The 144179-nt window shown below is 41.3% G+C and overlaps 1 protein-coding gene and 1 long non-coding RNA gene across 4 annotated transcripts; one reads left to right on the top strand and one right to left on the bottom strand.

Moving 5' to 3' along the window:
• Nucleotides 1-25327: 25327 nt before the first annotated feature.
• On the bottom strand, nt 25328-73827 carry ntf3 (neurotrophin 3). 3 transcript variants are annotated; one of them, XM_039792497.1, is made up of 2 exons: nt 73641-73827; nt 25328-26444 (listed from the first exon to the last, which is right to left on the bottom strand). In XM_039792497.1, exons 1-2 carry the CDS (start codon nt 73656-73658, stop codon nt 25566-25568), a joined length of 897 nt encoding a protein of 298 aa, XP_039648431.1. In that variant the 5' UTR covers nt 73659-73827; the 3' UTR covers nt 25328-25565. The 3 variants fall into 3 exon arrangements, with proteins under 3 accessions (XP_039648431.1, XP_039648432.1, XP_039648433.1); XM_039792498.1 differs by lacking the exon at nt 73641-73827 and adding an exon at nt 72294-72367; XM_039792499.1 differs by lacking the exon at nt 73641-73827 and adding an exon at nt 30723-30740.
• Nucleotides 34680-113543, top strand: LOC120553789. Its single transcript, XR_005638201.1, has 3 exons — nt 34680-34771; nt 112160-112337; nt 113444-113543. It is a non-coding gene; the product is annotated as an uncharacterized LOC120553789 (long non-coding RNA).
• The last annotated feature ends 30636 nt before the right edge of the window (nt 113544-144179 follow it).

Below are 144179 nucleotides of genomic sequence, written 5' to 3'. Positions count from 1 at the left end.
CCACGCTAGCTGCTCTGTGAGGCTTTACTTATATATAGCATCGCTTGGAGCAGAATGCAGTGTTGTGTAACACCTACTAAAAATGGATAAGTTGAAACAGGTTGTGTCTAGGGTGTGAAGGGTCTGCAGTGATGTTACAAACAGGCGTATAATCCTGGGGAGTCGGGACTAGGGCTGCACAATTATTCGCAATTTTCTTGAAATCGCAATATGGACTAGTGCAATATCCAAATTGCAGGGGGGAGGGGCAATATTTGTTAAAGGCAAAGTATGTGTCAAACCATTCTGAATTAAGTATTGTGTTGCTGCTGAGACTTCCAGGCCTACAAATCGTATCCTACAGACTAAAGACAAAAATCTTTGTTTGGTACACATCATGGACTGTATATTAACAGTCTATGGTACACATCCTCGCATAAATCACAATATAATCATTTACATTTTTTTTATGTTTTATATTTTGAATGTAGATGAGAATAATGATACAAAAATGATCATTCCCTCCAATATCGTAAATCATTTTGTAATCGCAATATCAGTCGAAATAATCACATTTAGATATTTTCCTCATATGGTGCAGCCCTAGAGAAGATTGTAGCATTGTAGATTGTAGAGTGTTTGAAGCAGGAGGGGACTTCACACAGCTCCAGTCTACCGGAGCAACATTATTGTATATTTGGACAGAATGTTTAGTATAAGTGATTAGACCTAGCCATATTGTCTTTGCAAATACTACAGTGTCGTTGAAGTTGCTTCAGTTTAGGCTTGTAAAGCTTAGCTTTTAGTGTTGTCCTAACCTAACTTTGGCCAAGAAAAATCAAAAACTGAGTTCTTAGTTAACTTTATATCACTAGCCTGTTATGTTTGCATGAAATCCACGTTTCATACGGTATTGACTGTGTTTAGAATATGGACTGCTCTGCTTATGTCTTCTCAAGTATCACCCCGGTGGATGCTTATGCGTTTATTATATAATAAAAATTGCTTGTTGTTATTGGCAAACTTGTAAAAGTATAAAAGCAAGAAGGAATGCTTGTTTTATGAGTTGTTATGACAAAGTAGTGGCCATAGTGAGTGAAAATGTGATCTGAGATGGACATTGCAAAATGTGTTGTGGAATGCATCTGGAACGGTTCATTAGCCATGGTGGATGTTCTGTCAAGCTGAATGGTCGCAGACACAGGTTTTATTCTGGCTCAAACACTGAAATAGAACTCCTTCTGTGAGAGAGAGGACACTGGCTATATCCTGGAATGTATTGGTAAGAAATGTTATGCTTTTGTGGAACCATTGCAACTTTTCCCAGCATAATTCGTTGATCTGAGACCACACTCTGGACCTGTAACACCTGGACTGTTTTATTGCTGTTGCCGTGTCTCTGCTCCATTGGTGTTCAATACTTATAACGGTCGGCTCGTTGTCTAAATGCTATTCAGATTGTTTTTACATTCATACGCTTAGGCTGTGCGCAAAAACACTTAGGCGCTACGCCTAAGCCATAAAATGGCAGGGAAAACCCTGCAATATTAGACACTGTTAAGTGTTCGCACAATACAGTAATGTGACCAATTGTTTTAGCAGTGTATCGGCGTGTGTACTTCGTCCACAGCAATCTCCCACCAATCTGTCCTAAAATGTCCCAGTTAGAGAGTAAATGCCCAAACCTATTCTTTGTAAATCTTTATAATCATTCCCTGAAAGAACCAAGCAGGCCTGCCTCGTTGCACGATCCAAATGTTCTTCAAAACTGGCCATTTTCAGGGTGTAGCTTGCTAGCTCGAAGTTTGTGGTTGTTTCCCGAATGAAGGGATTTTGATAAGGCAACACACAGAGGGACCTATCCTGGAAATATACTTCCGTTGATCCAGACTATTTCAACGGTAACCTGGTTACTCTGGATACTCTGGATGGATCTCCAGACCTTTTTTGGAACTCCTTTCTACCAAAGAAATGGTTCCCATTTAAAAATGGACGTTGTGTTCCATGGAATATCCAGAGTTCCAGACTTTCTCTGTAAAAAGATTTGTTGATTATATAAAGCTCAACCAATGTAGTTAGTGTAAATGCTTTCGAAAAAATTGTTTGACCAAAATATAAATCTTTCACTTGCGTGTAAGCGGAAGAATATACATTTTATTTAAGTTTGGTCTGGTAGCCAGGTTCGGTGATTAATGACCATCCCTCTGTGAACCACAGTGAAATTAATGATATTTCTCATGGTGATCCATCTGTCTTAGAGACCGGACTTGCCATTTTTTGTTACTTAGGAAGATAAACATGAGGTTTTATGAGCATAACTGGGGCACTCAAGCTGTGAGAGAAACCGACGAGGTATTATTTAGAGTGACCGGGTTCTGACTCCACTTCAACAGGGACTAAAATAACATTATGTCAGAGAGTTATGGGAACAGGAGTGCTGTGGAGAGGATCTCCGTGTCTTCGTTGAGGCTGAGCGCTCACATTTCCGTCTTACACCCTTGTCCTCTCTTAGACATAGGAAACAGACTAGTCATGTAGGACGTGCCGCACTGCAAAAAAACCTCAAGCTTTTTCAGCGCCAAATCCTTATCCCGAGCTGTAAAGATTTTAGAATAACAAGCATACAAAAGGGCTGATTCCATAGAGGGTAAAACATATCATAACACGCTGGAGCAAATATCCCTGTGAAAACAATTTAGTATTTAATTTAATTTTTCAAGGCAATCTGAGATGTTGGAGGAATCAGCACTTTGGCTTTCACAGATATTATGAAATGAATATGAATTCCCTATGTGCCATAAAGTAGCCGCTAATACGGAAGTCCAGCCTGATGTATTAGCCTGCATTTACCCTGTATAAGTGCCTGTCAGACAGTCTGTCTTCTCTTTAGCGTTGCAAACAGTGTTGTCTTTTTGCACATTTGTCATTAAAAATGACTTTTTTACTTCTCTGTGGTCAGGAAACTTCCCAACTTGGCTCATAGCTAATATCATATTTGCCTGCACGAATCTTGCCAGCAGCCTAATCCACCTCAATTCCACTCATGCAAAGTATTAAAATTGTCTTGTAACCCATCATCCAATCGTTTTTCTCTCGTTTGATGAACTGCGCTGAGGACGGTTGTACTTTCTCTGCTAACTGATGAAAAAGCAGAACGTGGTCCTGTACTGGAGGAGTTTGTTCAGTGGTGCAAAGACTCTCACATAACCCATACCACTAACAAAACAAAGGAAATGCATGTTGATTTCAGAAAACAAAGCCTAGGGTAGAATCACTTTACTGATTTTGAATCACTTCGTTCAGCTCAGTTCAAAGATTCCAACCCACTGACTAGGCACATGCCTACACTACTGCACAAAGAACCTTCTTTGTGCATTAGCACGCTAACATCGGCTAATTAGGACTAAAAACAAAGAACAGCTGAGGTGAATGTCATTAGTTTTGTATTGGTATTTTTATTGAAATTCTTTGACTCGATGATGGCGCTAAATGAAAAGTTTAGGAATCCCTGAAATCATTCTTTTCCCTACAATGATTCACCTAAATATTTTCTGTTTATACGGTACCGCTGAGAATAAATGACTGACATGTGATGTGCATTCTCTTAGAAAACAATACATTTTTTAGAAATGTCTCATGATTTATTGTCTCTAGAAGTGTATTATTCAACTTTTCATGTTTCAGGGGGGGCTGGTTCCACCCCGTGCTCCCGTTCTTGCCCCGCTCCTGACTTTCCATCCAAAATGTTGTGCTATATGCAATTTTTTTATTTTTATTTATTGCTGTACTTTATCTGTAATTATTCTATGTACTGTACTTGTATAAGCACTGCAGGTTGATGCAGCATAGTAAAGTGGCTGCATGTTGTGGTGTCATGTGAGCTGTCACCGCTGTTGGCTGTCTATCACGTTTGGACTATATTTATGACTTGACGAGGAGGAATGAGCTGCGAGGAAATGAGGACAAACCACTTCATCAATTCCAATTATATGACAATATTGAAATTGGCTATTTTTCTCCCATAAAGAAGAAAGTCATCTGATGTCAGGAATATAAACTATGCTCATAATTTCCACAGATTTTATTCTATTTAAATAGAAACCGAAAAATAATAATAATAATAATAATAATAAAAGGAATATCAGCATCATTAAAACTTGCAAGTGAGTTTCAAACAATAAAACCTAGTGATGCATTTCTTAAAACACGTGTGACATAAACGCTGTGAGTAAAAGCGTTGCTGCTTGTCTGAGAGCAGCGTTCTTTTAAGTTTCAGTTGCATGATTCACCAGGAAAAAAAAGAAGCTATTTATTCCCTGGAAATATGGCTGCTGCGTGTTTGCATTCAGAATGGGGATTTTACTGCCATTCCTTCTCTGTTGTTCTTATCCCTTCTGTGGAGTTTAGATATTGAATACAACAATGGACAAAAGCATACTAACACACGGCTAACTAGCACCAGCAAGACCACAAAGAAACAAGAGGGCTGTGGAACGGATAATAAAAAGTGGCAGTCCTCCCTGGAACTCTTTTGGCGCAAAACCTAAGAGTAAATCATTTTCCTGGGAAATGGGAGGACGACTAACGGGCAGAGCACAGCGCCCTGAGATTTGTGATACGACCGGCTGGCCTGCATTATCATCCAGGCAGAGCGCCTCTTCAACCCCTGTACTTAGCAGGACACAGTCGTGGACAGCTGCAAAAGGGAAAATCAGCAACAAAATGCCTCCCCAACAACTGAATGTGCAGGTGAAGAACAGATTTGCTCCACTGCTGCAGGACCCTGGACATGACCTGGATTACGTCTCATCGTCACACAGCAGGGTAAGGACTGAGAGCAATTCTAAAAGTAAAAAGCTACAGGGAAAGCTAATGACTGGGCCCCAAACTCTGATTGTGGGTGACTCTGCTGTGAAAGATATAAAAAGCAGTAAAAACACCAAAATACCAAAGATATGGTGTCTGACTTGGCCCAAAGAATCCAGGATATCATAGCAGCACACCCAACTGTGAAGAACATTATACTGCATATAGGGTCAAATGATGTTGTAAAGCAAGAGTCTGAAGTGCTGAATCGTGACTTTATGAATCTGCTGAACACAGTCAGCTCCCTAAATGCAAAGGTGTTTATCAGTGGCCCTATACCACCAGTCAGAGGAGGAGCTGAGAGATTCGGCAGACTGTTGGCACTGAACAAATGGCTTTCAACTGCATGTACCAACAACCATTCTCTGCAGTTCATTGACAATTTTAACATTTTCTGCAGACATCTTTTTAAAGCAGATGGACTATTCCTTAACAAGCCAGGAGTAAAGCTGTTCACCTCTAGCCTACTTTACTTTCTGCGCCACACATGTGCTCCCTTGGCCAAGGACACAAGACAAGATGAACCAAAACAAGAGGAAAGCCACAATGTGCGGCAGTGAGCCACCACAGCCCCCACCTGAGCAAAGATTTGACCATGGGAGACCAAAGAGCAGAGATGAGAAATCTCAACACCCCTTCCTCACCCGTCCAACACTCCTCAAACCCCTTGGACAACCACGACAGCTTTGAGGACCTCTTTAAGTATACGTAGCTCTCCCCTCTTTCCCCCATCCCCATGTTGGAGTTCACTGACCAGATGAAGCAGCTGGTAAATGCTGGAACCAAGTATGCCCCCCTTCCTTCTCCCATCGTAAAATGCCAAGCACCTCTGCCCCCTCAAGGACGGCAGTTAACTCCTTCTCCCCAAACTGATAAGGATACTTGTGTGCAAAAGGCAACAAGCATTAACTGATATGGGCCGGGTCCAGGCTGCATGCATAGTAGCACTCATGACTCTTTCCAAGACAAGCCTGGGCCCTGTGTATTAGATTCTTCCACAATTTATGTTGTGATAGGTAATAGAAAAAGAATGGCGAATAAGCACGTGACTGCAAACTTTGCAAATTTAGCATCCATTCCTCGTCAGCCACAGTCTGTCCCAAAAAATGAAAACGCACTAACACTAGCCCTACTAAACGTTAGGTCTTTGGCGGGAAAGTCATTTTTAATCAATGATTTTATTATCAAGCACAATCTTGATTTTATGTTTTTAACTGAAACCTGCTTGGACCATAATAAAAGTGCTGCTGTTCTCATTGAGTCAGCCCCCCCGAACTTAAGTTTTATGAGTGAGAATAGAGTGAATAAGAAAGGAGGTGGAGTCGCCATTTTGTTTAATGACTCATTCCAATGTACGCAATTATCTTACGGAAATTTTGCTTCTTTTGAATATGTGGCTCTTCAGTTAAGATCCTCCCCTCAAGCTCTACTTCTAAATATCTACAGGCCACCTAAATACTGTGCATCCTTCTTTGATGACTTTACTGAACTGCTGTCTATAATCTGTATTAACTTTGACCGTGTAATTATTGCTGGTGATTTTAACATTCATGTTGACAACCCCCAGGACCGAGGGACCAAAGAACTGTGTTGTGTTTTTGAGAGCTATGGACTGACTCAGCATGTGACACAGCCTACGCACAATAAGGGGCACACTCTGGACTTGATTATCTCCAAGGGTCTGAACATTTCCAAGGTTGTGGTGACTGATGTTGCTCTCTCTGATCATTCCTGTGTTTTCTTTACGGACATCTATCTCAAATGTGCCCAAAAGTGTTCAAACAAAGTTAATCAGAAAACAGTATATCACTGAAAACACCAGTGAATCATTCATTCAGCTTTTCTCCTCTACACCCACCCTCACTGGGGCATCAGTCACTGAGCTTGTAGATAATTTCAACTGTAAAATTACGAACGTTATTGATGCTATTGCTCCCACTAAGGTCAAAGCTGTCTCTGGTAAGAAAAGTTATAGTTGTGAGAACAGAAAAAAGAGTGTCGAAAAGCTGAACGCAGTTTGCGAAAATCTAATCTCCAGGTCCATTATAACACTTATAAAGAGAGACTTTGCATTTATAATCTGGAACTAAGAAATGCAAGGCGGTCCTTTTTCTCTGACATTATTGCCAGAAACAATAATAATTCACGTGCTTTGTTTGCTACTGTTGATAGATTAACTAACCTTCCAGTACCAGTAGCATCTGAACTGTTGTCTACCAAGGCTTGCAATGACTTTGCCTCCTTCTTCACAGACAAAATTCAGAAAATTAGACAAACAGTCAGTGCTTCCATATCAAGTACACGATATGTGTTGTCACAGTGTGCACGCAAAACAAATTCCAACATGACACAATTTCATACGATCAACCTTAAAAACCTGGAGGACATTATACAACATCTGAAAACCTCCTCCTGTTACCTTGATATTCTACCAACGGGTGTTTTCAAAAATGTTTCGAATTGTTTGGCTTCTGATCTTCTACAGATTGTAAACACATCTCTGCTCTCAGGTATCTTCCCACAGGCCCTGAAAACTGCAGTCATCAAGCCACTCCTAAAAAAGAACAATCTAGACACGACACTAATGAGCAACTATAGGCCAATATCAAACCTTCCATTTTTAAGTAAAATCATAGAAAAAGTGGTTTTCGACCACACCACAGCACTGAGACGGCTCTTGTTAAAGTCTTTAATGACATCCACTTAAACACAGATAGTGGCAAAATTTCAGTCTTCTGCATTTGATACGGTAGACCATGAAATATTGCTTGACCGATTGGAAAACTGGGTTGGTCTTTCTGGCTCAGTACTAAAGTGGTTTGAATCCTATTTAAAGAATAGGGACTACTTTGTGTCTATAGGTAATTATACATCTGAGCATACAAATATGACGTGCGGAGTTCCCCAAGGCTCAGTTCTGGGGCCTCTTCTGTTCAACATCTACATGCTTCCACTGGCTCAGATTATGGAAAACAACAAAATAAGTTACCATAGTTATGCGGATGACACACAAATTTACATAACCTTTTCGCCAGGGAACTATAGCCCAATACAACAATTAAATATGTGCATTGAACAGATTAATGATTGGATGTGCCAGAACTTTCTTAAATTAAATGAAGAAAAAACGGAGGTGGTTGTTTTTGGAGCAAAAGAGGAACGATTGAAAGTCAGCGCTCAGCTTCAAACGACATTGTTGAAAACAACAGACAAAGCCAGAAATCTTGGTGTAGTCATGGACTCAGACCTGAATTTTAAAAGCCACATTAACATAATAAAAAAATCAGCCTATTATCACCTTAAAAATATATCAAGGGTTAAAGGACTTATGTCTCAGCAGGATCTGGAAATACTTGTCCATGCTTTTATCTTCAGTAGACTTGACTACTGTAACGGAGTCTTTACAGGTCTCCCCAAAAAATCAATCAGACAGCTGCAGCTGATTCAGAACGCTGCTGCTCGAGTCCTCACTAAGACCAAGAAAGTGGATCACTCCAGTACTGAAGTCTTTACACTGGCTTCCAGTGCCTCAAAGAATTGATTTCAAAATACTTTTACTGGTTTATAAATCACTAAACGGTTTAGGGCCAAAATACATTTCTGATCTGCTACTACATTATGACCCACCCAGACCTCTCAGGTCGTCTGGGACAGGTCTACTTGTTGTCCCCAGAGTCGGAACTAAACAGGGGGAAGCAGCGTTCAGTTTTTATGCTCCACATATTTGGAACAAACTCCCAGAAACCTGTAGGTCCGCTCCAACTCTCAGTTCTTTTAAATCTAAGCTAAAGACCTATCTTTTTGATGTTGCTTTTCTTTAAATAATCTATTTTATTAACTTTAATTTCTTATACTGCACTGTAACTTTTATTCTTATACTGCACTATCAATTTTATTATTGTCTTTTAATGTTTTTAATTTGTTTATTAATGTTTTTAAATTGTTTTTAATTGTTTTCTTACTGCTCTTTAATGTTTTATGTAAAGCACTTTGAATTGCCCTGTTGCTGAAATGTGCTATACAAATAAAGCTGCCTTGCCTTGCCTTGCCTTACAACCGATCATTTTCAAAAGCTCCTACTCTATCAGACATGGGTGGGTCATTTTACATTTCGAAATGTGGATTCAGCCACATAGCCCGGTCAGGCCCTGCAGTGTGAGCTGAACCCACCTTGAACTTTTTGCCAGAGCAAAACAAAAGCATACAATCTGCATGCTCAAGTCATTTCAAACCATAATATGACCCTGGCCTTCAACGCATACAAGGATTTGGACAGGTGTGAATCCCCAACCAGCAGACTACTCAAACAAACTAGGGCCAGTTTTACTGAACAAAAAACATCACAAACAACCTTAACTAAAATAGAAACTTGTCATATTAATTTGATTCGCAGGAAATTCTAAAGTGCTCGGGGGCAAAAAAACAAATGGTTGAAGAGGGGAACACACAAAGACTCTTTTGAATGTGTTTTTTTAAGTTTTGGCACATTTGGTCTTAGAGACATGTTTGCTTAGATAAAGCAGTAGACATCCATTCATCGCACTGGAGTCGGATCTGGTGGCGTGACTGGTTCTTAGGCGCCAAACAGTACTGGGGTAACTGGGCAAAAGAGATGACTGCTTGCTCTGTGGATTAAACTGTAGTTTAAAAATGTGTTAGATGCCCTTTGAAAAAGGGATCTAGAGAGGCATAGTGGGAGACCACGGTGGGAAATCTGTAGGAAGAAAAGTTAAAGTGCTCATATTATTATGCTTTTTCCCTTTCCTTTATTGTGTTATATATTTTTTGTGCATGTTATAGGTTTACAAAGTGAAAAAGCCCAAAGTCCTCCCCAAAGGGACTTACCATCTCCAACAGAAAACACTGTTCACAAACTGCTCCAAACAGCTCTATTGTAGTCCAGCCTTTACTTCAGAGACAAACGTGCGTCACTTTGTAACACACGTTATAATGCTCGCCTAGCTGCTAGCGTGGCACTCCCTCATACTCTGCTTCTGACTGGCTAGTAGTCCTTACCTAGCTACTGCTCATGTGCGACTCCCAACAAAGATGGAACAGAAGTGAGATGCCTCACTCTGTAGCTAAAACACACAGGGTGAAAAGAGGAGCAAGTACAACAAACATATGGGGGCCTATTTTAACGATCTGAAACGCAAGTATGAAACGCCAAACGCAAGTAGCTTTGTGGGCGGATCTCGGCGCTGTTGCTATTATACCGGCGGGATAAATGACTCTTGCGCCCGACGCAAATCTAAAATGGGTTGGTCTGAAGTAGCTAGGTGTGGTTTGGGCGTAACGTGAAAATAACCAATCAGAGCGTCATCTCACATTCCCTTTAAGAGCAGGCGCGCTTGTTCCATGGCGGACTGCTATTATGACGGCGGATTTGCCCGGCGCAGGCCAGCGGGAGCTGTCCGGGATGCGGCAAAGTAATAAATGCCTGTCTTGACCGGGTGGTGATGTTGCTGCAGCCTCTCGGGTGCATCTCCTCAAGTAGAGAGGATTGCTGCAGCCATGGAGCGTGGGCCTCCAAACGCACCACCTGCACCTGTTGTGCCCCTTCCTCCTCCCCCCACTCCATCTCCGTCGCGATGCGCTCCACCAGGAGCGCATCGCGCATTACTCCCGGACCAGATTCCGCCGGAGTGTCCAATCCCACCGTAGTTCAACATCACGTCTCCTTAAGTCCTCTAATATTTCCTAATTTATGTCATCAACATATCCATGATTCATGGAAATGTTGTGTAAAACACAACAAGCCACAAAGAATGCTGCGACTTTTTGAGGATTGTACTGTAAAGTGCCTCCTGATCTATCCAAACACCTGAAGGGCATTTTCAGTAATATTTTTCTTTGTAATTATGTATGATTTTCAAAAATGGGAACTGCTGTCAATGAGAGAAGTGTATGCGCGTTGTGCACACGCTACATTATGGCCAAGCATTCGTCCCTAAAATAGCATCTGAATAACGCGCTACTGACTTTAGACCAGGTTTTTCCTGGTCAGTGGCGGAATTGTTTTCTGAAACTGCAAAATAGGACCACGTGGAGGCCTTGCCGAACCAGCGCCTTTTCTTCGGCTGAACCGCCCTGGAGCGCAAATACATTCCCTAATTTACCGACGTGCGTCTGTGGAGGGAAAAGTCCGCTGTGCGTCGGGTGCAAAATAGGAATGATACACGCGTCGGTGTACAAAGGCAATTGCGCTGAGTGCAAGATAGGCCCATGGTGTTTAATGAAAATGAAACCATGTAAACCTATTCTGATATAACCTCTAAATACAATTATGAACCTGAAAATTAGCATAATATGAGCATTTTAACCCTCTCTTTGATTTAATGTTGTTTATGGAGAAGGAGAACCAGGAAATGAGTCGGGGGGGAATGCGACACTACCAAGCCACAGCCGGGCAACTTGTAGTTCCATTTTTCGAGAGGTGCACGTCAGGCTATGGCGTACGGTCCGGCGTAGGGTCGGTACCTCCACGTACCTATGTTGGCCTTAAGTCACTAAACAAGCAAACATGTTTCGATCACTGTAGGTCTTCATCAACCGACAACATGGGTGTGTGGCCTCCCTTATTTATAGTGTAGCAGCACAGGCTGTTCTCATGAACCATTCGTACAGATGCGTAGCTACCAAAACTAAAGCACTGTAATTTGTATTTATTCCATGTATTTATTGATGTTTGCACAACATTGACTGCTGCTGTATAAGACCTCTCTGATCCATGTAGGGAGGAGGTCAGGGTGGATGGCTGGGTCATAAAACATAGGGCTTTTAAGCCGGGGAGCGGAGTTTGCGTCCTGGGGAAAACACTTTTAAAAAAACAAACAAGACTTTTACCCAGGAAACACGTGTCCCGGGAGTATTTTAAACCTAACCAAGAGCTTTTTTTTTCTAATCTTGTTGTTTTGGTGCTGAAACTTAGGCTTGACTGGTCTTAAATGTTACGGCCGCTGAAACAACTGCCAGCTCACAGTGCTTTGTGTGTGTGTGTGTGTGTGTGTGTGTGTGTGTGTGTGTGTGTGTGTGTGTGTGTGTGTTCACCTCTCCTCCAATAGAAAACCATTCAACAGGAACAGCACTCCTGATGGACACTGGTTGCTCATCCGTCATCCATAGTGTTACTTATGGATTAAATTATAGTGAAAATAACAGATTCCCTTTTTCCTGGGGACCCCTTGGGTCCCCGTGTACCCCACTTTAAAAACCACTGCTTCAAAAAGCACTATACATTGCTTTACAAAGCAATGCTTTTCGCCCCCGTGTCTCTCTCTTGCTCTCTCTCTCACTCACTCACTCTCACACACACACACACACACACACACACACACACACACACACACACACAGACTCACTTACACACACACCCATAGACCCAGTGGGTGGTCAATGCTGCGTTTATCTCCAGATGTTCACACTGCAGGCCTCAGAGACGGCCTCACATCTCACAAAATTTCACCTGTCAATCACCTCAGTGAAAAGCAGCTTCTCATTTCCTCTACTTCCTCTTTTCTTATCCCCTGATGTGTATGTGTGCTCACCAATAATGGCTCACCCTCTGCAGTGTACACAGGCCTCCTATTGTCACCCAATTAAAAGTCTCCGTGTGGGACGACTTCTCTCAACCACTGCCAATATCAACACTGAACGTACTGTAGCTAAAAATCCCTTAAGACTATGAGAGGTTTTTTTTCCCCCTTCATGATCAAGTATTTGGCAACGCCTCTGTTTTTCTTTTGCCTTCCAATGTCAAGGACCTCTGCCAACACTGAGGCTGTGTGACATGCTGATAGAGTGGAAAGCACATTACAGGATAATTATTGTGTGTACACTTTGTTTTAGAAATATTATTCAAGTTTTGTTTGACACTATAAACACTAATGTGTGGTCGCTTCAGCTTTCTGATTCTGGGACGGCATCAGATATTGATCATTGACTAATTCTTGCTTAAATAGATCAAAATGAGCTGTTTCAAGGGAGAGGGTAAAACAGTGGCAGGAAATGAGACTGTGAATCTGTTGCTGTACAGCGTTGTAAACCCAATTTGTCAATTGACTTGTATCCCCGGCTTGTAACATGCTCCTGTCTGCAGCCTTGAAATGATCCAAATTTAATAAACTTGTTTCTGTTTTGCAGCATTATGGGTGATTTATCTCAAAAAGCATTTAAAGAATGGCTCGGCATATCGGTACACAGGTTTAAATGTATTGCAGAACATACCTTTTTTGGGCAATACTGTGAGTTGGCCCCCATGAGGACCATATTAGGACTCGTGTCTTGAAATACTGAGAGTTTCAAAACATGGCGTTAGTGGATCCCTCAAAGCCGTTGTGTGGAATGTCTGATGTTGAACGAAGCACTTGCTCTGGGTACGACCTGGCCCCCTAAAGTACTGTTTAATCCTCGGAATGTCAGTTCTTTTGGCATGATAGCTGGGTGAAATGTGTTTGACAGGGCTCCTCACGCAACTAATGTCTTTGAATGTTTGTAGGTTTGAAAACCGTAAACTGGTACAAGTGTTTGAACATTAATGGATGATCTCTGTTATTATCTTAAGACCCAAATTCATTAATTGCATGAGCTGTTACGTCTTACCCGCAATGGGAATATACTGTATACCATGCAATGTTTGACATAGGGCCTGTCTGCAAGACAGCCAGTAGAGTATTGCTGAGGCTGATGGGAAGGTCTGGTATTTGGTCATACTATAATATAATAATATTTGGTCAGAAAGCAAGATGTGATGCTAAAGGGAAAAGTAAGGGGATTGCCAAAATCACTAGGATTTATTCTGAAGGAGACATGAATGTATCAAATTCCATGGCAATCCCTGTAGACGTTTTACTCTGAAAACTTTCAAATGCTTTCGCTTAATTTGGAGGAAAAGTCCATGTAGGAAGCTGATGCAAGAAGAACATGTTTAATCATTATAGCTTTGTGGTGTGGTAGCCGTCAACAGACTGACTCATGGGTATTTATTCAGGGAATTTGTAATAAATCACAAACCAACTGACACACGATGAATATGGGGCCTCTAAGGCCCTAGTTGTTAGATTTGACTCACTGCACATCATCAAAGAAGCCAGAGTGAATGTATCAGTCCTGATTTTAATGAAATGTTCTGTAAGATTAAAGATAACGGCAGCTTCTTACGTGTCTCTAAAGCACTCTATTAAAATGTGTTTTTCAAGGCCAATTTCATTCATACCGTGATGGCTGTTTTAAAGAATTCCAAGAGGATACCAAGTGCATTTAGCGCTTAATTGACCAGTATTAGCCTTTACAGTTTTTACATAAATCGAATTTATGATCCACAAATCGTTCTTATGATCAGTCATTTATCTTTTTTCCTTTGAAAGTTCATGACTTTTAAAATATTAGCTTCCATAAGGCTTCAAGTTTGTTGTTTAAAGGTGCTCTAAGCGATGTCACGCGTTTTTTAGGCTACAACATTTTTTTGTCACATACAGCAAACATCTCCTTACTATCCACTAGCTGCCGGTTCCCTAAACACACTGTAAAAAAAAAAAGAAAGAAAAAAAAGTGGTCTCTGTAGACAGCCCAGGCTCCACAAACGGCAACAAAAACAAACTGCGCCAACCTGCACCACCAAACATAGCAAACAGTGTTCCAGCCAATAACCGACCAGAAGGATTTGAGGGTGGGGTGGGGGTTGGGGGGTTAGTGCACGGAAGGGAGGGGACAGGATGAGGAGGAGGAGGGAGGGGCGAGCCAGCCTCCGTTTTGTTTGACAATACTTCGAACGTCAACAAGAAGTGACGTCACCCAACATCGCTTAGAGCACCTTTAATCTTTGATTTCCTGATAAAATAACCCAACTTTCACACTTGACTTGCAACAATCACACCACTGCTGAATGCAGCTTGATAATGACACCTAAGAAGCAAAACGTACTTTGTTTTGGAAATCACCACCACCATCGTATGCACTGAATTCCAGCCACATCACTTCAAACACATTTGAGATATCTTGAGAATAAACGGATAACTATGGGTGGAAATAAAACCTCCTTATGAGTTTTGTAGGCTTTAAAGACCAAAGCTTGACGTTTGTTGGCTTAAGCACTATTCGCACGCCATTAATATTATCTGGGGACCTCGTGAGATTTAGAAATCACCCCCCCCCACACACACACAACACACACACACACACACACACACACACACATCTGAGTTTTGTGTGTGTGTCGCACAGGATAAGCGAAGCCTGCTTTAAGGGATAAAAAGGTGCACAGGAAATAAAAATCTTGAAAAAATGATGTACGACCCCGCCAAATCACAGACTCGAGATTCGAACGGGATTAAGATCGCAGGCAACCTCCGTAGTTATTACAAATGACTAAAGGTCACCAGGTAAGACTAATCCCGTGTGAATAGGGCTTTAGAAGCAGTTTGCTATTATTTAGACCTAATGGGCTCCGATCAGAAATACAGTAACAACAATGAGCTTGATTGACAGTTAACCAAATCTTGTGGACAACTCATATCCCTGTTGTGTTCCTGCCATCTGTAAACACTCGTGGCCTGTGACTCTCTGGCTGTCATCAGGCTAGAGGATTGTATGAAAACCCCCAAATAGCTTTTAATGCCTTTATTTTAAGACAGGGATCTCCTGCACCGCTTGGCATGAACAGCCTGGTCCAGGATACAGAATCTCCTTCCCTGTGAATCCCCTCCTACAGGTATCAATGCAGGATTTGAGAGGAAAGACCTATTGATGTTCAGCAAGCCCTCTTTACGCCCATGTCTGTCAAGTCAGTATTGTCCAACGCTGAAAGAATCCTATTTGCCGATTATAATCCAGCGTCTTTTCTCGCTTGTTAAGCATGAAACAGGGATATAAGTTAAGTCCCTATCACCCAGGCCAAGCAGCTATGCTATCTGTAAGCATGTCTGTAATAGGTGGAAGGGAATGCGTACAAAAGCTTGGAATTTACTTGCCATAGATCTTTTCCTTTTAATGTCTGGAAACGTAGCTGTCATGATTGGAAAGGAATGCCACAAAATGCAAGAAATGTTGGTGAATATTCATCTTTCAGGTGTAGAAAGCCATTACGATAGCTAGTCCTGGATGTTTATTGAGCTTTTGCCTTCAAATGATTGTCATTTTATAATAATGCTGTCAATCGAAACCTGCAACAGAAAGGTTTAGGTGTGGTTCTCGCTCGTTAGAAGGGATATTCTCTCTTTGCAACTACGTAATCATCCTGGCTGGCTCTTATAATCACCTTTGCCATGTTCCCCTACTAATACTGTCTGGAGCTGTACGTTGGTGTGACATCATAGATTAGACGAGATGGCCTTGTCTGCACTTTTAGCTCTCGCTGTATGAAAAGAATGAAAGAGCCAATGGGAGACAGGATGGCATACTTTTGCAGGAAGAAATGCAATGCATTTTTTTATTAAGGGTAGTTATGAATTGTAATGTGTTAATTTTGAACACCTAAACACTAAGGCTTGGTATATTAAACTTCTTGGACAGCTACTACATTCTCAGACAGCATTGGAACTTGCGGATAGTTAGAACTTAATAAACTATCTGCGTGCTTCAGTACTTTCTGTCAGTAATTACAGAGATGTTTACAGAGATGTTTAAGTCTGCTCATGGTTAAGGTATCTTTCAATTCACTGAAATTTGCCCTTTTACACCTAAAGCACTTTAAACATAAGCACACATTCAGTCAGCACATTGAAGGCGTTGCTGATCTGCTCTCCTCTGCAGCCTGGCTAGTGGTAAGCTCCTCTTAGAATAGGAGATTACTGCCTCAAATCCCAGCTCTGCATGTATGTACATCCCCTTAGTCAGCTTTACCCTTCTGTAAAACCCCTGGGTCATTAGAGATGGCACATTCTGCTGTTCCCTCCTACCGCTTCCCTCACCTGCCTCAAATTGATAACCGAGCAAACCCCCTTCAGAAGGGGTATGTGTCTGATCACACCTCTGGGTGGGAGGAAATGATAGGGAGAAACTAGGGCTGGGCAATATATCGATATTATATCCATATATGAGGCTAGATATCGTCTTCAATTTTGGATATCGAAATATCCTGATGTGACACAAGTGATGTCTTTTCCTGGTTTTAAAGGCTGCATTACAGTAGAGTGATGCAATTTTCTGAACACACCAGACTGTTCTAGCTGTTCCATTATTTGCCTTTACCCACATAGTTATTATATCATCATCAACATAACTGCTGATTGTTTATCAAAAATCTCATTGTGTGCATATTTTGTGAAAGCACCAATTGTCGACCCTACAATATCGCCACAATATCGATATTGAGGTATTTGGTAAAAAATATCGGGATATTTGATTTTCTCCATATCGCCCAGCTCTAGGAGAAACCATCTCTTGCATAAAGATGACGGGGTTGGTGGGAGGCAGAGATGAATAATCAGGGGAGGTCTAATTGATGTTGTCACATTTTGTGATGAGCTTTGGTGAGATATAATGATGCTGCGTTCATGTCACCTTGGAATAACAGGCACCGCCCCCCTAGTTACGTTGTTTTTCCGACTGGCAGCGTTCACATGGTCGGGATGCATGTTCTTCTTCTGTTATATTGGCGTTTGGCATAACAACTTTTTGCATGACTGCCATCAACTGTTGGCCGTAGCCTAGAGCATCAGGTGTGTGAAAACATGGAGGCCACAATAACAGAAGATTCTCTGTTTTCTTATGCGAGCATCCAAACAGCCAGGTGTAGGCTATTTTTTGTGTTATCTGCAGGACAACAAACGGGAAAAGACACGGATAATGTGTTGTTTTTTTATACATAGGCCTATTTATGAATAATTTTAATCATATTATGTCTGTGTATGTTTTTTGGCAGAGGCATTTGTCCACAATAAACAGTTTATTATGATTGAAATATTTTCAGTGAACCAAAGTCGCCTCCATCAAACGTCAGTTGTCAACAACGCATCACCAACTGGGAAACTCGGTTATCAAAATCCAGCCAGAGTTTCTCTGATTCTGATTCCCACAGGACGTTACGTGAATGGTGACGTTTTCACTCGGAAAAACATTTTTCCGATGTCCATGAACGCACGGTGAGCAGTGGATGACCTAATGACCTGTCTGACATCAGTGCCAAGATTTGTTCCTATTATTTCCATCAAAGTCGGTTGGCAACTAAATATGGTCCAGTAAAGAATTCAAAAGGCAATAATCTCCAGTACGCATACAACTGTCTCAATCATTAACGGAAGTTGCAATGTAGACGGGAGACCTTTGGTTTAATGCACGATCACAGTACAGTTTTTTTCTAGTACATGTCGGGCTCCAGTGAGTTGTGTCCAGTACCTTTTGGGTACATTGTTGTACTGAGGTACCAAAACGATGAAGTCAGTGTACAAAAGTAAAGCTAGGGTAGTCCCATTTTTTTGCCACATCCTTAAGAGCTATTTATGTGTGGAACTACTAAACTCCTGCTACGGCAACATGGAAGGAAGTCAAACACTGTTTATCTGCATATATACCCACACTACAATGACCCAAAGACACAAATGACACAAAGACAGTTAAAAATCTTCAAAGTTTCACTTCAATACTGAGGAAAAAATTCATACTTTGTTCCATTTTAGAAGTTAAGAATATTTTGCACAGCATGGAAGAATCAATCCGTTCACGTGTCAATATTGGATGATTCTGCAAAACTCCATGTTTCATTCAACCATTTTTTTTTTTTTTTTTTTTTTTTACAACCAATGCCACCAGTTTTTTTTAAATGATCGCTCTTTATAATTCCTACACATTGCAAATATGGAATGTGTCATGAAATGTTGTGGTTTAAAAGCTATGGTTGATGCTAGTGTACTTAATCAGAACAGCTTGCTGCTGGTTGGTTGAATAGCTTAGTCACCACACACTTTTACGATTTGTGGAATTGGAGAGGCTGTGTGCTACACGCCTATCCACCACCCCAAAATCAAAACCCTTACTTTCTGCCTTTCTACCTATAGGGCAAATTACTTCCTGCATTGGCACTGAACGTTGGCATTGGACAATATTCATGAGATGCTAAATCTTCCAATTAGGGCTGGCCTAAAAATAAAATCCCCGATTTTTATAAAAAAAATCAGATTTAAGATTTAAAGCAATTTTTTTCTCCCTCTACTTAAAATCAATCTGCAGATGACAAAGAAATTGTTCAAAACAAGTTTTATTTTGTTTTGACTCATACACACACACATGGGGCATGTATACCATTATGTTTATTCATGCCAATTTTGTGAAAATATAAATTGGTTTGAGTGTTTTCCCTACCGTTTTTTTTTTGGGGGCTATTCAACAACAACAAAACGGATGCGTGAGATAAAGCTGTTTTTATCACATAGGCCTACAGGTAATAATATTCGTACCTCGTCTCAAAAGTTCAAATCACTTTAACGTTATTGCGCAACCTTGCCCCTATTTCCATCTGTTGCTGAGTAACGACGTTAACATCCCATGGTCTCTTGAATGTAGCATACCTGTAGCAAGCTCCTTCGTAGCGATAAAAACAAACGTCGCGGGCGCGTCCCGCTGCACAGAGCGGCGATTGCAAGTTGTTTAAGCCGCTACAGACCTCCGTCACAGCTCGGTTGTATCAGCGGCATTTAGTAGATGTGTTGAGCTGCAACAGAGTTCATCAACACCGCCTCTGGTGCCCGCATGGTGCTCCTTCAGGTCAGCTGTAGCTGGTTGTTCAGTTATCCCAGAATAGGTGACTGTCAGCCTATTGCGGGGACAGTGCACCGCGAGCTGCCGGTCATTTCGGCGGAGATTACGGATAAGTAAGTAATGAAACGACTGGTTAAGAAAATAATTAATGTTAGTCCCTGTCGCTGCCATGTTGTTTGTGTCTCACAACAGATGATTTTATTCCTTTCTTGGGAACAAACTTCCCACTCTCACCGGTAGCCATGTTATCACTTGCTGTTGCTGTTTCGTGTGTGCTATGATGTTGTTGTTGTCGCTTGCCATACTGCTATGTGAAACTAACGCTACGGAAGCTCCAGGGAGCCAAAAATGCGCCATTACACAAAAACTCGATTTACTTATTTTTTAAATCGCCCGCAACAAAAAATTTGAATTAATTCATTTAATCGATTTTTCGCCCAGGCCTACTTCCAATATGGACGTACTTCATAGGGATACTGGGCTACTAGGAACTGACACTGCAGTACAGACTAACTACTGTAGCAGAACTGTATGGTGAAAGCATCCACACTTGCTGATCGCTCAGGACCCAATGCAACCAAAAGAAGAGATGGCACAATCTCGTTTAGTGCTCCCAGCATGTTTTTAATTGTTAAATATTGAAAACCAGTGCTTCGGAATGACTGAAACCAGTGCTTGAGGTTTGTTTCACAACCTACTACAGAAAAACATGTCGGTCTGCTTTGAGTTCACAAAGTTCAGCAGCATAAGAGCCAAAGTCCTGGAGCGGACATTTATTGAACTTAATAAAAGTTGTAGAAGACCTTTTATATTTACTGTACACTATCAGTTTGTTATGGCACAGACATTCTTTGGGGCATTTTGGGCCTTTATTTGAGAGGAAAAATGAAGACATGAAAGGGGAGCGAGAGGGGGAATGACATGCAGCAACGGGCTGCAGGTTGGAATAAAACCCTGGGCCGCTGAGCCTTAGTACAGTACATGGGGCACACTCTCAACCAGGTAAGCTATCCAGGCGCCCCTATGGCACAGACATGTAAAGTCCATTACAGTTGACTGAGATGCAACTCAACTGCAAATTACAGAAGCTGTTGGGGGTGGGAAGGAAGCTACTGTAAGGTTGGTGACCAAATCCTGTGCCATGTGAAGCAATCTGGGCCAGGAAGGTAAAATATGTGCCCTGAAGCAAGGCACTTAAAGGAAAAATCCACCTTCAGATGGACAGTGTGTTGTTAACTCCATTTTGAGGGCTTTGTTGTCATTTTCGCTACCACTTTCTAAATCTGTCAATGCATATGTTATCTTCTTTGTCATTAATTTATTTCCCATTAGCATTACCCCTCAATTGTTTAAGTACACCTAGTAACTTGTCAGCGAATTAAGCTTTGGTGGATCAACAGGATGTTTAGCAGCAATGCTAGCTCAGTGTCACCTGCCAGCAAACATTTAGAAATGTATAAAAGGGCTGTAGTGTTAATTTTTGGTAAGAAAGGTGATGAGGAAGGCTATGACAGATAAAAGTGTGTCATTGTGGGATGACGATGGTGGAGGTCATGGTTAGTGTAGCCAATGGGTTTCTGAAGTTATTGGGTGGAGTTCCTTTTTTATAGTACCAATATTCCACTGGCCTGCTTTAGTTATTGACTTACTACATTCCTCAGAGTGCCTTTCAGCAGCCCCAAGAGAACATACCAGAACTTGTTCCAATCAGATCTGAAAGTTGTAAGCTGTAATTTTTCTGGTCAAGAGAGTCACGTATTACTCACCAAGTCACATAGCTGCATTGTTACCTGGTCTATTTTGTGGTTCTTTGGGTGACTAACAGATCATTATCTTTTGTTGTGCCGATAGATTTTTCTTCTTATGATTGGTAACCATCGATGCGTGTTGGCAGCTTTAGACAGAAGCCCTTACTTTTTGATTTAGTTTGACACCAAAGCTTCATTGCTTTAGCTCATTGATTGCAGGTGGATTTTTCCTTTTAAAACCCCAAAGATTCGTTGACATACATGCCAAGCCAATCCCCAATGCCCTCTTAAATCCAGCAAGAAAAACTTTATCCCTGAAAAGCAGTCCATTTTGAAACAACCTAGTGGAATCTGTTCTTAAAAGTTCTACTTATTGTGTCGACTCATCTAACACACAGCATACCTTCACTGTTAAAGACCTCATATTATGCTCATTTTCAGGTCCATAATTGTATTTAGAGGTTGTACCAGAATAGGTTTATGTGGTTTAATTTTCAAAAAACACCATATTTTTGTTATACTGCACATTGCTGCAGCTCCTCTTTTCACCCTGTGTGTTGAGCTCTCTGTTTTAGCTACAGAGTGAGGCATCTCACTTCTGTTCCATCTTTGTTGGGAGTCGCACATGAGCAGTAGCTAGGTAAGGACTACTAGCCAGTCAGAAGCAGAGTAGGGCGGGCCCTGACAAGCCGAGTCTGATCCGGAAACACAGGCAGAACAACCTGAACCAGCTTCAGAACCTAGACAGGAGCAAGATGTTTCAGAGTGGTAAGTTATTTAAACGTTAACATATTAGTCTTTTAATCCTGCACGTCTCCTGGACATGGCGATACTCTTCAGGCCTCCGTTCTAACTAGCTTGGTTTGAGGACGTGCCACACTCACAGCTAGGCGAGCATTATAACGTGTGTTACAAAGTGGCGCAAAATTACGCGCGTTCGTCTCTGAAGTAAAGGCTGGACTACAATAGAGCTGTTTGGAGCAGTTTGTGAACAGTGATTTCTGTGGAAGATGGTAATTCCCTTTGGGGTGGACTTATAACGTGCACAAAAAAAGATATATAACACAATAATAAAAAGCCAATAAGCATAATATGAGCACTTTAACACAGTCTGTGATCTGCAGTATCCTCTGAGGAATTTAATAATGACTGATTCATATCTATGTCAATCACATTGCCTCTGGTCTGTTTCCGTCTCACTGCACATTTGGGGATTTGCGCAATTTGTTATCTGTCTCACTGTTTTTCTCTGCTGCTCTGTCTGATGTGTCTCTTTACATTTATGTCGTTCTGTTTTTGTTGATCCTCTGCTTTCCTCTCAGATGTGAAAACTTTTTTTTTTTTCTTCAAGCTTTGAAAAACGTACATTAGTTGCCCTATTTTTATAGGTTCTTTTCCCGCTGCTTAGGATGTCCCTGAAACCTCCTTTTTTTCCAGATGTTTCACGTTTCAGGCTTGAGTGGGACCTCGGAAAGTCTTCTGAAACTCTAAATACTGTGACTAATAGCATAAATAATAAGAATGCCGCGGTGATAACCATCACTGAAGTTCGACTTTGACTTCCTTCTGCATTTAACCATGCCGCACACAGTGGGAGCCATTTTAGTAGTCCCTCTAGAACAATACTTTATGCAGTGTGAGTGGAATGATGTGAGGCAGGCAGCTGCAGGACTTTCTGACTCTAAAACATCACTGTTACACATGCACATACACACACCTGCATACACTTTTTCGTCGCTTTTTACAGTCACCTCCACGTCTTTTGACCACAGCCCCCATGTGAGAATGTTCCATCTGATATCTCTGTTCTCTCTCTGGGCTGTAACTGGCGAGATAACTGAAGTGTAAAACATCTGATCAGATAGCAGAATAAATGACTATTGATCAGACCTGGGGTCTATTTGATCAACCATCACTGTTTCTCTCAATTGCTCAACTGTGGACTCCCTGGAAGTCCCTATACACAACTAGGGAGGCACCACCACACAATATTTTTGGGAGTTGCAGAATTTACTCACGCCTAAAACCAACATTTAAAGGATGAGAATGGTGATGATCTGTATGCTTGTTATTATCAAAAAATCCCAAGAACAATTCCCAAACTAAACATGCATTTGTCTATCTCCGTTAACCCCAACTTCCCTACCCTGTCTTGTGCTCAGGCAAATTTGTTCCTACTGAAGGCGTCATTCTTTAAAAATGTGTCACAAATGATTAATCTATTTAAAGATTGTGTATGTGGGGTCGACTCAAAATAAACTACAGTCCCCATGTTTATTCTAATGAAGGAACATGTCACCCGGTGCAACCATGTGGCTCATTGATTTTAATAGTTTTTTGGACAACAAGAGCTCGATGGCACAGAGGAAGAAGATATCAGGTTTCGATACTTTGATACACAATACCTGTTAATAGGACCAGTTCGTTGCTGTTTTTTTTCATTGGATTTCTTGGTTTGGTACTTCAATAGCTCTACGACAAACTGCGACTTTCTTGGCTTGCAAAGTCATGGTGCAATTCAAATGGGATAAAAAATGTACTTGCCTCTGGCCGTTCATTACCGTACATAATTTTTCCAAAATAAGGTCCCATGGTGGTCCACCGGAAGTGGAGGGACTTCGCCTCTCTATAGGGAAATGTCACAACTCAACTTTGCTATAAGTCTGTACTTCAGTTGAGGGAGTTCCATGTTGGTTCTGATGAAATTTAAAACTCCAATGCACGTTCCAGTACGACAAAACTGCATTCTCAATTACGTTTTGAGGGAAACGTTTTGTCCACAGATTGTGTTTGACGTATCATAAATACTATACTTTTCTAATCAAAACCGCAAAGGGATAAGGGATGGCTCGAAGAAACATCTGTCACCCAAGAGACTGCTCTTGGTATCCAGTGTGCACCCAAAAATCACCTTTCATGGGATGTACTTAACTTGCGTACACAGCTTAAATTATATAATAAACATACTTATTTCAACCCAAACATTGATCTTTTTTAAAACCTAACCAGGTAGTTTTATTTCAATTAACAACGTTAACCACGTCTTTAAAACAGCAACTGTTTCACAATGTGCAGGGGGCGATGGATAATAACGTTTTATTGAAACATAATTGAGAATGCCCTTTCATTGTAATTTGTTAGAGAGGGTTGAATAGTTGGCTAGTAGCCTTAGGAATTTATCACTGTATTATTTGTTTAAGCAATACAATATCGCATCACCTACATAATGTAATCTTTGTCACCATTTTTTTTTTTCAAAATTCGAAATGGGTATTTGTTAATGAAATGTTTCCAACTTTAAGAAATATAGGTTTTTTATTAATAGGAAGAAACAAAAACAGCTCATGATAACAGTTGAGAGTCAAACGTGGTGAACAGAGTCAATGTGGTCCGATGAAAACCAAACATTTGGATTTTCTGGAATCTCTGTCAGTCACTGCCAGCAGATTCCACAAGAGGAAATCCTATTTTTTTAGTTTTTGTCTCCCAGAGGAATTATTTGACTTATGGCATATTACAACATAACAGTATGACCATCTGCAGTCTAAATGTATTTGTTTGGTCACAGATCTCAAATGGGTGCTTTGGTCACAGGAGGCCTTATACCTCATTATGGGGTAATAATAAACATTTTGGCCCCGTATTGGTCCACGGGACAGGCCAGGCCCCTGTCACTTTTTAGGATCACCCTAAAAACATTTGCGGCAACTGCTGCATGTGTGTGTGTGTGTGTGTGTGTGTGTGTGTGTGTGTGTGTGTGTGTGTGTGTTACCATGTCCTGTCTCTCTGCTCTGCAGCCACACTGTTCAAGGCACATGTAAAGTCTGAATGTGAAGCACCTTTGCAGCCCAGCTCCGTATTACAGTCTCAAAATGAGTTCATAGCTTGTTTCTTTACATTTTTTAAAGACATTTTCTTCCTTCAATAAATAACAAATATATTCATACGTCATATATAGATAGATAAACATGTATAAACTACATGCATATAATTTAAATAATTTATATCTGTAGTTCTTCCTCCCTCACTCCCTCCCTCCCCAACCCCTCTCAAACGAGTTCTTCCGTAACAGCGGCGCTGCACTGGCTTTGCAGCACATTAATGTGAAATATCATTGAAATGGTCCCACGATATCTTCAGTAGAAGTTTCATTTTAGTCTGTTGCGACACCACCATGAAACATAATCCTGTGGTGGGGAGCACTGTGAACAGGAAATGGAATCCTATACAGGAAGTAGAATTCCAAACAGGTAGTCACTAGCAAGGCTTGTATTGTTTGCTTCACGTCCTATGACGTTTTCTCGACAACGCGCAGACGCAGGAAGTGTCTATGCGTATCCATCTCCAGCCCACTGAATTGCGAACCTGCGTCAGTGCTCGAACGTACGTCTGCGTCGTCTTGCACTGCGAGTTCCAGTTCTTGTCATCGATGCCCCTGCAGCCACCTTTGAAGGGCCTGGGGGTCCGACAGCGTGTCTCATAAAAGTACTGTTTGATGTCCTGTGTGGCACTGGTTTTAATTTTGCCCAGAACTGTGACCGGGTCCCCCCTGGTGTCCACTGCTTGGGTTTTATCCGTCACCCACTGGCTCTCGCTGTCGCACACAGAATATTCCCCACGGTAGCTCTTGTGCTCAGCGTAACGCTTCTTTCGTGTCTTGTTTCCTGCTGCGCCGTCCAGTCCGCTGCTTACGTAATCGTCCGCGAGGTAAAGCGGCGGTGGCTGCAGTGGTAGCCGGTCGCTCAGCAGCACCCGAGGGGAGTTGTACCGCTTGTGCTGCCTGAGAAGGTCCGAGTTCAACAGCATCACCTGCTGGTCGACAGCTACGCCGTCGCTGCTCCCGCCGCTGCGAGCGCCCGTGCCCCACTGCTCCGCATCGCCCTGCTCCTCTAAGGGAAAGTTTGCACTGAGCAGAGGAGGCAGCATTTCCTGGGGCTCAGTGTCCCTGCTTCTCCCCTGTTGGCTCTGGTTCCCCCTGGTCTTCCCCCTCGTCAGGTCAGCCTGAAGCAGCTGGATGATAAGGGAGTTTAAGGGGTCGGGACTCGGCTGCTGCTGTTGCCCCTGGCGACTGCTGTCCATGTTGGTTGCCTGGATACCATAGAGGTACACGAGGACCATCACATACAGCAGGATGGACATCACTAGATTCACCTGTAAGATCTGCAGACAGAAAGAGAGACACTTTTAAGAGAGAGGCCATTATTTTCTTTCGTAATTAACACAAACACAGTCCCTGCACACCAGTGAGTCAATGGGGTCAATCTGTGAGGTTCACCTCCCCAGGGGGGCTGGGAGAGTTGAAGGTGGGAGAGATGATTCTGCGAGCGGTAAAAAGAGCCGGTTCATGCCATTGTTCTAAAAACAGGAAGTTAATTATTGTAGTTTGGCCCATTGATTTGGCCTATATAGTTACACAGACAGCAGTTATAGAAGCAGTGACTGTGATGGATTCAGTGGGACTTACACTTCCTGAGGACATCATTGTCTCTGATGTCTTATAACTTCAGAACTTGCCCGAGAGTCATGGCGTTTTTAAGCCTTCCATGTCAAAGTTATACTAATTATGGTGGCCCTGAAGAACAAAACACAGCATTTCACACAACAAAACATTTCAGAAAAACACAATGGCATTTCAGAAAACGCAACCGCAAACTTACTTTAGCTGTTTACATACACAATGTTGTTGTGAAATGTTGTGTTTCCTCATTTGCTGTTGTGTTTTGTGAAATGTTGTGTTTTGTCCTTTAGGGCCACCATATATAATAGCTAACTGGGTATACATTTGTGGCTTTGTGGGAACCTTGGCTTGAACTCAGTGTGTGTGTGTGTGTGTGTGTGTGTGTGTGTGTGTGTGTGTGTGTGTGTGTGTGTGTGTGGTGCGTAAGTGCGTCTCTTGGTATAAACAATGTGTTATAGTAACTGACGTGCTGCTACATGTACAACATGGCCATAAAACACCCATAATTCTGTTTAGAGTAGTACATGGGTGAATGATTGACGCTGCAGGACCTGAAACACAGACTGACAGACTGACAGACTGACAAGACTGACAGACTTGACAGACACTTTGTTGTCACGCTATAATGTGTATCAGTCTCTTTCTAAATGCGTCAATTACTGGGAGGGGAGGGTTGCCAGTTAAAATCCCTGGAACCAGCAGGTGATTCTGAGAGGTAACGCCCTGCTTCATATTGAACGGAAGATACTGAAAGGTCAAATAGTTTTACTTTATATTTAATTATAGGTAAGGATTTCAATAAGACAAAGGGCTTGTCTACGATTAGCCTAACAACCAGAAAAGCTGTATTTGAATTCTTCCTTTGTTAAAATATCAAACACTGAACACTGTCTTCGTGACTTCTGTCTTGCTAGCTTTACAGTTCCTTGATGTGTAATTTTCCAAAATGATCAAAAACACACTTTTACAGTGGTACTTTTGGAAATCAAAGATTGCGTCACACCACCACTACGGCTATGCTAAGGCTCTGGCCTTACTTCCTCCAGTCGAAGCCAAAAATGTTACCAAGACAAGCCCTACCTGAAGCGTGTAATTTATCACAGTATATCATCTCTTGGCTCGGGTTATGTCCCGAGCTCCGGCACCCTCAATAGTGATATTTACTCTGACATTTTATTTGGGCACACCCAGTCATCTGCTCAAGCCTGAATGAGTTCCAGCTGTGTCAGTTTGTTTTGGAATCTCTTTTAATCACTACGAGAAGAGTTTCAAAGTTTGGTGTTGTGGTGATCAGTAAGAGTGGGGAAAAAAAAAATCGATTCACGTATGTATCGTGATTTTTCTTTTTTTTTACGATTTTAAAAATTGATTCTTTTCCCCAGAATTTATTTTCTTTACCAATAATTCACCTAAATATGTTTTGTATATTTAATTTTTTATACAGTGCTGCTGACGGCGACAAAATACATGTTATGTACTTCTTTACAAATGAAATAAATGTCAGACTGACATGTTCTTAATAAAATCTTTTTTAGAAATGTCTCATGATATATTGTCTCTAGAAGTGTATTATTCAACTTTTGTTTTTTTTAAAAAAAAAAAAAAAAAAAAAACGCCCCCCTTCCATAAATAAAAAAAAAAAAAAAAAAAAAAAAAAAAATAGTAATTTTGTGAAAAGAATCGAATCGGGACAAAAGCATATCGTCCCAACCCTAGTGATCAGAAGGGAATCTGCAATTCATAGAATAACATCATGGCTGAGCCTTCTTTAATGTTTGTGTATATCTGTGCATGCGCAGAAAAGCAGATGTTTCAGCACCACGTTTGTTCTGAGAAAAGCGATTTCTTTCTTTTACTAAAGCTGACTGGCCTCATTCATAAAGCTCCACATATTAGCAGCTTCCAACTGCAGCCACCGTCTTCTGCTGTTGGCCTTCGGGCAGTTTGACGAGGGGGAAGCTTTTGTTTCATTATATATTTTCTTTGCTCAGCTTTTCACCCTCTGTATGGAGATTTCTCCCACCTTTAAACTTGCAATCACTGATATGTCAGCCACTTGGGGGCAACAAAAAAGAAACGTAAACACAATACTGACATATAATCACATTAAAAGTTCAAGATCATTAGGGGTGTCACAATTCTCCAAATCCTTAATTCGATTTGACTTTCGGTTTTAAGGTCACAATTCAATTTAGTTCTCGATTCAAAGATTTTTCTCTTCAGCAGTGATAGCAATGCCACAATAAGGCAGAATGGTACTTTTTAAAACCGTTTAGGTTTCTCAAAATTAATGAAGTGCAATTGAATGAACCTTTAGTTTATCAAGATGCACATGAACGCACCATGAAGTCCCGTCGGAGTCCAGATGCTTTACCGTTCGTTGTTTGTTGCACTTATGGGGAAGGCAAAATGTTGCCACACTGGTGATTTCAGGAACGCAGGAGGATTTTACAGTTTTGTCGAGCTCTGTCATCTCCGACTCCAGCATTGTGTCGGGAAAAGAGCAGCTGCAGGCTAATGGTAAGCGAACGTTACCCTGTGTCTTTAGCTGCACGCTTCCGGCTAATAAGCTACACTCTGTGTTGTTGTCTTCTACGGAGCAAGTGTGCAGGGGGGTGGAGAGAAAAAAAAAAATATTGGGGAAATCCCTGATCCTGCTCTTTATAATCAAAGTCGTGACTTCGTGAAAATCTTTAGCTGCTGAATTCTCCACAAAGTCCACCGGCTAGCTGCTAACTTCGTTTGTCTGGTGCTGGGCAGGTGGTGTACACTGGGTTTATCAGAGCTTACAACTGTATTAATACAGTGCTTAATACAGCTTCTTCGCTTAATACTGCAGCTAAAAATGATAAAGATGAGAGCTTTGATACGAAACCAAAACGGTAAACGGACCAAAACAAAAAGCTGAAAGTTGCTAAAATGCTACGTGTTGCTGAGAGGAACTGCAGAGATGGGTGATAATTCTCTGTGGGTTCATCGCTACGAGTGACCCCCTTTCACATAAAAGTCAAGTGATCCATTGTTAATACAAATCAGATTAAACTATTGAAACTTTTTTTTTTTTTTTAACTCTTAACTACCACAGAAAGGACAGAGGCCCCCCTGTTTCTCAAAGCAAAGGACATGTAAGGCTGTCATTTAGTAACAAGGTTCAAATGTCTTTTAGAGAGTGGAGGAGAGAAAAAAGGTGAGGGATAATAGGCAAACAGACAGCTGCAAACAAAAATAGGTGATTTGTTCCCATCAGCGATGTTATAGCTGGATAATACATCTGTTGGATGGACGGAGGGAGGGGCATCTGTTCCGCAGCAATGTCACCTTACAAATCAATGGCTCAGAAAAGACATGAACGAACACACACACACGCACGCACGCACACACACACACACAGAGCTCATTTCTCTCTGTTTCTGTTCAAAAAGAAGTGTCAATGAAATATTGGAAACTCTGCACAAAGTGCTTTGTCGTACGTTTGCATTCTCAAGTACCCTCGTTGACATAATACATTCATACATACGTTAACCCTGAAACGTTCTTTCTGGGCCTTTACCCTCAAATAGCCCCTTCTTCTCAGAGTCCTAACAGTCAAACATAAACACACACACACACAGACGTAATACACACACTGCTGACACGTTCAGCGCAGTTAAACATCCATAAATCCTCTCTCTGACTCACTTTTTTTAAAATACCATGCAATCTTTCTTGTCAAAACCTGACTCCTGCATTACCCACAATGCAACTCATCAAGTCAACTTTATTGTCAATTCTGCAATATGTGCCAGACATACAGAGCAATTGAAACACTAAGGACACTGTTGTGGCTGGAAGCAGTCCAACAAAGGGACTAAACCGCCGCGAGGGACTAAACACTGAGAGATGCATAAGCACACTGTTTTGCGCTCAAGATTGTATTGCAATGATTTATTCCTCCACATGTAAAATACAATTAGCACTGCAGTTACCAAATGTAAAGTTACCTTGAGTCGAAATAAGTGCGTTAGTGCGGCGGTCAACCGAAAGTGTTCGCTCCCAGGCTCGCCCTCTCTCTCTCAAAGCCCAAAAAACCCAGGTGAACAGGTGAAGCAAACAAATGTTATCACTTCCGCTCAAACCGCGATGAAAACGCCCACCACCTACAATATAAGTGCACAATATAATAATCAGTAAATAATATAAATGAGACCATAAACAACATACAATATGTGGCTCCTACAGACACGTACAACAAGTATAATATAAAAGTTAAGAAATATATACAAATAAAGATAAGTAATATGTACAAATAAGATGATAAATTCTAGGGGTGTAAGAAAAAATCGATACACTTGAGTATCCGTGACATTTTATTTTACAATACTGTATTGATAAGGCAATATTGATTTGATTTGATTTATTTTTTATTTATTTATTTTTACGTTCAAAAATATTCATGTAAGACAGTGGTTCACGTTTATGTTGTGTTTAAACCCCCTACCGCTAGATGGCTATGCGGAGACACACCACTAGTGTTCTTGCCTATGTGCCTAGCAGTGCCTGACTTTTTGCTAGAAGCTAACAATGTAGCTATTGCTGAACTTTGGCCTACTAGCATATAAACATTACCTCACTAAGAATCTGTGAACCACAATCCCAAAACTGGCAGTTTGATTTTCTGTGTACTGAATTGTTTACCTGAAGTAAACTTCTTTGACTTTTATGCACATCATCTCTTTTTTTTCTTTTTTTTAATACTAGTTTTTCTAAAATGATAGTTTAAAAAAATCCCAATATATCGCCTTACGCACAGTATCAAAATATATTGCAATATATTGAATTGTGACCCATGTATTGTGATACGTATCATATCGCCAGATTCTTGCCAATACACAGCCCTAATAAATTCTAAATAGTGCAACTGTAAGGCAAAATGAAACTACAGAAAACTAAAGATGAAGATATTTGAAATGTGCAATATAAAGGAAGGTTCCTGATTGTCTTCTTTTATATATAGTGGCCAGTGCAGATCCTGATGGGGGGTCAGAGTCCAGAGTTCTTGGGGGGCAGAGGGCAGGGAGAGAGGGGAGGGTGTTGAGCTTCCTGATTGCCTGGGGAATGAAGCTGTTTGCCAGTCTGGTGGAACAGGCTGGGAGTTGGATGCTCCGGTACCGTCTCCCATTTGGCAAGAGGCTTGAAGAGGCTGTGTGAGGGGTGGCTGAGGTCACCCACAATGCCGGTTGCTTTGTGGGTGAGGCGGACTTGGTAAATGTCCAGAAGTGAGGGGAGTGGGACACCAGTGATCCGCCCAGCAGCCTTCACTATGCGCTGCAGGGTCTTACGGTTGGAGGCAGTGCAGCTCCTGTACCACACAGTGATGCAGCTGGACAGGATGCTCTCAATGGTGGCCCTGTAGAAGGAACACATGGTGGGGGGGGGGGGCTCTTGCTCTCTTCAGTTTGCAGGGGAAGTAGAGTCGCCGCTGGGACTTGTGATGCAGTGTTTGTTGTCGAGGAGAGGTCCTCACTGATGTGCACCCCCAGGAATTTGGTGCCGCTCACTCTCTCCCCAGCAGCACCGTTGATGGTCTGTGGGGGTTTCGGGGTGGGACCTCTCCGGAAATCAATAACCACTTCCTTGGTCTTGTCAACGTTCAGGAAGAGGTTATTTCCACTGCACCACGTGGCCAGTTGGTTGACCTCCTTCCTGTAGAAGGTCTCATCATTGTTGGAGATGAGACCCACTACGCTTGTGTCCTCCTCAGACTTCACGATGTGGTTGCTGCTGAAGGAGGGAGTGCAGTCATGGGTCAGCAGTGTGAAGAGCAGGGGGCTGAGCACACAACCTTGGGGGGGCCCCCGTGCTCAGAATGGTGGTTCTTGATATGCTGCTGCCGATCCGGCCTCTCACTAAGAAAGTCCAGCAGCCAGTTACATAGTGAAGTTCTGAGCCCCAACTGGTCCAGTTTGCAGATCAGCTGCTGAGGGATGATGGTGTTGAATGCTGAACTAAAGTCTATGAACAGCATTCTGACACATGAGTTTTTGGTATCCAGGTGGGTGAGTGCTGGGTGAAGAGCAGAACTGATTGCATCCTCGGAGGGGATTTTATGTGAGCCATGACTAGCCTTTCAAAGCACTTCATGATGATGGGGGGCAGTGCAATGGGGCGATAGTCACTGAAAGTGGATGGAGAGGGCTTCTACTTCTTCTACTCGAGGGAGTAAGGTGTGTCATGCTGTGACTTCCTTTTTAAAACGCTGTATCTTATAGCCATTCATGGACTAAACAAATGAAGGATTGAGTAATTATTACTGAGTTATTAATTCATCTACAGATGGCAGTGAACTATCACACAGAACAAAAGACACTGTCACAAAGCTAACATTAGTGCTAAAGCATGCTACATGGACAGGACTGTCAACTTTTTAATATGCATCCAGTGATTACTGGGTACTGCATACTACATACTTAGTCAGTATGTGCTGCATACTGCTTACTAAAATAATGATTAAGTATGATATTACCAGCAGACTCTTCACACTGAAGTAACCTCAAACAATGCGTCTTCTTTTCTTTCTTTTTTTTATCACAAATGTAAATCAAGATTGTTATATTTCCCAGCATTCTTATAAGGCAAATTAAAATGTAAAATGTTTTCTAGAGCACATCATATTTGTATATATGAGTTTCCATGGTTTTCCTCTTAACTGTACCTTAGCGCCACCTTCATTTGTAATTATTTTAAATATTTATTTAGTAGTCCACCATTGAGCTCAACAGCGTGGTTCCGCAAGTGAAAATTCCATTCATTTTGTCTGTATGGATTTTGATTATTAGCCATAATGTCTTAGCCTGGCTCCGCCCTCCTACATACTTCCGCTCAATTTTCATTTCCCTTCAGTACACCGTCTGGGTTTGCCGTATATTTGCGGGTTTTCTCCGGCAAATCTTTACTGGTCCAATCTGCGAACAGAGGGAGCGGCTGAGAACGATGACGTTGAGGTCGTGCGCTAGTTTGACTTGTAGTTCCGTAATGGCGGCGGAGAAAGATGCGAGCGAAGCCATTCGGTCCGTTGTGGCAAAGCTGCCGAATATCCAGAAGTTAAAGCCCAAGCAAGACCAATCTTTGCTGAGTTGTGTTGGTGGCCGTGATGTTGTGGCCCTCCGCCCCACAGGGTTTGGGAAACGTTTGATTTTCCAGCTCGCTCCGTTAGTGGTGAAGGAGTTGGCTAAGGCTAGCGATGCTAAGCCGACGTCAAGACCAAAACGTTAGCGATCGGTTATGGCAGATCCAGAGTGGCTCTGGGCAGATCCAATAGTTTTAAACTTCAACAGAGTACCCGCCTTCAAGGAAGTTAACACTTATCAATGGAGAGTGGCCAGACTCTCTGGACAAATGAAATTTACAGAGAGTCTGGTAGGACCAGGCTAATGTCTAACTGAGCGATAATTTGTAGTGGGCAGGTTGATAATGAGACTGTGTGTGTGTGTGTGTGTGTGTGTGTGTGTGTGTGTGTGTGTGTGTGTGTGTGTGTGTGCGCGCTACTGCATTTCTATGCACATTGTAGTAACAAATGTTTGCACAAGGACTGGAAAATTAAGAAACCCCTCCCACATTGAAGAAACTTTGCCCGTCCTCACCTCGGCAAGGAGTTATTTGAGGACTTGAGTTAAGGGTTAGGTGTTGGTTTAAGGTTAGGGAATAAATGTGGTCATTGAAAGTCAAAGAGTACTGTACGTGTGAGAGAGATGAAAGGGAAAAGAACAAGGCTGACAGATGTTAATGCTCGCAGAGGATAAAATACATTGGTGTGCAGCCACAGATTGTCAGGATATTATCAATCCACCTGTTTAATAGGCATCAAGGTGAACCTATTTACAGACACAGTCTGTAGCATATTCTGTTTGAATGTGTGACCACAGAGCTGATAATGAATGACAGACTGTTTGCTTGTTTCCCTGTCTTTCAGTCTGTCTTTGGATGAGACTCAGATCTGGAGGCAGCATTAACACGCAAGACGACGAGACCCATCGATGGGAAGACAAAGAAGGTATTTGGGCAGACTTTGCTGTAGGGCCGCACGATTAATCGAATATTAATCGCAATCACGATTTTTGCCTCCCACAATTAAATCAATATGATCGATTTGATTGTATTGACGTTTAAAATGTGTGCTCCGCTCCTATAAAACTCTGCTGTATGTCAAATCAAGTGGTTCCTACTGCATGAGTCAGAAGGAGTCAGCCAGCTAGTGCTGCGTCAGCAGTGGCATTACGCACAGCCGTTCGCCGTCACGGTGCATTCGGACCAAAAGAAGGGTTGTGCGGTGGGGGGGGGAGTGTCAATGAAACGGCCCATTTGTGTGACGTCCTGTTGGGTTCTTTAACCCACCCCAATATAGCTCAAGTAGACTTTTATATTTCACAATTACTGTTTTCCGTCAGATCGTTTAAAGACCTTGACGTTTCCGACCGCACTTGAAGGCAGCTTTATTTCACAAGAGAGAGGGAGAAAGAAAAAGAGACGAGCGAGACATGGCGAGCGCTTTGTTCGTGCAGGAAACATTCAGCTGTTACACAAACTCCCCGGCAGTTCAGTGCCTGTGTTTCGTTTTAAAACCTACCTGTGGCAGCGATAAAGGCCGCGATACTTCCTGTTTACTGTACACGATTCTCACACCGCCTCAAACCAGAGCTCCAAACACACTGACAAGTTTGATCGCCGGTTACATGATTAGCCAACGCAGAGTGGAGCCTGGTTGCGTTTCTCCAAAAATGTAGTCGGTCTCAACTTTTCGCAAAAGGCCGCTGTGCTTTTCTTGGGTCGGCTAACTGCCTGCTGCTCACGGCTGAGAGAGAGAGAGAGAGCGAGAGAGAGAGAGGAGAGAGAGAGAGGCCGTGGACTGTGATTACTCTGAGCAGCATGAACCGACTCGGATTAAAAGAGATGTGATTTTATCTATCCCGAGGGAAGTTGTTGTGCAGCAGTTGCAGTAAAAAGTAGAAAAGAGTGCAAATACAGTATATAGAGTGCAAATTCAAAACATACCCAATGGCAAAAAATATAAACAGGTTAACAGAAAGGATCATATGAGTAGTTGTGTAAAGCTATGTATCTACAAACACCAAATCTGATAAAGTGTATATGATTAATTTGAAATGTTAATGATTTACGTTATACAGAATATATGTAATATCCCAAACTGGAGTCCTGGAATGGAGTAGTACTTATCCTGACTTGTAAGTAGCCTGATAAAACCAAGACAGATTGCAATCCGATTAGTGATATGGCTAACAGAGAAGCATACACCGTATGTGACTACATGTAAACGAAAGTGTTTAAATCAGGATTCTTGTCCGGATACAAGACATGTAGTTCATTCTTCACAAACTACATTTCGTCAAATTTGTGTGCAGCATCAGCGAATACCGAAGAAGAGAGATTCCCATTAGTACGATTCATAGATTCAAGACAGGCTTTTGGCTCTGCCCTTAAATGTGTCCTTTCGGAACAGGTATTAACAACTTAGGCTTGAACGTGTTTGAACAGAACAGCCCTCCGTTTGTTACAAGCATACCCCAGGCGCGTAGTCAGTCATGGGCCAGCGCGGCACTGGCCCGCCCACTTTACTCACTGGCCCGTCCAGCCAAGTTTGATCAAAATACGTTTTGTTATGAAAAATATTCAAATGTATGTAAAAAAAAAAGAAACGGTAACAAAACTAGTTGTGTGTGTTTTAATGTGTCTTCTCTTCTGATTAAAACAAAACAAGGTCAAACAATTAGGAAGCCTTTGGAACATAGTTGGTTGCTAGTGTAAATGTCTGCAGCATGTGCAGACACTTCCCCAGCGCAGCTGACAGCCCATCAGCCAGAGAGGAGTTTCTTTGAGTGCTGGCCCTCACAGAGGTACACATTAAGTAAAACATGTTTCATGCTTCTTGCATTATTATTTAAGTAACCTAGTACCCTTCCTATTTAGTAAGAAATCTTGAACACTGATGATGATGATGATGATGATGATGATGGCTTCTAGCTGAAACCGCATTAAATAAGAAGATAACTTGTCTGTGAGTGACGTTTTTAGTTTTCTTTGATCCTGTCGCTGCCGTGGACTCGATACACTGTCTTAAGATTTGGCGCCTTGCTGGCCACTTTTCATTATATCTTTTCATAATTCAAACAATGCTTGGCTGGAAGTTTTTCATTCTTTGATTTTCTTTTACTGCTGGTAGCGCATTCGCTGCTCATGATCTGACCGTAGTCCGGAAGCAACAATGCTGTTAAGAATGCACAAAGGATATGTTACATGTGCGATTTCTGTCTGATGTAGGCTATTCTGTCATTCAGTATGTAAACACCTTCTCTGCTGTTTGGGTTCATGTTTAGTTGCTTTTAACATTTTATAAAATTTATAATTTTATAGCCAGTGCTGCTGGTTCTGCCGGTGCAAATATATTTTAGCCTGAATAGGTTACAATCGACAGGTTTTAGTCTATATTGTTGTGTTGGTTGAACATGTTGGAGACAGTGCTGCTGTTGCTGTTGTAATGCTGTATGTTGGAAGGTCAAATTGTTGCTGTTTTTTTTCAGTTTGTCCTTTTTGCTTCTACGTCTTTTTGAAAATGGCCCACTCACTTTTGTACTGGCCCGCCCAAAATACTATTTTTGCCTAAGCTGCTGGCATACCCCAACCTTTAATCTCTGTAATTGTTGACCCTGCTGTCAGTTGAAACTGAAATCAGATAAGGTTACCTTTTGTGGTTGTTGCGTGTTACTTTTCTTACTTTGTTACTCCAAAATGTCACATTTGCTGGAAGTACTAGAAGCAGCACTGCCTCAAGCTTGAGGTCTGAGCAAGTTTCAAAACAAAGGAGGCCATGTAATCCTTTAGCTGTGGTTATTACCAAAAATCAGATTCAGAGCGATTTGGTTACCTGTGCTGTGGACATACTGTAAATGACTAAAGGAGCAGGTTTGGGCAAGAAGAAACATCTGAAGCCTCAGGCAACTCAGGATTCGTCATATTCATCTACAGGTCTTCAGAGATTCTCTGGAGTTTCAGTGTTTAGGACAGGAAATTCATAACATGCTGCTCATTACCAGCCTGTCGTTTTAGGGTGGGGTCATCATCAGTATCTCTTTTCCTTGAAACTGACTTTTCCCCTCAAACAAGAGGGGATTCGACACAGCAATCAGCATGTTTACAACAAATTTACCACGTGCCTCTGAGCTTTTTGCTCTTGCTCAAGGAAAATATAATTTTCATGTGACATTCAGATGGTACTGTGGCCTGAAGTTAGTCACAGAACTGGGTGAAACTGGAATGCACAGTTTTTGGGGCTATGTCGCCCCACACCACCACAACGCCTCATGTGACTCCTGTTCACTTAACACGTACTGTATATTGGCTAAATGTTCACTGGCAATTTCTGATGCCAGTATACCAGACAACGTCTAAATAATCATCTTAGATGATTACTTTGGTTCTCCAGCCAGAAATCTGCCTAAATGATGAATGGGACGATAAAACAAGGTGAATATTTCCGTTTGTGCAAAAAACAACAACACCGGAACAAAAAATGTCAAGCTGATACACTGCACCTGTTCAGGGTTGAAAGTTCTGTAATTAAATAAAAATGTAATAAAGACCTCAGACCACAAGGCCCAGACGAAAGAATCGCTGAATGCTAAATATGTGGTTTCAAGATAAAGGATTCCGGCTCAAATACATCGAACACTGATTATATACCAGACAACTAATCAAAGCTGATACTGTATAATAATAAATAAACGAGTCCTAATAACATATTACATGCTAGGACTTATTTATATATAGCTATGCAGTGTTCTGAGCAGCCTGAATAGAACGCAGCAGGTGATACAACACTCATTATAAGACTTGAGACTTGACTTGGAGTCTAGCTCAGAGACTTGAGACTTGACTTGGAGTCTAGCTCAGAGACTTGAGACTTGACTTGGACTCTAGCTGAGAGACTTTTGAGCATCTCTGGTCTGTTGTTCCACCACTTTGGTCAAGACTAAAATATCTCAACGACTACCAGTAGGAGCCGCCATTGTTTTGAATGAACAGTCGCCTCCCCATTGCCCTCCCACCCCAGCTACCTAGGACACAGACACATTACTTGGAACCCGATAAGATTGATTGTCGTGTGATATCTGACCCCACCATTCTCGTGTGATATAGCAATATCGCAACAATCCAGCCGTTGTGCAAGGTAAACAGCTACGCATAAATACTGCTAAATAAAAGTCTCCCCAAACACAATAAAATTGCCATCTCTATTTTAAGCAGTGAGAGTTGGGGACAAGCGGCACCAAAGGTTCTGCTGCCGCTACCTACGTATTGTGTAAAAATGCGTGTCTAAAGCCCTTCTCATGCCAGCGGATGCACTAAATATTTTCCTGTGGTGCAAAATAAAGCATCAGCCAGTTGGAGGCTGGTGGATGAACACCAGGACGTAGTCTAATGATTTTGTTACCATGTAATGGTTCAGTCAACAAAGTAAATGTATATCACATACAGTTAATTTCCTCTTCTACCTAAATAGAATCATGTATCCCGTACTGTACATATATCCCCATAGCCAATGATAATGTATCATTTTCCATACTGGTTGTCTTTGCAAGTCCACCCCAAAACATCTACATCTATATGACAGCACTTAAAACATATTTCAATCTCACTCACATGCAATGATGAACTCAATCCAACCAAATTCAGGTTAACCGCAGCCTAGAAGATCAGTAAAGTGAGCCTCGCAGCCAAAACAGAAATAGAAAAGCAACCTCGAAGACCCCAATAGGTAAACATTGATGAAACAATGGTTTCTTTCTGGCAGCCAAGTCTTACACGTCTCGGTTTTAAAACCGTTCCCGCTCACAACAATGTTACCATATAACAAAATTGTAGACCGACAGCTATTGTTTCAGACGCTCTGCAAAGGAAATGCATTTCAAGCACTGAATGTGCTGCCTCGTCCTCTCAGTCGCTACCCAGAGCTCATGACCATAGATGAGGGTTTGAACGTAATTGACCGGAAAATTGAAAGATTAGCCTTAAGACTCAGTTTCGTATTCAACATAACAGTCCGAATAAGGATGTAGTGCTAGTGCCGCTGCACCAATCCATCTAACCCTCACTCAGCCAAAGACTATATAGTATTAAGTTGCTGTGAGCTGTAGCCTTCATTCACCACTTCTAAACCGAGGCAGAACATAACGTAATCAAGAATGCGAGAAAATCTCAGAGCTGAACCGGGCAGACCCATCCGTTTTCATCATACTCACCCTGGGTCGGGTTAATTAAGTCTACTGCTAACTTACAACACTAATAACATTACCGTCGCCAAAATACATCAAATCCACTACTTCACCATTAACCGTCAAGCCACTAAACCTGTATGGAAATTAACACCTCTGATGGTTAACGATCATATGACACGAGACAACACTTTGTGTCTCTCTCTTTCTCTCTCTCTCTGCGCCACACACACATAAACAGCCCGGTTCTGGTGGTTGATGAGAGCAGATATACGCTGATTAGCTCTCATAACGGGCCAGGTGGGTCGCGCACTGCCATGAGCCCATGACGCTAATGTCTGATTACTCCACATTTTCATTGTGATTACACTCTGAATCTGCAGTGTTCTCTGTCAGGTAAATCTGTAAGTTAGTAGCAGGCTATACAGTGGAGTTGCATATTAAGTGGTTTGGGCTCCTTCTGTAAGTAATTTTGGGGTAGAATTTGGTTTTGAAGAATTCTACAAACAGCAATACCACAAGCCAAGCAATGGACCCGTTCCAAACAGGCACATTTTCAACGGGCACTGTACTAGTAAGGGCAATTAATCACAGTTGGATGGCTGGTTTGTGGTTGGGCATGTGACTGTTACATTTTTTTTCTGCATGCGGAAAACTTGCAAATGACATGTGAATTCAACAGACTTTTGAGTTTTCATATTTGAAAAATGTATTTGAATCATGTTCTGCAAGCACATGTCCAACTCTGTCCAAAGGAAACAAAATCCACCTATCAGCACCTCTCTAATTGACACATTATAGCTCATTTGCTTAATGAGATATAGTGTGTTATTTGGGGGTTATGTGCAAGACTATTTTTTGGCTGGGACCAGTACCCTCAAATGGCACTTTAGTTTTTGTACAAATTATACAAAATAAAATATAATGCATCAACTGGTGACAAAAGTTGGAAAGAGCCAAGCTAGCTGTTTCCCCCTGTTTTTAGTCTTTATGCTGAGCTAAGCTAACCAGTACCTTTTATATTTACCGTACAGTGAAACTACTTTCAATGTTCGTCTCACTTTTTCTCCCCGTTTCCCCTCTCTCCTTTTTTTTTTTTCTCTAATCAGTAAATCCTTATGTTTTTTTATTTTTGCTTCTACAATTTCTACATTATTCAATAACCAAAACTGCACCCGACCCACCATCACAAGACCTGCATTATATTTAACAGATTAATCGGAAGCTTTTCAGGTCAAATCGAAATGATCCCAGAAGGCATCTGTGGGGACATGTCAGAATGGAAGCTTTCTTGCCAAAATAGAAGTAAAAATATTCACGGAGGAAATTTTATTTTATTTTCAAGAAGAACAAAGTTAGCAATGTTTGTCTCACCCCCTTTGCTTCCTTCATATGTTCAGCTTAGGAGGCTCAAGGCCCATTAGGTCTGTGTCCAGCCCCCCCTCCCAACATTATCCCTTCTTCATCCGCTCATCATCTCACACGTCTATCTGCTCATATTCATCCTTTCTCCTCTTTCCTTGCTCTATCGGCTTGTGCTTTCATCCTTCTCTTAAGCCATTTTCGCACACAGGAAGTGCATTATGTAATTCTTACACAAACCCCACAAACTCTGAACCTGCTTAGTCCATCTTGTGAAGGGCTCATTGCATGGGTAGAATCTGGTCTCAAATGCAAGTCTCCTTCAAAAACAACCCAAGGCACACTGTTGTGACCAAATTAAAAGGCCTTTGTTTGACAATGGCAATATGCATTTAAAATGACCAACGCGTTGCGACCGACATAAGTTATCTTGTATCTGTTTGTATTTTGCTATGTTTTTGTATTGTGCTATGGACCATTTGTGTGTGTCCTGAATAAAGAATATGATGATAAGTCTTCTTCCTTCATGGTCACTGTCAGCAGTACAAGGAACAAGAAAGTGATACATCATCAATAGGGAGAAAGAAATAGGAGAGAAGAGGAGGGGGAGGGAGTATAGGAGAGAGAGTGGGGATAATGGAAGGGGTTCAGTCTATAGTTCCATATATTAAAATACAATTATTTTCACATTATTGCTGAAGTGATATTTTACAAAAAGGGAAAAAAAGTCTGTCACAATTAAGGCTGAGTTATTTTGTTACTTTCAGTGGTACAATCCCAAAAGTCTCGCATTGGAGTCTTTTTTTTGGGGCGGTTGCCCCCTCTGATGTCCTTTTCAACCACTTCCAACACCATAGCCATGTCCGATTCCCAGTTTGTGCATCCCCGATTCCTCTCCTCGGGTCTTAGTCCTGCCCACAGGAGGTTCAAGCCGAGGAGTTGAGGAAGAGACGCAAGGAGAGAGGACTTGAGGCAACAGGCATTTAACAAACGTGCCACGGGTCAAATGACTTCTGCATAGTATACACCGGTGTATCCTTGATTATAGCTCCTCTGGGGAGTCTCCTAGAGCCTAGCTCCTCGATCCTTGCTGTGCAATTTTAGTAATTGGGACATCCTTCAAGATGACTCAATGAGATCGATTTCTGGCTCACAAGCCGGAGGATTGAGGAGTCGAAAGAGGTACAAATTTAGGAATTGGGAAAGGCCCAATGATTTTCAGCGTGTTCGGGTTGCCATGTCCCTGATAACCTCCTTGTTTCACAGAATCAGTCGAATTTGCTTTACAAATCCTGTCCAAAATATTGAAGATACTGAACATTGTTGAGCATTGAAAACACAATCTCCACTATTAATATAGATGTTCAAAATACAGTCCTTCCAGAAAAATGCGGAAGTTTTTTGTGATTGTTGCGGGCAAAAATCCTTGATTATGCGGCACGTTTTCTTAAAAAATGCGATGGAATATGCGGGATATTTATGCAATTTTATGCGATGAAATTGCGGGAACTTGCAAAAACTGCGGTTTGATGAAAAAGAGAAAAAAAAGTGATTTCCCCCAACACTCTGCTTTCCGATGATGTTCACGTCGCATAATTACGTCACTTCATAACGTTCCCATGGCAACAGGGGAAAATGGCTGCTCTTGTGTGAAGTAAACGCAACATTTTTTAACTTTCTGCTAAGATATACGTGACTTTTTTGCAACAAAAATGTGAGGATTATGAAATCATGCAAGCCCCGCATATTTTGCGCGGAAATGGGCAATTTATACGGCAAAAGTGCGGCATATTTGAAAAAAAATGTGACCCCCGCATAAATGCGATCGCATAATCGCGTTTTTCTGGAGGGACTGAAAATACCAGTGCTAATCATTCTCCTGCAAACACAGCTGGGTAAATTGCCCAGATCCTTGGCTTGCCTGCTCTCCACGCTCACTGAAGCTGTTAATCCGGTTCAAGCTTGAGTGGAATCTTAGAGCTGCCGCACAGAGAAATGCACATAATGTAAATTATAGTAAGAAGGCACAACTGTGAGATGGGTCGATACATTTGCAAAAATGTGTCACTTTCATGCAGTCTGGGGGAAGCCACCGGTAGAAGCTGCAGGCTCATGACCCTCTGAGCTTTGGACTCCCGAGGGATTGATGCAGATAATCAGCCTCAGCTTGGCAGCGTCTTAGCAGGAGCACGGACAGGTTTCCTCAGCAGTGGCGCACTGCACTGACTTTGTGTTTTTCATGTGCACGTGCAGGTCAAGCACCATTATATCGTGTTGAGATTTATTCACAGGGATGAGATACATGCCCCCGAGTCCCAGGCACAATTCCACATGCATTTAAACTTCCTCCCAAATGTAATGAAAATCCATGCCAGTTAATATGTAAATGATTAAAAGTCTGCATATTATTTTCAGGGTGTACATAAATGGGAAAGGCTGTCTGTGTTTAGAGTAGGGCTGCAACCAATGATTATTTTCATTTTCTATTTTTTCAATAATTTTCTCGGATAAATCAATTAGTTGTTTGGTTTTTTAAATGACAGGAACTGGTAAACAATGTCCATGAGTGTTTTCCAAAGCCCAAGATGATGTCCTCAAATGTCATGTTTTGTCCACAACTCAAAAATATTCAGTTTTGAGTAAAAAAAAACTAGAAATGTTCCCATGTTACAAGCTGGAATCAAAGACTTTTAACTTTTCTTTCTTAAAAAATGACTCAAAGTTGATTGGCAGTTAATTTAATAATTGACAACTAATCAATTAATCGGTTAATCTTTGAAGCTATAGTTTAGAGCGGACAATGCTGATCACTAAACAGTTTCAGATGCCCTTTTTAACAGCTGTTCCATCCATCCATCCATCCATCCATCTATTTATCCATATATCTTTGTTTGCATGGTTGAACGGCATCTGAAATCTGTTTGGTTTGTGTCTGAATTTATGAGTGATTTGGCCCAGCATGAGGATGTAAACGTAACACACATGAAAGAGCGGCCTTAAATACATAGAGAAGGACACACAGAGAAAGGTAGGTGTGTGTGTGTATGTATGTGTGTGTGTGTGTGTGTGTGTGTGTGTGTGTGTGTGTGCGACTCTTACATGAGCAAGTGCATGCACATTATCTCTCTAAATCTACAGTTTATCAGACCAGGTGCCAAGATAACCATAGAGCAAAAGATACAGCCCAGCAGCAGGTGTGTGTGCACCCACCAATAAGCTTCAAAAACAACACCCCTATCTGTGTGTGTATCTGACTAAATATGTGCGGAGACTCTTTGTGTGTGTGTGTGTGTGTGTGTGTGTCTGGAGACAGTACAGAACTGCAGGCCAATTCAAACAAACCACAGCCAACACCGACCTCATCGCTTCAACGCAAACACAGAAATTTAATATTTCTGCGATCAGAAATCAGAAAATATTTGGAATATCACCTGGAGCATCAGCAGCAGAATGTTGGGGCAAGGCAGTGGGATGAATCCTCCTTTGTTTTAGTTTTAGAGGTAATCCACCCCATCCCTCCCACGAATAGGCATCATCGGCTGTATATTAAGACCGTCGACGTGTCTCCACTTCCTCCCACTGTACAAAAATAAAACCCAAATCTCACGGATAAGGGCACCGCCATCTTTTAATTTTGGAGCCAGACAGTAGTGATCAGGCGATGGAGCCTCGGTATCAAAGTACTGCCCATACACCCGTCACTCATGATGTTTCACCCCGTTTTTATAGCATCAAATAACTAGTAAAAGCCAAACTTATCAGAAAAATTAACACTTGCACAAACATCAGCGTGATAACAACTACCTAAAATGACAGAAAATGTATTTGACGTGTACTTAGAGTTTTCTTAATTTGGCCCATGCTCCAAATCCGCTAACATGGAGGGGATGGGGTTTATGACCTATAATGTAGCTAGCCACCAGGGGGCGTTCCAGATGTTTTGGCTTCACTTATGGCGTTTTTCCATTACATGGTACCCGCTCGACTTGCCTCGACTCTACTTGCCTCGGCTCAACTCGACGCACTCTAAGTCCGCTTTCCATTGCAGATTTTAGTACCGCCTCAGCGTGGCTGGTCGTCATAGCGACTGCCGTGGGCGTGGCTTGGTAGCGTTGCATTTCCCCTGACTCATTTCCTGGTTCTCCTTCTCCATAAACAACATGAAATCAAGGAGAGGGATAACTTTTACTGCTCCAGATTTCCCACCGTGGTCAGAAAGCACAGAGGAGACACTTTGTTTCTCTCACTATGACTCTAGAGTCGCTACTCGCTCCGGAGCTAATCGCTGTCACTCTCTGACTGATCCCTCGCTCTATCACCCACTCCCCACACACACACACACACACACACACACACACACACACACACGCCGGCTCGTCGCACACACCAGCGGAGAAGTATAAACATCAGGCCACTTGTATGCTACGGAGAAAGCTCTGTGTGGAGCCTCTGCAGGACCAAGAAAAACGTTTCAAAAGAAGCTGGAGGCAGCAAACAACCACCGCTGGCTAAACTATTTAAAAATGCTGGGTTGGTTCAGGACACCCCCGTCTGTCGCTAGCAGTGATCAGTGATGATTCTTTCCGATTGGAACCTCGACTGAGGTGGTACTAAAAAAAGTACCTGTTAGCAGGTACCAGGGACTTTTTTTCGTAATGGAAAACCAAAAAAGGCGAGTAGAGTAGAGTCGAGGCGAGTCGAGCCGGTACCATGTAATGGAAAAGCGCCCATTATACAGTGTGTGCGTCAACCCCTAATATGCATACAATATAAATGCAGCAATTCACACTAAAAAAAAAAGTCATGTTTTTATTCTCAGTTTACCATCTACAGGGTGAGAGGCGGTAGAGTGGTATCTGTGTGTACGTGATAGATTTCAGTGCAGCTGTAATGTAACCTCATTGGGGGCTGGTGATAACATGCCCCTAATTGGCAAGAATAGTTGAACACACACCACTCAACTATATTCTGGTGTAAAGGGCATGACAAGAAAAAGTGGTGTCTACCGGCAGTAGTAGAGTAGCGTGTTAGAACAAGACAGACACCAGCCTGATTAACGTGAAGTATTGACAGAGGCAGCCTGGTCGATGTCTGGCAGCAAAGCAGCAGAAAGGGAGCCAACCAGTGGATATAGGCCAAGATGGGGAATAGGAGGATCAGAGGGGAAGAAAAAGGAAGGAAAGAAGGAAAAATTACAGCTGCATTTTAGCATCTTTTAGTTAATTGTTTTGGTTTTTCTCAGTCTGAATAACCTCATATTCAGCAGTAGCAGGCAGCTGCATAAACCCGCTGTACACTACCTGCTTAGCCCCAACCAGCAGATAGACACAGTTCGCAACTAGCTGGTGATCATAGAGGAGCATTCAGGTACACAAACCTTGTTTTACTAAAGATCCGTATGTCAGTTGCAGTATACATACAGTAAGGTCAGAGGTCCAGGACAATGTCATAAAAATGCGCCATACAGTAAATAGTAACAGTAAAAAAATATATAAATAAATATAAAGTTTAACAAAAATTTCGTAAAGTCAGCAACAACATTGAAAATATATCTCAAAACCTACCTATTCTACCTGCTTAGACTCTGTATCTCCTACATTACAGTACATTTTTTACAATAGTGGCCTTTACCTCTTATATTAGAGACAGCCCTTCATTTTAACACATTCTCACTCCCAACTCTGCACATACGTACACTTGGTTGGGCCCCCTTGACCTCATTTTTTTTAACCCTCTGGGTAACTTTTTAACGTGCAGGGTTTGGTTAGATTTAGAAAAAAAACGATTGTGGTTTGGGTTAAAATAAGCAGGTTTGTTACGTAACTTATGTACGTGACGACATACGTAAGTCAATGTTGACTTTTGGTTTCACATGGGACATGAATAGCTATAGGTCTTCTGGGTGAAAGTTGTGTGTATGAGCCATCCCTTTTCCCTATGCAGACTCTTTATACTACGTCATCTCACATCTCTGCGGTTGAAGCCAGGGGCGTGTCCTACAGTCCCTAAAGGGCTGCGTCGGTATCGGACACTGAGGGCCACTGACCAAGCTGCTGTATTTGACGATTTGGGAGCGAGAACAGGTTGTTCATTTCTAATTCCCCATGTTCCACAGGTAATGCTAACTCAAAACGTCCACCATGTTTCCCTGTTGTCTTGATACATTCAGTGAAATGTCCATTTCTACAGCACTAATTCCATCAGCACGGCAACAGAGTCATGTCAGGCGCTCCACTTTGCCTTTCCCCCCCGAACAGTCAGTACGTTTACACGCACAGCAGTAACCCGGGATATGGTCTTAACCCGGTTAAGTGAATAAGCGGGTTATGCCAGTTCTCCCTGTATACATGAGCGGGGAAGAATGGGGAGAATGACAGGAGTAACTCTACCTCCGCTCCAGTAGGTGGCGCTCTGCCAACGCTTTTTCTTCCGGCTGACCTCTGTCAAAATTACACAGACAGATCACACAATTTGTACAATTTGTAACAACTTAATGTTTCATTTACACACTCTTGTCACAGCATAGGACAGCACAGTGTTCCCGCCAGATGAATGACAACTTATTTGGCTCATTTGGCGGGGGCTGCTAGCTCCCTCCACTTTTCTGCGGAGACACAGCGCTGACAGACCCGGAGATGTACAGTCGGTTTAGCCATCTCCCGATGTCCGCTGCTGCCTCGGCAAGCCTGCCTCAGAAAAAACATCAGGAAATCAGAAGTACAGCAAAGACCACGGATAAGGTGGATGACGATGGATGGATGGATGGAAGGATGGATGGATGGCAAAGAAGAAATTAATTGTATGAAAACATTTCTGTTAAAAAAGAGAAACTGAGAGCAGCAAAGTGAGCGTATGACATGACTGTTTTGATGGAATTAGTGCTGTGGAAGCATTCAGAGAATTTGGAGGAATAAGAGGAAGAAAAGAAACAAACCTAAAAAAAATGTATTTACTAGGACAATCAGGAGAGGCAGTAGTAAGAGGAGAAATTGACATTTGAATATGGCCGGGAGGCAAAAAGAGGCTTGGTGCGAAATAAAGGTGAGAGAAGATTAAGCTATTTTAAGAAGTTGGAATGAAAACGACAGTGATCAGCAAATCACTGTCTTACCTCTGAACTAACTAACTGTAACTGGGACGCCAGTCTGGTAATCTGCTGGCAGTAATGCTTAATAAGGCAAGCCAACTGCTGTCAAACACTACAGAAGGAAAGGAAGCAAACAAACTCAGACTTTTGCACATTCAAGTTACTATTTTAGTCTCAGACAAAAATCTTAATGTCCAAATGGAAATAAATAAGAAATAATGGCAGACATTATGAACGGTCAAACATCATCTATTCATCCTGGCATCAAATTAAACCTTGTGAAATCATTCGTCAGTGCAGAGATCTGCAGACTGTACACAACCCTACATCTTTTTTTTATATCAAATATCGTGACACCACCAACAATAAATAATTAACTGTATGAGCTAAACAGACAGAAGCAGTCATTTGGGTGAAACTGTTATATATTATCAGTGGACAAAACAAAGTTTTAACATCCATCGTTCAAGTCTACACAGGATCGGCATTGGATGCTAAAAACGTGTCACTTTAATAAAGGTATAACCGTCAAAACCGTCATTGTAAAGGCTGTGGAGGCGGTGTACTTAACATTTCCGCCTCCAAGTAATTTTAGTGTGTTACAAGTGTATTTAAATAGGAGCATGGCAAATCAAACTTTGGCAGATCTGCAAAAGGTAAATGAAAGTGTTATTCTTAGGCTACATTTGATGGAGGAACAAAAAAAAGAATAGCGCCTTCCCTAAAAACAATCAAATAACAGCAGCGGTGTGATTGAGGGAAAATGCCCTTATTCACCCTCCATTCACACCATCTGCCTCTATAATTTTTTTTTCTCCCTGCACAAATCTGTCTCAATCCTTATCAGAAGACAGCTACACTGTAAAAACATTATTCTTTAGCACAAGTAAGTATTACAAGTTTTTCAGATGTAGAAATATAAATTATCAGCATTTAAAGTTAAACAAAAACAAAAAAAACAGTTTTTTTACTTAGGAAGTGCTGAGTGTCTTCCTTTAGCAAAGTGATGAAGAAAAGTGCCACTCCCTGCACTCTTTAATACTAGCACACTAACCAGAATCACTGCTGAGAAAAACTGTGGTTAGTTTAGTTTCACATGATAACAAGAACAAAAGTGCATCATGTTATTTACACTTTAATGGAGAATTATGTACTAAACCGGTTTGAGTCGTGATTCACTCGGATCTTTAAGCCGAGTCTTTAAATTGACTCACGAATCGCGAGTCTCTAGTATCATTAACTCGGATCAGTTGAGTCCTACTACAATTCAATCTAAAATGATAGCGGCGCCACACACGAACCTCTTGCAACATTAGCTACTACTAGTCCTAGCCATCTTAGCTGCAAAAAGCTTTATAACAATTTCGTAGGCAACAACAACTCCACAAGTCAACTCAAGCGACTGAGTGAGCAGAGAGACAGTCTGAGACAGGTTATCCGACCCGCAGACTCACAGCCGGAAGCTCGCAGACCATGGGATTCACTCTAGAACTTGCGAGCCCTCGATGACTCGCGAGTTATCGCTGCTCGTGCGAGTCAGTCAATCCCGCAAATCAGCCGGCTACGCTGTCATGAGTGGATCTGATTCAGACGAGCGAGTGAAGTCTCTCCTTGAGCTCAGGGTAAAGCAAATCCACAACAAAAGCCATTCTTTCACTTCTGAAACAACATACAATGTTCTGCACGTAGCCTAGCTAGGCCTACTGTAGGTTTGGTGTATAAATGTAGTATGTTAAAATGCAATTAGGTTGATGCAGACCGTCCAAAATATTGCAAGCTCGCCTCGCAGACTCGCGAGCCCTCGATGACTCGTGAGTTGTCAATGCTCGCGCGAGTCAGTCAATCCCGCGAATCAGCCAGCAATTTAGCAATACTGACTCAAGTGATTCAAGTGACTCGCACAGCCCGGTTCAGTTTAGCGAGTGACTCAGAATAACCCGAATCCTTAAAAGGAACCGGGTTTGCCAGACCTATTACGTACATACTTAAAACAACTGCAAAAATTAACGAGTTTCAAAATAAGACGGCCACTAAAATAAAACACATACACAGGGGAGACAGACAGGACAGAAGAAACAATGCAGCAAACACAAGGGTTATTAAAGTAGCAGTAAAGTAACATTTAAAGGTCCCATGGCATGAAAATTTCACTTTATGAGTTTTTTTTTAACATTAATATGAGTTAATATTAATAAAAATGGTCCCCCAATGACTAGAAATGGTGATAGGTGTAAACCGAGCCCTGGGTATCCTGCTCTGCCTTTGAGAAAATGAAAGCTCAGATGGGCCGATCTGGAATCTCCTCCTTATGAGGTCATAAGGAGCAAGGTTACCTCCCCTTTCTCTGCTTTGCCCGCCCAGAGAATTTGGTCCTCCCATGAGAAAGAGAGAGACATCATGGCTTTCAAACAAGCAAAGTGGCAGTTGGTCAAGGCCACACCCCCACCCTCCACCTTGCCCCCCCTCTCTCCTCCTCAATAGCTACAGACACAGAAATGGCACATCCTAAGGAAAGCTCATTGTGGGACTGGCTCTAGTGGCTGTAATTCTGCACCAAGGCTGAATTTCGGGAAAGAGACTTCAGATATAGTATTAGAGGACCACTAAGGTCTATATAAAAGAGACTTCAGATATAGTATTAGAGGACCACTAAGGTCTATATAAAAGAGACTTCAGATACAGTATTAGGGGACCACTAAGGTCTATATAAAAGAGACTTCAGATACAGTATTAGGGGACCTCTAAGGTCTATATAAAAGCATCCAAAGAGCACCATGTCACGGGACCTTTAATGCAAGCTAAATACGATTATAAATAAATTTAAGTTTTAAGGACATATAACAAAATATAGCCAGTTGTCCTACAAAAAACGCCCTGTGTCGCCTCTCTAAATAAATATTCAGACCCCAATGACATGCGTCAGTGCCTGAGGTTCCCTGAACCCGACTTTAGTAAACACACACTGGGCTGAAAGACACAACTGTTCGGTCCAGTGTAGACCACCGATGGTGTCTGCCCAGATTTCCTTAAACACTCTAAACAGCAGTCCAAATGCAGTGGGGCTTTTGGCACAAAAATTAAATGTGGAATTAGGAATAAATTGTATTGGTCTTTCATAATCCTATTGCACCAGGTAATAAAAGTCTAATTAACTAAAACCAAAAATACACCCCTGACCCATTTGTTGAGACCTCGCGCCTCCAACCAGAAACCTGCTGGCTCAGGAAACCCCAACTGTATCAAACTGAGAAGGTGGCCATGGACGGTGTGCGTTGCAGTTACCGTGGAGACCCCGCTGATGATGCAGTCAGGGCGCTTAGTGATGGGGCTTAGCGAGCAGTATGCCAAACCAGCAAATCCTCCAGAGGGATTTTCACCCGCCGATGTCTGAGCCCTAATACTGTCCCAATTGACTCCAGATGTTACTGCACAGACCGGGAGCGAAAATGAAAGATAGAGAGATCCGGTCTGTAGCTCAGTTGCCAGCCAAGTATTTGTACTGGAAACTATAATTCATCAACACAGAAAAACTGAACAGACACCAGGCACAGCAACTAGGGGTGTAGTCAACCAAAGAAAATCTTGGTCAACTTAACTTGTCGAATTCTGGGCACTTTCAGCTGGGAAAAACACTTTGGTGGACACACGGCATTATAAAAGTAACACCAGCGATTGTCTGCCCAATGAGAATTTGTTCATGTGACCCTTGGCAAGAAGACAAATAAGTGTATTTCCCAAAATGCTTAACTATTCCTTCAAGACATCTCATAGTTTATATTTCGCTAAATTGTGCAATTTCCCATTTCCTGTGGGCAGAGGAGTGATCATAGCCACCACCACATTTTATCCGAGCAAATACCCCCACTTTGTGATTTAGGCTGGTAAGAAAGGCAGCTTATCCTCAATTGTCTTCCTCCACCTCCCAACTTGCTCTCTTTTCACCCCCAGGGTGTTAAGTGAAGGGAAGGGCAGAGTTCCAATCATAACAGTGAATTACCCTCTGAATGTTTTGCCGTCTCCAGCCAGGTGAGTCATCAGCATTATCCCTACAGCAAACTAGTTTGTGTAGTGTGGTTTCAAAAGCAAGTGTCTTTGGTGTGGTGTGTGTGTGTGTTTGTGTGTGCGTTTAAGAGAATGAAAGTGATGTTAAAGAGTGTATGAGCTGTGTACTAAAAGCTGGTGTGGAAAGGGAAAGATTAGTGAGCATGTTGAGGTCAAAGTGCCTGGTGTGTGTAGGAGTGTAAATTCTGACACAGAGTACATGTCAATACAAATGTAGGCTACATACCTCAATGTACACATTCCTTCACCTGACAGAGAAAAACAGACAAGAACACACACCTTGCAGTGAGTCTGACTAGCCTACGTAAATAAAGGGAGAGAAGAAAGAGAGAATATTCCTGTTGATTCTCTGAATATGTGATCACTATTCCCGGTACACATATCTAATTACACAATTGTAAATCATTTATACGCTAAAGACAACCAGTCAGTGCCAAACAGAGGTTTTTCTTCCAATGGAGGTCTGTACTTGCAGCAAATGCTGAAAAGTTGAGTGTTGTTTTTTTTTTTTATAAGAGATCCCCATTTAAACCTTAAATGTCCAATGTGACTTGGTACAGTAATGGGCCATTGTATGGAGTTGAGCAAAGGAAACTTACAATCTAACATTGGTATGACTTTCTGTTATTTCCAAGCTTTAGATGGAGTAATAAGTAGTGAAATTACAGTTCAGTTTCGTACTGTCTTGGCGAGCCAACCAGAGGTGCTGGCAGGACAAAAGACTTTATAGCTGGTTACTGTCTGTCAGCAAATCCATCCATTTCCTCAAACCCACAATAGCAAGTATCAAACGAACTTGGCTCTTTCTTCAAGATTGACCCCCTCACAAATCATGCTCTCGCCCCTTGGCAGGTCTCAAACAAACCCAGGTTAAAAAAATAAATAAATAAAAAAACTAGTACAATACAAAACTACAATTTTAGATTAATTTGTGTGATTTCGCCTCACAACTCGCATGCGGACACACAATACACTTTCCTGCCAACATTATTCCACTGCTCTACAACATGCCAATAAATGCAGCAATGGGCCAGCAAAGGCAGGAAAAAAATACACTGCAGGCAAGTAAGCATGAATATAAACAATACAGGTTTCAAAATTTTAAAAGAAATTTGGGGGCTCCCTTTTGGCTTAGGGGGTGGGGGGTTAAGACAACATCCATAAATCGCAATGTGTCCGGTGTGACTCATGTCATCACTTCGTCTCTTCCCTTTCATTGCCTTTCATCCCTAATGAAACCATAAAAATGTCACCCCAAAATCTCTCTCGCTCTTATATATAAACAAATAAGGTTCATTGTTTTATGAGGAAGGAAATGGATTTAACATGTGTATTGTTAGAGCCTCAAGGGTACGCACAAAGTGTTTTGGTAAGTAACACTTAATGTAATCAGAGAACTCCACAGTAAACCTTCAATGCTTTTAAGAAAGATTTGGAATTTCCTCTCATGGCTTATAAGAAAGTGATTATAATACCCTAAAATTTTTTGCAAAGTACAAATGTTTTGTACTTAGTTTCAACCCTACTTTGTGTCGTAGGTTGACACATGTTTTTACATTTCAAACTTCCTTCAGCGAGTTAGTATTGCTCTACAATAAAGTTAGGGGAATTGTGAGTAGGGCTGGGTATCGTTAAAAATATTACGGTACTTTGATACCAGTACCTGAATAGTTTTTACCATACCAATGCTATGGAATCCATTTTAACAAATATAAATTGTATTGTAACAATTTATTTTTGTTAAAATGGATTCCATACACCTATGCGACACAGAATGTCGTCAAGCCTCTCAAAATACACACACGCATGTGAGCTCCATTTCAGCGCGCAACATAGTTTTTCCTGCATGACTCTACGACGTGTAACATTAGACAGCCAATCACAAGCATTTATAGATCTTGGTACAAGCATGCTGCATGCTTATTGGCTCACTGACGCTGATGAGATTTACTCCTTACTAGGTATTGAAATTTCTCGATGCTATTGAGGCAATTCGTTCGGTGCCTAAAAGTGTTGAAGTTCGATACCCAGCCCCAGTTGTTGTGAAAGACTGATTTTAAAAGATAATGTTCTAATTTGAAGAAGCAGAAGCTGAGATATCCTGACTTTTAGTCCTTGTCTTAATCCTACATAATGCAAGTCATTAGTGTCTTTGTTAGACTATCTCCTAGGTGAACGCACACCTCTTGTACAATTGTGGTAAGGGTCTTTCCAAGTGTTGCTTTGAGTCTGGATTAAAAGTATAGAGAAAGTGCGGTACTGATGCAGGACTAGGTTACCATGTACTACTGAGACGCCACAGTATGCAGGTAACCTCATACCGAGAACTATGTCACTGAAAGGTGTTTCCGTTTATCCGGGCCTTCAGAAGACGATCACTAATGAGTGAAAGCAGCTGCTCAAGTGTTTGGGTGGCAGAGCGCACTTTCAGGATAATAACCCTGAGTGGCACATGTCTGTCCCTGCCCAGTTTATTGGATAAGCGAGTGCAGCAGTGTTGACACACGCCTGTTTAGTCCTTGTGTGAAAGAGAAGGGAGAAAATAGAGCAGGAAAGCCTCTATCGATGTCTGCCTTACACAACAGGCCGCAGCGTTGGATTTCTGCGGTTCGCTCAAAGGGTAAAGGAAACCAATGCTTTATTTCTTTGATGTGGTTTTCATTATGCCCTACATCTGACAAGGTCCACTCTGACTGGGCTTAGATACAAAAACACAGAGCAGAAGTTTGTGCTCTTTTCGTCCAGTTCCAGCCTCTTTTGTTGCACTTTTGTTTCAACATGTTTGTTGAAAGCACTCTGGAGTTCCATTTCAGTAGACTTCACGTTATATCACAGCAACACTTCAATCCACAACTTCTCTACCGAGAGTGAACAAAGACCGAACACAGGAGCAGGTTGACAAATGAGAAGTGTGGGATCTGAAGAGAGACGGAGCAGTAATAGGTCATAATAACCAACCCGAATCAGCTGCAGAGATCAGGGGAGCTAATCCGGTGTCAAGCCTAATAGAATCACAGACACAGAAATAGACTGTAGGGCTCAACAGTGGCTTTGACTTTGCTTCCGTGTGTGTGTAAGTGTGTGGTAGTATTCTTAGATTAATGGTCCAAGGGCCAGAGCTGAATTGCCAACCGGGCAAAGTGGGCAACCGCCCTGGAGCCCCAGAACGCAAAGGGCCCCAATAAAGTGCCAGGCGGACTTTTGCCTGTTGCAGAGAACAGTACAATACCTAAACTCTAACTGTGAATTAGGAGCAAAATGATGTATTGAGGAACGCTGTGACACAGACTCCACAGATCCTTGTGGTCTACGGCTGGAGCAGATCTTGACAGTGTGCACTGAGGAGGTTGTCTCAGCCTGCCCAAGCAACTCGTTTTAACCACGAGTTTAAGCCCTATTCAGGGAGCAGACTTTTTGATTTAGCCAGTTTGGTTAGCCATTGTTGTTTAATTGCAAATTTTAAGTAAGGTTCTGCTTTATTACCTGATCTTGAATACATTTTTTAGACATTTAATATTTCAGTTTTGCACAAAAGTGTGTTCTATTATATTAACACACAGCAGATCTGGGACAAGATGATATTCCAGTATAGAATAACTGAACACGCAGAGTGGGAGGAATGGGGGTTTAACAATGGCCCAGCAGCTTGTTTTCTCCCCTGAGGCCCCCTGGCAGGTTCATCTGGCCATGGAACCACAGAGTAACAAAGGACCCCATTAAATACTTAAAAGACACCCCTGGAGACCCCCCCACCCCCTCTTAGATGAGGATGGAATGAGTCATTAACACAATGTGTCATATGCAGTGCACATGATCAACCCTCCCCTTGAACTGCACGATATTTCTACAAGCATGTCAACAGCAACAGCAGCAGTAGCAGACAATTACCGAACTTCTGGAACAAAAGCCATGTTGAATTTCTTTACACTACACAATTTCTTTAGTATCTGTTCTGCTTTATCGCTCTCCCGGCACATGTCATCTGACTGAGATCCTACTTTTTTTTTTTTTTACTGCCTGTATATCCCATTCTTAAGGAAAGATGGCGGATATTAGACCGCTAACTATATTTCACACCTGTATTTTTTGTCCTGTTTTTCCGAGCGAATGCTAAAAAATAGAGCTGCAAAGATTTATCGATTAGTTGTCAACTATTAAATTAATCGCCAACTAATTCGATAATCAATGAATTGGTTTGAGTCCGTTTTTAATCAGAAAAAATATCTGATTCCAGCTTTGTGAATATTTTCTTCACTCCTCTGTGACAGTAACTGAATATCTTTAAGTTCACATTTTTCACCATTTTCTGACATTGTATAGCCCAAACAATTTATAGATTAATCAGGAAAATAATCAACAGATTAATCGACAATGAAAATAATTGTTAGTTGCAGCCCTCCTACAAACTAGGTTTAGGTGAGTGTAAAGTTTTGGGTTTGAATGCTTTCATTGTAGGTCATCATTAGTCCCTCAAATATTCATATGTCTTTGTTCCACTTGGGCTGCCAGTTCCAAAAACACCTGCACTAACTATGCTGTCAGGCACTTTGAATAAAAGCATCCCTGAACCAGTTTATAGGTTACATTTCTGTGCACATGTATGTTTTTACACTTAAATACTTAAAAAATAAATATTTCAAGATGTTTCAGGTTCCCAAAACAACCATTTTGGGGTCAACGGTCTTACGATGAGTCATAACTTTAATGGTAGCACCTATTTTGCTTTACTTTCCTGCCAGTACAGAATACAATATGTGCTAACTCACATGTTAGGCTCCAACCAGGAGTTGATGCATAGACTGTATAAGTGAAGCTCAAACATCTCGATCGCCCCCTGGCTGGCTACAGTGTACCCCTTCCATGGGGGCATGGGCCAAACTAAAAAAATCAATACACATCAAATAAATCTTTCCCAAAGAAAGTTTCTGTCATTTTAGATAGTTCTTATCACGATGATGTTTGTTCAAGTGTTAATTATTATTATTAGTTACTTGATGCTATAAAAACGGGGTGAACCGTCATGATTGACAGCTGTGATTGACTCACGATTGGCTGGGCGGGTGTATGGCCGTGACTTCTATACCGCGGCTCCACCGTCCAATCACTGTTGCGCAGACTCGGGCTCCAAAATTGGATGGCAGCGCTTGTATCTCGGATATTTTAGCTTCACTTTTGTACATTGGAAGGAAGTGGAGACGCGTCATCCATCTTTATATACAGTCGAAAGCTGCAACAGCGAAAAGCCTCCTGCCTCACCTGCTATACTGCATGTCATTCCTGGTTTGCCCAAATATGATTTTGGTGTTTTTGGCTCCTGTGTAGAAATCTTCTCAAAACGGCGAGACACAAAATGCAGCAAGTGAGCACTTTGTGCTCTAATAACTCATATATTTCATCTCTCAATCTAGGACACTAATCCTGACTTGCACCTATTGCTTTTGCTAAACAACAAGCTTTTTGATCTCTTGACAGCACAGAGTACCACAAGCTAGATGACGAATGACCTGTGAAATATTTGGCTGTAGATGTGGTTTCTTACTTTGGTTTGGCAAATGGAAGGCTTTCTAAAACTTCTTTGTTTTGCTTCGCAGTCACTCTTAGCAGCATCTGCTAACAGTAAAGTGTTTCATTTAGCCACAAATTGCTGTGTGGTGACATGGTATGTTTAAAGACACAGAGGGGTTGCCTGTAAATGACTGATTACACTACCTGACACTGTACTCAGTATATCAAAACAGAGGTTTTAACTGTCAAAATCAAAAACTCTTTCCTAAAAATAAGCCTGTCTGTACTTTCAAGATGCTGAAGGTGCAGTTTTTAGGACTGTTTTGGTATTGCAGCAAGGCTACTGTCAAGCCCACAATGTCAAATTAGCATTTTCTCCAACTCGATGTTCAGGTGCCTACTTTTCCTGACTTTACAGACTTTACAGCGATCACTCTATAAGAGGGGATGTCTGTTTTTTCCAAATGGAATTATACGGTCGTAAAACTCCGTCCAAACCAGCACTTAAGCACTTTTAACAATAAAACAAGCACATGGGCTGATCATTTGGTCTTGCCAGGACACATCATGCCTCCAGTCACACCAGGATGAATAATAGCAATATTTAGTTGAGAAAAAAAAAAATATATATATATATATATATATATATATATATATTTTTTTTTTTTGTTCAACTACTTGTGTTAACAATACAAGCCTTCAGACTTAAGTGAGGAGTCTGCCGAAAAAACAATCACGTTGCTATTTATCTTTCTTTTTGTTACTCTGTCCTCTTATCTTTGCCAACATTGGTCATCCAAGCAGCCAGACACTATCTTCTCAATTGAATTGAGATTTACTTAGTTCAAATTTCACTATATCTGACTGGCATCATGCTGTGTCACATAGCCATGATGTCCAAATTGGAATACTAAACTCAGTCACATGCAGGGCAGACTGAACAAGTCAATGTGAGCTGTCTGCATGCACAAATTAGATTTCTTTTTTTTTTTTTTATTTTAGCCATGACATGGCTCTAGGGATGGGAGTCTGTCAGTCTGTCTTTGGTCCAGACTTAAATACCTTGATAATTATAGAGCTCAACTGTGTGGTTCTGGGAGTGAAAATCCCATTCATTTTCTCCATAAGGAATTTTATTACGAGTCATAATGGCTAAACTATCCAATGTAGACTGACCACGAGCTAAGAGATTGTGAAACTAAGGTTTATGCCCCTGTGGAAGCGACAAGTCTGAATGATATAAACATTGTTTTAAGAAAAACATGTTTTAACATGGAAATGTTTTCCGAAACCCACGAACAGCTATAGCGATCTGCTACCACTAAAGTCTATGATCGTTTACGTACACAGTCTTGTACCTTTGCCTTTTTTCTGTTTTCAAAAGCTTTTTTTGTGCCAAATCAAATATTTAATTGGTCGCGACTTATCTTGTAGCTGGTTGGCTTGGTCCCAGGCTTAACTCTTTACATAAGCATTTAATGAAATGGCGATGGAGCAATTGAATGGGGGAAATCACTTCTAGGAACCAAAGCCGTTTAAAAAAGTGGGTGGTCACTGCTGAGCTCTATTGGTTTGATTGTCATGAAATTTGGTGCAGACATTCATGTTCCCCAAAGGGTGAATCCTGCTTTGACGATCCAGACTTTATAGCTGCAAGCATGACCGTCAACCCTTGTTTAATTCTCCAGTTTGAACATGTGTGAGGAAATTACAACTAGGAGTGGAAAACACAAAAACATACAGACAAAAGTAGACAGGAATGAACGCCATGGGCTAAGTGTACTGTACACGTACGTCATTTAATGCTTTCTTTATATTTACAAATAATATTATTATTATATTAGATACTCTCTGCACTCTCCACCGTTTGAAGTACATTTTTTTTCACATGCTATCAAGTTTGACACGTTCTATCACAGAAGTGATCAAATTTCATACAATTAAAAATAGAGAAGAGTATGTGTGCACACGGGGCGAGGGCCACCTCTAAAATGTGCTCCATGTCAGCACAGGTACATTGCTAATGATGTAGGAGTGAAATGTTGGTGAAAAAGCAGCTGCCAACTAGTGTAGTGTTTGGAATATTGTCAGGCAGTGTTTGATGCAAAGTACCACTAATTTAACCCAATTATTTCCCAGCTATAAAATAAGAAGCAGTCTGGGAATGGAAAGTCTTTCCAAAATAAAAGCCTTCTCTTTAATGGGGCATGGAAAAGCACTGACACACATTGGAAAGAGCTGTCACAAAGAATTACCGCTCATGCCACTCACTATTGTTTCCCGTATTCATACATTTGAATGAATGCATCTATTTGAATTTGCAATGAAGACTTCATTTGCCTTAAATGTTACCGTAACAGCAATGTTGACTGTTCAGTTTTGTGTTTCATGAGATGAATTCTAGTACAGAGGTCACAATTTTCCCACATCTTATCCCTATTTTCTCATTTGTGTCTGGCAATGCCAACTAACCACTACTGTCTAGCCACACACACACTGTGGGAAGGATACGTGCTATTCGTAATTAAAGCAGTATTATGAGGTTGGGGTTTTGCTTTCCTTTGGTTTAACTAATTTAGTTTTTTTGTTTTGTTTTTTTTTACTAAAAAACTGTCAGTTCAGTACTTATGAGAGATGTGACTATAAAGGCCAACTAGTTCTAAAATTAGTCCCCATTTTTGCATTTATCCTCCTCCTTTCCTGCACTTCAGGCCATTCATGCTTTGATAGTGATCAATAGAAACACAACAATACGTTAAAATCTGGTTGTGTGAGTTGATACAAAGCTAATTAAGATGTTAAGCTCTACAAAATGGTGTCATCCAGCGACTTTCGCGTGCGGAAAATTGAGCGGATAATTACCTCTTCTGAAGAGTCCGTGTTTTGTTTTTTTTAATCCTCCGTGTCCTCCTTAGTTACAAGCAACTTACGATAGCTAAATGCATAGGCTCCAAAGCTACTCCTTAAACTATACATTGGGGTTAGGGCTGAAACAACTACCCAATAAATCAAATAAAACCATTTATATGAAAATAGTTGCCAACAAATTTCATCATCAATTAGCTGGGTCTATGCTATGATGCACGGCATCATACAGGTTACACTCTAGTGTCTCCGGCCTAATTTCAGATAATTAGCTTTAGCTAAATCTGTCGCCGCCAACAGATTTGTGTCGAATTTGACAGACCGAAATTCCGTTCATCAATTCATCAATGCATTCATGATGAAAGACTACTTCTGCTCCTTTTCAGTAGGATGAATAGCACTGTAAAAAGCAAACTTAAAAAATATATACTGAGCACCAACACCACAGCACTGAAGAGAAGCGAGAACTATGAAATCCATTCTACAGACAATGAGATTTGTTCTTTGGATTCCAACATAAATACCTCTGCTACCTATCCACCATCCCCAGGCCTTCACACCCATGCACATGAACGCACCACATGGGCACACTCTAAGCAATCCAGGCGTTCAAGTGAATTATTACTCAACATTTTTCAAAGTTTCATGAAGTTCTAAAGGCAACATGATGTGATACTGTGACAGATTACAGTTTATTAATGTCAGTATTCATACAGAGCTTTGGCAGTAAGGTATCTGATTATGGTCACGCCAATAAAGCCATTTGAATTTGATTACATATCTCAAGCTAGTTTCAAGCTCTCCAAAGTGACTTTCACAGTGTGTTAAAGTGCTGTATTATGCTGTTTGGCTTTTTCCTTTATTGTGTTATATATCTTTTTTTGTGCATGTTATAGGTGTACAAAGTGAAAAAGCCCAAAGTCCCCGGCACGCCATCTCCAACAGAAAACACTGTTAACAAACTGCTCCAAACAGCTCTATTGTAGTCCAGCCTTTACTTCAGAGACAAACGTGCGTCACTTTGTAACACACGTTATAATGCTCGCCTAGCTGCTAGCATGGCACGCCCTCATCCTCTGCTTCTGACTGGCTAAGTAGTCCTTACCTAGGTGCTGCGCATGTGCAACTCCCAACAAAGATGGAACAGAAGTGAGAGGTCTCACTCTGTAGCTAAAACAGAGATCTCAACACACAGGGTGAAAAGAGGAGCTGCAGCAGTGTGCAGTAAAACAAACATGGTGTTTTTTTAAAATTAAACCATGTAAACCTATTCTGGTACAACCTCTAAATACAATTATGAACCTGAAAATGAGCATAATATGAGCACTCTAACATAGCTCCTACCAATTACAAAAACGATTTATTCGAGAAAAAAACATTATTTTGCACATTACGTTTTGCAAGTAACCTCTTATTCTTTCTTGTGTTTTAAATGCCACATGCACTTTAGCCCTCCTGAAGGCTATACTCACTCAGCCAACACTTGAATATATTTTTTATGAATTTTATTTTTAACGGGAATTCAAAACGTTCGATGGGGAAAGTATTAAGGGAAATTTCACAGTTCAAGGTGTTTTCCCTGTTAATTTGTTTGACTGTTCAACAAATTAAACATCTTTCCAAAAGTCAATAAGTAATCGTGTTCAATAATCATGATTTAAATATTGACCAAAACATTTGTGATTTTAATTTTATTTTTTTTCATAATGGAGCATCCCTATGTTAAAACCCTCATTCTAGCCAAATAAGCCGTTTAAAAACATACAGATACATTATTTCTATAGGCGTCGATATGTGATTTCACACCGCTGAAGATATTTCTCAACTGCAATCCAAACTTCCTCAAGAGCCATGTTTAGGGTTAGGAGTTTGGCTTCAGGGTAAGGGATTAAAGTTAGGATTAGTTTCATGTTAGGGTTAGGGTTTAACCAAATGAGAGGACAAGTAGGGATTGTGTGTGTGTGTGTGTGTGTGTGTGTGTGTGTGTGTGTGTGTGTGTGTGGGGGTTTAGACTCTGAGCAGCAGGTTTCACCCTCAGGCCATCTGAACATCTGCTAGCTCAAATATCAAAGGTGGCCACTAACCTGACACATCAATCACCTATAGACATCTCGTTTTTTAAGGAGAGAATAAAGATGGCCGCTCCTCAGTATCAATATCTGAGACAAGCTAAAGCTGTATCTTTCTTTTCAGTAAAGCATTAGGGCCCATTTAGACCTAACGCGACCCGTTGAGTCAGCTATTTCAGGGAGAAAGAAAAGAGACAGAGGGACACTGCCTCAAAACGGGCTGACGCCGATTACATGATTGGCCACCACAGGGTGATGGCAGGTTGTGTTCCTCTGAAAGTTGAATCGCTCGTTTTTTTTTTCCGGCTCCCCCATTGGCCCCCCCCCCCATTCAAAATAAATAGGCAGACCTGCGTTAGACCTTAGAAGATGTTACCAAAAAGGGAATCCATCACTGTGAACATTCCTCTCTGCCTCTCTGGTATTTCTGCTTTGAAGGAATCATATGTGAAACAAGGGAAAAACACAAGAGTGATTTAACACAAAGCTTTTTTCATAGAGGTGATGTAAGAGAAGTGAAAGACGGTAAAAATCTGTGGCCAAAACAACATCACCATGTCATGTTTCTGCAAATCATACAATGGCCTTTCATTTTGCAGATTGGGGAAGCTTTGCAGATTAACAAGAAATCACTCATATGGTTTAAATCTCTGCACAAACTGACGAATCTTAAATAAATTTGACTAGACTCTGGTTGTAGTTTCATAGTTATAATTAGGAAACGGTAATCGCCTTACTAGCAAAAGACCCTTGATCTTACAGTAATCTGATATAATCACTAAACATAATCCAATAGCACATTAAGGGCTGACTCCTCTACCAAATTTCATGGAAATATGTACATAACCCTTTTTAGACGCCTACCTGACTATCAACAGGAGCATGTGTAACTTCTTTGGCAGATGGAATAGTTCAGTAGCTAAATTCAGTATTTAGGGAAAACACATTTACTAAAGTACTGTATTTAAGGACAATTTTGCATTACTTGCAGTTTATTAGTATTTCCATTTTGTGTTACTTTATACTTCACTACATTTCAAAGAGAAACAGGCACTTTTTATTGCACTACATCTATCTGACAGCTGCAATTACTAGTTACTTTTCAGATTAAGATTTTGAAGCTGTTTAGGCCCCAGAGCTTCAAATTATCCAATATTTCACACAAAAATGCAAAGATAGAGAGAAGTTTCAAACATTTTATTTATTTTTGCAAATACATTTTTCTTCTTTCCTACCCATTATTGATGTCATGACCATAGAAAAAATTCCATTCAAATCAACAAAGCAGAATGGTCAGAGCAGCAGCCATTTTTATGCATTGCCATGGTAACCTATAAACTTCCGTATAAACCAACTTCCGGCAAGTCGCAGAGCTGAGGTTTTGCAGTAACTAACAAACAAGCAGTGGACTAGTAACGTTACGAAGCAGAGAGCCAGCTGCCAAATGAGTCAAACTTAACAACTCAGTGCTTCGTCCACACAAAGCACATTGCTAGCGACCGATGAATCAGTTAAAGTGATAATATGTAACTTTTTAATTTTTCTGAAGCTCTGTCATTTTTCATACAATGGTCTTAAATAACCTGTAACAGCAAACAAGAGTAAGAGTGAAAAGAACGCCATTTTTATATAGTTTTTAGTAAGGCGAGGGGGTAACGGCCATTTTATAGTTATGCGTAAAATCAACGGCAGACCACCGCAGACCCCTCTGCGTCTACGCCGGACCCTACGCCGTAGCCTGACGCGCACCTCTCGAAAAATGTAACTACACGTCGCTCGGCCGTGGCTTGGTAGCGTTGCATTTCCCCTGACTCATTTCCTGGTTCTCCTTCTCCTTAAACAACGTGAAATCAAGGAGAGGGATAACTTTTCCTGCTACAGATTTCCCACCGTGGTCAGAAAGCACAGGGGAGACACTTTGTTTCTCTCACTATGACTCTAGAGTCGGTACTCGCTCCCTACATTAAGTATATTTTGATTCTCATACTGTACTGTATTTTTAACTTTTACTTAGGTAACATTTTCAATGCAGGACCTTTACTTTTAACAGTATTTTTACACTGTGATATTGCTACTTTTACTTAAGTAAAAGATCTAAGCCCTTCTTCCACCACTGTGCATCTGTAAGTATTAATCTATATCTCTCTAATAATCAATTAATATATCAATCTATACATTAATATATAATACGATATCAAAGGTGATAATACTTCTTTACTTTTATGTAAATAACTTCTAATGAGGTGCATTTGAACAAATGAACTTAGGCTTATATTAACTACAATTCAAAATTGAATTGGAATGAGTCTCCAGTAGGATCTGCATGAATAGAAATAAATGGAGAGTTAACAGAGTTGTGAGAGTTAAGCCAGGAAACTTACAATTCACAGGAAGCAGTCAATGTGATAAGTCACATGCAGGGCTGCACGATATGAGGAAAACATCTTATTGCCATTATTTTTGACTTATATTGCGATATGATTCACAATATTAAAGGTCCTATGACATGCTGCTTTTTCGATGCTTTTATATAGGCCTTAGTGGTCCCGTAATACTGTATCTGAAGTCTCTTTCCCGAAATTCAGCCTTGGTGCAGAATTACAGCCACTAGAGCCAGTCCCACAATGAGCTTTCCTTAGGATGTGCCATTTCTGTGTCTGTAGCTATTGAAGAGGAGAGAGGGGGGGCAAGGTGGAGAGTGGGGGTGTGGCCTTGACCAACTGCCATGCTTCGCTTGTTTGCAAGCCATGATGTCTCTCTCTCATGGGTGGGCCAAATTCTCTGGGCGGGCAAAGCAGAGAAAGGGGAGGTAATCTTGCTCCTTATGACCTCATAAGGAGAAGATTCCAGATCGGCCCATCTGAGCTTTCATTTTCTCAAAGGCAGAGCAGGATACCCAGGGCTCGGTTTACACATATCGCCATTTCTAGCCACTGGGGGACCATAGGCAGGCGGGGAGAACTCATATTAATGTTAAAAAACTAACTACAAATTTTTTTTAATTATTTTTACGGGGATTTGTACCAAACAAAGATTTTTTTCTTTAAGGCCGTTTTACAGTTGTGCGGAGGCTCCACGCAGAGCTCTCGCCATAGCCTACATAAGTGGCCTGATGTTTATACTTGTGCGCTGGTATGTGCATCAGCCGCATGTGTGTGTGTGGGGGGAGTGTGTGGTAGAGGGAGAAGTGAGAGAGTGACGGCGATTATCTTCGGAGTGAGACAAAACAAACAAAGTGTCTCCCCTGTTCTTTCTGACCACGGTGGGAAATCTGTAGCAGGGAAAGTTAACCCTCTCATTGATTTCATGTTGTTTATGGAGAAGGAGAACCAGGAAACGAGTTGGGGGAAATGCAACGCTACCAAGCCACGGCTGAGCGACGTGCATCGCCGCGACATTTAGTTACATTTTTTGAGAGGTGCACGTCAGGCTACGGCGCAGGGTCCGGCGTAGACGCAGAGGGGTCTGCGTCTACGCCGGACCCTGCGCCGTCGATTCTACGCACAACTATAAAAAGGCCTTTAGTCTGTAGGATACGATTTTTTAGGGTGGGACGTCTCTGCAGCACCACAATACTTAATTCAGAATGGTTTGACACATATTTTGCCTTTAACAAGTATTGCGCCCCCTTGTGATTTGGATATTGCACTACTCCATATTGCGAGCAGACAACACTGTCAGTTTGGATTCAAATTTTAATTAAAGGTCCCATATTGTACAAAGTGAGATCCCCATGTCTTTTTTGTTATAAAGCAGGTTGAGGTGCTATATAAATACAGTGAATCAAAACGCTTAATCCAAAGAAAAATGCACACAGCCCGTATTGAGAAACTGTGCCTTTAAGCAAGCCGTCAGGACTTCCGTATGGCTGTGATGTCACAACTATACTATACATGGGTAGAAAGTACCGCTACAGTGCTGTTACAGTCATTCCCCGGCTGCAGTGACAGTGCAGAGACTCCAAGAGTGCAGATGCAGAAGACCAGGAAACGCTGACCAATCACAGCAATCTGGGCTTTTTTCGGGAGGGGGTCTTAAAGAAACAGGCACTAAAATGAAGCATTTCAGACAGAGGGTGAATACAGGTATATTCAGACAGACAGTATGAGAAATAGAATGTTTTTTGAACATGTAAAAGCATGTTAACATGTTCAAGTAAAAAAAAAAAATAAATACAAGTATGAAGTTAAAAATAAGCAAATGTCCACTTTAAGGCACGTGACTTGTGATTTCTGTGTATTCTGCATGTGATATAGACACAATATAGGCATCAAACGTAGATCTATCACTAGGTTATTATCTACATAAAAACAAAGCCAATCAATACAGGCATGTAGTAAGAGAATGAATGATAGGCTTGTACGGGAATTCATCCCAGTCAACGCTATCAGTCATCAGCTGTATCAGGACCGTGGAGTTATCAGGAGGTCACTGAGTCTACCTTTTTAATGTGGAAAGAAGAACAAAGCTGGGAGGGAGGGAGAGTCTGAGATGGAGAGGGGGATGTAAAGAGAAAAATGAGGGACTTAAAGATCCAGACAGTGAATGTGTGGGAGATAAAGAAAATCGTTGAGACAGAGAGGCAGATTACCGGGTCTAAACGGACAGAACTGTCATATGGCTGACTGGCTAGGAAGGCCGAATCTCACCTTGAAACCACATGATGCCTATCTGCTCTGTCTCAGGGAATTGTGGGAAAGACCAGAAGGGAAACTTTTGTTCCTGCGCTAGAATTCCAGTTAAGATTTAAACTTGTTTACATTGAGATAAGTGTTTAGGTTACAGGTTAAAGGAAAATGTGTGTTTCTGCACAGAGCTCCTCCGCACTGTGCTGTTTCGGTTTCCACACAGCACAGGACGCCGTCTAATCGAAATCCTTACAGTGTGTTTTGCTCCAAGAATGTGCATTGTATAAACACTCGGCTAAATGTAAACCATCTCAGAGCAGGCAGGGCGGTGAAACTACGGCCATATAGAACGAGGGGAACAGCTTGATCCACACAGAAGAACGTATTGAAAGTAAGTTTGGATACCCTTTTTTTCTTTCCGATACCGATTCCTATACATGAACTTGTATGTGTGTATCTGCCGTTACCGAGTACCAATCCGATACCAGTGTTTTAACAGTGTATACTACCAACCCTGTATGGTTGTGATATGATTTCTATAATTGTTGTATGACCTGGCTCAGGTTAAACCCTTTGTGAAACATGAACGAACGCAAACAATGAATGCCAGAGAACTTACTTTTATTATCCAGTTTGACAGCCAGTCATAACGGAAAAAGAACAGAAATTAACTACTTTAAAGTAGATTTTCTTCTGGGCTAAATTACGTATCGTATCACTGCATAAACTCCAGTACTTGCCAATATCGATACCAGCATTTTAGGCGTTATTGGAGACGTTTTAGATACTGGTATCTTTTATTGAAGCATCTATAACTGAAAGAAATCCAACGTTTTTCCTTGACACACTGAAAATCCTCTGCCTCTCTAGACCCTTTGGAATGAAGCATCACAGAGCTGCAGTTTACTTACATCACTTAACAGAACATCTTTGTATTTAGGTTTTCAGTTCACATTTAAAGGACTTCAGTAGCCGCAATTCTTGTAAATGTCACTCATGTTCACGAACCTGCTAGAAAAAGGCCCTACAAACCCCTTTTAAGGTGCTTGACCCCAGTAGTAATCTATTAGAAAGGTACTTGAGCTCCACTTGACTTTAATTACAAAACCCTTCAATGTCTTGAAAAGCAGAAACAACCTGCAAGAAATGTTTAAGTGGTTTTAGAGTTGCAGAGAGATGTGTGGAAATGGGTGGACCTTGGTGATGAAAAGTGACAACTGTAGAAATGTCACTACTGTAGAAGTGACTGTAGAAAACTGCTGTGGAAGGATGTGGCAATTTGAGAATTCCATTTGACCGGTATTCACTTGCAACCACTGACCTTTTTGTCCTTTCAGTGTTTTCATTTAAAATGCGTTTTCAAACATCTAATTCGAAACTGGTGACCAGACGATTTGGATTTGTCAGACTAGATTTTTGCCAAATGCAGCACATCTGTGGGTAGAAAATAAGTGTCTCATCTGAATTTGGATCTAGATCTAAAATCAGATTATCCTTGGGTCACAAGAGTCTGGTTAGAAAATTTTAATTAAAGAATAAGTTCACTGTTTTCTAGTGGATTTGATTGCCTCAGACTGCTGAAGCCTCAGTCAAGTTCAAATAAACTGTGGAGCAAGGACTGTGGATTATAGCCCCCTCTCATATAGGCATGCAAGTGTTGATTTTTAAAGGTGCCGTAGATAGGATTGTGAAGATCCAGGACTTAGCCAAAAAATTTGAACGACAACTTTTCAGTCCCTCCCCCCTTTCCGCTAAAGCCCAAAACGGTCTCCTAAGCCCCTCCCCCCACAAGGGAGAATGAATGTGTGTGCATGAGCAGTGATTGACACGCAGTTAGACACCCCCCTCCCCTGGCCTTGATTGGTGCATCTGAACAGGGAGCGGTGGATTTTTGCAAATCACACTACAGGCTGTAGGTGGTGCCAGAGGAGCCGGATTTTTTAATGACCTGCTTCATGTAGTTCTACTGGAACATAGGGTCAGTTTCAGCAAATATGACAGAAAGTTAGTTTTATAAGGCTTACCTACTGCACCTTTAAGACAGACTTGGAAAAATGTGAACCTATCCGCTAAGGTCGTCTTTACCTTTAAGAGATATGTTGGTACAAACTAGGGGTGGGGTGAAAAATCAATACAGCATAGAATCGCGATATTTTCTGTGGTTTAAAATCGCAATAATATCTTATCGTGACATGAGTATCGTGATGATATCGTATCGTGAGGCCTTTGGTGATTCCTACCCCCAGCACTAACAGAGGTGATGATGATGATGAGTACTTTGCATCTCCTATCTATAGTCTGACTTCTGAGTTCTAACAACTAGCGATCACATTCTGTCAGGGCCGGATTCAGCTGTGAGGGGGTTCTGGGGCAAGGTTTACTGTTGGGTACCTTCTGACAGTGATTCCCAACTAGGGGTACTTGTACCCCATGGGTTACTTCTGCTGTTACCAGAGGGTACGTGGAAAGATTTTGGAGAAGCTCAACTCATTTGAAAAATGGAAATTATGATTTGATTTAAAAGTATATTATTAGCTGTAACACCTGAACACTACATGTTGCAGTTATGTAAGAGTGCAAGAAATGTTAAAGTGGTGGCTAAATATAATTAATGAATTCTGGAAATGAATGGCTAAAAGTAATGACTAAACTGCTGAAATAGTTATCTTAAATGGATAAACGGTTGAAACGTTCAGCTTCACTCCAAGTTGTAGTAGTACGATTGCTGACCAAACCAACCTAAATATTGACCGTTCAACAATAAAGCATAAATATTGACAGTTCAACAAATTTGAAAAAAAATTAACAATAGCTTACTATTATAAAGTGAATAGTGTTATACATTTGGGACATACATTGGGAATGGATGAAGGGCAGTTCATCTAACATGGCTGTGGGGGTACCTCAGACCAAAAAGGTTGGGGAACTACTGCTGTACAACACTGAAAACTGTAGCAGTGAATTGCCTGAGAGAGTGAAAATGAATCAGATGTCTTATGAGATGTCTTCCAGTGTGCAGTGTGTATCATTCACTATACTACATTTCAGTCTTCAGCTTTGACTTTTGTCTTCTTTCACTGGCACCAATAGTTCCTCATTTGCCTTTTCCTCTCCATTTGTCTCAGAATTTAAACCAGCAATCTGCTTCGTAAACCTTGAGGCTAAGATTGATGTTGTTTATGTATGTCATCTGGTGTTGCCAGACAAGTCCTGCAACATAAACGGAAGAGATTGGGGCAACAAATGAAACGGGTACGGGAAAGGAAGAGCAAAGCAGATAGAGGCGGGGAGTTGGATGCACACAAAAGCACAAAAAGGTTGGAATGCAGAGCCCAAAGGAACAACAGGAACTCTCCATAGCAACATTATCAGTTTATTGAACCACATTGGAGCCATTTTGGCCCCTTTCTACCCTTTTCTACTTTATGTTCTTCCCATGAGCCCAGCCCCTAATCTGTTCACACCCCTCGCTCCTAATTTTGTCTCTTTTCTTCCACAGTTAAGCGCAAAATGAACGTTGTTAAACTGAGTCGCTGCACCGCACACAGAGCTCTAACACGCACGCAACAGCCCACAGCTGTAGTAGAAAGCTTTTTCTCAGGGTGCCCATAAAGGGAGTTCCAGTTACAGAATGGAACCAGCCCGTCTCTCGCCTCCTTCCTTGCGTCCTAATGTCCTTGTCCCGCTGTATGCCTGCATGTCAGGAGGGGCTCTGCGTCAAATCCGCCACTGCAACAGCTGCTCCAGCTGCCTCTGCGCGCATGCACACACTGCCAACACACGCACGCACGCACGCACACACACACACACACACACACACACACACACACACACACACACACACACACACACACACGTACTCCCACAGCAGCAGGAAGCATCCAGCAAAGGCTCAAGACGGCCACTGATGAGCGCCATTACGCAAAGCTGTATATCATGTCATATCAGACATAGCCAACTGCACCGCAGCACTGTTAAGGCCAATGCCCAGAATTGACTCTGTTATGTTCTTTTATCTGACTAAACACACACACACACACACACACACACACACACACACACACACACACACACACACACACACACACACACACACACAGCATGAGTATTTTTGGGTTACTGGGCTATTTGGCTCTTATCCCATCAACAGCTCCAAACATTCAAATTCTGGTGACTGAGGGGAAAACTCAACCCTGCAAGGTTTGAGTAAACTAACAAGGTACACATGCACTAATGCAAAACACACAATAACTCCAATTCTGCACTGAGAGCTCCATAAAGTGGATAAAACCATGCCAATTCTTTTAATCTTATTTGGCCTCTTTTCTTATTCAAGACTGGTTTTAGGATGTGGGAATGACTGAGCCCCTGATCATTTTGTTGCTGCAACTTTGCACATATTTGCGAGTTATCATGATTAGGTGGGGTGGGAAGTGTGAATGCCAATGTTTAAAAACAATTATTTCAGTCCTGACTTTAAACTCTGAATTCCAACTTTTTTAATCAGAATTTTGACTTTAAACTCAGAACTCATCATCTTCTGTACATGTGCATTGAATTCTGTTAATGTGTTGTTCTATCTACCTGTACATATACATGGTTAATGTTTACTTGTGCACTGCCCCTGTCTAAATACAATGACATTAAAACAAGTTTCCACCCTCTTGAACAAGTGGCGAAGTCTTTAACTTTACATTAGCATGGCACTCACTTGCACTCCAAAAATGATTGCTGATGATGATTCATTTGTCCAAAAAAGACAAAGTTTCCAGAAAGACAAAGTTTAGGACCACAGGAGACGTTAAACGTAGGGTATACTCGCCGCAGCCGACCTGTCGAGCGCCAGTGTGAGGTCATGGGAGCGCCGTAACTGTTTGCACTTGCGCGTGTTGCTCGCGACACTAGTTGCAGTCTTCTCCTGAACAGAGGTGCCGCTAATGAGGAAAGGCTACCGACTTTGCTCTTTCTACGGACTAGAAGAAGAAGAAAAAGGTAAACAACGACAGAACTGGCAGCAGCACTGACGTCAACGCTTCGATTACCTATTTTATCGGATCGAGCCTTTCGTTCACCATAAAAGAACTCCTCTTAACCCAGTAAGTTTACGAGAGAGACTTGCGGTCACTCAGAGTCCTGGCATCCGGTTACCCTCGAGCTCGTTCATGCTTCCTGTTTCCGCTTTGTCGACCTCTGGTCGCGCGTTCAAAATCCTGGCGCGCCAGCGACATCTACGTCATTTTGACGTCACATTGGTGAGCTCGGCTGCAGCGTGCCCACGGGGCAAGGAACGCGTAAGGAGGGAAAGAAGGCCGATTTAACGCATAGGTAGGCGCGTCGGTAATCCAAAGACACAAGCTGAACCACATCTAAACCGTTTCCGGGCGCATTGAGCCAGTTCCGGTCCCTGCAACACGCCGCACACGCCTCTGAACAGAGCAAGAGTGAATGAAAAAAACTGCAGGAATCTCTGTTTGTGTGCGTAAGAGAGCACGGGAAAGACCCAACCATTTTGTCTACCTGTGCACAGAGAGAGAGAGAGACAGACAGAGAGAGAGAGAGAGAGAGAGAGAGAGAGAGGTGTGGAAGTTGTAAATTTGTCCGCACTCGTCTGCCTTGAGGCAGCGCACGGCGCGTTCTCACATTCTACTTTTTTCACCTGCCAAAGCCCAAGCTTAAGAGGAAGAAACAGGTCCATGAACACATTATGCAACTCCTCTGTTGTACAAAAAAGTAAATATTTAATCTGGAACACTTAAACCCAATTTTAGACGCCTCTGTGGTGCCAAATCCAGCCATTTCCAAAACTTTTCAAAGCTATCCGTGCAAGTTGCAACCCCAGCAGCTCCACAGCTCTTAATCACACGATTTGATGCACTTAAAGTACAACGTTGTGAGTCTCTGTGACCTTTTTAAAGTCAGTTTAACATATTGAACACTTTGGGTCACTGTCGCTCCACTCGTGTCCGATGTCCGGAACTATAGAGTTCTTTAGCGACAGAAAAAAAAAGGCTCCACGATGCACCAAATAATAAACAAATAAAAATAAAGCAGTGCCTACCGTAATAAAGGTAACCATAGCATCGGCGGGTTAGTATCCAACAGAGTCGACATGAAGGTGATTAATTTAGAGACAGAATCCTTTGGCGAAAACTTCCCACTTTCTGAGGGGCTGCCGCCTGTCTGTGCGCCACACTGGTTCTGTGTGGAGAGGATCAGGGTGTGCGTAATGCTCTCTCTCTCTCTCTCTCTCTCTCTCTCTCTCTCTCTCTCTCTCTCTCTCTGGACAACATAATCTACAGCGCTCTTTCTGTTACGGGACAGATGGCTCTTGGCGCATGTTGCTGCAAAGACCTGCATGCATGCTGCCACTGTCTGTCAGCGGAGCAAGCCTGCTGACATGAATTAGGACACCGAATTAAGAGTGTGTGTGTGTGTGTGTGCGCGCGTGCATGTAGTGCTAGCTGACATTAAGCAGGTTCCCCCAGACTCAAAGTTTCAAATCAGATACTCTTTCCTTTAAGGATGAATAAAAACCTGAATGAACTACAGAAGCCCTAAAATTAAATAAAAAAATAAACAATTATTCTTATTACTGAGTAACATACATGTGCACTAAAATCCCTGTATATTAAGATTATTATAGGAGCAAGCAAGAAATACACACAGTTTAGCTGCTGCAAAGCACAGACCGATAATGAAAGGTAGAGCGGCAAAAATGAATCGATAAGTTGTCATCTCTTAAATGAATCGCCACATTTTGATAATCGATTAATCAGTTTGAGTAATTTTTTGTAAAAAAAAATTAAAAAATAAATGTTAAAAGAATTCTGATTCCAGCTTCTTAAAGTGAACATTTTCTGGTTTCTTCGCTCCTCTGTGACAGGAAACTGAATATCTTTGAGTTGTGGACAAAACATTTGAGGACGACATGTAAGGCTTTGGAAAACACTGGAACAGTTTTTGACCCTTTTCTGACATTTTACAGACCAAACAACTAATCGATTAAATAACCAACAGATTAATCCATAATGAAAATAACCGTTGCCGCCCTTATTAAAAGTCATCGCAACCTTCTTAAAAAGTAAGAGTAAAAGTTGAATGCAGTGTCTGTGTAAAATGGTGCATTAACATTTTTGGAGTTGAGTAAGATTGATCCATATACAGTGCCTTGCGAAAGTATTCGGCCCCCTTGAACGTTTCGACCTTTTGCCACATTTCAGGCCTCAAACATAAAGATATAAAACTGTAATTTTTTGTGAAGAATCAACAACAAGTGGGTCCCAATTATGAAGTGGAACGAAATTCATTGGCTATTTCAAACTTTTTTAACAAATAAAAAACTGAAAAAGTGGGCGTGCAAAATTATTCAGCCCCTTTACTTTCAGTGCAGAAAACTCTCTCCAGAAGTTCAGTGAGGATCTCTGAATGATCCAATGTTGACCTAAATGACTAATGATGATAAATAGAATCCAGCTGTGTGTAATCAAGTCTCCGTATAAATGCACCTGCTCTGTGATAGTCTCAGAGGTGTGTGTAAAGCGCAGAGAGCATCATGAAGAACAAGGAACACACCAGGCAGGTCCGAGATACTGTTGTGGAGAAGTTTAAAGCCGGATTTGGATACAAAAAGATTTCCCAAGCTTTAAACATCCCAAGGAGCACTGTGGCAAGCGATAATATTGAAATGGAAGGAGTATCAGACCACTACAAATCTACAAAGACCGGCCGTCCCTCTAAACTTTCAGCTCATACAATGAGAAGACTGATCAGAGATGCAGCCAAGAGGCCCATGATCACTCTGGATGAACTGCAGAGATCTACAGCTGAGGTGGGAGACTCTGTCCATAGGACAACAATCAGTCGTATACTGCACAAATCTGGCCTTTATGGAAGAGTGGCAAGAAGAAAGCCATTTCTTAAAGATATCCATAAAAGTGTGCGTTTAAAGTTTGCCGAAAGCCACCTGGGAGACACACCAAACATGTGGAAGAAGGTGCTGTGGTCAGATGAAACCAAAATCGAACTTTTGGCAACAATGCAAAACGTTATGTTTGGCGTAAAAGCAACACAGCTCATCACCCTGAACATACCATCCCCACTGTCAAACATGGTGGTGGCAGCATCATGGTTTGGGCCTGCTTTTCTTCAGCAGGGACAGGGAAGATGGTTAAAATTGATGGGAAGATGGATGGAGCCAAATACAGGACCATTCTGGAAGAAAACCTGATGGAGTCTGCAAAAGACCTGAGACTGGGACGGAGATTTGTCTTCCAACAAGACAATGATCCAAAACATAAAGCAAAATCTACAATGGAATGGTTCACAAATAAACATATCCAGGTGTTAGAATGGCCAAGTCAAAGTCCAGACCTGAATCCAATCGAGAATCTGTGGAAAGAACTGAAAACTGCTGTTCACAAACGCTCTCCATCCAACCTCACTGAGCTCGAGCTGTTTTGCAAGGAGGAATGGGCAAAAATGTCAGTCTCTCGATGTGCAAAACTGATAGAGACATACCCCAAGCGACTTACAGCTGTGTATCGCACGAAAGGTGGCGCTACGAAAGTATTAACTTAAGGGGCTGAATTGATTTTTGCACCCATATTTCAGTTTTTTATTTGTTTAAAAGGTTTGAAATATCCAATAAATTTCGTTCCACTTCATGATTGTGTCCCACTTGTTGTTGATTCTTCACAAAAAATTACAGTTTTATATCTTTATGTTTGAGGCCTGAAATGTGGCAAAAGGTCGAAAAGTTCAAGGGGGCCGAATACTTTCGCAAGGCACTGTAGCAGCTGGAGGCTCAAAGGCACTTGGTATTAAGGCACCTTTCATTTTACTCAAACTTATCCATGTGGAGAGGACTTCCTTGGGAGTGTAACATCCTCCAGCTGCCACATCGCAGGTCCTGAGTTCTTATCAGGGGTTTTCTAAACAAACTGAAAAGGTGTAACTTTTTCAACTGGGAACTGATTATTTTGTCAGTGACTTGAGTTACAGAATCAAACAAAGACTTTGACACTGATACCACTGTTATACGAACAGACAACGCTAGTTTATTTGACCATGAGCAGCAACCTTTTTCTGACCTTAAAGGTCCCATATTGTAAAAAGTGAGATTTCCATGTTTTGTTTGGTTATAAAGCAGGTGGTGCTACATAAGTACTGTGAAAATATAAAAACACAATCAATCCACAGAGAAATGCACACAGCCCGTATTCAGAAACTGTGCCTTTAAACGAGCCGTCAGGACTTCTGTACGGCTGTGATGTCACAACTATACTTTATATAGGTAGAAAGTGCCGCTACAGTGCCGTTACAGTTATTCCCCAGCTGCAATGACGGTGCAGAGACTCCAAGAGTGCAGATGCAGAAGACCTGGAAATGCTGACCAATCAGAGCAGACTGGGCTTTTTCAGGGGGGCGGGCTTAAACAGACAGGCGCTAAAATGGAGCGTTTCAGACAAAGGGTGAATACAGTTTTTTTTTAACATATTAAAACATGTTAAAATGTTCTAGGAGAAACCCAAAATACAAGTATAAACCTGAAAATGAGCATAATATGCGAGCTTTAACCAAGTCCAGTAGTTCTAGTTGTCTAACTTTAACCAAAACTGGTGGTAGATAAGAAAACACTAATGTGAATCATTTCTAGGCCTGTAACAATTATTACATAATTGTCTAATTGTCAATTCTTTTAAATAATAGCGGTTGTCTAACCGCAGTTAATTGCTAACATTAGCTGAGGTCTTAAGGCATATAAGATTTTGTTTAGATATGCCAAATTGTAATTATATATCGGTCGGACTTTATATTTTTATTATTATATCAATTGTTAGTTGTTGGCACTTGACCCTATACATGTTCATAGAAACAAAAATGAAATACAGTTAGATTTTTTTTTTTATGATAATAAAGAGGCCTGGTTAACTTTATACACTGTGTACTTGTGTTACTACATTATTTGGGTCACATAACAGTGACATATGACCAAAAGATGTATCGTGGGATTCATTCACGTTTGCAAAAGTATTAAATACATTAATATTTTAAAATTTTACTGAAAGAGACACTTATATTGTCAATCGCAATTACTTCTGAGACAATTAATCGTACAGCAAAAATTGGAATTGCTACAGATCTAATCATTTCAACAACAAACAGTCATATTGGAAGGCAATAAGATGATCACTGGACATCGCTGTGTTGTTGTGAACACATGGTTTGACTCCATGGATGTGTTCGTGCATTCAGCCTAAGTATCCTTTTGGATTAACTCTTCTGTTTGTGTCGGAGCTGATTTCACAACCCAAAACATCAAAATGGACTTGGCAGCGCTCTGTCAGCTGCACATCTGGTCGTCGTCCTCCATCTTGTGTCAATCTCTACCGCACATCTGGTAAAGCTATAAAGGCCGTCTCATTGGCCGGCACACACCAGCAAAATCTGACCTGAGTGACGATTGGAGAGGTGTCTGAGGGATGGACTGCTATTAAAGTAGAAGGCAGAGTGGTGTGCACAACCTTCTGTCAGGCTGTGCACTAAAAGCTCTGCCAATCAAATAGTTGTTGTTGGATTTAGACTATGTTGATGGAGATTACGGTTTGTACCATTATGGGATTTTGAAGCCTGCCAAACTGAAACCATTAAGGCAGCTTTGTACACAGACAGAGCAGGAACAGAGGAAGAAAGCCTCCCTCTACATGTAAATTCTCAATTTTTTTTTTTTTTTTTTAAAGTGACCCTGTGGAGTTTTTGGCCACTAGGAGTGCTATGGTGTCATGAAATTGAATAATGTGTTTGAAGATGTGTTTACAACCTGAACACCTTCAGCTATTTTCTAACTGATAGTTAGTTATCCAACAAATACCCAGTTCATTAAAAACAAATTTTATTTGTAATTCTAGACACACAAGGCAAATGGAAGAAAAGTGATACCACTCAAAATGACATTTTCATGCAATATGTTTTTCAAGGCATTCCTGTTTAGAGGTGTAAAATATGGGGATGGAAATAGATTCAAACAGCAGATGATTTATCACCCCACACTGTCCACAGCAGCAGAGGAAAAGGCAACGGAAATTAAACATCTGGGAAAAGCAGGTGCAAAATCTGTTTTATTAGGCACATCTGGAGGATGAGAGACTAAAAGTAGTGAATGAGATAGGGAGAACCACCTGTAAGATGCATCATAAAGTTATTTACCGGAGCTCTCAGTCCAGCACCACAACACAAGACACAGAAAACATTTAGTCGATCTTTCGTAACTTTCTTTAGCTGACAATATTGGGCTGTTTATTTTATTTCCTCACACCTACTGTACAGCCTTGCTCTTGCCAGATGAATGAATGCTTGTCATTCCAAAAAAAAAAACAATATTCCAAGTTCGGCAGCAGAAAAACAACATGTCTTGGCTCATTCACGACCAAAGTCTGAGTCGAAAAATTGTGTCGACGAAAAGTTTTGCGCTCAGTGTTCCCAACTGAACTCTCCTCTACCTTGCAGAGACTCGCCAATATTTTTCTGCGTGCGTTCTCTGTGTTGTTTCTGTGCCTGTGGCTGTCTGCACTGAGAGATTATTTAAAAGTTATACAACTTTGTTTTTTTTAAATGGGTGCTGGCAATTTTTAAGGTCAGTGTGGTTGCACTTTTTGCACTTAAGTTTTCCATTTTATATCTGTTTGATTGAAATGGAAAAAATAGTAGTGGTTAGTAGAGAGAAAAAAAAACAGTTCAGAGTGATCCTTCAAGACATTTTTGGCACCACTAAAACCGTATGAGGAATGTTGAAACACTGAAACAGTTGGTATATTTGAAACAGTGCATCTCTGGCTTAATGTGACTCATACCTGGTTATGTACCATTACCTGGTTTACTTTCATGCCTGTCATCTGCCCTGCACCGAGCATGCTACAGTGGCACCAACACAGACGGCTGCATTTCAAAATAAATTTGTAAAGTTTGTCTTAAGTCATGCCGTTCACACGTAAAGCTTGAACTGGGTAACTGACATTAGCTTGCAATTATGAACTTTCAAACTTACGTGTAAGATACTTCTTCACATCTCCAGAACAGCAAAATGTGAATTTTTCCCCCTCTATGACGAAGCATTAGTCATACATCATAGGAAGTCCCATAATACCAGCTTTTGGTTCGGCATCATCATGTAAAGGACGTGTTCAATTTTTCACGAGCGCAATGGGCAAAGCACATCTCCAGCAGATCCCTCGGGCTCCCCACGTGACATGACAACTGTGTAATTATTATCCTGGGCGCCGTTGAATCATCAAATATGAAAGGAGCCAGGGGAGGGGTGGACAGTTTTAGAGGAGAAAGTGGGGATGAAGTGGCAGAGGAGTCAGCTGAGAGAGGGGAGGATGAGAAGAAGAGGAGAAGCTGGGGAAGATAGAAAGGAGGATTAGAGATGTGAGCAAAGAGTTGAGAGGAGAAAAGATAATTATGTAGAAGGGGAAAGGCAGAAAGTGAAGGAAGGAGAGATTGGAGAGGAAACATATGCAGTCCTATTAAGAACAGCTGCATGTGAACAGCAATATAAGTAGAATATACATTTTAATTAGCCATGTAGTTGGAATATTGTCTTTTTCAGAATGGTTACGGTTAATGGCAGGTGCATTAAAGGGCCCAATATTATGCTCATTTTCTGGTTCATAATTGTATTTCGAGGTTGTACCAGAATAGGTTTACATGGTTTAATTTTCAAAAAACATCATATGTTTGTTGTACTGCACATTGCTGCAGCTCCTCTTTTCACCCTGTGTGTTCAGGTCTCTGTTTTAGCTACAGAGTGAGACCTCTCACTGCTGTAACATCTTTGTTGGCAGTCGCACATGCGCAGTAACTAGGTAAGGATCATAATCAGCTAGCTAGCTCTTTAAACAACTTCGGCCCGTACAAGGCAGGATTAGCCGGGAGACTTCTTCTAAACGAGGGCGCACTTCCAACTGTTGTAGCAGTGTTTTGCCATTGAGAACGAGCTAGCATGCTAGCATGCTATGGTTAGCCCCTTCGTTTCGGCTAGTGACGTAGAAAGCCGTGCAGATTTTGAACAGCTCACCCGGAGACTGAAGGCAGGTTACATTCAGAAACCCGTATCTCACTCAAAACAGCATGGATGTTTTTTTTCCAAGTTTGTATGCGTGTGGAAGCACCAGAGACACAAAATAACACCCCAAATCCCAGAAAAAGTGATTTTTCTTTTTCATAATATGGGCACTTTAACGTCTGAAGCTACATTATGTACACCCATCCTGGTGCATTTTGCAGTTATACTGAAATCACGAAATGAGACTAACTAGCTTCCCGTGGGAATTGCGCGCCTACTGTGCTCTTCCTGCTGTTCTTGCTTTTGTTTTGTCTGTCCTTAGGTTTGTTTTATCCTCCTCATAAATAAATATGACTGACTGGATTCCAGATTCCAAGTGTGGAGAGTTAAGCCACACAGATTGAAACATGATGCCCTGTTGTAATACCCCAGATAACCTTAAACACGCAGTCATTTCTGACAGTCTAAATCCTGAGGAGATCACAAGCAACATCCTAAATGACATGAACCGGATTAAATCTGTTTGCACAGTGAATTCCGTGTGATTTATGCTGAGGTCCAAGCATGGCCGTTCGAAAGCACAGCCCGCTTGTTTTAATTGGTTTGCACCGCGATAGGCATCAGCAAACAATTCCAAACCACCAATAGCAAACACTGTTCCTGTTGCAAATATCAACACCAGAGTAATTTATGGGACAATGGTTTTGTCCTGACATCTGCCTATCGTGAGACTATCTGTTCCATAGAAAATTAAACAGCAGTGGTGATGGACACACGCATGGAGGAAAGGAGATGAATGCAGCTCATGCATGCTTAGTCAAACTCCAATGGGAGGGCAAATGCAAACACACAGTCATAATTAACAGAGACAGATGTGCGCTGCTGGCACGCCAAACAAACACACCTGAGGGAAGAGTGAAAATGAATGGGTGAGAGTGAGTAGGGGTTGAACAGGAAGTGAAAATAAAAGGGATAAAGAGGGGGAAATATGGACGACAGAATGGAAAGCATGGTTGTGGAGAAAGAGGACACGCAAAAGGGGGAAAAGAGTTGAGTAGAGGAGGTGGGCTTTGCCACTCCGCTCTACTGCCTCCCAGACATTTAGATAAATAAACAGAGGAAGAAGAGAGGTGTGTGTGTGTGTGTGTGTGTGTGTGTGTGTGTGTGTGTGTGTGTGTGTGTGTGTGTGTGTGTGTGTGTGTGTGTGTGTGTGTGTGTGTGTGTGTGCCACCTTGGCGGGTGCCAATTGATCATGCAGCCTGTAGCTTTGACAGAGTGGAAGCCTCCCTACATGCTGGTGAACCTCACCACACACAGACCTCACAGGGAGAGAGTGTGTTTGTGTGGACACAGGCAAGATGTCCCTGCTAGTTATTAGACCAATCCCTCCAGAAAAACGCGATTATGCGATCGCATAATTCAATGCATAATCAGCCAAAGTCCGCATATTCATGCAGGGGCCGCATTTTTTCAAATATGCCGCACTTTCGCCGCATAAATTGCCGATTTCCGCGCAAAATATGCGGTGCTTGCACGATTTCATAATCCCCACATTTTCGTTGCAAAAAAGTCACATATATCTTAGCAGAAAGTTGAAAATATTTTGCGTTTACTTCACACAAGGGCAGCCATTTTCCCCTGTTGCCATGGGAACGTTATGAAGTGACGTAATTACGTGACGTGAACATCATCGAATAGCAGGTGTTGGAGGTTGAATTTGACATGTACTTTGAGTCTCTTAAGCTGGTATCCAATAAGAAAGCTATCTTAATATCTGATGTCTACTCAAATTTCTTTGTCTAAGTGCTCCTGCTGTCTATATTAACGATTTTTGAAAGTCTGTCTCTTTTGTATCTTTTTTTCCCCTCTGTTTAGACTATTACTTTTATTTTTACTTTAATATTATATTATTTGTATATATTTTTGTATCTTATTTGTTTACTTATTGCAATGCCTGAATATCTGTAAACAATTTTTGGAAATTAAGTTTAAAAAAAGTTGGGGGAATCACTTTTTCTTCTCTTTTTCATCAAACCGCAATTTTTCCTGCATTTTTTGCAAGTTCCTGCATTTTTTTCAAGTTCCCGCATTTTTTGCAAGTTCCCGCAATTTCATCGCATAAAATTGCATAAATATCCCGCATATTCCATCGCATTTTTTAAGAAAACGTGCTGCATAATCAAGGATTTTTGCCCGCAACAATCACAAAAAAACTCTGCGTTTTTCTGGAAGGACTGTTAGACTACTGGTAGTCTCCCATTGCCAGACCTTCCTCTACAGCCGTTGTGGAGGAGGGTCTGGCCTAGTCCACACAGCATTCCTGGATGGGAGAAAATCGTGCTGTGGTTTATTGGCACTTCTTTAAACCAATCACAATCGTCTTGGGTGGCGTTACGCAAAATAGTCTCAGGAAGGAACTTGTTCTGGTGGAACATGTGTACATTTAAAAGTTGTTCAACAGAAAACTCTGTTTTGGACAGATAGTCTAGCTAGCTGTCTGCATTTACCCTGCAGAGATCTGAGGAGCAGTTAACCATAGTCCTCAGAAATCCATCGGAGATTAGAACGGCAACACAAAGAAAGCGGAAGGAGACGGACATCCGGCCAAAAATTAGTGTGTGCCCGGTGAGTTGCATGCAGACACTAAAGGTAGATTTTTGCGCTGGTATCTGACGCTGAGAGCCACTGACCAAGCGTCATTATCAGGTAAATTGGGTGTGAGAACGGGTTGTGAGGGACTGTGTTTAGTGTGTGTAACAGTATGTGTTACAATGTCTGTGTAGGCTCATTCATGCTCCCTTTACGTACCAAACTAGATACGTCCATTTCAAACAATGTTACCGTCACTGCCCACGAACTTCTATGTCCTTTACGTTGTTAATCTCTACATCCGCTAGAGAGGGCTCGCGGACCTCAACTTGTTTAAATTACTGACCAACTCGCCCAGCCTCTCCTCAAAAAGTTCCGCCATTTTATGAATTTCTTCATCGAATCCTATAGTTGTGTCTCCCTTGAACTATTTGGCTACACTGCCCCTACGATTTCTGGTGGTACTGCACCATTACGTCCATATCCATAAGCTTTTAGAAAATGTTCACCAGTACACAGGGTTTTAGCCAGGGTTTAAAATTAGTAAGGGCCAGAATTTTTCTTTTAATGCCGCTTATTTACTGCATTTCTGGACGAGCAAAATTCATACCGACCCACAAACAATACCCAAGCTAAACACAAACTCAAACAGAAGGACCTGTTGGTAAAAAAAATAAAAATTAACGCTGCAAAATGTGTCACATTCAGTGGTGGAAAGTAACAATTTAAACAAAGTAGCTGCTGTAATTAAGTACCGTGTTGAGGTACTTGTACTTGTGTATGTCCATTTTTTGTTACTTTATACAACACTACATGCCAGAGAGGTATATTGTACTTTTTACTGCACTACATTTATGTGACATGTACAGTTACCTTAAAACAAAAAAAATAATTAGTTGAGAAAAAATCCTACAAATATAGAAACTTGATGAACGATGAGGTGCCAAAATTAATTCTGACACAAGACAGTGAAGAATACAAAGACGGTAAATAATAACTTATTTCAACGATTTGTTCGATATATGATTAAACAACAATTAAAGAACAAAGGTTTAATTTTTAAAAGGGCAGTTCCCTCAATTACAAAAAACTTGAACCCCTGTTTTTCTTCAATGGGTATGTTTTCAGTCAGATAGTTGGGGTTATAGTTTTGAAATATCTGTCTCTGAGATTTCTACCTCCACTCCAATACAATGCAGGGGAACTGGAATTTACGTTGTGTTTCTCAAAGCCTCGGTAACATACGGCCCATTCTTTGATTGAAAATAAACTCTTAAAAAACAACTGGTTTTACTACAACATTTTACGATTGCCTTGACACGGTTGTGCTTGTCGGAAGTCATTTCTGCTGAGAGCAGGGCCAAAAAAGTGAGAGAAAACAGAGAAATCAGAGGAAAGACCAATGAGCAGAACACTGCATTATTCATCCCGCTCTCTGGAGGGAGAGACAGGAGGAGTGATGGAGTGAGAGAAGATAAAAAAAGTTGGTGATGAAGGAAAGGAGGAGAAATGAGCAGAAAGCACGAAGAGGAGAGAGGGGAGGAGGAGGAAGAAGTGAAAAATGTGTGAAAGGAGGAATAGGATATCCTATCCAAATATCCACATATACCAAATCGGGCTTTTTTTTCCATTGCAAATACAGTAGCTTTAAATCCAAGTCCAATCGTTTACTGAAATGTCCTCCTTTAAGTCCACCCTCCATGTGTCACGTCTAACTATGGATGTTTCTTTAGAGCCAGATGCAAGCCTCCCTGACTGTATGTTGCATGGGTATCGAGCCAGTGGGTGAAAAGTGGAGTTGCCAAGGCCCGTTCCCTATTTTCCACCCCCCTACTTCCGGACCCTTTGCTCAGACCACAGCCATTTTCAAACTCTGCCCTTTTTCTTAAATCTCAACTACACACCTGTGAAGTTTCGCGACTTGCACGGTTGTGACGCTATCGCGGTGTGCGCGGTGACAAAATCTGGCCGCAAACATATAAACAAACTGCCTCTGCGGTACTTCACGCCATGATGACGCGCACACACACACACACAGACTCACAAGGTGAAAACACTACCAGTGTTGCTATGGCGGTGACGAAAAACAGTATAGTGTTTTGGCTGTAAAAATGTGGCCACACTGTTTTTTCTCTAAAGGAAAACACAGCAGGTTAACCTTCTTTTTTTTTTTTCTCTCAGAGCATCAAAGTCATCACAAAGGCTCTTTGGAAGTGCTTAGAAAGGGTATCTTTCTGTACTTTTGTACAAGTTGGTACGGGAGTAATAGGAGGTGTGACAGGTTGACAGATGTCTTATGATAAAGTGGCGTTTGAAAGGCCGCAACAGTTCAGATATCATTTTCCATTTTCATCACACATGGAGATACTTGCATTTTTACCAGTTGCAACAGCTGCGCAGGTAAACACCTAGAGACACCAACTGTAGCGGGAACTACCACAGAAGCTTGTTTGAGCACGAGGTGTTTTATATTACTGTCAGTCTGTCTGCGGACAGATTTTTTGCCAGTCGTATCAACCGTGCAAAAGGCAGTCACGAAACTTTCCAGGTGTGTAGTTGAGATCAAAATGAAGGCCGAGTTTGAAGATGGGTGTGGTCCGAGAAAGGGTGCCTGTAGTCTATATCCTGTCCAATCGGAGTTTTCTGTTGCACAAATAAAACAACCTTTGAACGTACACGTGTTCCACCAAAACAAGTTCCTTCCCGAGGCTACTTTGCAGTGGCGCCGAGGCTCCGTCCAGTGCTTAGCGCCGCCAAAGACGATTTGTGATTGGTTTAAAGAAATGCCAATAAACCAGAGCAGGTTTTTCTCCCATCCCAGAATGCTGTGTGGACTAGCCAGACCCTCCTCCGCAGCGCAATGAGTATATACAGTATCTCACAAAAGTGAGTACACCCCTCACATTTTAGTAAATATTTCATTATATCTTTTAATGGGACAACACTGAAGAAATGACACTTTGCTACAATGTAAAGTATTAAGTGTACAGCTTGTATAACATGCCCTTCACCATACCTAGATATTGGCATGGTTTTATGTCAGTTAGCCTAATAGCTAGTTTGATTTGCATGGAGTCATGATTTTATGGAAAGTACCCCATGCCAATCTCTAGGTATGATGAAGGGAATGTGATGATGTGGGGGGGCTATTTTAATTCCAAAGGCCAAGGGAACTTTATCAGGATGCATATTATCCTGGATCCATGAAATAACTGGCCTTGAAAAATAAAAATCTGCCTGCCTCTATGGGAATTTAACATAGGGGTGTACTGACTTTTTGTTGCCAGCGGTTTAGACATTAATGGCTGTATGTTGAGTTATTTTGAGGGGACAGCACATTTACACTGTTATACAAGCTGTACACTTAATACTTTACATTGTAGCAAAGTGTAATTTCTTCAGTGTTGTCCCATTAAAAGATATAATGAAATATTTACTAATATGTGAGGGGTGTACTCACTTTTGTGAGATACTGTACATAAACTCTCTGTCTCTTCTTCCTCTTTTAAGTTTCTACAGTTCTGTCTTTCAGTACAAATTATTACAAATTATATGATTAATAAATAATAAAATTAGTAAGTATCACAGTCCCGGACCTCAAAACTTACATTTTATAATGTCGTAAAAACACGAAAAAAAAACTGATAGTTACATCACTGTAAATTTAAATCAAATACAGCTGCTAAGCTTACAGTCCACCACTGTAAATGCTACGTGCGTGTGTGCAGGAATGCACCGGTGCGTTATGAATCAGCCAAAGTTAATAAAGTCTTGAATTTTCAAGAGCCTTCAATCCTTTGAAAACCACCACTTTAACTGTTGGGGATGAATGAACGCTTAATGTAACAGTATATGTTCTCATGTGAATGTACTGAAGTGCACTCAGATCACTGAGAACATACAGACGGAGACATGAGATCTCAATTTTCATTGCATGCCTGCTGAACTCCTCCTTTACGTATTCATTCCCAAGTCGTCTGGCATTGCCAGACCTTCTTCCACAGCACTGGAGGACGGTTTTGCTACTCCACACAGCATTCCAGGATGGGAGAAAAACGTGCTCTGGTTTATTGACATGTCTTTAAACCAATCACAATTGTCTTGCTAGGCTTGGGACGTAGCAACGCTGCAAAATAGCCCCGGAAAGGAACATGTTTTGGGTGGAACACAGGTATGTTCAAAAGTTGTTTTAGTCGTGCAACAGAAAACTCAGATTGGACAGATAGTCTAGCTAGCTGTCTGGATTTACCCTGCAGAGATCTGAGGAGCAGTCAACCAGAGTCCCCATGAATCCAACGGAGTGTAGAACGCCAACACAAAGGAAGCGAAAGGTGACGGACATCCGTCCGAAATTAGGGACATCCGGCGGTATTTCTGGCAGGAACCTGCACAATCCCGGAAGTGAAACGTCATGAATATACACTAATTTCCGAGCAGATCTTTAATGTGCAGTCAAATGTGATAATGTCAAATAATAAGGGTTCAATTTAGCTAATGCATGACTCGTGCATTACTTGAATGCAGTGCCCGGCTGCTTACATAGACAATGAATGGAAAGCGTGGAAATAACGCTTGCCAGTGGACCAGTACCATAAGCGTGAGTGACTCGTAATTGCCAGTCACTCAGTGCCCAGGGTTGGGGTTTCCCTTGAGCAAGGCTCTAAACCTCTAACTGCTTCTAGGAAGCAGCTCCAGTTGCGTCTGAGTGTGGGTGTACTGGGCTGCAGCCTGTATGTGTGCATGTGAAGTAGGGCGTTGCTAAAGGAGCATTGGTGCTAAGCAAACCAAATAAATCTTCATTTGATTAGACATGCAAACACACAAAAGCTGCGAACAAAGGGTGAACCAGATATCAAAAGACAGATGTTGCCTGTAAAAACATGACACTTCCATAAAACCACTATGAAGGCCAATTATAAGTGTGTCCTATGTTGTGTGCATTTTTTGTGTCATTTAATATTTGGTCAAATTAAACATGCATTTGATATTAAAATATATATTGCACATATAGTGTACTCTGTACTGTACACTGGTGTCCTGCCAAAGGTGTTTCCCTGCCTTTCACCCAGTTCATACTGGGAGAGGCTCTAGCAGGAAGATGCAGGAAGTGAATGAATGAGAAACCAGTAATCATTAATTGAGTTGATGTTTAAAGACATTCAATCTTCCAATGTCCAAAAATGTAACGTACAACAAATCACAACACATATATCATTAGAAACAACACAAGCAAATGTCATAATTTCATGTTTTTTTGCTACTAAGAAACCACAGCTGTTCTTTAAAAAGCTGATTCCAAAATACTTGTGTTTCTTAACAAAAGAAAACTGCTATGTCTACGGAAGCCCTGGGAGGAAAGTGAGAGAAAAAAAGAATGCTTGTGATCCATTTTCTAAGTCTGTGTTCATGACTGAGAACAGTAAGGAAGAAAAAAAATGTCTCTAACTTACTTTCAGTCCTATTTAGAATATGTAATAATGGTGCATTTTTTCCCCTGTCATAAACACAGGAGAGAAAACTATTTAGATTAGAAAATCGATCAAATAGTTTTTCCCCACCTGCCTTTTAGGACTTCCATACATGTCTTTGTTTGATTAAAAATAAAATAAGGCTTTAAAGCTGGGCTTGGCAGTTTATTTTTGGCGTTGTTGGGCAAAGATTCCATAATAATCTTTCAGCATATTGTAATTCAGGTGGTCTGAGAGAAAATTAGACATCGGCATCTCCTCATTGGTTCTGTTTTCAGGATTTAGAAAATCTAGCCTGTGATGGGAGACCTTGGCCAATCACAGGTCATTTCAGAGAGAGAGCGTTTCTATTGGCTGTTCTGCAAATACAAATGTTCATGTCTACATACATTGCATACAGTTTATTGTCCAGGGAGTGAACGTAGTGGACATCCACTACTTCAGATTCTGGTGTATTTTTGGCAATTTACCTCCCGCAGCTTTAATGTTTTGAACTAAAGGGACATCCTTAAACATTTTTTTTTAATTCAAATATATACTCATCCATAGTGTATGTGTTACTGAAAGCATTAACACTTAAATATATAATTTCTTACTAAGAAACCTCCCAGTCCTTGAATACCACCAACCAAAACCTTGAAAGTATTCGAAAAGTTGTTGGATGCGATGTTTGAAATAAGTGTGATAAATTGTGCTTTATTTTAAAAAGGAGCTTAGACGCATTTTACAAAGGAAACAGAACTGTGCGATAAAAGGGTGACACGTAGATATAGTTATTGGATGAGCAATTTGGGCTTTAATTAGGGTACCTAACTTTCGTTTTTTCTATTAGCCAATTCATGTTATGTAGTTACAGTCCAACGGAGTTGTAATTTATTGTCTTGCCTTCTGCTGACTTTGTTCAAGCTCTACTGTTGTTTTTATTGATCGTGGTTGTAATGAGGTGCACTGAAAACAGAAACGGCCTCAAGACCATCAGTCAAGGCTTTTATTCATTCCAGTGGGACGCGACAAACATCTGTAGCTCTGCATGTCAGAGGAAACAAAAGATGAGCAGAAAGTGAAAAGGACTTTCCTCCTGCTCCACCTCTCAGCCAGACAAGTTGGTTTAATGCAACAAGCAGCTGCATGAGGACGAAAAAAAAAACACGCTTTCTTTAGAGATTACACGGCTTTGTGCTGTTGCAATATCGTTTACTTACTTTACAAATGGATGTGTGAGAGCTAAAGGTATGTATGTTTGTGTGTGTGTGTGTTTCCAGCATGTCAACATTCACATATTGTGTGTTTTTTTTGCTGAATGGCAGAGTGGGATAATGTTGTTTGGCAAAAGCTGGCCTGGATTCTGTCTCTCAGACACTAAAGCTACATTTACACTGCTACGTTTTGGTTTTTAAGCAGAGTTTTGAGCCAAACGCGATTTGTGTTTTTAGCTCCAGTTGAAAAACTAATCTGCGTTTAAACTAACACGCCCAAACCGCATATCTCATGAAGATTCTCGTATACTGGGTATACTGGTAGTTTCAGTCTCTGAAAACGAGACGTCATGACCCAATCAGTTGGCGAAACACTGGCGTCAGTTTCTGTGTTGCCAAAGGTCTCCGTTTGCGGCCGTTGAGACTGCAACGCAACCCTGCAGATTCCAAACCAAAACGGGGTCAGAAGTGTTTTTAAATTTAACGTCAGAGCAGTGTGAATGCAAGGTGTAAACGTAGCAAAAGATCTTCGTTTTTTTAACCAAAACGTAGCATTGTACTGTAAATGTAGCTTGAGTACCGTTACATGCACACCAATATTCCACTATTATTCTGAATATGACAATATTCCGAATTTGATACAGGTCATGTAAACAGCATATTCTGCCAAATTTTGCAATTTCCAATTAGGACATATGGGATATGCCGGTATTATTCGGGTTTTAGAGGAATTCTTCGTACATTTATACTGTGTCTCAATCAGGGTTTTTACCGCAGTTTGGGCCAGTTTACGGCTAGTTTGCAGCTAGTTTACAGCTATTTTATGGCTAGTTTGCGGCTAGTTTGCGGCTAGTTTACGGCTAGTTTACGGCCTTTTGCCTGTTTACGGCTCACGGTCAGCTCTGTGTGTTGCTATGGTTGTTGTACACAAACCAACTAGCCAACCAGGCTGCGGTAGAGATGCATGCCCGAAAGAAAAGAAGGAGAAACCCACCTACTTTTAAACATTACGAAAGACTTGGGTATCAACAGGTTTTTGGATACGCGCAAGCATCGCAACGTAGACCTTTTCAAGTGGTTGAAGGAATAAAAGAGAAGGCTGTGTTCACACGGTCCAACACCGGTGGAAAACCTTGAAAAAACTCCTATTTTGCACGCCTACATGTAAACAGGAATATTTGTGGAATATTCACTTTCATCAGCCATGTAAACAGCTTAGTCGGAATATTGTCTTTTTCCTCATAAATCCACCGGAGTTTAGAATTCCAACACAAGGCAGCTTTATTTGTATAGCACATTTCAGCAACAGGGCAATTCAAAGTGCTTTACATGAAACGTGAAAGAGCAGTTAAAAACGATTAAAAAAAATTAAAAAGAAATAAAAGACGAAAATAAAATTTACAGTGCAGTATAAGAACAAGTTAACAGAGTCCAACTTGGGCTTCCCAGAGGACTTGTGTTTTCTGTTGCAACTCAGGTTCCAAACCTGGCCTCTCAGAGGACTTAACCAGTTCCAAACTGGGCCTTACAAAGGACTTAACAAGTTAACTGAGTCCAACTCAGGCCTTCCACAGGACTTATACATTAACCATTTTTCTGTTGCAACTCAGGTTCCAACACAAAGGAAGCCCAAGGCAATGGACATCCAACCTAAATGAGGGACATCAGGCAGAATTTTCGGCAGCACTGGAGCAATCCCGGAAGTGGAACATCATGTATATAGACTACTGTCATCTGAAGTCTGTTCTTGTTAAACACCAAAAAAATAGAAACCCAGTTAGGTGTACACATTGCAGATAATTTAGGTTTCCCCAGCAGAGACCTAGCTGTGTTAACCAGGTTTTTCAAAACCCTCACCCCACTTACAGAAACCAAGTTTCTTATTTAGGCAACCTTCGAGAAATCAAGTTACCGCTATAATCCGACAATAACCTGGTTACATACAGTTAATTCAAGCTGAGCCATAGGGATTTGAGAGGATTTAAATCTATATGTAACTGATATGTTCCTACTCAAGCTACAATTCTTGGTGTAATTCAGTACTGACCAAAACAGCTTTGTCGTCCTTTTGTTGTATTTTTCAGTTATGGCAGCATGTAAACCAGGCCGATCAGATAGAGCACGTTCGCAGGTTACAAAACGCGAGGCACACCGCACTGCTTGTTTTGTTAAATGACGCCGCGATCGGACAGAGCGATGCCAGTCTCTCTGGAATTCTTGTTAGGAAACCACTGAATCACCTGTGGTCAGCCAACCGTTGTTTTTCTGTGAAGTTAAATGACATCGTGAACTTTTCCACTCTCCTAAGTGGAAGTTTTTTCAACTCGAGATAGACACATAACAGACGGATTGAGTTGCTTTTACCGCCAATGCTGCTGGCTTACCGCTATGCTTGAAGACAGGGCCATAAAAATGGCAGCAAACATCATTATATTAATGCATGCTCATTTAGACCTACAGGTAATGGTGATAGGCTAATTAACACTTAGATAGACTGTGTTGCCTTCATTATAAGGCTCAAATATGTTTTGCGGGTCCAGACAGATCTTTTAAAAAAATGTGGCCAAAAATGGCTCTTTTGGTAGTAAAGGTTGCTGACCCATGCGCTAGTGTATTCCTGGCTGGCTAACTAGTTGGCAGTTACAGTAGCTAGCTAACTACTGTACAGCAGTTCACCAACTCTCCCCAAGCTTTTCAATAAACTCCACCAGTGGATATCATGGCCTTCTCACAGACCCTGAGGCGGACGATGTCTTTTGAGGTCTTGAAATGTTTGTGTGAACGTAAAAAAAGAGAAACAGAGTGTCGTCCAAGAAGCTTTATTTTTTCAATAAATATTCAGTGAGCTCTGAAATCACAAGGATGCTGTGGGAGTCAATGGCAAAATAATAAACTCAGACGGTCTCGTAATGGAATTATCAAGTGGGTGGAACACTCATCCGACTCTTATTAAAGGAACCTCTTCAGATTTTATTAATGGCTTGGATGTTTGGGTTAGATGTACCCAGCTGGGTTTTACAGTGTGTGCTTAACATATTGTGTTATGAACAGCCAAGAGGACAGTCTTTGTGCTCTGCCCAACCTGCTTTGAGTATTTGTGTAGGTGTTTTCCTTATTGTGCTTTGGAGATATGGTCGATGTTCCACGTCAGTCAGCATCTGCAGCCAATTAAAGCACGTAAAACAGTCCATTTCTATTGGATAGATATCCGTCCGTTGGGGTGTTGTGGAATTTTATATGTGGCGGGTGGACCAAACTGGAACTATAGGAAGAAGAAGACATGGAAGGTGTTTTTGCTTAGAGTAGAAGCGAAGCTTGCTGCACAGAAGAAAGTAGCAGTTTAAAGTATTGTAGTTACAAACCAACGAGTCCGCCACACTAAACAACAACATATGCAGTTTATTATTCTCCTTTAATGATCCATGACAGCATTTTCGCATCTGGTATTGCTATCAGAAGGGCGCCATGGCTAAGCTTTGTGACTCGCAAGACCTTTCACTGGCTTTCACCAACGTGCTGAGGGAAATATTGGAGTTGAATTGTGAAATAGCACTTGAACGGTAGAGTTTTTCCCCCCAGTGTTTTAGTGCCAGAGTTTGGAAATGTAAGTTTTAGGTCCTGCTGTACATATGCATCTTTTTCCATTGGAAACCAATGATGAAGCGTCATACGCACCACTGAATTTGTCAATTACTGCTGAACGAAAGCAGAAAAAAACGATACTGAATTACATTTTTACGTTTTTTTTGGGCTGTTTTGCTTTTAATTGCTGGTGTTCATTCCATCAGGCAGACCAAAAAGGAGAGAGAGAGAGAGAGAGATAAACAACATGCAACAAAGATCACTAACCGGAACTGAAGTGGGAAAGTTGTGAATTCCTTGGTCTGCACCTTAGCCCCTAGGCAAACGCAGATGATATAAAAGAAGTCATCTGATTGGATCCATAAAAGAGTTGCCACAGGATGTAATTATTCCATTTGCTATATTTCATTGTAATCATATTGGCTCACACGAACACTCTTTCAGGAGGAAATGGTTTGCCAGTTCTGGCTAGCTATCCACTGTGCTAACGGTACGTGTTGATTTAGCTGGGTCTGAGAGGACCGCATACGGCAAAAAAAATATTGAAGCAAGCCTTGCAGCCGTCATTTCATCACACAGCATGACACAACATGGCCAAGACAAAGTTTACCTTAAGTTACACATCTCTCCTTTTTTTTTTTTTTTTTTTTTTTTTTGAACTTAACCCCCGCCCTCTTCTTCCCTTACTGCATTCTTGTGTGTGTGACAGTGATCCGTGGCCTGGAGCTGAAAAGGACAGGAGGGGGAGATGTGCAAAGGAGAAACGAAGGAAGGGAGGAAGAAGCATCAGGATAGAGGTGGAAAAGGGAAAGAAGGGAGATGTGGCACGGAAAGGATGTAGAGGAGAAAGTGATGAGAGTAGAAAAAGAGAGGTAGGAAAAGAAAAAAGAAAAGGGGAACAAGGAAAACATGAGAGAGAGAGAGAGAGAGAGAGAGAGAGAGAGGAGGAGAAGAAGAACAGCTTTTACTCCTGTCTGGATCAAATTTCTGTTTGATGGGTCATCGCTCACCTTTTTAGCCCCACTTTCACACACACACACACACACACACACACACACACACACACACACACACACACACACACACACACACACACACACACACACACACGATATTAAAGGGCTGCTCAGTAGAAGTTTTCCCAGCGTAACGTTTGTGACTTTTCCCTCGGGGTCTCTCGATTCCTTGGCTCAGTTGTTGGCTCAGTCTCATATTTACACTCTTCCAACACGCACGCTTTCACTCAAACAACGCCTTTATGTGCCTATCTTGCTCTTTCCTTTGCTTACACACACATGCTCTCGCTTACACGGGCAACATTTAATCTGTGAGCAAAAAAAACGCAACCTTGTTTACACACAGCATTTTCATCAAAGGCTGAGAATCTGCTGTTGTTCACCATATAGTGACCACAAATAGAAACACACACACACACACACACACACACACACACTCACGCACGCAAATACTCAAAAACAAAGCTTTTAGCACACAGTGACACTCACACATGAATATATCCAAATACATCCATGGGCACCAGCTCATATGATTGTCTCAGAGGGATCTTCCACCACTGTAGGGCTTGTCTGTATTCCATGTCTGCATGTTTGTACACAGTGTCTCTGCTCTCTCTTTCTGGAACACACTCACATTGTGTTTGCATTCAGTCTGTTCCGGGCAAATATTTTTAGCACACAACTAAAGATAACATCATTTCAGTCTGTTATTGAGACCCCAGCCTTCACTATAAAACGTTCCCTTCTACCAGATTTCATTTCTGAAAGCGCCTTATTTATCAAATTCCTCGTCCTCAGACCCCCGACCGACAGGGTGGTAATTGCAGCGAGGCACATTTCTGAGTGAAAACAAAGCAGCGATTAACGGCTACCAAACACAGGGTCAGATGGTTTTAATAATTGTGTATAAAATGCTTTCAACACAGAACAAACAAAAGACGTAACTACTCTTGCAACATACAGTATTTCACTCTGTGTCTGCTGCAGATGTTTGTCAGCTTATTGAGTGATTTTGTCTGTACAGTATGAGATTAAGAATATCACCAGGAGCTCCTGGTCTACAATTTCTCTACAAAAAATATCCTCCTTTGCAATGACCGTTGAATGCAACATCAGGCTGTTCTTTACTTATTTAACTGCCATGTGTAACTGAATGTGTAGGAATAAAGTTTATTCAGAGTAGCCACTGAAGGTTGTTAAAGTGACTATAGCATTAAGTGAGGCATAGTCTGGATCAACGGAAGTACATGTCCAGGATAAAGCCTGACATGTCCGCTGTTTTTGTGTGTTGCCAACTCCGTACGCTTCGGGAAACAACAACCTTCGAGCTAGCAAGCCACACGCTGAAAAGGGCGAGATTTTACAGCCTTTACTAACAGGGAGGTTTTGGGACCGATTGAAAGGATTGTTGTGGACGAAGTACACACAGCCATACACTGGTAAGAGCAAATCGTTTAACAATGTATCCAGCTAATTTAAATAGCTCACATTACTGTATTGTGTGAACAGGTAACTTCATTTAACGTTGTATGTGACATGCAAATGTTCTACCAAAACAAGTTCCTTCCCGAGACTATTTTGCAGAGACTATTTTGCAGAGTCACCGTCGCTAGACGATTGTGATTGGTTTAAAGAAATGCCAACAACCCAAGAGCGTTTTTTTCTCCTATCCAGTAATGCATAAGTTCAGAGGAAATGTTGCAAAGATTTAAAAGATTGATTTGGAGACTTTACAGACGTTTTTACTAAGACTCAGTTCAAATGACAGCTCATCTAGATGAGTGACAGCTGCTGCTGGAGGTCCAAACTTGGCCAGTTGAGTCAAGTTGAGTATCGCAGCTCAAGAGAAGTGAGGATTGGCTTTGTCTCAATTACCATCATCCCTCCCTCTTTCTTTCTCTCATTTACATACAGACATACACACAGACCATCTGTTGTCAGGGCAAGTCCAATACCACGCATCGCTAACCTAAAGCGTGGGACCATGTAGCAGGACATGGAAACGGGAGAGGACAGAGAGAGGGGCGAGGTGGCAAGAGGGGAGGCGAGGAGGAGAGGACGGGAGAGAAGGGAGGGGAAAGGGCGGAGAAGGCAGGTGGAGGAAGAGGAGGAAGGAAAGAGTGGGGTAATTCAAGGCCGCAGGTTTAGTTTACCTGCCCTGGCAGCCAGACGGCAGGAGAGCTGCTGCATTAGATCACTCTGCCAGATAGGAGAGAGGGGAACGAAAAAAGAGAGAGTGTGTGTGTGTGTGTGTGTGTGTGTGTGTGTGCGCGTGTGTGTGTGTGTGTGTGTGCGTGTGTGCGTGCGCGTGTGAGAGTGTACAAGTGCACCAGAGAGTTGTCGGGTTAGATTGCCCAGTCCGATAAGTCAGCAGTTCCCATATGGGAGTAGGAAGGTAACAGGTAACACTAGAATAAGTGGTCCTCCTGGAATAAATAAAGGCTTCTCTTCAATGAAAGGGGAAGGGGAATTTGGAAGGCAATTGAAAAGTTTATAGAGCTTTGGTGGAAGCTGAGTGAGCCTCTAGTTTTAAAGGACAAATCCGGCGCAAAATTAATCTAGGGGTTAATAACACGTGTACCGAGTTCGACTGTTATCCGCTAATGGAACGTCACCAGTTTTATCGCAAACCGCTAATTAGCTTATAACGCTGGTCGTCGGGGGACAGAGGGTAAAGTAAAAACAAATCGCTATTTCTTTGTCCGACCAGTCGAACGACGCCCATATATTTTAATAAACAGATATAATTCATGCATTTCCATGCAATTACATTTCACAAACGTATTTCCTATCGACCCATTGGGAAACCACGGACCATGGGAGATTTCAAGTGACAGTTCAGCTCACGTTGCACGGTGTTCGGCGTTCAACTGGTCGTGACCGTTTTCCCAAGTGTGCGCCCGTCTGTATAAATGTACGGTACTGTCTGCGTAAACTATCTTTTTAATAAACTGTCTGTACACTTACAAAGTTCTCAATGCGTCGGTTTGCATGTAGGGACCCTCGTTATGCTACCGTGGAAGTGTGCTGCTATTTTGAGCCTTGTTAGTGGTGTAGAAATAGATACTATACTATATATACTATATACTTTACCCTCTGCCCTGACGACTAGCGTTATAAGCTAATTACCGGTAGTGGTTTGGGCTAACACTGGTCACATTCGATTGGCATGAAAACAAATCCCAGAGAACGGTTAAAATCAGTACCCATGCTTTATTAACCCCTAGGTTCATTTTGCGCCGGATTTGTCCTTTAAGGGTTTGGATTAACAAAGCATTGAAATATTTAAACAAAACAGAAGAAGGTTATTTGCACACAGACAACAAGGATGATATCGGCAGCGCGTGAGCACACTTGAATGGGATAAAATAATGATACGGCTCTGCTAGACTTTCCAAATTTTATTGGACTGATTGGATCAATACAAAGAGGCATTACTGGGTGTTGTGACCCTCAGGGAAATGTATTTACCGTTTTACAGCCGCTTCCTTTCCAATTCTTTTCTTCTAAAACGTTTTGTCATCTAATCTTCCATGGCCCTTCTCTTGAAAACACAACCACTGAACTTCTAAACATGAAGAAACAAATCCGGGTTCTGCTTCCTGTTATCAGCCTTGACTCTGACTGTCACACATTTGAAAAAAAGCCAAGAAGTGAAACTCACCTTGACAAAACTGTTCTTGTTCGGCCATGACTTTGTTTCCACATATCAGATTATAGTGTTGAGAGGAACTGAAGCCCGGTAACAGCATAAGTCCTCCAATATCCACACAGTAAATGTGTCTTAACACGCAGTTAATTTAGTCTTTTGACACGTGTGTGCACTTCTCTGACACCAGACACAGTGCTACTGAAAGAAAATAAGCAAACATCACAGGACCAATACTGGTGGTAACATTTCCGACCATTGAAACCACCATCCCATCCCTCCACCCATCATCTCCAAATCCCTCTGTTATAGATTTCTTTGGGAATATATCTTATTGTTACTATATGGAGTGTGGTATTTAAAGTGGCTTTATGTAACTTTCAGTTTGTGTTGATTCTAGTGGCCGCTTTGGACAAAAGTGGTAGTGTTTTCACCACAGCTGCTGTCGTAAAGGTCTTTTCTTTACGGTGCTGTATTGCCCACTTTTGCTCAGACAGAAAATCATTCAAGATAATAAGTTACAGATGCATCGTTGCATTTCAAGTGTTGCATGCAGTAACTTAGCCTGAATGTCTCGTGAGCTAAACCGGGTATCACTGTCACTGTGTCATGAGCCAAAGCATTAAGAGTTTGTTGTAGCAACCAACGTAATAATAACATTTCATGAAACCCAAGGACGCTTTACACAGGTACCGGGGGACAAAGGAAAAGAAAATAGTAGGCGAACACAAACGCGGACTAAAAGGAATAAAACGGTAAGGGGGACGTAATTTAATGTAGGCTACTGACGTACAACCACATCGCGCATTGTAAAGTTATTTTATGAATGAAATGGACATATTACATACCTGAGGGCCAATTCGGGGTCGGTTTTGAATCCTTTCCAATCCCGTAATTGTCTCCATCTGTTGAAAGCCCAACCGAGTGTGACTCTGATTTGCCCGTTGTCTCTACTTTCCTTTTTAGCTTTTAGTTGTTTAATTTTCTTTTTTTCTGTGATGGCCCTGCCCCAGTATCAGCCATAACTACAGTAGAAAACTTCTAAAATAAAATTAGAATTACAATTAGGCCTATATAAAGAAATGTCCTGCTACCTTTTACCTAGCTGGATACGCAAAGACAGGCTTTTCCAGTGTTACACAGAAATCTGTGACTCGTCAGAATGCGTAACTGTGCGGTCTCCCTGCCACAAATCATTCTGTGACTGCGCGGGAAAAATCTGACCCGGGCAAAGGCATTCATAAAAACTATATGTTCTTTTCACTGAGTTTCTTTGCAGCATATATTAAGGATCAAAAACAGAAAAGTGTGTGGGAAGAGCATTACGTTTCACATCTGCATCGTATTAATTGGTCGCCTGATTCCAATAAATGAAGGATTATCTTCAAGGGAAGGGGAATTTGGAAGGCAATTGAAACGTTTCTAGAGCTTTGGTGGAAGCTGAGTGAGCCTCTAGTTTTAAAGGACAAATCCGGTAAAAAATGAACCTAGGGGTTAATAACACGTGTACCGAGTCGACCATTCTCTGGGATATGATTTCATGCTAATCGAATGTGACCAGTTTTATCGCAAACCGCTAATTAGTTTATAACGCTAGTCGTCGGGGCAGAGGGTAAAGTAAAAAGAAATCGCTTCTGAGTATGTAACACCATTTGCCTGAGGAAGGTCTAGTCCTGAAACGTTGCCAAGTATTAAATGAATTTTGGCAAGTTAGACAGTGTGCAGGAGTTTCTTTGCAGCATACAGTATATTAAGGATCAAAAACAGAAAAGTGTGTGGGAAGAGCATTACGTTTCACATCTGCATCGTATTAATTGGTCGCCTGATTCAACGTCATGTTTTGTTTTGGGAGAGCAAACGGAGCGCTGCAACTTCCGGCAGCATCAATGGACGCTGCCCTCATTTTGTAAGATGACGGGTGGAGGGATGGGATGGTGGTTTCAATGGTCGGAAATGTTACCACCAGTATTGGTCCTGTGATGTTTGCTTATTTTCTTTCAGTAGCACTGTGTCTGGTGTCAGAGAATCTCATACACATGTCAAAAGACTAAATTAACTGCGTGTTAAGACCCTAGAACAGATATTTGTGTTACATTCGCTGACACATTTACTGTGTGGATATTGGAGGACTTATGCTGTTACCGGGCTTCAGTTCCTTTCAACACTTTAACCTGATATGTGGAAACAAAGTCATGGCAAGAAAAGATGTGTTAAGTGAGTTTCACTGCGTGGCTGCTTCACATGTTTGACAGTCAGAGTCAAGGCTGATAACAGAAAGCAGAACCCAGATTTGTTTCTTCATGTTTTGAATTTGAGTGGTTTAGTTTTTAAGTGAAGGGCCATGGAAGATTTTCTACCAAGATTAACTTGTAGCTTTCTCTCATGAGCGTAGGAAAAGGGCCAAAACTGACAAAGTGCAGCCTGGGAAAATGCAGCAAATAAAAATATTACTACTGTGGATTTGTGCTTGACATATTGTGGATAAATCCAATACATAAAGAAGTTGTAAATGTTTCATTTAGGCTTAACTAGAGTAAATGTTTTTTTATTATGTTTTTGGGTTGTCCCACCGTTCGTCCCATCCTTATTCTTAACGCCATATCTCAGGAACGCCTTGAGGGAATTTCTTCAAATTTGGCACAAACATCCACTCACCGATCAGATTTTGATGGTCAAAGGTCACTGTGACCCCATATGGTTTTACAAAAACACTTTTATGGACATTAGTAGTGGACATACAGCAGAACAAGGCTCCGACAAAAATAGATCCAGTGTGTATTTTTATAGTGCGTTCCATTTGCACTCGGAAGTCGGAATTTCCAAAGTCAAAGTCGGAAACATGCCCCCTGACCTCGGATTTCCGAGCTCGAAACTCGGACAACCTCGCAGTACCGCAAGCTCAAGAAAGAAAAGAAAAGCTGTAGTAACATACAGTTATTAGCACTTATGTCTTATTTGTGTCTGACGAAATCAGTCGTACACACAGTCCTGTCCAACTTTTATCTGTGGACATGTTACGCTGTTAGTATGCACAACAAAAGTGTAATCCGTTGTTATCAACTGGTATTGCTAACAATGGCTGAGTTCCGAGGTAAATGGAACGCACCATTAGCGGTGCAGAGCGCTGCGTCGCATCTGGTGGAATCCCAAGCATTGGGGCTGCGATTGCTTCCAGCGGCGCAGACGCACCTGGTGGAGTTTAGGGGTAAGACCCTCGACTCGGATGAGGAACAACTTATCTTTATCCCACAACTCATCCTTCTCTCTGCAACAAGCCGTCAATGCGTTACAGCTTGTTGTAGAGAGGATGAAAAGATGTATCCAAGGTAGTCTTTGTGGCGACGTTTCATTTCCGGGATCGTTCAGGTGCCGCCAGAAATCGTTCGGATGTTCCTCATTTTGGCTGGATGTCCGTCACCTTCCACTTTCTTTGTGTTGGCATTTTAAACTTCGGTGGATTTATGCGGACTATGGTTAACTGCTCCTCAGATCTCTGCAGGGTAAATCCAGACAGCTAGCTAGACTATCTGTCCAATCTGAGTTTTCTGTTGCACGACTAAAACAACTTTTGAACCAAAACAAGTTCCTTCCTGAGGCTATTTTGCAGAGGCACAGTTGCTTCGTCCGGCGCTTAAAGCTGCCCAAGACGATTGTGATTGATTTAAATAAATGCCGATAAACCAGAGCACGTTTTTTTACAAGGTGATGAGATTTTGTCCCTTGTCCTTCTCTCTGCCACTGCCTCGACATTGTCCAGTTCCAGGAAGCTCTCTATCAGTCCTCTGTGCTCCTCTGCGAAAATAGTCTCTACGTGAAGAAGGCATGTTTCTCACTGGAAATAAGTCACTGGAATCAAACATGTCAATATAGTGATGACTTTCATTTCGTCAAAAAGTAGCATACACTTAATACCTTTTTATAAATTCCTTCAAAGTATTCACTACATATTAAATATCTAAGTCTGGACAGACATAGATGTAAAGTGACACTTGACTACAGGATGCGATTTTCTGGGGGAGGATGCATGGGACCTTTCTGGTCTACATATCCCTGCCTCTGCTGAATTATTTTTACGGAGTGTCTATTTGCACCCCCGGTACGAGTAGCCTCGGCCACACAGCTGAGCTATTTACACCCTGTGACGTAACAACAAAAAAACGTTGCTCGCGTGCACCGAAATCATGGCGGACGTTCATCTTCCATGACCGCAGAAACTGGCATATTAGGGAAGTTTTGTCTCTAAAGTTTATAACAATTGAATTTCTAGCGGAAAATGGATACTACAGTTGCGCTTTCTGTCTTCAGTGAAAGCATACAACCGTTAGTTTGTTAGTTAGTACCTATTTTTTTGTATACAGTATGGTTACCTAGCAACCGAGGCTTGAAGAAACCAAGTGGTAAAAAGTTGGTCAACTTCCTGAAAGAACTGCTAGGTGAGTGGTTAGTGCGCTTGCCTTTGGTATGGGAGTTTAGTGTTCGATTCCCCTGTGTGGTGATCTTATTTTTTAAAATTTGGATTGGATAATTTGCATGCAATTGCGCAAGTCAGGACCCGCGAACGCGTATTTTATTTTATTTTTTTGCAGGGTGGTAGGGGAAGACTCATGAATATGCCTGCTCTGGTTGGGTTGGTTAGGTTTAGGCAAGAGGAGTGGGATGGTTATGGTTAGGGTAAGAATGTCAGGGCGATAATATTCCAAAAAGGTGTAATACATGAGTAGTATGGATAACTGTGTGTAAATATATGCCAAGGTACTGTAAATGCACAGGGGTGCAAATAGCATACATTGATATTTGTACCAGGGGTGCAAATAGCATACACTTCTAATTGCACCAGGGTACAAATAGCATACTGCTAATTGTACCAGGGGTGCAAATAGCATACACTGCTAATTGTACCAGGGGTGCAAATAGCATACACTTCTAATTGTACCAGGGGTGCAAATAGCATACACTTCTAATTGTACCAGGGGTGCAAATAGCATACACTTCTAATTGTACCAGGGGTGGAAATAGCACACACTTCTAATTGTACCAGGGGTGCAAATAGCATACACTTCTAATTGCACCAGGGGTGCAAATAGCATACACTGCTAATTGTACCAGGGGTGCAAATAGCATACACTGCTAATTGTACCAGGGGTGCAAATAGCCTCACCCTTATTTTTATCCCCGGTGGGGAAAAAATATATCCCCCCCCCTCTCCCCTCAAAGTGATCAATACTACTTCTAAGTAAAGCGCTGTAACGTGAACAGTCTATAGAGCGATAGAACGATAAAATCCAAGCAGCAGTTGCTGGTTGTATTTAGCTGCTGCAGAGCTCCGGGACACCCACTACCTGTGGCAGTTGTTTAGCCGCCAATAGGTGACTGTGCGCCGGCTACAGACACCACCAGATGACGGTCCTTTCAGGGGCTGTGGTTGTGGAGTTTAGCCAGAAAAAGTGAGCGTCATGCGGCGCTGACGGTTAAGTTTAGGCACCAAAACGAAAAAGATCGTAGTTTGGATTAAAACACTCTCGAGGAACGAACAAGCGTTTCCTGGGTAAAAGAATTTTGTTTTTGCCGCAAAGTGAACTCCGCTCTCGGGCTTGAAAACGCTGTGTTTTATGTTGACACCCCGTTGTTCTATTTCATTTTGATATTATATTCCATTGGATATTAAATTGCATTAATAAGTGTTTTGGCATGGCTGGCCCGAGTAGCACTATCACCATGGTATTGAAAGGGGATTTTAATTCTGGCATGTTTTGTTTTGTTGTGCATGATCAAAAAAACAAACCCCCGCTCTGCTTTTTTCACAAATTGCACCCTGCTTGACTGGTTGGCAGAGGCCAACGTTCACGAGGCGGTAATTCTAATTTAACCTGGAGCCAGGACGGAGAAAATATGACTTCTCACTTACTGACCCACCAGCTGAATGCATTTGAGTTCATTTCCTGAAAAGCAACGATTTTGGAAGTAGCAGTTCAGTCAGACCGATTCCTAAACACAGTCTGTGGGATCCACAACATGAATATGAATCTTAAAGTGACACTGTTGAATGTGAAAAACAGTGAAACAGATTGAATTATGGCAACTTATGCATTGCAGTTTGCATTGTGGAGTTTCAGTTTTGTTCAATTCAAAATGCTATCGTTATTGTAGAAATTAAGTTTTCCGACTTGGCTCGCAATAAAATTACATAATGAATACACACAAAAAAACTGTGAACTGCAGTATAAACAATGAAACAATATTACATCCAAGCAAATAAAACCATATGTAAACGCTAGTCCACACATGTACAGAACACACCATTACTGTCAATAAGCAGTGTAATTTAAGGTCAAACACAGATCATGTTGCATTTATTATACTTTTATGATTGAAACAGAACTGTTTTATAACACAGCAAACACACACACACACACACACACATGCTCTAAAGAGAAAAAATCTGGCTCGTAAAACATGCAGGAAACATATTGGTTGCTGGACAGAAGCTAAATGGCTTTGCATGCATATTCCTCTGCGTGATAATATATATTTGGGTTAAGGAGTAACAGTTTGTTAGAATTTTGATCACCTTTTATTACATTTTAATTGTTGTTGCAAAATAATGTCGCTGTCGGGTGGAAATCTTGTATGTCCAAAATCGATGTTCTTCAAGAATGAAAGAAGGTTAATGATATATAAAACATATTGAGCTTAGTCTATGTCCAAAACACTTCCGGTATTGCTCTTTTGCCGACGAAAATTCTGCCAGATTTCCCTCATTTAGACCGGATATCCGTTACCTTGGGCTTTCTTTGTGTTGACATTTTAAACTCCGGTGGATTTCTGAGGACTATGGTTAACTGCTGCTCAGATCTCTGCAGGGTAAATCCAGACAGCTAGCTAGACTATCTGTCCAATCTGAGTTTTCTCTTGCACGACTAAAACAACTTTTTCCACCAAAACAAGTTCCTTCCCGAGGACATTTTGCAGAGGCTTCGTTGCTCCGTCCGGCGCTCAGCGCCGCCCAAGACAATTGTGATTGGTTTAAAGAAATGTCAATAAACCAGAGCACGTTTTTTTCCCATCCAGGAATGCTGTGTAGACTAGCCAGACCCTCCTCTGCAGCGCTGTGGAGGAAGGTCTGGCAATGTGAGACTACATTGAGCTATTTACCTCTTGGCATTACCAGACGAAATCGCCTCGTCACTGTTTCAATATTTGTCAAAACCCACAGACAGACGTAAAGGGTGACCAATAGCATTGATTTATGAATAAAACAATTAAATGACGAAATATGGTGTGTAATTAGTTTCTGCCTGACAGTGACGAAATGATTAAAGAAACACTATACAACAGAATCATAAAATATCCTTATATATAGTAAAATCTAATCTATTTATAAAAAGCAAAAATTACACAACTATTAACAGGTGCTTTCATTGTCATTTGTGTTGATATTGTTCCTTGTATATTAGTCTGATCTTTATATTCAGTCAAGTTGAACACATGGGAGCAGAGAGTTTGCCTAAACTTAAGGAAGCACAGACCTTTACCATCCTGCATTAACTGCATTAGTGTTTACTATCACTGCAACTGCTCAGGTCTCATTAAGGCAACAGCTGAGAACAGGGGAAACATACAATGGAGAGGAAAAGGGTGTTGCCTGTGAAGAATTACGTGGGAATTGAGAGTGACAAAACAGTAGGCAATCAAAAGTAGAGGTAAATGCAGACAGGAAGGGTGTAATGCATGAGGACAAAGTATGTTGTGTAGCCTCGGCCCTTAAGGGCAAGCAGGGAGGGATTTATTCATTTATTTAGTTATTTATGTCCTCACCCACCAACCTGATGTGTTTCTTTTACTCGTTACACTAAGCTGCAACGTGCAGGACAGCAGTCCTCACTGGCTGCTGGGGTTGCTTTTTGCCTCGATCTCTGACCCAAAAACTAATTACCTGAAATGGATTCTATTTTTCTGGGAATCACAAGGTGGGATATTGTGAGCAGGGTGCAATTTTCGGGAGGGGGTATGCATGGGAATTCCCCTTTTCTGGTCTAAATATCCCTGCCTCTGCTGAATTATTTTTATCCCTGGTGGGGACAAAATGTATCCTTCCCTCAAAGTGATCAATGTTGCTTCACCAATAGACCATATATTATATACCTAAAATTGAAGTATTTTAAACTAAGTAAAGCGCTGTAACGGGAGGATAGGGAGGGTCAGGAAGCCAGTGTAAAGACTTCAGAACTGGAGTGATGTGATCCACTTTCTTGGTCTTGGTGTTTAGCCGCCAATAGGTGACTGTGAGCCGGCTACAGGCACCGCCAGTTGAGGGTCCTTTCAGGGGCCACGCTAGCTGAATTTAGCCAGAAAAAGTGAGCGTCATGCAGTGATGACAGTTAAGTTTAGGCACCAAAACAACTAGTTAAGTATAGGAAAAAGATCGTAGTTTGGATTAAAATACTCCCGAGGAACGAACAAGCGTTTCCTGGGTAAAAGTATTTTGCTTTTGACGCAAAGTGAACTGCGCTTTCCGGCTTGAAAGAGCTGTGTCTTATGTTGACACCATGTTGTTCTATTTCATTTTGAGATTATTTTGATTATTTTGGCTATTTGAAGTTCATAAATAAGTGTTTTGGCATGGCTGGCCGAGTGGTACTGTATCACTGGTATTGAAATGGGGATTTTAATTCTTGCATGTTTCTTGCAGTCCCTTAACGTCCCTTAAAAGGACTACAGGTCTCGCACAGTGACCGCAAAACAACTCTGCATGAACTACACTTGTACATGAAGCAGCTGTCGGTTTTGTCCCATTGGCATGCGTGTCACCTCAGGGTGAGTGATGCTGGCCATCTGGGGTCTGTTGCAGGTTGTGGCTGGATGGGGCGTCACCCTGAGGGGAGCGTGACAGTGTGATGGGCTGCCATTGTGTTCAAAAAAGCCTTTAATAACGTTGCTCATGTAACATTTGTCAGTTAAGCGTAGTGAAGCTTCTTGAGAAAAACGTGATAGCAACAGAAGAATAAGTCAATACTAAAAATCTATAAAACAAATCAATACTCTTCTGTGTCAATAAGCTTCAACGCCTGTCGGTGGATGTTTCCACTGCCAGTATTGACTGACATCTAAGACGGGGCCTCTCAAAATCTGGGCCAAGGTCCACATCGGCACTGAACGGCAAGTCTATCCAGACCCAGCCCCTACATTGTGTTATGAATACAATGCCTTATGAAGTGTAACGTTTTCTATTTTTTTTTTTTTTTAGAAGATAATTTTTTGGGGGCATTTTTAGGCCTTTATTTTCACAGGACAGATGAAGATATGAAAGGGGAGAGAGAGGGGGGAATGACATGCAGCAAAGGGCCGCAGGTCGGAGTCGAACCCGCGGCCGCTACGTCGAGGAGTAGTATCCACATATGTGCGCCTGCTCTACCAACTGAGATAACCCGGCCACACAACGTTTTCTATTTTTAAATACATTTTCTATTGATCAATAAATTGTTAGTGACGTTGAATATACAGTAGTGGTGTAACCATAGATATACCTCTTCTATATCTATGGGTGTAACAGTAGTTTAGAACCCCTGATCTAAGAAAATCAGACTGTATCTAGTCAACAAATGTTGATACAAGATTTTGCCTTTTTTAACAAGCCCACATAGTGCCGGCTATACAACCATAGATGTGTCTTTACATTTATAGTGTGGATCGACGACGATCCATTTACTGGATAATCGCCACATCCGCCAGATCTTCTGCCGGATGTCCCTCGTCTTGCAAAACTCTGTTTCGGGAACAGAGTGTTTTCGTGAGCTACTCGCTGGTAATGGCAATTTTTGAAGAGAATTCCGATTGTGCAACCAGGCAGGCCTGCTTGGTTCTTTATTGGAATGATCGTAAAGATTTAAAAAGAATATGTTTACGGCATTTACTCTCTAACTGGGAGGTTTTGGGACCGATTGGTGGGGAATTTGCTGTGGACAAAATACACATACACTGGTAAGAGCAAATTATGTTTAACCATGTATCCAGATAATTTAAATAGCTCACCTTACTGTATTATTATTACTGTGTGCGGCGATGTTTCAGTTCCCTCTAACGTCCATTTTCGGAGCATCAGAGAGAAGCTCAGGCATTTAAGTGGCACTTAAATAAGGCACTGAAATCCGCGTTGCTATTCGGTCTGGTAGATAATGGTCGTTAAGGCGTGCCATATTAGCACCGGGTCTAAGACCCCATTCAAAACGGCGATTTTCGCCGAAAAGCGACTAGTTTGCAGGTATCTACTACTCTTTGGCTGGCTCGCAAGCCCAAACAAGTGTGTGCAGCGTGCCTGTTGTTTTGTTTCCGGTTTAGCTAGATCCGGTGTGGTGTGGTAGTTTTTCTAACGTTACTAGTTGTTGCAACAGCATGTGAAAAAAAACTTTGCTAGGCCAAAATGAACGTTAATCTCTCAATAAAGAAATTGACACCGTTAAAATGGGTTTACGTTAATGCCGTTAATAACGCGTTTAACTGACAGCACTAGCTAGTATATTTATAACATTCAGCATTTGTTTTATCATGCTGTTAAATTTGTATTACACAAGGACAGTAGGAGCAAAGAACCAAGGCTAACTAGTGTCCACATTCTGAGTGGAAGCTAGTTAACCTAGATTCCTCGCTAAGCTTAACATTTGCATTGATTCCCACTATGTGGTACTCATGTTCACACTACGTGGTGATGGCTCAGTATGTCTAAACAGTGCAAACAGGGAGGTTGAAACAATTCGTAGACAAAATAGTGGACTTGATTATTGATGGGATGGACATCCACCCTCAAAATATCTCCTCAGCAAGCCCCTAACATGTTTATTACATCTCCTATCAAATACTTGGCAAGAGGAAACATCAAGGGGAAGTTTTGATAAGGTTGCTACAGTGAATGTAAAGCTAAAACCAGCAACAACTGTGCAGTTTCCAGATAACAGAGTAAAGTGATACAGCAGAGAAAGAGAGAGGCTTCTACCGTGAACACCGACCTACAGGAGAAAGGAAGAAAGAAATGAACAGGCATTCATTGTCAACTTGACTTTCGGTCCCTTGTTCTCACGGCAGTGTGGTGTTTTCACCTGCTGGAGGGTCAGAGGGTGCAGGAAGTTTCCTCTCAGGGTATACGAGGGGTCACAGGGTTGAAGCCAACGCCCGGATTGTATTATTGCTGAAACCTTGTTGATTTTTTTTTTTCTTTTCATTTTTTATTTATTAAACAGGAAAAGATTAAAGACAATCGGGCCTGACTCAGTGTAAAACTGATTTTCAGCAGGTTCCTGCTCTGCAGAACATAAACACCACATACACAACAAAAACTCCTAGACAGAACAGTAACAAACACACAGACCAAGAGAATGAGCAACAGGGCAAAGCCATAAAGCTGACTCAATGGTCACAGGTATGCCTCTCCATTAAATAGCGAGCAAATGTTAATTTAAATGATCTTATTGACGTTAAAGTTCTGATGTGCTGTGGAATGTCATTCCAGACTTTAGTGAGCACATAGAAAAAAGATCTCTGTCCATAACAGTTTCTAAAAGCCGGTAGAGGCAAAAGTCCATTTGTAGCAGATCTCGTAATGCGCTCGGACCTTGAACTGGGTTTTGGAACCAACGTAGACAGAGCAGCTGCAGTGTGACCATTTAAAATTTGATAATACAGTTTTATCCCATGGCTTAATTTATAATTCTCAAATGTCAAGGCATTACACAGAGATAGTGCAATATAGTGGTGAGTCCATCCAGGAAGCCTAACATGTAGCTTATAGGCTTTGTTATAGAGTCTTATTACTGGTTCAAGAATCTCATTTGTTGTAAGTGACCAAACAGGTAAACAATACGACAAAGTGGACATAATGATGGCATGAAGATAAGTCTCTGAGGGCGTTTTCACACATACCTCGTTTGGTCCGGACTTTCGGACTTTTTAGTTTGATCCGAACCAAAATTAAAGGTGTGAAACCTCCCCCGGACCATGGTCCGGATCAAAAGACCAAATTTTGGTCCGACAAAAAGAGGTGGTCTCGGTCCGGACCAAACTGAACCATGGTCCGGTTCGTTGATAGTGTGAAAGCATTTTTTGGATGGTTCGGACTTTCGGACCAAATACAGGAAGCTCTGGCAGGCTCTCCTCGTGTTACAAGACCGGGGAAGCTCCTTTAAGGAATAGCTCGGTGCTTAGAGAGAGAGAGAGAGAGAGAGAGAGAGAGAGAGAGAGAGAGAGAGAGAGAGAGAGAGAGAGCGGTAAATGCGCTCAGAGCAGACAGCTGTCGGCTATCAGAGCAGAGAATACATCAGCAGTTTATTTGTTAAGTGGTAGTAAATGTAGCGTGTAGGTTTCAGTTTGTCTCTGAATAAATGCTCCAGAAAGAAAGTTCCCGTGGTCTTGCTTCTCTACATCACAACAAAACAAAAAGAGCCGGCAGTAGGGGAGAGCAGCGGTCAGTTGAATAGCCTAAACTCGGACCCAGAGAGAGGATACGAGAGGACGGGGAAGTCCGTCAACAAACCAATCAGTTCTAAGTATCTGGAGACGCAGCTCACGTATGTGATGACGGCAGGACGTAGTTTTGTCACGTATAGATCTGTAGTGCGCTTGCAAAACTGCAGTGTGAAACCAAAACTTACCGGATCAAATGTATACAATGTAACAAAAACATGAACCTTGGTACGGACCTTGGTTCGGACTTTCATGTGTGAAAACGCCCTGAGACAGAGAGCAGCAAATATGGTCTAATTTTACTATAAACAAATAACTTTTGGTTTAACTTTCTGGTTAGGGTTTGAACATGCTCACAATAAGTGAGATGTGAGTCAAGAGAGACCCCTAGATACTTATAAGTGGATACAACTGAAAGTTTTTGATTAGAGAACATGATGGGATTGGATATGGATAAATGTCTCCTAGATTAATGGAAGTACATGCATTCTGTTTTATTGGTATTGAGTGTTAAATGATTCTCTTGAAACCAGTTATGTAAATGCTGGAGATCTGTATTAAGTTTGTGATTAATTGTATCAATATTTGAGCCAGAAAAAAATAACAATGTCATCAGCATATAGCAGAGAGCTAGAAATGTTAAACACATAAGGAAGATCATTAATTTACATTTTTTAATATACATGATGCATTTATCTGCTTTGAATTGAGCAGTGCAAACAGCTGAATTATGAATCCACTATCTTATTAATCTTTGTTACGAAATGCGTATGGCTGTAGTGTTTCTGCGCTGGACTTCCAAGAGATCATTATTAAAACAGTATGGTTGGGGATGTAATGTTCCATGTCATGTATGTGAGGGATCCATGTGAGGGAAGCCCATTGCTCTACAATGTTAAAATAATTCAATATATGTAATTTAATATGACTAAATTAATTCAATCAATTCAACTCACTATATACAAATTGTCTACCCATCTTCATAATAGTGTTATGAAATCCAGGCATAACTTTGTACTAGACTACCAAATTTGTACTAGAAGGATTAAAATTAAATTAGATTCACAATGTGAATGTTCTGACTTTAAGGGGTGCACATTCTTTATCCACATTGGAACTCAATTTTCAGATTATTTCAACACCACACAAATTCAGCAAAAAATGTTCCTATCTCACAATATTAACAAAAGTGAAAAATAATTTGTGTATTCGTGATTTGGATCAGCTTCAAAATGGGTTCTTTCTTTACCCATGGTACACCCTTCCACCAAATTTCATGAAAATCTAGCCAATAGCCACAGTAGGCCTACAGTGTGCCCACAGTAATCCCAATGTACCCACAGTGTGAGCACATTGTGCCCACAGTGTGACTACAGTGTGCCCAATGTTTGGAAATATTATTTTGAGCTAACGTTAAGTTACTGGTATTGTGGTTTTCAAATTGTATTTTGTACTGTTGTATATTGTTCCAACTAACCTCAGTTGGCCAATTGTCTAAATGTTTGAGTACTTGCCATGGAAGACCAGCCAACGGACTGATTGTTTTTTTTGTGTGTGCCCACAGTATGCCCAATGTGCCCGCAGTATACAGTCAGTATAAAATTGGGCCTCCTGTGGACAGATATTACCCTCTCCAATCTTGGATAAAGAGAGGACCTAGGACATCAACATGATGGATTCCAGGGCTACAACCGAAATCTGCTCAAAACGGACCACTTTGATCTACTTTGTATTGCGTAATGGTAAGATGATAACATTTTCTTTTTAAATGCTCTATAGTGTTATTTACATATTAATGAAATGCCCACAGTATGCCCAATGTGCGCACAGTGTGCCCACAGTTTACCCAATGTGCTTTTGAGCACCCTACTTTTAACCACATTAATAGAGGAAGTAGGCCATTCTGATAGATACTTCTAACCTGACACAATGACCTACCCGCCTTTTAGCCACATTCACTAGGAGGTAGGCCATTCTGATAATTTTCCGTCTGTCAGAAAAGGCTACCCTAATTTAAACCACACGTATAGAGAAGGTAGGCCATTCTGATAATTTCACACCTGACTGAATGAGCTACCCTACTTTAAACTACATTTATAGAGGAGGTAGGCCATTCTGACAGATAATTTCCACCTGTCAGAATGAGCTAACCGACTTTTAACCACATTTATAGTAGAGATAGGCCATTCTTATAAGATATTTTCAACCTATCAAAATGAGCTTCCCTACTTTTCGCCACATTTATAGAGGTAAACCATTGTGATAGATATTCCCCACCTGTCAGAATGAGCTTCCCCTACTTTTAACCACATTTGTAGAGGAGGTAGGCCATTCTAATAGGTATTTCCCACCTGTCAGAATGAGCTACTCTACTTTTCGCCACATTTGTAGAGGAGGTAGGCCATTCTAATAAATAATTACCACCTGTCAGAATGAGCTACCCTACTTTAAACCACATTTATAAAGGAGGTAGGCCATTCTGATATCTATCTATCGATCGATCTATCGATCTATCGATCTATCGATCTATCGATCTATCGATCTATCTATCTGTTAGAATAAGTGTCCCTAATTTAAATCACATGTATAGAGGAGGTAGGCCATTCTGGTAGATATTTCCTGCCTGACAGAATGAGCTACTATACTTTAAACCTCATTTAAAGAGGAGGTAGGCCATTCTGATAGATATTTCCCATCTGACAGAATGATCCCACAGTATACACAATTTTTTTTTAGTAAAAGTTATTTCAAAGGGAGCCTCTTTTTGCGTGAGTACAACCACATTCTGATCTGTTGGCCACTGAGCATCTTCACTGGAGCAGTTGCTCTTTTTATTTTTTCCAACAAGATATCGTGTTGATCCGGGGACATCGGACTTCAACGTGATGGGTTCCAGAGCCGTGACCGAAGCCTGCTGAAAACAGACTTCTTTGGTCTACTCTTTCTGCGTAATGGTAAGACGATGACTTTTACTTTTTAAAGGCTCTCTTGTGGTGGTATTATATTAATTAAATATTTTCTGCTATTTAGTGCATAATGTGGTGTATTGTGTGAATTTACCCAATAGTTTTGGTCATGCTGTTGTTTACCTGTGTTTGTGCCGCTGCACACAAGTGTTGCAAATGTGTTTTGTATGTTGCTGTTAATGTGTATTTGTGAGCGACATTGTATGTCCCACAGTATGCCCACAGTATGCCTAATGTGCCCACTCTATGCCCAATGTGCCCACACTATGTCAACGGTATGCCCAATGTGCCCACAGTACGCCCACAGTGTGCCCACAGTGTGCTGGACTAAGACTTGAGCCGACTTGAGTCGCTATTCTCTGGACTCGTGCCTTGAGTGGACTCGCACACTGATGACTTGGACTTGAACTGGGATTTTATGAAATTGGACTAGAGCATTCATAAAATAAGGATGAAGTTTCTGACTACTGCCTAAAAAGCACTATGAATTGCCCTGTTGCTGAAATGTGCTATACAAATAAAGCTGCCTTGCCTTCCCTAAACGACCGGTATCTACTGGACTGAATGGCAATGCGGATTTTGGTGCCACTTAAATGCCTGTGCTGCTTGCTGATGCTCCGGAACAGACATTAAAGGAAACAGAAGCATCGCTGCATGTGACTCAAGTAAACACTAACTTACACTTGGCAGCAGGTAACGTAGCTGCATACGATTTAAAATCCTGACAGCTAAACGGTGTAAAGTGTAGCTGTATTTCACTGAAAAGAATTACAACACCGGACGTTCAACATTCTGCAGCTAAAGACTCAAAGTAGCTGCACTACTATGGCCACTGCCGTTGTCCGAGAAACAACAGAGACGGGACTGTATGCTTCATTCACTTGGATTTATAAAAACCCAGAGTTTGACAATGTGGCCTTAGCAATAAACAAGCTATTTTTTAATGTCGCCATAGTTAGTTTTTTTTAAACCTGCACCATTATGAAAGTATCCTTTAAGCACCAGTATCCGAAAAAAACCAAACAATAGCGAACCCTAGTAATAATAGGTTATGACATTATAATATAAGATATTGATATATATTTAGTCTGTAACTTTTTCAATAAGAGGCAGGGTTTTTGTCCTCCACCTGTGACTGTATATCATGATGCACGCCCCTACTACATGTTCACATTAGAAAGATGCAGAGGGATGCAGATTCAGACTCTTCTTTAGGGACTAGGCCTTGGACTCGTACTCGAACACTGGGGACTAAAGACTCGACTCGGACTCGAACTCCAGTAATGGTGACTCAATGGTGACTCTAATCGGGCACATCTTTTGTGAATTGGACTTGGACTCGAGCACTGGGGGCTTTAGACTTGACTCAGACTCAGTTGACAGTTGGTGACTTGACTCACCGGTATATGCCCAAAGTGTGGGTCCACAGGTACCCCACATTTCACAATGGTAACGGGGCTTACAGTGGGCTGCCCACTCTGGGCCAATTTTTCTGTCCACAGTCGGCCCACACTGTCCCCAAAAGGGCATGTTTGCTGGGTAATGACTAGAGATGTATAGTAACGAAGTAGAACTACTTCACTACTGTACTTAAGTACTAAAAGGCTGTGTCTGTACTGGAGTATTATTTTTTTCTCCTACTTCCACTTTTACTTAAGTACATATTTTCGATGAGTTTAATACTTTTACTCAGATACATTTTTTATGTGCTGCATCGTTACTCTTTATTCCAAACCCACATTATCACTGCCAGAGCAGTAGATGGCTCTGTCACCAGGTTTAATGAACTGGCTCATCATTGAGCGAATCAAGCGATCTTCTAAGAAGGCTGCAAGTGCTCCCGTTCTGCCTTTCGCTCTGTGTCCTGCCTGCATTGAGAACATTGAGCTTTGTTTTTTTCGAGATGGAAGAACCAGAAACACCACCGTCCACACCTTCAACTTCGAGTGATCGTGGCGATGACGAAGGAGCCCATCCCTGGCCCTACTAAAGGTCATTTTACAGTCGCCGTAGCCGACCTTGCGCGCACCAATGTGACGTCAAAATGACGTAGATCTCGCTGGCGACCAGAGGGCACGCACCACTCTATTTTTTTCAGTGGCTCGCGACAAAGCGGAAACAGGAAGCACGAACGAGCTCGAGGGTAACCGGATGCCAGGACTCCGCAAGTCTCTCTTGTAAAGTTACTGGGTTAAGATGAGTGAAAGACAATAGAATGAAGTGCCTACTCTGCCTCCCGAAAGATTGCGAAATAATGGCCTTCAAAAATTCACTGTCGAATTTGAAGACACCTATCAAGGTAAGTTACAAATATAATACACAAATGGCACACCAGCTTGAGCTATCCGTAAGCGCTAGCTAACTAGCGACCCGCGGTTCATGACATGCTGCTGCAGTGTTGGACATTCCTGTCCTTGTACTGCTGCTAAGGCCAAAGGAATTGTGAGTGTCCTTTAGGCTAAACATTTGAAATAATATAAACAATATGATATTCAAACTTTTGACTGCTTTCTATAATAACTACATAACACTATACTTATAATTTTACCAGTACTTGAATAGTACATTTTAAAATAAACTACTTGCAATACTTAAGTACCTAAAAATCTTGAATACTTTAGCACTTCTACTTAAGTGTGGTGCTTAAAGAGCACTTCAACTTCTACTCAAGTCACTTTTTTGATAGAGCACTTGTACTTTCACTCAAGTCTGGGTCTCTAGTACTTTATACATGTCTGGTAATGACTGTAATGTATAGCAAGCACTCCCTCACTCCAAAGAGATACTAAAGAGAAAACAATTAAATCTAAAGTTAGTGTATAATTACTGTGTCTGTGTTTGTGTGGAAAGTCCTAGCAGAACATGCAAATTAGACCAATCATAAGGTTGACATCTAAATAGCTAGTGTTTGCAAACCCTCACCTGCAACATTTACTCTGTCAGGGACACTCAAACATTACTGGGTGCGTATTACAGAAACATATCTTAAAACGGTTATAATCAATATTCAAATAATTAACAATAGATCGTAACAAACCTGCTCAGCACCAAACTGCAGAAAGACCAAGCAACTAGCTGGTGAACATAGTGAAGCATTTAGAAGCTAAAGAGAGCGATATTTTTCTCAGGACTTGGTTGAGCCCACAACAGAGCTAAAAGAGAGACTATAACTTACAATCACTGTTGGTTAGTAACACAACTTTAAATGTAAGCTAATGTTACTTGTATCCGATAGATGTTTAAATAGTCATGGTTTGCTAGCAGGTTTACCATATTAACTTAAAATGTGTCGTGTTTACAGCTTGTTGTGCTGCCTCCAAGTGGTCCTAAAAATCTGTTAATACAGATTTAAGTTGGGATACCTCCACAGGTCACAAGATCATTTTCATTTTCATGCTCATGCATTTGCTTATTTATTTGCTGCTCCAATACAATAGTAGTAGTCAGCAGTAGAGTAGCCAACACTGCAGTCACAGTATTTGTTTTATTGTGTATCCCTCATGACCTGGTAGTTGTGTTGAGAGAGAGAGAGAACAATCACCACCGTACCTTGTACTGTATATGCCAACTGTGTGTGTGTGTGTGTGTGTGTGTGTGTGTGTGTGTGTGTGTGTGTGTGTGTGTGTGTGTGTGTGTGTGTGTGTGTGTGTGTGTGTGTGTGTGTGTGTGTGTGTGTGTGTGTGTGTGTGTAAGAAAGTGGGGCTAAGAATTCCTTCAACATAATACACCTGGTGACTAAGTCGACAAGCATCTTCGCTATGCTTTCATCCAACCCAAATGTTTTCTTTATGGCTTATTATCCGTCACTTTGTGTTGTCTGCAGTGTCTTGGCTAGAGATTATCTGTAGTGCTTATAAAAGCACTGTAAAAGAGTTTATTTTCTTTGCACTGTTCTTTTACCTTCCAGTGTCTCTGGCAGCGGTCGCTTTTAAAGGCCCAAGAAACTCCCACTCATTTTTTCTTTTTTTGCTACTGAAAGGAGCCGGCTGGAACTTCATAAGTAGCGCTGTCATCCCAGCCGTGTTTGCCTCAATGGAGCATTTCCATGTAAAATCGTCAGATATCTTTTCAAGCACTATTTACTCAGTAAGCTTTTTCCAGCACCGCCCTGCCTCTCACACGGTTTCATTACAGTCTAACCTGGGTGTGAGCAACACGTAAGCAATGCGTAGCTGTCTTGTCCATACTGGTTCCATTTGAGCTGTGCATTCAAAAGAATAATTTTAAGAGCAAAACAACATCAGGCCATAAAAAATGTCGTTATGTGATTATGTTATTGTTGACATGCCACATACGTACACAGGCTATATAGAATTCAAAACTATAACTTGTCACATCATATTAAGTGAGCCATTATATACATACATTATTATATACACATTATATCTGCTAAATGTCAGCATATTAACATTTAGTCACTGTATCATCAGGGTTAATGAACAAAAGGATTACGTGTTAAAAACTACACAACATGCATGCAAGAGACATGATAATCTAAAGTCTAGCCTAGGTTCTCAGATACTGCAATTTCCTTCTTCAATGTCACTGACTGCACCATTAACTTTTAACCTTAACTATTTATGATGTAATATTTGGTATCATTGTAATCCTGGATCATCAAAACATAGGGGTTGACATCACCTATTCTGTGTTGCCATGTTTGATTCAGGAGACATGACACAAAACACATATTTCGGTAATGGCGGAAAGTGAAATGGCCGACATGGCTGCCACGAGGTTTTTGCGATGGCTCCCTTTCTGAAAAAGTACAGCACCCCAAACTGTACAAGTGTACCAAATTCCATGCTTTTATGAAAAAGTGAACATAATTTTCACAAATCATCCGGACTAATTGTCATTGTGAGCATGTTGGCATGGTCACGTTAGCATGACTTGTTATGAACCAGGTTTGGCTAGTGGAACAGAGGCTATCCAAGACTTTTTATAGCTATACAAACACTGGGGTTGTCGAAAGCATGTTGACCAGGTTTGGGAATAGTTAGCTCCTATAAATACAGCGTTTACTCAATATTCCCTTGATTTTCTGTCATCGTTACAGCTTAAAGCAGTGATTAAGGCCACCAATGTCACCAAGACAAGTTCCTGTCTCTTTATTGTGTTGGGACAACAGCGTTAATCTAATGTGGTTGCTACCAGGATGTGACAACCACATATCTTTGACCTAAAGCCTTAACAACAGGTGAACCCTGTTAATTAAATTCCCAATAGATCAGTTGGGAAGATTTAATTAATTGATACACATCTGAATGTCAGTTACTGTTAGGTAAATAGAGCAGATCTAGAGGTGATGGGAGATAGATGGGGATGCTGAGATAGAGACGTGGAGTCAAGAGGGTGAACTGACAGAGAGAGAGAGTGATCAACCATGAGCCCGCCCATACACACACACACACACACACACAACTGCAACACTGGTCCTTATCAGTGATTAAGGGAGGGAGTGCATTAAGTTGTGTCATTGTTCCCCCCCTTCTCTCTCTCTCTCTCTCTCTCTCTCTCTCTCTCTCTCTCTCTCTCTCTTCCCCCTTTTTTTTTTTTTTTTTTTTTTTTTTTTTTTTTTTTTCTTTTAATCAGGGGAAGTCACAGCTGACATTCTCTCTGCCCACACAGGAGCTTCCTGAATGACCAAGAAACATTTACCGGTAACACATGCTGTTAGTGTGTGTTGCTGGCTGAATCATTGACTTTCTCTATGCTCTTTAAACTCCTAATATTGTATATTGCCCTAAAAAAAGCCATAGATTGGACAACTGGACAACAGCCAACTGGATTTGTATAGAAGTGACTCTCGACAAATTACATTTATATGGAAATTGGCGTCCATTGAACGTGTCGGTTCAGGTGTCTCATTTAATACAATTTATCTGTTTATTGTTTAATTTTATGTAGGAGTCTGTAAAAGCTCATGCTTAATATCAAGTGAAATTGTCGTAGATGAATTGCCTGTGTAAAGATGGTAGTGACTTAAAAAGTAAACATTTTGGAGATACAAGGTAAACCTCATAACCATTTGTTACTGGCTTAAAGTGGCTACAATCAATATTTTAATACACCAGTACTCGTATGTTAAAAGAGGCACTCGTGAAGAATACCAGAGATTTTCACGAACTTACGACAGACAGAAAAAGTTAGCAATGAGCTTGTCAATATTGACTAAAATTTGCTATCAAACTAGAAACATGACTTCATATGAATGCTAATGTTGCTCCCTATCTGCTGTTATCTGCTGCATGTGCAAGTGTATTGTCTAATAGCAATTAGTGTTTTTTGTTGGTGTTGTCTACAGTACACACAAGTCATTACCTTTCAAGCAAACAACAGTTAATGTCTGTAGCTTCCTTTATCATGGGCTACATCCCCTATTTCAGTTAAAATCTGAGTCTACTTTATTTTTTATTTTTATTTTTGTAGTACAGTAAATCAGTAGCCCAGTGCAGTGCAGCATTTTAAATGTTTCCGTACCTTATTTAAAATCTAATAATAAATCTAATGATTTTCCTTCTTCTTTTTTGAATTTCTTTGCTTGACAAGATAATGTGTAAATTGTGACAGCGCCTTTGACTTATCTGCAGTAAGGGGGTCGCTTAAGTGCCTTTGAGCAGTAGGGCCACAAAGGCCCCGGAGCTATGGTCACTAAGATAAGGAAGGGGAGTATGTCTTATTGTCTTTACCTGCACCGAACATGATGTCAATACACTGCCCTTAAGTTAAGTTTACCTGTAGTTTCCACACACACCGGCAAAAGCAACATTGACAGACACACATGTCAGAACTCTGACAGTCTTAAACTACTCTTTCACTTTTCCACCCAATAACCCTCCTCCTCCCCCAGTCAAACTCAACGCCGCCGCTCTCTGGCTCATTGAGAACAGCATGCGACTGCTCAGTCAGTTTCAGCTGAATGTTATCTTGTCCCGTCCGTCTGTAAACCAGGACAAGCAGAGCATATCTTTTGTGCAGCTGAACGCTCTGCCTGCTCTGTTGATGAGGCGGAAACACTTAGAGGAACCACTGAAAACCCTGATCCAGAGCAGCTTACCTCTAGCATTGGCGTAGATAAGAAATAGTGAGCCAGGGAGTTCAAAACGGAGGAAACTATCGTAGCTTTTTAGCTGTGTTGCACCATTCATTTTCATGTAACCCTCCTCTGTCAGAGTATACACTGCTCTACAAAAGAAGCGTGGATTGCAGCCATTTACGTCCAACCAAATACATCTTTTGGATAAATTGTGTGAACTTAATTGGATTTCACATCAGGGACTGGGCCCGGTTCTGAGTACGCTTATCCCCAAAGTCCAGTTCATTTGATTTGTGTGAACACTGTGTACCGTACCTGTGCAGGGTTCATCAATCCGTGGCCAGTTCCACTTAAAAATGTGGTCTTGAGTATAGTTCATGTGTACTCGGGTACAATTCGCATAGCAATGCGTATCCATGACACTGTGTACATTAAAAGAGCCTTGAACTTGTTTTAAGGTGTTGTGTGTGTGTGTTTTCACTTCATCAAAGCTAATTGGAACATTTTGATCGCCTAAAAATGTCTTGTTCAGGGTTCTGACAACCAAGCTCGCTAGCTACCACTATTGTTAGCTGGTAATTTAAGGGAAAGTGTGTTGATGTTCTGTGTACTGTTGTACATGCAAACGAGTGATGCTAATAATCGGAGGTTCGCGTTAACCCACAGGTAAATCTCCACTGGATGACTCGCTTCAGAAGGGTTGAAAATCTGCAACTTTTCCTCTTTAGCATTTAGCGCAGCGCCATTGCAACCATAAAGAACACTGGCTTGGCCGCGTCATCCTCCCCAGCTCCACCAATGGGTAATGTCACTGCTGCTACGTTCATTATTTTTACAGACTATCAGTCCCTGCAGGATTTTGCAATCACAACAATTCACGCAAATTCAACCAATCACAGTGAATTCGGTGTGACTAGCAGTTTTACCGCAAATTTGCGACTTCAACCAATCACAGCAGTCCCACGTGCCAGACTTTGCGTCACTATGTGACTCTGAGAGCCACTGACCAAGCGGGAGTGAGAACGGGTTGACGTAACACACATACGTCGCCAAATTAATTTCCTTGTTTCTGATATGAAGACGAGACGTGTGGGACTCGAACATCTCATATTTACCAACAAAACGTACAGCGAAAGACATTTCAGACCATCCTGCCAACCTGTATACATTTTAACATCAATGTATGCTGTAACGTTTTTTCACTCTAAAGTCGCTAAAAGCGGCTGCTGTTTCAATCCTGTTGGCTCCCTGCAGCGGGGCGGGGCTGCTGCTCAGTTCCCCTAACGCCTGAGTCCAATAAGTACTTTATCAAACCGTATGAATGTGTGTCCCAGGTCAGGATAGGAAATTAACTAACAATGTCAAGATCAACAAGCATGCATGGGTGATAAAGTAGGAAGAAAAAAAGTAAAAAAATAAATAAGTTAAGAGAGCTTTTGCCACCAACATTACAAGTAACATTTAAAAAGCTTATACAGAACGTTTGTTTTGTATTATTTAGTATTATTTTAGGAACTAAGCCTAAACTACAATCCAATGTCACTCTCAATGCTTTAGCAGGTAGCCGATGTTTTCTTGGGCACAAGATGGTTTTAGTAAAATATTGAGAAAAGGAAACCTCTATTTGTCTTTTTGGGCTTACAGTTACACCTTTATTTTCTACACAGCTACTCAGCTGCGTGGCGTGTCCGTTTTTATTCCGGCTCCCATGTTAACAGGTTAGAGCTTGCACACTGCCTGCCTGACACGTACGTCTCAGGCGTCTCGAGCCGCGCCGAAAACGCGTGCATGCTAGAAAGAGGACAGACTCCTATTTTTTTACGCGACACGCAAGCATGATGGAAGCGTTTCCAGGCAAAATAGAATATGAAAAGATGTTTATATGTCATTCTGACACAAATGCATTTAATAAATGACATTTTGATGTTTGAAAGTCTCTAGGTTTTGACATAAATGCAGATATAAATGTGATAAAAAAAAAATAAAATAAATAATTATCGATTTTCAAATATTGCACCTGTCAATACAGAACAAAATATTCTGTAGCCTATTTTGCCGTCAATACTGGCGACGTTATCTTTGCTGTTATTTCATTTTATCAGTGGGAAACATACAGTACATGTGTACAGACAAGGCTAGCAGCAGCAGCGCCGCGTCAGACACGTTTCTGGTGTGCAAAGGCATAGAGAACGCCACTCAGCCACCACGCAACAGAAATGCCACGCTCACGCCACGCAGGCAGTGTGCAGGAGGCCTAACACTCACTCAAATGCTGCTGTGTTTTGCTCCATCTAGTAAAAGAGGAATGGTTTGAAAGCAACTTATATTCCAGGAGTCAGACATTACGTGGAGTTTGATGGCTGTTTCAGGGCCGTTTTGTGTTGTAATAAACGGTTTGGCTTGTAACACTCGGGGAAAGCTTGCCCACAGTAATAAAATGGGATTGATTGAGGATAAATGCATGGGGAGGCTACCACCTACAGTCAGCATTTTATCACAGGTGGCAGAAAGGGGGAGAGAATCAGAAAAGGAAAGAAAAACAGATTATATTCTGGCAATTCCTGAAACTATGGAGAAGGGGGAAACATCATTTGACTGGCAGCCACCTCAGTCAGTCAAAGCTAATTTAAGGGGAGATCATAAAAGGTCAAAGCTGCCAGTGAAAATGAAAGAAATAATAGATGGAGATAAACCAGGATATCATGAACTTAAGGGGCTATTTTATATCAGTCACTTTTTAATAAGCAACAACTACATGCATATTTACAGCCTTTTTTACTGGGCAGTGAACAGTCGCACAGTGGTGAGTTCAGCCGGGTCGCTGATATTATAACTACAGAATAATGCTGATGTTATCTTTTTTCATTAGTAGTATAATATTTCCCTGCAGAGAACAAATCCAAAACACAATAAGGGACCGTTCGGTATTTATGGAATGGACCACTGGAGGAAAATAGGGGAGGGTCATGTCTTTTTATTCTTTGCTGGGGGGAGGGTCGCCCAACATTTTTTACTCTAGGAGGGGGGTCACCCAACTTTTGTATTCATGAAAAGAGCAACATTTCAAAGTGGCTTGTTTGGTGCATAAGTCTCGGCCAACCATCAGCACCCTACCAGATGGGTCTGACCGCATATGTGGAGTTTGCTGTGGGCAAGAGGAGCACTGCCCCCCTGGTGGCTGAAACGGGTAATTGCATTGTTTAAAAAATGAGTGGAATAATTACGTTTGGCATGACCAGATATTTTATCAATATTTTAAATAACACAAAACAACTAAATGGTGGTAGGTAATCTGATTTCATATATTGCTTTAGTAAAAAAAAATAATTCCTGGCTGATGATGGTAGCAGCAGGACGCAAAAAACGAAAATTACTGTTGCACTGGACATCTTGCCATGCCAACGTTGCCATAAAGGTTTCCTAAATGCTATGCATATAAATTTGATGTCAGCTTGATTGCGCGTTTTGTGTAGATTTGGACTTCTATACGTTTATTCCACTTTGTTTAAATGGCGAAGTGGAGAGGCCTCGTTCACCTGTATGGAGCTGGCTGGTGAATGTGACACGCGTATGCCTTGCTGGATACACCGTGACATTTTTTTGTGGATCTACTGATCGCTTTGGATTACTTTTTTTTGTGTCATTGGATTATGGCAAAATACGGATCTTTTTTCTTAACGTGTCTTGACATTTTATGGTGTGATTGCGCTGCGTTTGGAGAGGCATCTCAACAGACTGTAGGTCGAACACTGATTGTTCACTGTTACATTTTAGTTGAATTATTCCGCCACCGTCTGTCTATTGCGTTCCAAGACAGCCGTGCCGCGATTGATTATTACCCATGTGTGCTTTGTTGAATGGTCTCAATGTTTTATTCTTTTATTTCATGTGAATACTAGTTTACTAGAGGAGTAACTTAGTATTTGAAATAATGCAGTAATGCAGGAAGTGTGCATTTAGTTTCCATGCTTATTGTGTTTCCCCAACAATGTTAGTGAGTAAATCTACTGAAATGGCCACCACACCATAACAGAGGAGTGGGATGCGTAAGATGAGAAAGCAGAGGTTAAGCCACGTATCTCATAGATGTAAACAAACAATGGGAATCTGTACGTCTTTACCAAGCGCAAACCAGCATAGAAGGCATCAATGAAATGTTGAGGAGGGTCATGCCTCTTTTCCTAATCGTTTTGGAGGGTCATACAAAATGTATTGCCGGCGAAGGGAGGATCAAATCTTTTTTTGACTAAAGGTCCCAAAACTCCTCCGGTGGCCCCTTAAATAAATAACGAACAGTCCCTAACAGGTATTGACTGCAGTTACAGCGTGCCTCAAAGGTCAACATACAGACAAATTAAATGTGCGTCCATGCCATGGCATTGTTTTCCGACGGTTCATAATTCCGAAGCCCCAACACTCCAAAAAATGTCCGATAGGGCTAGCATCGCTTAGAAAAAGTTTTTATTTTCATCTAAACATTCAATAATTTGCGGGACAAAACCTTTTTTTTTTTTTTTTTTTTTTAAAGCAAAATTAAACTGTTGAAACTATATTCTCAGACAGGCTTGCTGCGAGCATATCACTCCGACCAAGTACTATATTCTTCCGCCTGAGAATATAGTTCCCGGTTTGTTTACGGTTAGAAGATGGCTGTGTCTCATATTACGTTGTTTTTTGTACAAGCTGAGCATCTACAAATCACAACATGTAAATAGGAACATGTTGGCGTTATTTTGTCACTTATTCGGAGCAGTAGGATTACTGGAACCATTCACCTGCCTGTTCTGTGATGGGCTGATGCCGCTGGAGCCGTCAGACAGCGTTACAGCACGCACAGAGATGAGAAGGGTATGTATCGACTTGTCTAACTCTGGGGGTTACGGTGAATAAGCTAAATTCCCAATAAGTCGGCGTGTTCCTTTAAAGCGCAGCCTTTTTAATCAGGAGAACATTTATGTACAGTATCTCACAAAAGTGAGTACACCCCTCACATTTTAGTAAATATTTCATTATATCTTTTAATGGGACAACACTGAAGAAATGACACTTTGCTACAATGTAAAGTATTAAGTGTACAGCTTGTATAACAGTGGGCCGCACTGTGTAAATGTGCAGTTCCCTCAAAATAACTCAACACACAGCCATTAATGTCTAAACCGCTGGCAACAAAAGTAAGTACACCCCTATGTTAAATTCCCATAGAGGCAGGCAGATTTTTATTTTTAAAGGCCAGTTATTTCATGGATCCAGGATAATATGCATCCTGATAAAGTTCCCTTGGCCTTTGGAATTAAAATAGCCCCACATCATACCCTTCACCATACCTAGAGATTGGCATGGGGTAGATTCCATAAAATCATCTCTCAATGCAAATCAAACCAGCTATTAGGCTAACTAAAAAAACCATGAAAAAAAAAAACATAAAACCATGCCAATCTCTAGGTATGGTGAAGGGTATGTGATGATGTGGGGCTATTTTAATTCCGAAGGCCAAGGGAACTTTATCAGGATGCCTGCCTCTATGGGAATTTAACATAGGGGTGTACTGACTTTTGTTGCCAGCGGTTTAGACATTAATGGCTGTGTGTTGAGTTATTTTGAGGGGACTGCACATTTACACTGTTATACAAGCTGTACACTTAATACTTTAAAACATTGTAGCAAAGTGTCATTTCTTCAGTGTTGTCCCATTAAAGATATAATGAAATATTTACTAAAATGTGAGGGGTGTACTCACTTTTGTGAGATACTCTATTTCCATTTCCATTACCACATCTTTCCCCTACAGTATCACTCATCTATTTTCCTTATGTAATCCTGTGTATTTAGTTTGTCTGGGTTATGAGGCGCTTTATAAACTAATAAAAGCATTTACAAATGCTATAAAAATAAAGACATTCTTATAATTTAGTCTAGAAGGCAGAACCACTCCCTAGGGCAGCAGTTCATCATCAACCTCTGACTGGGCTGCTGGATAAAGACGAGGGAGTGGTGCCCAGAGTAAACGGTCCCAGTGATCCGTCATCTAGTTACACTTGACAGAACATTACTACCTGACTGACATTCTAAGTATTAATAATAAACGGATTACTGCACTGCTTTCCTCTTCCGATGAACAGGCTGGCAGTTGTCCCACAAAGCTACAGTAGCCAGTTATCTCAGTCCAACACACATGCACACTCACACAGGATGAGATCAGCTCTGCCGAGACAAAACCAATAATAAGGGGTCAATATGAGGTCAGTCTGTCTCCTGGAACTATTTTTTTGTTGTGCAGAGATTATATTATCGTTGATAATCTAAGCTGCAACAGGACTGGCTGCTGACGGGGTTTGCCTGAAATAAAAAAGATCAGACCGGGGTCATGTGTAGGTTATTTAAAATCCAATTTATTCTATCAGTTTGAAAATCTGGTTTAATTTTGTCCCTGTGTGACTTCTGTATCAATCTGTCCTCTTGTCACTAAAATAGCTGCGTGTTTCACCGCTCGACATGTGAAGGTTGACAAGACGAGGCCTGAAGTCATCCTATTTTCCAGTACCCAAGATTTTATAAAGCCATCCTGTTAGAAAGCTAGAAAACAAAAACAAAGTGAGCATGTTTGTTGTGGAAAAGTGAATGTGAACGTGGTCATTTTTTTGCATTAAAAAATCTTGCTGTTCGACAGCTAAATCTGAAACCTCTGGTATCAGAGCATACTTATTAAAACATCCCGAGTTTTATAAATGGCCCTGGCTCGCAACCACCTTATCGTGCAACAATGGAACTTTGACAAACACAGCTTCACTGTGATATCTATGTATCTGTTGCAGGAAATCAGTGGATTTGCCTGGAAAGTAAGACAATTATTTGAAGTGGCTGCGGAATGCTTCGGAAAGTAGTTGCAAGCTATGTAAATTACACATTTAGTATTTATTGGGCTGTAAAATGTAAAACCACCATTGTGGTTGTTTCATTATGGTCACATTCCTTGTAGGAAAAGCCTTCCAAACTTAGTTTGCATTTAGCTTCTTAACACTTGGCAACTTGTCCCTACAAACTGTTTTAGCTCATGAAAGATCTGTAACACGATGTCTATACGGGTACCATAGTGAAAGCAGCAGCAGCTGTTGTTGTGGCCTGTGTATTAAAATAGAAGCGTATCTTTTCTTTTAAGATGTAGACACATATAGCCGACGGCTGACCGTTGACAGAAAACCCCGTCGATATGATCAGTCGCGTCCCCGAGGTCCAAAAAACTGCCACAGAACAGACCAAAAAGACGAGAGGAGACGAGACGTAATACATCTCTATAACAGCAGGCGGCGCTAATCTGTAATGTTGCCCAAGAAATGAAAACCGGCAGCTGATTGGACGAACGCGTCACATGGGTTTGTTTTCTCCGGAAATTCAAAGCCAGACTGTCATGGCGGCTCGTTCAGAATACGATCTCATATTGTACCAAAATAGTTCACTGAAACAGGTTTCTGAAAACATTTTAAGCGAGAAATAGGCCATGCAGCTGCTGAATCTGTCTTCATTTCAGATCAACAAAGGTCAGTTTAAAAGATTTTCATCAGATTTTGAGAGACTCTAGTTACCTCATTCCGCTCGTCATTTCCGGGTGAGTCCCGACTGCCCTGCCGCCGACCGAACATGTCAGGTTGGCCAAAATGAATGCCGACAGCCCCCCAGACGGACGACGGCACGGGACACACCAAACAGATTTGAGTCACTGACCTCGCCAGACTGTCCCACAGCCCATAATCGGCCTGGTGTGTCAGCGCCCGGGACAACTGTCCTCCCATGAAAAAAGCTTCCATAGGTCTTTTGTTTAAGCAGCAATTACAACTCCTATTAACGTTTATAGTGGCGGCGCCCTCAAGTGGCCTCCTGTAATTATTACGGGAGCAAAGCAGGAAGTAAGGTGATCAAGTATAACAAACACTGGAGACCCTACTGTCTATGTGGAGACCGGGGTTCGAACATAGACAGTTAAATACATGGACCAATAGATCCCGTTGCTCTGGACAGCGACCAGTGAAGGATATTAGAAGTCACTTTTCTGGTGATGGCTGAGCGTTACTGCGCAGAGACGGAGAGCGTAGGTATATGTAAAGAGATAACATGGACACAGGCTAATTATTGCTAACTAAAATGCTAGTTAACATTAGTAATTAAACCTAAACAGCTAATGTGAGTCGAAACTGCCTGCGAGCTTCTCCTGTACTGTACGGTAATTCCTCTACTATGCGACAGTAAGCCGCACGTTTATGACACAATCGTTAGCCTATTTTTACAAAAACGTCTGCTACGGAGCCATAACATGAGATACAAGGTAATGGAGCCTTTTATACATTGTCGTGTTTCTTTAGAAAGAAAACAATGGACAAATAGTCTTTAAACACTTCATATGTAAAGTTATTCACTGTCAAAGTGGCGCCAAAATGAATGGCAGTCAATAGAATGCTAACGGGAGGTGATGGGTTGGTAGCAACAAAATGGCTCCATAGGAGCTACGGTTTGTAGACGCTCGCTTTCCCCCTTGGTTTTGAGTCCCGTTTGAAAATAAAAGTAAACAGCAAGTTTTTTTTATGTCCCGTTCTGTGTCACGTGCTAACCGGAAGTTTACTAACGTAACAGAGGATTATTACCCAAATCACGATCTTTTTCTAAGCTTAACTAAGTGGTTTTGGTACCTAAACATAACCAAACAGCGGCCGTTACGTTCTGTCATTTAGATATGAGGACGGGAACTCTCCTGTGGCTGGTATTAGACGGTAGGATTAAACAACCTTTATCGTCGTATGGTTTGGTGGAGAATGCCTATACAGACAATAACTATATGGTCAGGCTATCAGTTGTCATCCTCAAAATTCTGGTCAGTAAACACTTTTGTTAGAGGGATACTTTGACATTTTGGAAAATACTCATTTTTATTATCTCGCTAAACGTGGGATGAGTAGATTGATACTACTGGATCGACTGGATCCATCGATGGATAGATGTCTCTTAGTTTAAATGTAAAGTCATAAATAGACTAGGGGCAGAGGGAAACAGCTGGCCTAGCTGTGCCCATTCAATTTCTGTTTGTGAACAAATCAAACAAAAAATAACTTAACTAGTAAAAATTAGAGGTGCTCATATGCCATTTTTTACCTTTTAAACAGAGCCTGGTTAGCTGTTTCCCCTTGTTTCTATTCTTTAAAGTTAATTATCAACTGGCTTTAGCTTCATTTTTAGCATAATAACATGAGCGTGGTATTAATCTTCTCATCTCTCTGCAAGAAGGCGATTAAGCATATTTCTCAAGAACTATTCTTCTAAAACAAGTTTATAAAGTGTAAGTGTGTAACCTTTGTGGACCATCAGCAGGTTGAAGTTGTTGAAAGAGCCCCTATTATGCTTTTGGGGATTTTTCCCCATCTATAAATGTATAAAGTACAAAAAAAAACACGTTACTCTAAATGGAGCATTCTCTCCCAGAGACAGCACTTTTTCTCAACTGCCTGAAACATCTCGCCCACATTCCTGTTTGAAATTCCTCAACTAGTAAAACAGATTTTTTTGCAAATATTCACTCACTTTGAATTGAATGCAACATGTTCCAAAAAAGATGGGACAGGGGCATGTTTACCACTGTGTTACATCACCTTTCCTTTTAACAACACTCAATACGCATTTGGGAACTGAGGACACCAATTGTTGAAGCTTTGTAGGTGGAATTCGTTCCCATTCCTGCTTGATGTACGACTTCAGTTGCTCAACAGTCCGTTGAGCAACAGTCTCCGTTGTCGTATTTTGCGCTTCATAATGAGCCATACATTTTCAATGGGAGACAGGTCTGGACTGCAGGCAGGCCGGTCTAGTAGCCGCACTCTTTTACTACGAAGCCACGCTGTTGTAACACGTGTAGAATGTGGCTTAGCATTGTCTTGCTGAACTAAGCAGGGACGTCCCTGAAAAAGACGTTGCTTGGATGGCAGCATATGTTGCTCCAAAACCTGTTTGTACCTTTCAGCATTAATGGTGCCTACACAGATTTGCAAGTTACCGCCATGGGCACTAACACCCCAACCCTACCATCACAGATGCTGGCTTTTGAACTTTGCGCTGATAACAATCTGGATGGTTCTTTTTCCTCTTTGGCTCGGAGGACATGAGGTCCATGATTTCCAAAAACAATTTGAAATGTGGACTGGTCAGACCACAGCACACCTTTCCATATTGCGTCAGTCCATCTCGGATGAGCTCGGGCCCAGAGAAGCCGGCGGCGTTTCTGGGTGTTGGTGATATATGGCTTTGGCTTTCCATGGTAGAGTTTTAACTTGTAGATGTAGGGGAACAAGCACAGCCCGCCCAGTGGCTTGTTTGAATTTAGTTGACCAATCACAACAGAGTGGGCCAGCTGACCATTCAGAGCAGACTGGGCTTTTCAGGGAGGCGGGCCAAGAGCTCAGAGTGTTTCAGGCAGAGGTGCTGCAGCAATGGACAGTATGAGAAACACAATATCTTTATTGGACAGAACCTATTCTACTAGACCCCAAATACAAATATGATGCTGAAAAGGAGTATAAGAGGGGCTTTTTAAAAAAAGCCTGCCTGACTACACTGAGCTCTGTTTGAGGCCTTGTATGGACTGTAACTTTCTATGCATAATAATGATGATTAGTGTGTTAAATCAAAATGCTGCATTCTTATCTCAAGCACCTGCATCACTTAAAGTGAACGTGCATCATTGTTTCTGATTGGGTTTTGTATTCATTGTGACAAGTAATTATATCCCATCGCTTATCTAAAATCTCCTGCACTTTTACGCATCCCAGTTTGCTTCAGGCCAGTTACTCCTGCTCAGCTGTGCTCAGTGGAATTCCATCGCTGATGATTTGACCGGCTGCTGCTTTTTACCCTCGGCCCTGCACTGAAGCTTTACCCGGGTCAACAGTGAAGCCGAAATGATGAAAAACAGACATTTCTCATCTCAGGGGTTCATCTGTCAAGAACAGACTCACTGGCATCTCAAACCTTTTTCCACCACGTGTCTGCCTTTCTGCTGTTATCTTAAATCGTGTTTCAAAATCCTGTTCAAATTATACCGCCATACAAGGAGATGAATGAGTGCTTGAAGAGTTTTAGTCCAAAGTAAAACTTTGACCATTTAAAAAGCAACACACGCTTACATAAAATGACTGATGGCAAAAACAAAAGTTAAAACAGTGGTTGATAAATATCACAGTATACTTTCAGACTGAAGACATTGAACAAATGTTATTATATATGAAGCAGGAAAAAGAAAATTATGCAGTTATCAAGCTCAAACTATCTTCCAAGGCATTAGACACACATTCAAGGCAATTACCATGACATCCCCAAGCTGAGGTGCTGAACTGCTAGAAAAGTGTGTGTGTGTGTGTGTGTGGGTGGGGGGGGGGACATTGGTTGATTGACCCACAGCATGCATGTGAATACATGAATATGAAACCTAAACAATGCTTTTCAACTCTGACCTCCATGATTACTTTGGCTGTCAATCAAGATTCAGGTTTCTCTCTCTTAAACGCACACACACACACACACACACACACACACACACACACACACACACACACAAACACAGATGTTGGGGAATACCATAAACAGATTTCACAGGGTCAGTCAATTGAAAGCAGAATTATTGTCCTCTCACCTAAACACTTCAGCCTCAACCTTGCTTTTCAATAACGTTCACATGCAGTTGCTTACACCAAACCACATAGAAAGAAAGCATCATTAAGGACAGTCCAAATATAATGCTGATATATGCTGTCACTTCTTCCCCCTGCAGGTGACCATACACCTTCACTAACTCTACCCCAACCTTAACTGTGACCCTGACCGTTGACCCCTCCACGGTCTCTAGGCACTCATTGAACCCCCCCCCGGATCATGTTTCTGCTTTGAAATAATCTGCTGTTTTGTTTTGTGGGTGTGTGTACCACAGCAGGCAGCTGTTTTCAACATATATCTGTTTTCAGTGAAAAAGCTCTAAAAACCCCCTAGTGTACGCTACCAGCTCAAAACCACACATCAGAAAGACACAGGTAGCGAGCAGCTGGTGGACATAGTGGAACATTTAGCAGCTAAAGAGACCGAGCGTTTTTCTACACAACAGCAGGACACGGTAGCTGGAGCTTTAAATGTGGAGCAGCAGCAGTAAGAAATGTTTGCACTAACAGTAACGTAATACATCTCTGAAACAGCGTTAGGAAACTGAACGGTACACTGTAACGTCCTTGTAGTGTGTGTTTGCGTTCCGGCTTCAGTGTGCAGATTGAGTTTTGCAAAGTCATCATGCAGTTGGTAATGCAGGTTTTTGGAAGCTAGGCTATTTAACTTGGACTGAATTGATTAACTGGATCGATATAACTACAGGATAGCTATAGCCTAGGGTGACCAGACGTCCCGGTTTGACCGGGACAGTCACGATTTTGAGTTGCGTGTCCCAAGTCGCTAAAACTAAAATGTCCCGGTTTACACCAACTACTATGAAATTGTCCCGGTTGTCAGCGATTACATAGCCAACATGGTCTAATTATAGCCCGATCATTAACTAAACCCACGTAGAAAGACTAATAAAGCGTCCAGCGTATGATTTTAACAATGTGTGTTTGTGTGTGTGTGTGTCAGTCAATCGTAGCGGTCTGCGTCTGCATAATCTGTGCAGCCAGCGTTAAATGTATATTTTGTAAAAATTGTTGCAATGCCTCTTCTTATCTGTCTCGTTTTAACCAGTCCCTCCAGGATTTTGCGGCCTTTTCTTGAGATTGTTGCTGCCCAAAATGCCTGATTTTGCGGGAGCTGTCCTCAATTTAGGTCATTGTGTCGTCTCATCTCCGTGTGTTTGTGTGTGTGCGCGCATCAGTCTCGGGGGGAACTGACCAGCAGCCCCCCCCCGCTGCAGAGAGACGACAAACAGCAGCAGCTTCAGCGACTTTAGAGGGAAAAAACGTTACAGCGTGTTCAAATGTATACAGGTTGGCAGGATGGTCTGAAATGTCTTTCGCTGTACATTTTGCATTTCACGTGAATTCAACCAATCACCTTGACTTTGGTGCAACTCGCAATTTTGACCAATCACCGCAACTTTTCCGCAAATTAGACCAATAACCAGAGTTTCCTACGACTTCGACCAATCCCAGAACTCCTGTTTCCTGGGAGAAAGTCTTGTGTTTCCCCGCTTAACTTCTTCCAGGACACAAACTACGCTGCCCTGCTTGAAAGCCCTGTCTTGAAGGACCCATCCATCCACTACGACCTCCCACCAATGCGGATCAATGTGTTTTATAAAGTGGCCATCATTGTGGTGGATACAGTAATAAACACGTGAAATACATACGAATTACAGTGCATTACTTTTAGCTATATGTATGAATGGTTCGTGGAACAGCCTGCATACAGAATACAGTACGGTTCGTCCAAAATGTGCCGCAAAAGTTAAACATTTTCTAAATACTCGGAGGGAGGAATTTTGTAACACATTGGAGATCACAGAGTTTGTCATAGGAATGAATGGACTTTCAGTTGACTTGGCATACATGCACAGAGCTGTGTGGAAACAAGGCAACTCAATTTGTATGTGTTTTTGAGGGGCATTTAATGCCTATATTGATATTTGACAGTATATCAGATGATGGATAACAAGAGGAGAGACATGGGGAAAGATTTGTAATAAAGTCCCCAAGCCATACTTGAACCATGAGAGAGTTGCCCAACCGTTGCCATTTTTAAAATCACTTCCGTTTTCCAGTTTCTTCTTTTCCACTTTCATCCCTGCCTCCTATTCTGCAGTTTCACAAAAATTCTGCCCAGGCGGCTGAACTCTCTGTCACTGAGACTTCCCTCTATCTGTTTTCGTCTCTTTCTCTTTTTGTAATTTTCTTCTTATCCCCCTTTGCTTTCCCAGGGGGTGACCCTTCCTCCTCTTCCACATCTCTGATTCAGAACAAGAAGGGCTGTAACTCCAGACACACACACACACACACAAACACACAGACAGAGTAACCTCAGCGTAGCATTTAAGGATCAATTACTGAATTAGCATCCCAGACTGGAGTGCCAGGAACAGAATGGGAGAGAGAACAACAGAGTTATTTTTTTTTTTTATCATTCTCTCTTTCCCCTCCATTATTGTTTCCCTTGTGGCTTCCCCGTCTCACACTGCAGCCTCTTTGAAAAATGTTGTGAAGGTGAAAACAATTCCTTGCATTGTCTCATAGCTGATTTATCCAAATTCATGTTCATTCATCTTTTTTTTGGCAGGGATGCAAGAAAATACTTTGAATTTATTTTTTAAAAGATGCACAAAATACCACACCATAAATAGACAAACATCCTTTCCTATTTAAGACTGATTCAGTTCACACACACGCACGCACACACACACACACACACACACACACACACACACACACACACACACACACACACACACACACTTTTCTAACAGTTCAGCACTTCAGCTTGGGGATGTTATGGTAATTTCCTTGAATGTGTGTCTAATGCCTTGGAGGATAGTTTTTAATGTGAGCTTAATAACTGCATCATTTTCTTTTTCCTGCTTCATATGTAATGACATTTGTTCAATGTCTTCAGTCTGAGTTCTTTTTTAAAAGGTGCACAAAATACCACACCATAAATAGACAAACGTCCTTTCCTTTTTAAGACTGATTAAATTCACGCACACACACACACACACACACACACTCACACACACACACACACACACAGAGTCTGGCCTGTAATCAGAGCCATGTGATTTTTTTGACAGTAATATGAATTCCTTTTTAATCTAATGTATTGTATCATGCCCCTATAGAAGCTAGATCTGTGTGTGTGTGTGTGTGTGTGTGTGTGTGTGTGTGTGTGTGTGTGTGTGTGTGTGTGTGTGTGTGAAAAGAGAACAGTACAGACTGATAAATGTTGTTGCTAAATGCTCCATATTATGATATACATCAAACACCATACTTATCTCCCACATTCCTGGATTATAATGGGATTAGATTTGTAATGGGATTACAATTGACAACCTCGAAATGGCAATGCAGTGGTTCTCACTGGGGTCTGGGAACTCGCAGGGGGACCTGTAGAAGGGCCCTAGGCACTCATGAAAGGCTTCTTGCCGAGGTGGTTCTAGGCTTTGCCACCAGGGGCTGCATTCTTTGAAGGAGGGAGGGGAGTAGTGTTTGTGTGTGTTACTGTCTGTAAAATGAGTCCACAACTCAAAGATATTCAGTTTACAATCACAGAGGAGGGAAGAAACTAGAAAATGTTCACATTGAAGAAACTAGAGTCAGAGAATTTTCATTTATTTTTTATAAAAATGACTCAAACCGATTAATTGATTATCCAAATATCCGCCGATTAATTTAATAGTTAAGAACTAATCAATTAATCTTTGCAGCTTTGATGCAAACTGTTTTAAAAATGCATTCTATCTAATTTCCAGCAGGGTCCCATTGTATCAAAGTCCATGGGAAAGTGACTCTACTTCTTACTTCATTTTTTACACAGTAAACATTTTCCTGTCGCGTTCATGGTCTCCACCGCTAGTTTGTGTGACGTGCGACGATGTATGGTGGGCGATCGGGGGATGAAGAAGGGGTACTAGGATGGCTGTTGGCCGCCCCCCCCAAAACATGGGTAGGGGAAACATTGAGTTTTACATCGTTACTCCACCCATATGTTAGACATTTACAGGTTGTGCCCCTGTGATAGTGACAGCTGAAGTGAAAGTGAAATTACGCTGCCATTAGCCATCTTTCTTCCTGTCACATTAAAGCGATAGCGGAGCAGGGGTCAGCAACCTTAGGTACGCATGCCACCATTGGTACGCGGTAGCTCAACCAATGGCACAATAGCAATAAGTGTTTTTGGAAATATTAAACTGTCCTCTCATCTACATGCCAAATTATCTCTTTTTACAGCCATTGGCAGGAGCACAGCCTGTTATTTATGGTAGTTTGATTGACTTTTTCCCATCCACATTCCGTGAAGACCTGTCCTCCTACTCTGCCTCTCATTGTCTAGTATACTAGTTGTCTTCTTCACAGAATACGGTGCAAAGGAAAATACAGCCTGAGCGGGCTGGATGATGGCAGGCTTAATAAGTGCTGAGCACACTGATTAACAAGAACATTTTAAAATGGCATATCATATTAAAAAGGTTGCCGACCCGTTGCACACAGTTTACCGATTGTTAAGTGCAACCATTGATCTGTATGGGTGAGAGAGTGATGCTAGTGAGTGTCCTTTATGGCCTGCTCATTCAAGTCGTCCATGTGTTTGTGTTAGTAGATTATTGTAAGTATGCTAACCAAACTAATTTTAGTGCAAGCTGTTTTTGCTCTGGTGTTTTTTTTTTTTTTTACTTTTAGATACATTACTACCATCCTTTGACTGGAAAGGGGCCTGCAAGATTTGCCACTAGCATGGAACAATCCAGAAAGATGCAATCAGATTAGTGATCTGGCTAATAGAGAAACATATGGCACAATGTGTATTAGATCCTCCCCCGGATTTATCCAGTTATAACACATTTGTAGCCGAATTTCAAAACGGACTCTAATGGCGTCTCGTTCTGAATACAATCTCGTATTTTACGAAAATAGTTCACCAAAACGTGTTTCTGAAAACATTTTAAGCGAGAATTAGGCCATACAGTTTTTGATCGACAAAGGTCAGTTTAAGAGATTTTCGCCAGATTTTGAGAGGCGGCGAACTGAGCCAACCGCTCCTCAAGTGGAGTGTGGAGTGCTGCAGGTCACGTCACATGTAGAAATGTCAAGTGGAAGAGATAAGGAAGGCTGCCCAGAGGCAATATTTGTTGTCCCACTATGGCCACGCCAAGACCCGCCTTTCAATAGCTACTATTGGCCAGGTGTCCATGCTTACACAAGGCAACGTAACCTGATTTGTACAGGTCCTATCCCCTGACCAATCGGCTATCCTAACCTTAACCCCTCGAGGTGTAATGCCTAACCCCAACCAATCAAGCTGCTTCGTAGGGAGGGTCTTGGCATGGCCATAGTGGAATTCGAAATGCTGTAGTATATTTCTGGAGTGTTAAAGATTAAAAGAAAAAATAACAAGAACCGTACAGAACCGAAAACCATGACCCTAAAACCCTGATACGAACCGAACAGTGGGTTTTGTGAACTGTGCCACTCCTAAAGTGGGTGTAGCCAGACCTTACTCCACAGCGCTGTGCAGATAAGCCTGGCAATGCGAGACTCAGTGGTTCTTGAGAGGGTTTCAAGATGAATATGAGCACATACCTACACATACACAAATAGTGCGCACACACACAGTAAAAAATCAGTAAAGCTGTTGTCCGGGCATCAGGATTTGAGCATGTGTGTTATTTTGTTTTCAACATCAGAGTCAGACCACACTGATATGTCTGTGTATGTGTGTGAGATATAATGATGGTGAGATTTCACTGCATTTTTTATGATTGGTTCGAGATATGTATCTGATGTATGTAATATCTGTAATACTGTGTTTATCTACTTAAGAATTTAATTTTGTTGACTTACAACTATTGCCAGGAGTTGATCGGATTTAGCAGGGGGTTCAGTCTTTAAACACGCGAGCAAGCACACACACACACACACACACACACACACACACACACACACACACACACACACATATACAGACACGCTGTCCTGAGTAAGAGCGGTTTTCTAAAAGCAGTTGACGAGCCAGCAAAAAGGCCAAGTTTTGACAAGTCTCTCTCGGCCCCACACACGCTCTTTTCTGCCTCACTCTTTCGCTCTACCCATCCATCCTGTCTCTGTCACCCCATCCTCTATTTTCAGACATCACTCTCCTTTCATCTCCTCTCGTCCCAGACATGTCAGCAGTATTTCCCAGAGAGGACAGACACACCACATTAATTATTTCCACAGTCCTGTCCTGTATCAGCAGGCAGAGGGAAGAATTCAGGTCAGCAGAGGCACGCCACATTCTCCACATTTACATGCATATTCAGAGTCATTTATATTTAGGAAAATAGTTGACAACACTGGATTCATTTGGAGTTGTGATTGTGGCCACCTTATGTATTTAAGTACAAAACAATCTGTAGAGTTTTTTCACAAAAAACAGCTGCTTGCTGCGTACGAAAACAGCTCTGATGAGAGCCATGAGACTGAACCGAAACAGTAAAGTAGTGAGCGGTTAAACCAAAACAAAGAGCCGAAAAATGCTAAAACGATCAGTAGAACTGAAGGGAACTGCCGAGATTCGTAATCATTCTCTGTGGGTTCGTGGCCCCCTTTCACATACATGTATATGTAGTTTGAATAAGTCAGATACAGCTCTTGTGTTGATTGTATGGCCTGATTAAGGTTAGTTGCTGAGTAACTTTCGTCTGACAATAATGACGCCTAGCATTCAGCGGTGGAAGAAGTATTCAAATCCTTTTCTTAAGTAAAAGTACTAATATCACACTATACAAATACTCTGTTACAAGTAAAAGTCCTGCATTGAAAATGTTACTTAAGAAAAAGTATCTCAATATCATCAGGAAATGTACTGTAAGTAATAGTACTCATTGTAGAAATATCCTCACATTTTGGAAACTGGAAACGATCAAAACAGTTCTGTCAAACTAAATGTTTAATCAGCTAATCTTTTCAGCTTCTGTTTCCTATACATTGTTGGGTATTTTAATTTATAATAAAACGTATTTTATAAACTACATGTGTTTTGTGTGCAAAATCCTAATTTGTAAAGTAACTAGTAACTAAAGCTGTCAGATTAATGTAGTGGAGTAAAAAGTACAACATTTCCCTCCGAAATTTAGGTCAGTAAAAGTAGAAAGTGGCATGAAAAGAAAAAACTCAAGTAAAGTATAAGTACTTTAAATTTGTACTTAAGTACAGTACCTGAGTAAATGTACTTTCCATCACTGCTACCATTTAGCATTTGTGCACCAAATACCAGCAGGAGTGGCAGCAAAAACTGTCCTGTCCTGTTAGTAGTGTCCTGAGGAGTGTCCCGGGACAGTCATGGAGTCACAGGACAGGGTCTGTGTGTCACAGGACAGTGTCTGACTGTCCCAGGACAGTCATGGGAGTCACAGAACAGTGTCTGGGAGTCACAGGAGAGTCTCTGACTGTCCCAGGATAGTCATGGGAGTCACAGAACAGTGTCTGGGAGTCACAGGACAGTGTACAGAACAGTGTCTGGGTGTCACATGACAGTGTCTGGGTGTCGCAGGACAGTGTCTGACTGTCCCGGGACACTTCTCAGGACACTACTAACAGGACAGGACAGCTTTTGCTGCCCCTGCTTCTCCCAAATACTAAATGTAGTGAATAAAGTCTAACTTCTCAGAGATGACACAACAGTTTGCGGACCATCAAGACTGGAGAGCAATGATTAGGGGGAAAGGGACGAGTCAGCATCTGGGACGTGATGAGGGAAGAGAGCGAAAATGGAGAGGAAGTGAAGTGTTGGGGCGTCTGGCGGACAGAAATGTCAAAACTTTGTCTGATGGGAAAATGACGGATAGAGAGAGAGAAAAAGAGAGTGGCTAATGCTTCCACTTAGAAGGATGGGAGTTTTGTTTTCCAAGGTTGCCCTCATTCATCTTTCATTGCCTTTCTCGTATGTCAATTGTGAAAGTTCATGTGTGAGAAAGTGGTTCAATTTCTCCGTTTCAAGTCTCCTGAGTTTTTGGTTTTACTCAAAATGTTACCTTGATTTTATTTATTTTCTTTATGGAATATATCTGTTTGTTTTCACTTGTGAAGCCAAGTGCCTCTGCGGCCCATGTGATGATAGACAGACAATCTGATTTCAGTTCACCACAAAGAGAAATGTCAGGGATTTCAATTCAATTTTCAATTCAATTTTATATATAGTATCAAATCATAACATAGTTATCTCGAGACACTTTAAGAGAGGACAACAGCAGGAAAACTGTAGGCTGAATTTACACCGGAAAATCACATTTTACTTCTAATCCTCTGTAATACAGTACACACGTACACACAAGTTGTGTGTAGTGAAGGGAAAACTGTTTGCCACGCAAGAATGTTTGTGTCATATTTGCAACTTAAACTCTCAGATTTTCAATGAACCGTCATCCAAAATCTAAAGTAGATGCACTTTATTCGGACAAACAAATGCCATATGGGTATGTGCATGCTGGGTTGTGTTGTTAATCATTCTTCTTCATTTTAAGATCAGTCGCCAGCACGCTGTAGCAATCAATTAACTCTGACGGATAGTGATGCCAATACAAATGGAAGAAGAAACCTCGGCATGCTGGTATTTTGCTCTCGTATCCACATTGTTCAGGACTTATTCCAGGAATATTTTGTAAGGAATTTTTGTCATTTCTTTCCTATTAGTGAACTAACTTCCCTTTAACCTGCCTCATCTACATCTAATGTACTTGTATTTTGTACTTGCACTTCAAGACAATTTTGCAAAAGTTCTTATGTTTAACACGTTTGAATGGCATTCAGGTTTTGAATTGTTCAGGCTGGAGTGAACAAGAGCTTAAGCTGTAACCCATCATGGCAGCAGTGAAATCAGATCACTTTTTGCTCCTATTTTGTAGCTGTTAACTGTTGGTCTAAAATGCCTCTACTCTTTGATCCTGAAGGAACTGGCATCAGAATCCGACATTTAATGGTTTCTCTTTATCAACCAGTGTAAACCAATGACCAGACAAGAACTTTCATATTCCATTCTGCCTTTTTTTTTTAAGTACAACGCCAACATTTCAAACCCACACTCTCTTCAGTATTAGTGTATAGGAGCTACAGTATGGTTGAGGTTAGGGAAGGGTCATGGCTATGGTAAAATGTTTTTATTGAGATATGGTTCAGGTTTGGCAATCAAAACACTTGTTACAACTGGGGAAAGACTGGTTACCGTTAATATAGTCTCACATAACCATAACACAGATTTATGTGGAGCTGATAGTCTTAACTAGCTTTAAATCAACTAATTTGACAATTGGCAATTGAATGTAAGTGTTCATTATTATAAAACCATTTCGCACTAAAGCTTTATTAGGCTAGGCTTTATTAAGTTAATTGCAAGTCTGTGACAGAATGTCAATTTTGGTCTCCTGCATAAAAATGAGTCATGCTACTTGGGCCATCCAGTGTATCCAGGATACAGGATCTGGTGTAGCCAGCAGATATTTGTGCGATACTTTTTGTAGGTGTTTTAGGTCCAGACAACATTTCGGCTGATCTTTATAAACAGATATCTGCATATGAATGCACATAAATGAAAAAAAGCTACTAAAAAGCAAAATCCGATATCCGATGGGTTTCGAGTTTGCATTTCGGCCAATAGGTTTCCCTTATTTAGCTCTCCAAACAGACTGTTTACCTGCATGCAACCCAAGCCCGCTTAAATGTGATTGGTCGAGACTACAAACGGACTACAAACGGAAACCAGAATGCCTCCGATACCAAAATCTTGTCCCGTTGCCTACAAATTCTGCATTTATATGCTTATAGAATCTGTTTATAGAAAAACTGAAACCAGAGTATTTGCGGTGGTTGGTAAGAGAATTTTGATCTTGTGTAACCCATGTGCCCATGGTTGTTTTTTTTAGCAGTCTAGCAGTGTCTAACACCAACATTTTCAATGAAACTGTTGTGGGAAAAACTGTCACTCATTTAAATCCAGCCTTTACAATCTTAAAATCACTCCCCAACAGCTTCTACAGCCACATGCATCTGCTGTTATGTGCGTGTAAGGCAGCAGCCTGTTCTCAACCCTTTTTCCCAGGAGAGAAATATTGGTTCAATGTGCATTCTAACAAGAAGCTATGGGACCAGGAACTAAAGTTAGTCTTCCTACTGTTGACAAAGTTATCTGGAATCCACATCAAAATATTTCTATGACATGGAATAGCACAACAACTGTTTGAGATTCAGAAAAAGAGGGTTTTACAACCAATTACAACAATAATCACATCAGACATATTAAACTTAATCAGTACAATTTGAGGCTTTCTCAGTTTTCTTCAGATGCAGTCACCCTGGTTCACCCCTGCCACTTGTGAGTAAATCAAATATTTGACATATGGAAAAAATAGAAAATGCTGGGAATAGCTACTAAATTCTTTCCCACATAGATAACCGGTGCAGGGCCATTCTGCTGTTTCCTAGTTTACCATGCTAATGCCAATGGAGTGTGTCAGCTGATTTATGTGTGCAGAAATTTTAAGTTATGTGTGTGTTTTCAGCTCCTACAATGACGTTCAACAGTAACCATCAATTTTTGCGGTAGTCCTTTTGAATTAAGTGCTGCTTCTAGAACCATCATGTTGTAGTGACATTAAACAACCATTCAGCAAGAACACAATATTTAATTTGTAAGTAAGTAAATAGAGTTTTTCTTTACCAGGAACAAGTTGCTATCACCATCACCTCCATCGCATTGGAGGTAGGTTTTCCACGAGCTATCAAATGTTGTCAAAAACTGTTCAATTCATTCTGGGAACAAAAAGTTAAGGAATGGTTTGACATTTTTGGAAGCTTATTCTCTTTCTTGCCGAGAGTTATATGAGAAGATTCATACCATTTTCCATGTCTGTACAGTAAATATAAAGCTGCCACTAGCGGCTGGCTAGCTTAGCTAAGCACAAATAATGTATCAGCTAGCATGGCTTACTAAAATCTATCAAAAACACACTATATACATTATGCCTTTGATATAGTTTGTATAATCTGTACTAAAAGCAAAGGGTAAAGACAACATGTTCGGCTTTTACGGAGGTTTATGTGCCAGACTATTTCTTTCCGGAGTTAACCCCCTAACCACAACGTGTCAATTTACACTTACTGTAATTTTTCGTACGAATTAAACAAAGAAAATATTACATATTAATAAGAGTGCTTTGGTGGTGCTGGTTGGCTGATTCTTTTCCCTTCAGCCAGAGCCAGGGTAGCTGTTAACCTGTGTTCCAAGTCTTTGTTTTAAGCTAAGCTAACATAGGAACCTTATCGTAGCTTCTTATTTACTGGATGCAAATTTGCGTTTACTAGGATGGCAAAGGAATGAACTGCCCTACTCAGCCTCTGATTGGCTAGTACTTATTTCCTTTTGGTTAGGTTTAGGCGTGAGGAGTGGGACTGGTTAGGGTTAATCTGCATTCTGTATTAACATATTGGTAAAGTAAAGAGTGAAAGACAAATCAAAGCAGATAAATCACAATGGGATTCATGTCCCCAAGTCAGCAAGAGAGCCTGTGTCTCTAAACCACTGCAGTATCTCTGGGAACACATGCATGCTAGAGCCAGGAATGTATACAGATGGTTTACATCCAAGTCCCTGTTTCACTTAGCATCCGTGCTTCTAAAGTCTCTGAATTCCTGTTTGTTTTCTGTCGGTCAGTCTCTGACCTCTGGGAGAACCTCCCAATCAGGCTGACAACAGTATCATTATACAAACAGGGTTTTTTAACACACAACACTGAGCGCTCCAAATTCTCCTAAAGCCAACAAATACACTATCAATAGAAAGATGTCAGAGTAGAAAATCAGGTGACGTCAAGGATGCTGAAAATTGCATGATACCCA

This window comes from Perca fluviatilis, chromosome 23 (genome assembly GCF_010015445.1).
Source record: "Perca fluviatilis chromosome 23, GENO_Pfluv_1.0, whole genome shotgun sequence".
Classification (NCBI taxonomy): Eukaryota; Metazoa; Chordata; class Actinopteri; order Perciformes; family Percidae; genus Perca; species Perca fluviatilis.
This window is presented reverse-complemented; position numbering and strand designations above follow the sequence as displayed.